The sequence below is a fragment of the Seriola dumerili genome, unplaced genomic scaffold (assembly GCF_002260705.1).
Source record: "Seriola dumerili isolate Sdu_G_001 unplaced genomic scaffold, Sdu_1.0 BDQW01000017.1, whole genome shotgun sequence".
Taxonomy (NCBI): Eukaryota; Metazoa; Chordata; class Actinopteri; order Carangiformes; family Carangidae; genus Seriola; species Seriola dumerili.
In genome coordinates this window covers 8158867-8303045 of record NW_019174272.1, presented here as the reverse complement: position 1 = coordinate 8303045, position 144179 = coordinate 8158867, and the positions used below count along the sequence as shown (strand labels likewise).

The 144179-nt window shown below is 40.3% G+C and overlaps 1 protein-coding gene across 1 annotated transcript; it reads left to right on the top strand.

Annotated features, from left to right (window-relative positions):
• Positions 1-52471: 52471 nt before the first annotated feature.
• On the top strand, positions 52472-137814 carry galnt9 (polypeptide N-acetylgalactosaminyltransferase 9). The gene is made up of 11 exons (XM_022754072.1): positions 52472-53436; positions 63751-63931; positions 74977-75143; positions 82569-82743; positions 93759-93956; positions 102962-103079; positions 124582-124767; positions 126427-126564; positions 129062-129157; positions 136431-136598; positions 136831-137814. The coding sequence occupies exons 1-11, from the start codon at positions 53196-53198 to the stop codon at positions 136975-136977; spliced, it is 1815 nt and encodes a 604-aa protein (XP_022609793.1). The 5' UTR covers positions 52472-53195; the 3' UTR covers positions 136978-137814.
• Positions 137815-144179: the final 6365 nt, after the last annotated feature.

The following is a 144179-nucleotide window of genomic DNA, read 5'->3' as shown; positions in this document are numbered from 1 at the left end:
GCAGGCTGCTAATGGTTCAAATACAAATTCTGATGAAAATATGTCTTGAAAATCTTTTTGTATAAGCAAGAATCTAATCTGCCCTTTGAAAGTGCTTTAAGACACATACTGTATTTTCATTTGGGGAAGCACATGGATTTAGTCATAGTGCATTTAAAACATACTCCAAAACATTAAAATCAAAAAGCTACATGTCAACATACCAGGTCAATACTTACAAACTTGATCTGTGCCTTAAACGAGACTTGTCAATTCAATTTCACCCAACAAACGAGGAAGCAAACAAAAAAAGATGCGAAAACTTAGAAATAAAACATGTATTGATTTGTTTACTCATTTTACTCCAGAAAACTATTTAAGCAATTTAATTTGTATAGAAAAATAAAATATTCTTACAACAATGGCATAAAAAAATCGGATTATTAGGAACCAGTGCCATAGGACAAAATGTTTTATTTGTGGAGATTCAAAGCGACGGCCTCAAGGTGGTGAACATGCATTCTGTATTAAGTCTCTAATCATGCGAACAAAATTTATTCAAAGTCAGATAGTTTTGCATACTTCAACAAGCTAGTCCAACTACATTTTAAAATCGAAACATATAATGATACAGCCTGTCTGGATGCAGCACAGTTTCAGCAGTGTGTCTAGTCCCTGTGCAGCAGCCACAAACGGTCTCTGGTCATAATGTACTGTATGTCTGAACCACTTCCTCTCTGAGACAGAAGGATGCTGGGAGATGCTTTCCACTTCCTGATTCTATGATGAATGGGGTTTCCGGTGCAATACTGACACTGTGGTTATATGACTGTTAGTTGATTCAGTAAATACAAGAGTTTGTTTAAAAAGAAATGCATACAGGTAAGTGCAGCAGAGTGCACAATATAAAAACCACACAGAAGTTGATAAAATGCCTGCAGAGTACATGATTACTATAGGAACATGGGGACTATCTGTCAGGACATGAGCTGTGTACCGTGGGCCTGATCTTTGCACACCCTATAGCGTCTGCCTGTTCAAGTTACTTAGGGGCATTCAAGGAAAGTTTTCTTGAGTAAAAGCCTCGTCTAAACACTTTACATCCAAATTTAAAATGCGTTTGCTGGTTTTCATGCTTCACCTCTCCTTTCAGCACACCCAACGCTTATTTGGCTGCGTCCACTGTCGCCTCTGCTGCTGAACATTATCCAAACAGCACGCTGCACAACACAAGGAGGACCGCAGCTGCTGACTGCATTGTGCGGCCGACCTCATCATGCCAGCCAATCATGAGTGGCCGCTTGTTTGTGTTTCCGTGCCATCTCCCCGCGGTCGTGATTGCATTTGAACCGCAGCTAAAGCGTCATCGGGAAGAACAAGTCGAGCATGTCTCTCTCTCCCTCTCCCCGATGTCCTATAAAGTCCTGTTACACTGCACAGATGCTGCACAGCCGCTCAAGCTTCCAGGAAATCATCACTGACTGGGATGGACAACATCCTGTGGCTGTGGGTGAGCCACTCTGTGTGTGTGTGTGTGTGTGTGTGTGTGTGTGTGTGTGTGTGGTTGCCAATAATATATTTGTGTGTTTGTGTGTTAGCAAGGGCCAACATGACTCAAACATGAAGCGTGAATGTGAGGACACACCACAGTCACAGGCCGCATGAGTACACTGTGGTATGGTAATGTAACTAAAACTTGCTAATTTAAAATATCAAGGGGAAGCCTCTGAATACCAGATGGTCCCTCTGCAGCTCTGTATCACTGCCGAGAGTTTCCAGTTTTTGGACTCTGATGTGATTCTGTGCAAGTGGGCTTTTCTGGCAGACGTGTGCGTAAAGCCAGACCGGAAAATGCACAAGTGGGAATTTCCACCATCCCAAAATGTTAATCTAGGCCTGTGTTGGCACATGCACAACACAGCAAAAGCTTGACAAAAGCACATGAACTCAGCAGCTAAAGCCCAGGATGAGCCCAGCTATATTTGCATTGCAAGTGAGCCATAACTGGCCCTCCCCGAAGGCAAAATGAAAACATGGCGTGTGGCTGGCATGTAAATCAATTGTGAAATGACACTTATTTTCCAGTGAGTTAAACCAACAGCTATTAAATGTAACTGCATGCCATCACAAAACTAATCTCATTTAAACCTAAGTCACTCAGATTGCAGTGTCAAATGTATTCAAATTCAACATCAGACATGCAGGCAGATATTTTCTGTGTAGTACATGAGACTGAATAAAACATTTCTGCTGCTGCATGCTGCTACTGGAAGGTGGAGGTGTATCATATGGATGCAGCAGATACTTACAGGGCAATTTAATGTGGCTGGGAATGAAAACGAGTCATTTGCAACCTTGCTGTCGGTCATCTGCATGACTCTCATGCCGACAGACAAATAGGACAAGAGAGATCATTTCCTCACCTTCTATATACTGTTTGTTTGGCTTTTTCTACAGACTAGTGACATTTGGTGATTCTCTTATAACTCAGCTTCATCTGTTAGAAGTTCAATTTATGAATTTAATTTACGCTGTGTATGAAGTGGTCACTGAGCACTCATATTAAAAAGATGAACCCTGTAAGGCCCACTGTTGCAAAACTACAACAACATGTTGAACCACCCTTTTTTTCTAAAGACCACATTTTCATAGTCAATGGGTCCCATTGTTTATCCTCAAATTGCTTTTCTCCGAGCTCATCTCCTTGTTTCACTGGACTGGAATTGCCAAGATTCAAGTAAGGAAATTACCTGAAATATTTTTATTTGTGATTATTATAATGTCTAGAACATGTAAATATTTAGTTATTGTGGAAAACATTCATCAAATTTGATTTTGAGGTTGTTGTGTCCATGTTGCAGTTGCATTACATGGGGACATTGTACTAAATGTTCATATATGGAAAAAAAATACCATTTGAAATTATATATGCATGATTCACTGTAACTAAGTTCTATTATTTATCTGTTATTTCTTTCTAGTTTAGACCAGAATTGGATAAATGAATTCATAGTTTTTGGTATTTGAAACGCTGTCTGCAGCAGCATTTAAAACTGTATCTAATCAGTTAAAAAAAAAAAAAAACTTTCTACTGATCCTGGGCTTTCTTGAGCTTTGAGTGTTTGCCCAATAGCTACTTGTTGCATTTTGAGACTGGAAAGAGGTTCTGAATGTTCTGGGATGGGTTGGGGGATGCTTGTTGCTTTGTTCATACCCACATTGAAGACCCTTCTCACCTGTCCCTGAACAATGCAACAGGCATGTGTTCTGGAGGATGGATGCATGCATCCCTTTTTAGTATGACAATAGAGGACAGAATAGGCCAGACAGAGTGGTGGAAGTGTTCGGAGTGGAGATCCAAGTCAGAGAGATCATCTATACACTGTGATTCTACACTCTGTGGACTACAACACAATTTAGTTTTGTAAATAGAACATTTGTAATGTAAATTTTATCCTATGTTTTTTTATCAATAAATAACTATTCCTAAAGATATGACTGTTGTGTTATTATTATTCACAGTGTATACTATTATGGGACTAAATAAGCAGTCAACCCTGCAAATGAAGCCTGAGTTGTTCTGTATATTTGTTCAGACAATGTGAGTACAAATACAGAAATTCCACTCCCACTTAGGCCCAATGTTGCAATATTACAACATTTTCCTAAGAAAAAAAATAATCAAAAAAAATTTAATTTCTGCATCAGAGGCCAACATCTGGAAGGTGAAAGAAATTAACTCATTTTTTTCTGTCTGGGTTTTACTGAAGGGGCTTTGTTATCTGAATGGAATCTTTTATTTTGTAAATCAAATCAAATTGAGTTTCAAATTGAATGTCCAAGTAAAGAGGCCTAACCTAATTTTTAAAATCACATCACTCACTTAAGGTGTAATTCAAATTAAATTTGGAAATACTGAATTTAGCACAGCAACTAATGATTTCATTATGGATTCTTCTAACATCACATCTATCACATTTTTGATTAGTTGTTTGGTCTGTACAGCAACAGAAATAGTGGCAAAGGCTGATAACAGTTTCCTAAAGTCCAAATTGATTTCTTCAAACTGTTTGTTTCCAAAAATCAAACACAGTCCATTTTAAATGATATAAACAGGAAATAAGCAAATATTTTATTGGAGAAGCTAGAGCCAAAGAATGGAGTGAAAAATGACTCAAACAATAACGCTATTATCCAAATAGTGAAATTAGGCAAATTATGTTTCTGTCAACTGACTAATCATTCCAGCTCTGATAAAATCAGCATCAGCTTTTGGAGCAAATATGTATCAGCCTCCAGTCAACACAGGATCAGCACCATGCGCAAGAGGACTGACCAATACCAAACAGCCCTCAGCTGCCTGGCTTCCTTTAGTTATACATCCATTATAATGTCCATTGAATATAACCTACTCAGACTGTTCCATTTAATTGCACTTCTTGTTGATCTATTAACAAGTCTAACAGTTTTTAAGGAAACGCTGACCTCAAGTGGTTGTGTGGTTACACAACACTCTGACTGCAACACTGCACTCACTGTAAGGAACCCGATACCTGCTATCATGAACTACCATGAATACTAGCAGTACTGCATCCTCCTTATTTGGCCCAGTGAAAATGGCATCCGAACAATATAGCACTGTTTATTGAGCTAAGTTCTTATAAAGCTTTAAGTAAGTTAAAGTAAGTAATGACCGATTGCTGATATTGTTCTATGGACAATGTTACTAGACACATGCCACGTTCTGTATTTTAGTATTTGAAATGCTACAATAACCAGTTGTAAGAGAGCATCAATTCTACACCCAGTATAAATGTAAATGTCATCCAATTACAGCTGAGAGTTGACACTTTCATTATCATTGTTACATTTCAGATCCTGAAGTACAAAACAATGAAAAATATATTGCTGTCTAAATACATAGTGTGTAATATATTTCCTGTTATTTTTAATTCTTCATTACTAGAAAAACTACTGTACAAGATGAAGCTCTGAGTCACTTTAATTGAGATAAGTGAAAACCATTTGGTTACATCTTTCAAGTATGCTCGGGTGTCAGTAATGCTGTGGGGATTGTATGTGAGTCATTACACCTCTGTCCCCAGAAATGTCACTAATATATGCAGGTTTTTAAGGCAAGTGTCAATGTTTCTACATGGAGGAGGAAAAATGCACAAGGCAAAAAAAAAAAGAAAAGCTTTTCCCAGTGTCAGCAGGGGGCAGCATTTATCCATCATTTGTATCACTCATCTTAACATTAGCCACCTCACTGTTCTCTGCTGCTGTGTGAGCTCTCCTATCATCATGCAACAATGGGCAGACTGCTGCTGAGCATGGCTGCCTTCAGGCACTGTCTGAAATATTGCATTATAACTTGGCTTCCACATGAATGACCTAACAAGGTATGGCTGGGAAAATCTGGATTTCCTGTGATAGCCGACTTGCTGAGATGTTACATTTAGGTGGTAGTGAGCATGGAAGCCAATCCTAAAAACAGGGGAAAAAATGACAAAAAACTGTTCGGTTATGGGATCCATTTAGTTATGATTTCCCAATGAAACAATTTCTGCTTGTTGCACCTGCCAGTCGTAGCTGAAGAGAAGCACTCGAATACAGCATATGACAGCTAATAGGCTCCCGACAGCTGTCTGTTTGCATGTGGCCATCCTCTCTCTCCTCTCCACCTCACTTCCGCTTCCCACTATAAAATCCCTGATCTAATTATGAGCACAATTGATCAGTGGAACCATTTCCGCTCTGTTCTCATTAATGGCTAATTAAAAGATACCTATAAAATCAGTGAGACTACGCATTGGAGCCATTTACTGTCTATTAGTGAAGCCTGGAGCAGATTGCACTATTACAAAGATGGAAAACATACCAAGCAAAACTGCTAACCAAAGTCCTTTTTCATTTACTTTGATTAAGTAATGTTGGCAACGTTGAGACTAAACAGTGAACTTGTTTGAAATTGCAAGGTTACTGAAGTTTGTTGTCTGAAACTTCACAGTTTTGATATAACTGGTGCAGGGACACAGTAGTCTGCCATATATCTCAGTGATAGAAATCAAAAGCAAGAGAAAGTTGAAAACAACAAACAATCATTGCTCATCTGCCACAGTCTCGGCACAAAAAAAAAAATGTTCAGGGTTCTCAACTTTTGAACGGCTTGAAATACAGAGTTTTAATCTCAGAGCAACCGCCTGAAGGTTAAGTGAATTTGAAAAAAAACTGCTCCATTTAAATAACTTTATTCCCACATCCTTCAGGAGGTGCATGCATACAGGCCACAGGGCTACATGTTCTTGTGTGGAGGGCTGCAGGGCTGTGGGCTGTGGAGATGCAGTAGTTCACACTGAGGGCTGAGGTCAGATCAGACTCAGAGGAGGAGGTGAATTCATCAGCCCCCGCACAGCCTGTAAGGCACTCCGGCCATATCCATCACAACACAGCCCTGCTGGCTTTACTGGGAGATGAGGGGGGAGGAGGAGAGAGAGGGAGGAAGACATGGAGGACACAGCCACAGCCTCACTCCTACTACATAGAACCTAAGGTTTGTGTTTTTAGCTTTTCTAGCTGTCCATAGCCAAGATTCAGCAACAACACTCAATACCTAAAATTCAAACAGTTACATGCAACAAACTTAGTATTTTTTCTTAGTATTTATTCTCGTCAGGACTGAAAGGTTTCACATGTTGACTATCACAAGACAGTCAGACTCTCTATGGAGACACATACTAATAACATTCTTTCAGGTGTGTTAGAAGCCCCTAAGGCAAGCTGAGGCAGGTTATATTCCAGGTTGTACAGACTGAACCTGACCCTGAAGATGATGAGTAAAATCCTCCTACACTACCTTCACACACTCAATATACAGCAAAGTAAAAGATTTCACATCAGCCATGTGAAGGAGAAACCACTGTCATATCACAGGTGCACAAAGCAATATGATTTCTAAAGTGTTGTACCTTCAGTTGACATGGGTTTCTATTTTGATGCTAAGTGATTCAGATGTGACTTCTCCAGTAGTGAAATGTCTTATTTTTTATCTTAAGATTCTAAATTGTACTGCTTGTTAAATTTGCATTCATTGAGAATGATTTACAAATAATTTTGACCCTTTATCTAACAGATTGCATTTATGTAGCACTTTTATCCAAAGTACTTCACAATTTGCCTCTCATTCACCCATTCAAACACAGGCTCACTTCATTATCTTGCTCAAGGACACTTCAACATGTGGACAAGAGGAGCTGGGGAATGAACCCCGACCCTGCCATGAACCACAGCCTCTCATTGCATCATTGTCAGATCAAAATGCTCTTGTCAAATGCTTTAGTCCAAGGTAACTCCAAACCTAACAGCCTGATTTCCATCGAACCTTCTGAGAACTCCATTAGTCCTAAAGATGAATCCTGATGTTTTGATGACGTCCTGAATTTTCCTCTATACACAAGAAATACGAATATGTGATGGACAGATTTACTGAGGACGTTCATGCTCCCTAAAGGATGAACCGCTCTATTTCAGACACTTAACAAGCTTCATTCTAGCACTGCTGTCAGGCAAAAGTGTAAACATTGCAAAATATAATATAAAGAAGGCTGATTGATGAAAGATTCGTGCTCCCAAGGAGATAAACCTGTTTGATTTTAATGAAACCATGGTGTTTTCTCAAGTACCACAGGACAACTGCACTACCTGTAAGGCATATTCCTCCAATAAACAATGTATCTATCAGAATCTCTATCATGGACTTAAACCTTGTCTTTTTATAGAGCACCATGTTCTGTCCAAGATATTGTAGGAAATCAAATGAAAGCTGATGCAGGTTGCATTTTCTTATTGCAGAAATATTCAGCTTTCAAACAGACAGACATGGTATGAATTGCTCTGGCGATTTTAATGTAGGCTAACTCTATGCTGTGCACTGTGCAGTTGACAAAATTCTGTACAAGGTCACATTTTTACAATATGAATGAATAAGGTAGCTACAGTAATTATAGAAGGAGTCCTGGGGGCAGAAACATCTAGAATACATTTCAAAATGCAAAAAAATGAATAATTTTCGTGCTGTGCTTTTAGATATCTTGGCTTGAAAACAGAATATGATTCTGGTTTTTCACTCAAATCGCTGTACTCTGTTTTCTTGAATCGCTTAAAATAAACAGTAGCATTATAGTTATTTTGTACCATTGAGCCAGAAAAATTATACTTATTTCCCCTGTTCTTATCCACTGAGTTATACAGCTCTGTCTTTAATAGACCCCACAGTCTTTTTCACGCAACTTTCCTCACCACAGGTAGGACTGACCAGCCACACCTCCTTCACTCATACAGGAAGTGGACCACAGGTCTCAGCGGGGCCCGCCATCATATTAGTTGTCATTCGCAGCAGGGTTGGCACTGGGAACAGGCCAGAGAGCTGTGGGGTTATTAAGGGACTCAGCTTGGCATCACTGAACTCTTTGGCTCCATGCTGGAGAAGGGCTTACACTGAGCTGATGGGTTTGAGGAGAGAGGAGAGGGGAGGAAAGGGGGGCATGTGGGAAAAAAAACAGAATGTGTGGTGTATTTGGTGTGTGGCTAAGCTATACCTGTGAGGACTGATTCTTGACTGACCACTGTTTGATGACCACAATGTTTGTAGTGACGACAATCTTTGTCACAGATTTGAGTACAGAGCACAGGATGGACAGTCCAGCCAAACAAATCCAATGGGCACAGCAGGAAGGCATTAAGGTCATTAACAGGCAGAAGGTCAAAAGGACAGGTACAGTTCAAGACTTAAAAAGATAGCAGGTACGGGGTTGGGGAAACAGTTGGGGTCATGTACAGGCAAGAACAGGATCAGGTACAGGAACAGGTGGCTGGAAAGCTACAGCATGAGCAACATTGACAATCTGGAGAGGAGTGTAGCAGGTCTGGAGAGTTTTGGGTTTGGACCAAATCCACAGCAATGCATTTCATCATTGTCAAAGACATTTCACTCCAAATGACAAATGTCACTATCAAGGTAGTGCTAGAGGTGAGGATCATCAAAGTCATTAGGGTACATCATCTGGGGATCATGGCTGTAAGTAGGGCTGGGCAATCTGACAATTTTGTATCGTAGACGATATTACTTTGGCATATGATCTACTTTCAGATGAACCATCCAGATCATGTCATTAAAAAGGTGCTACATTTCAATATATAATTTTGAAAGTTCAATCGCTGCTGACCAGCCCAGTGTCAACTGTTAAACACCTAGCCCGCTAACTGCAGATGGCAACAGCACTTGTTCAGCTCTGCAGTTTCTACAAGCTTCACATAATGGTGCATGTACAAGTTCTCCACCTGAGCAGAACAAGAACCGCCATCACCAGCTGCAGTACAAGATGGTAGAGTTACAGTATGTCTGTAATGGCGGTGCTCAGGCAAACGTCAAACGATCAGGACTTTCACAATAAAAGCAGAGCGGAGACAGGATGCAGATGGTGATTCAGATCGTGGATTGCGATTTTACCCAAAAAGATTGTCATGATCTTTTGGCCACATTGGCCATCTGTAGCTGTATGTACAAAATTTTATGGCAATCCATACAATAGCTGTTGAGGTACTGCACTCTAGACTAAAGTGGTGGACCTACAGTCCAAAAGACCAACCAACACTGCCATCCCTAAAGCAACACTAGCATAATTAAAGCATGGCTTAATTAAACCTAAAAAAATGTATGTTTAGCTAAGTTTAATGAGACGATAAACAACAAATCAAAGACAGCCCTAAATGGCTTGAACCAACTAATAACAGAGGAGTAACAGATGACGCACCAGACTGATCTATCCTGATCAGTCAGATTAATCACTTGAACATGGTCAACAGGTCATTAAATTTAGCAGAATGTAACAAATGAATGTAACAACTGAGCCATCAGGATAAAAACAATGTGACTGTGTTAGTAAAATGATTATTGCTGTATTAAAACATGTTACGCCCAGCTCTGATGATTGCATAGCTGTTGTTTTTGTATGGCTTCTGTGTGTGGGTGTTTGCACATTTATGTATATTTTGTGTATTTGAGTAACTATATGTCAGGCTATGAGGAACAAGTTTGTCTCTTTATTTATTTGGTGTGTGTGCGTGCGTGTGTGGGAGAATGATCACAGACTTTCTGATCTGAGGGAGGCAAATGCCACATCACACTTTCTACGTCTCTCGCTTTCTCTCCCTGTCTCTTTTTATCTTTCTGTCTCCAGAGAAAAGGTGTGTGTTGACTGTGGTGACATCTGACCAGAGAAAGCCTGTGGCTTCCACTGTGATGCACACAAACACACACAAAGTCTTCCTAGGTGACTCTCTGCAGTACACGCCCCTGTCTAAACCCCTGAGGCTGCACTCTGAGCACATTTCCAGTGGCCAAGGAGAGAGACAGAGAGAGACAGAGAGAGAGAAAGCTGTCATGGTCTTGCCTGCGATGTCAGACGGAGGGTAGGAAGTGAAGGAGCCTTAAGGAGTCAGGCAAGGAGAGAGGCGACACAATTCAGCCCGACACACACATGCATAAACACATGTGCCTTTATCATCATCGGAGGGATTGTTTGTTGCAGTCTGTGTTAGACGTATAGTATGAGTAAAGACAACAGAATAAGAGACATCAAGTTATAATAGTAAATGTATTAAAAGATGCAAGCAATACAACACAAACACACAATAATACTGAGATATGTAGTGCAAGGACTGTCACAGGAGGTGCGCATTCACTCTAGTGCTCATACTTGGTTAAATAATCTATTTATTCGTACTTCACTGAACTGGGATGTAAACACACAACAGCATATAAAAAGACACAGTAAGGTGATGCAACCAGCACTCTAATTGTGCAATTGACTGGGTCAGGTTGACATTTACATAGCTCATACTGTAGCAGCACTGTCCAACACAGGACTTAGAATCCAATGAGTCTGTACCAGCAGCACGGAAATAAAAGCAGCAATGTGCAGAGAAAAGCAGCAATAACAACCATTATAGGACTAACAGCAATTTAGCAGTGCTGTTGGCAGCACAGTAATCTGTGATGATGCAGTGGGTGTATAAGGATGGGGGTGTATGGTGCAGTGGAGGTGAGTTGTCTGGGTGACAGTTATGGTGCCAGGAGTGTTAAAGAAGGTGATGCCTCCAGGGAAAAAGCTGTACCTTTGTGCAGCTGTATGGGGATCTGTAAAGCCTATCATGATGCAGGAGAACAGACATGTATTTGTTGTCGAGGGTTATATCCTTAGAACTGCTGACAGCTTTCTGGAGGCAGGGAGTGCTGTAAATATCTTCTAATGCTTCAGATTGTGATCTAGTAATTTGTTGTGTGGTTTTGATAACACTGAGGAGTGCTTTTCTGTCTGCAGTGGTACAATTTAAAGTGCCTGTTAAAAAAGTGACTGTTATGCAGCACATCACGTCGTCTAGATTTGATGGGAAACTGGTAAAAGTTCTCAAGGAGCTTTTTGCAGGTGTGCTGCTCTCTTCAGTCTCCTCAGGAACTTAACTCTTGCTGGAAGAGTAAGCAATGCCGGAGAAAGGCTGTTTATATTTGAACTCAACAGCAAAACAAACACACCCCGCCCTTCGGTGCTCCTTCAGAAGCTCCGCCACCAGATTCATGGAGGCGCACTCAGAAAGCAACGACATCCTGACAGAATCCAAAGTGTCTTATACAGCATGGAAGTGGACACTCTCTCTCATAGCTGAAGCAAAGCAAACCACACAATATAAAATGTCATCAAACTAACAACATACACACAATAAAACTAGTGAGAGTTAGTTGTTTTGATCGTTTTCACAAAACTATAGTGACAGACGGGAGGACTGCAGATTTGCTAACATTTAGAAATATAACATTACCTGGCACAGAATTTCGAACTATGCATACAACCACATAAATACACTGTGCTAGCAAACTTGTGTTTTTAGGTCTTCATGGCTATGAAACACAACACTGTACAGACACATACCGTGATATAGAGCAAACGAGACAGCAAACTGTCGCTGCAGATGTTGCTGCAAAGCTAACATGTAGAGAGGATGAGGCAGATTCCCATAGGCCAGTGGTTCCCAACCTGTGGGCCACGGTCGAGGTATTGTAAATGGGCCGACAAATTATTTGCAAATCAGTACAATTTTGGTTAAAAAAAAAAATGTAATTCTAAAACTTTAATAATGTTTTTAAAAGCTGTAAAATGAAATTATCTTCATCTTCAAACATCAATATGTATCCCTGTCTTCTGGATTCATTTATAAATATGCAATTGTTCTCTGAAAATACAACTAATAGAGTATAATTTTTTTTTCTCAAAATTTGTTCAGCATCAGCATACTATTTAAATAATGATAATCATGCCATGTTGTGATATAGCATAAAACAATAATTAGGCTAACCATACACCATACAGTGGGTAACCAGTTACTTGCTCACACTGATGGATTCATTTTTCATGGCTGACGTGACTTTCTATTTTCAGGGTATTTTTGTGCTATATGTTAGCTGTATTTTCCATACATCTTGGTTATCACCTGGTGATGCTGTTTCCAACTTGTACTAATTTAAAAACCACTGATGCATGGGCAACAAAATGGAAAATATGCCTTTATCAGAAATGTCCTGAGAACACTCTCACATTCACTTGACTGGGAAAGTGGTCTCAGACTCTTGAACCCCACTGTTTATTTTCATATATTTTAATTTAAATTTAGCCAATAAAAAGGTCTGAGGCACTTCGTGTTATTTTGTGTTGCTCAACCGCAGGGATATGATTTACGCAGCAGATAATCAGTGACAAGATAATAACGGTTGCTGAGATGAGTGTCCATTAACAAGAGGACAGGAAGATGCGGCTAATCTGTAGAGGGACTTAATGCCATGGTAAATGTTAGTTCTTCATATTATTGATCTGTGGTGGCATTAGGAGGCATAATATTATCTCAAGTGCCACACTTGGTATTAATTAAAAAACGACTTTAGCCCTGGCTGCCTCTTCTCAACAATGTGACGAGCAGCTTTGGCAATTATAAAACTGTCAAAGTTTTTGAAAATACAGAATGATAAGTGGAGTGTGCTAAAAGTTGAAGTTGGAGCACACTCCAGTTGATATTCCATTTAGTAAGCATGAAAAATCATCAATAGACTATTTTGACAGGAGAGGAGTGCAATACAAGTACAATGGCATCAGCAAATTGAAAAAACCTTCTGTCATTTGCCCTTCAGGTGAGAGAGAAAATGTTTAGCAGCAACAAAAATACCAGCCTCTCTCTGGGAATAAAACAGGATACATTTGGTGGTTGATGCCAGCAGCTTTGCAAATCAACAGAGCGAAAACAAACTACAAGTTAGATTTTACTCTGTGCATACTGAAAGGGCCTGAAGGCCACACATCAAACCACAGACGGTCAAGGACAATTTTTAATAAATATCAAATAACTTTCGATAGTGCACAAATGCGAGGCCATAAGGACCCTGTAGAAACTCAGAGTAACTGCACCATAACTTTCATATAATATATTAAAAATGATGAGGCCACAATATTACTACACAATAATACTAACTTTTTGTATATAATGCAATTTAAGTTATTATATTTACAATGATTACAGTGTGAATTTAGTTTTATGCTCAGGTAGGTGGCAGTAATTTCAAGAGGTGTGATGGCCATACCAACACACATGGTATTATATTATTCCAATCCACCCTCTTCACCTTATTAGTTTGTTATCAACAGGTTCTTTTAATTGGCAGTCAACCACAACCAAAAAATATATTTTGCAGTCAATTACACCTGAACAATTAATATCACACAGTTTGTTTGATTTAGAATCTTAAGTTTATTTGCTTTCGAACCATCATGCTCAGATATCTTTAACTTATATCGTGTATAACGGGAATAACTACATAGACACAGCACTTTTTGTTTTAAAATAATTTTTTTTCTGTTTTTTTCCAAAGTCAATGAGAAATTGTGCTGAATAATCGTGATCTCAATATTGATCAAAATGATTGTGATTCTGATTTTTGCCATAATCGAGCAGCCCTATCCGAGGCAGTTAAAGGACTGTGCCTCTCTAGAGGATCTTCGACTTAAGTCTACAAATAGGTCGGTCCCAGTCCTGTGGAAAACATTATGTCTTATTCCGGTACCTAAAGTAGGACGAACGGCTGAGATAAATGACTACAGACCTATGGCCCTCACATGACACATCATGAAGACCCTGGAGCGGCTGCTTCTCCCCCTTCGGAGGCCACAGGTTGAACATGCACTAGACCCTCTGCAGTTCGCCTACAAGGAACATATAGGAGTGGATGATACCGTCCTTTACATTCTCCACCGGGCCCATTCTTACTTTATGAATTTCCCCTTGAGGATAAATAAAGTATCTACCTATTTATCAATCTATCTGGATGAGACAGCTGGTTACATGAGGATTATGTTCTTTGATTTTTCAGGTGCATTTAACACCATCCAACCCCCCATTCTTAAAGACAAGCTGGAAGGGATGGGGCTGGATCCCTGCTAAATACACCTCTGAGTCCTGCCACATCCAGAAATACTCGGATGACACAGCTATTGTGGCGCGCAACAGGAACGGGCAAGAAGAGGAGTACAGGGATCTGACGATGGCCTTTGGTGAATGGAGCAACAAGAACTGCCTCACCAAGGAGATGGTCATCGACTTTCGGAGGTCTAGAGCCAGTCAACATTCGAGAGAAGAGCATTGAGGTGGTGCACACTTATAAATACCTGGACAGTAAACTGGACTGGTCCCTGAACACAGCTGCCATCTACCGGAAGGGGCAGAGCCGGCTCTTCTCAGGAGGCTCAGGTCCTTTGACGTCTGCAGTGAAATGCACATGTTTTCAGATGTCAGTGGTGGACAGTGTACTTGTTTATTCAGCAGTCTGCTGGGGCCGCAGCATATCAGACATGCACTTATTTTAACACTGTAGGGTTAAAAAGGAAATTTTCTGTTTTATTTATCTTTCTTTTCCTTGACTTTGAGTTACTGTGGTTGTCGGGGAAGGTCCCTTCTTGGTGGATTCGTAAATCCTGGAGCCTCCTCATGGGGCCAAACAGCTCTGTGTCATACGCTGGAGCACCGTGCAGCACACACACACACACAGACCCTGCTCTGAGTGTCTATGGCAGAGAGAGCTCAACGTTTTGAAGTGTGGTGAAGTGTTTTTCATGTAAAAGAAGAAACAGCTTTCAACCGACTAGCTCGGAGTTCATCCGTTGTTGCGTCAGGTGTGTTTTGTATGCTGCAGCCTGGAGTCCACACACAGATTTAACTACATTATACAAACATGGGTTAATCATGAAAAGTAACCATTAGCCAGCTGATCTTTACCGGTGTATTTTTTAATTAATTTATTCATATGCATAGTCTGAACTGTCAGAATTCAGTTTCAGGTCAAAAGGGGGATGGATGGCAGGGGTGGGTTAATGGGTTAATGTTAATCGAGTGCATATGAGAAAATGAGCAATGTTAATATAGTTTTTAATTTTTTTTTCTCTTACAAAATGCCAAAAAGTACAGATAAGAGTACTGCTGAAGTATTGGATCAATAAGTGGTATCGATAAAAGTAGTAGTACCGTTAAAATCTTAACGATACCCAGCCGTAGTCAAGCCACTGTGTATGTTCCCTGTCATGGTGTTGGGTCGGTTTGTTCAGTTCACGTTGTGCTTAGTTGTTATATTGAGTATAGTTATGTATTGTTGACCTCTTTTATAGGCCTAGTTCTTATACTCTTGCTTTTGTATCTTTTGGGTAAATAAAAAACCCACTTTTTCAACGAAATTCCTGTGTTCTCACTGCATCACTCATCCTAACAGGAGGATTGACTCACACTACAAACAACTAATAATATGAACCCAAATCAGGTTTGTTTTAACAATTGTCCACTCAAGCAATCACGATTTGACTGAAAAAGGTGGTAAATTCTTAATGAAAACAGTGAGTAAACCAAGTTTGGTGGATCTATCGTCTGCTACATCCTTGCAGCTACAGACCTACACATCCTTTAGCAGACTTCCTTTAATGTAACAATCCTTTCTAGCCTTGCTTTGATGCTTTGCTTTTATGTTTCTGGCCTTGGTTTTTATATCTCTTACCTTGGCTTTCACTGTGGATTTCTTTTTCACTCTATCCCAAAGCACATTGTACTGTAACTGTGTTTTGAGAAAACTACTATTTTTGTTATTATTATCATCATCATCACCACTTAGCTCTGCTGAATTCTGAGCTGATTAAAGAAATTCCTCATCATCTCCACAGGCTTTGAGAGGCACACATCCACTACAAAAAGTACTGATGCAACTGACAGACATTCTGCACACAGCCAGAGATGATAAAATGTACAAAACCCACTGACTGAAAGCAGATCTGGAAATGATCTCACCTCATGCACCTGAATGCCACAAAAATAAACAGTGTACAACTCTTAATTTTTTAAACTATTACCAAAGCTTAAGAATTTCCCAGTTTACCAGTAAACACTATGTGTGTGGTTTTGTGCTTAACAGCCAATTGTCTCCAAAAATATCTCTTAATTTACCAATTTACTCATGTATGAGCTGCTTTTTCTGGTGTGTATGTGTCTTTTCAGTATGTGTTTAATTGTGTAACTAACTTGGCACTGCAAGTCTGCGATAAGAAATAAGGAGTTTCTTTTGTTTATTAGTGTGATATCAAACACCCATTGTCTCAACAACTGCAGGGTTTTTCCTGGCCAAAAATTAGGCAGGGGTGGTACTAAGCCTTATCATTATCTCTCCAGCCACAGCAGGTGAAAGCCACTCACTAGGCGTTTGAGAACATCTGGGAAGATGAATAAAAAGTGATGTTAAAATCATGTAAACATCGGCTTTAATATACTCCTAAAGACTTGGTACTCTCGCCTTGACTCCTCTCTCGCATTCTGATCATCTCCTCTACCGGCACCTTCCACTTGTGGCTGAGAACTAGGCCTACTCTCAGTCCTGACAAATTAACCATATCTCATCAGTAAAAATTTAAATTTTTTCCCATATTAGAAGAACTAATGATGTCTGCACTCTGCACTGTTTCACCTCTCCTCCCGATTCTCCTCCTCGTGAACTCTCTTCTTAAAATAGTCTGTGATTTAAGACATTTCTGCAAAAGAAACATACACAACGGGATATAACATTAATTTAGGTAAACCTTTCAAGAAGCTGGGTGTGCTGGATGTAAAAGAGATAATATTCACTTTTTTGAATAGCTGCAAAATCAGGTCGCCACCTCCTTCTGCAAGCAGAAAATCCAGCACGTTTGTATTTTTCATCTTTGGCAATTTCAGATGGCTCTGCTTGATGCACGGATTACGATACAGCGCCATTACCTTGCCGTGGTGGCGTCCAGCCACAATTGCAGTTACAAACGTCAAATCCACGTACCGAGAAAAAAAGGAGGCTATACTAGAATTTTGTCGGGAGGCGGAGGCGGCATGAAATGTGACAGAGACGGCCGCCTCGTAATTCTCTATGAAGGAAAAACCATGCAATTGCTGCAAATTCTGAGTAGTAAATCTGCCAGTTACAAATGTAAAGTGCCATGTTAGAATAGATGACTTGACAGGTATAGCAACAATAACTAGAGTTGTTCCAATTCCAATACTAGAATGGGAAACGTCTCCTGTCTTTAATACTGAATCGGGAGTCGCAGCTACAGTTATAGAGCGGTGAAGAAGAATTGATTTCTTGTAAACAGCATTAATGTTAGCCGTTGGCCAACGGAGTGTTTGTTTTAACGGATGTCGCTTTCCTTCACTTGACGGCACTGGTCACGTGCTGCTACTCAGCCAATTATTGTAACCAGAGTCAGTGAGTGAGATAACCACACAGTGTAGACGAGATGAGACGAGACAGTTGGAGAAATAAGTCGGAGCACGTGACAGCTCACAGTACGAGGCTACAACAGTTTTATATTCTTTTTCCATGTGTTGTCAAGTATGAAAACACCCAAAATGAACACTGTACAAAGACTACTTGATTAGTATAAGTGAATTATTTAAACACCATTTCTAAAGGAACAATTCTGTCCAAATCTTTTTGATCCATAAACACTTGATCATTGCAACTGATCACTATGAATGGGTTCAACTGCAAAAAATAAAAAATAAATGAGAGATTCTATGGCATTCATGTATCTGTTCACGTTTTACAAAGAGTTTAACCTGAGCGATGCCATACAACAATATCAGCAATCATATCACATTCATACAGGGTTAGTAGTATACAGCGGTTAATTTTTTTTCTTTTACTCGGCATCGGCTAATACACAAGTTAAGGTATCGTAATTGGTATTGGTAAGGAAAAATCGTATCAGGATATCTCTAACAATTACCAGGAGTTGCAGGGCATGGCAAAAAAAATATCATTAACATGTAGCAAATTGGTAAATTGGTAAACCATTACACAGTGAAAAAAGATGATCTTTTGTCACTGGATTTAAGGCAGTTATCTATATTTAAATATAAAGACATCCTAAGACATTTTTAGACAGACTGTACTATATGGTGTGGATGATATGTACACATGTGTAGTTTATATGTATGTACATACAGTATATCTGCTGTACACCTGTCTGCTCCTCTTTTTGCTGACACCTGGGAAAAGGAGGCGATATCTCTTTCCTGGAAAACCAGGATGCCTGCCACCTGCCACAATACCAGCCCTCCCATGGTGCACTGCTCAGCCATGCGTGAGGCCATGAAGGACACAGGAAGATGGGTGGGGTTGAGGTGGAGGGGAGGTTGAAGCAGTCAGGTTTAACAGGATTTTTCTGCAACCTACCCAACCTTGCCTCATCCCGTGCCTTCACCCCCTGCCCCGGGTTACCCACATACCTCCCACCCATCTCCCTCGCTGCCCCCCCCCTGCTCTGACCACACAGTCTGCTCTGACCCCGACAGGCCATCTCATCTGGACACCTGAGGCCAAGCCGACAAGAGAAAAACCAGCTGCTTTATTTCAATGGTCCGCTGATGGTGAAATAGAGACGGAAAAGCATCCCCTCCTCTCTATCTTCCACTCTGCCATGCTCCACTATGAGCTCAGAGTTTTGTGGTGATTGAAATCCAATGCGAATGGATTTACAATTGCAAGCCAGGCATCATTACTGAAGCTTATTGTAGAACCTGCAATCCCTCTGCTGTCTCCGTTTCCCCTTCTTTCTTTCTCTCTTTCATTTTCTTCCAAGGCATAATGACATACTTGTGCACTCTGGGTGGAAAAAGCCCTGCAGAATGCCCTTGAGATTCCAAATCAAACAGTATCTTAACCCTTACACAAATTGATTCCTTAACTCCTCAGCCAGCATGGTTTGAACCTTGAATTAGTCCATTCATTTGCAGGAAATCATGAGTGAACACCTCGTTTTCATCTCAAAAAAGAATCTGGCATGATGCCCCCACCCCCCCGACACACTGGGTAGAAAGATTGTTTTCTTAGCTTGAATTATTCCTGATAGTCAGCCCCTGAACAGCGCAGGAAATCGGATTTCATTTCTCACTCACACAACCCTCTGCAACCTCTAATCCAGTGGCAGCCTCCACAGTCAGCCTCCCCAATAGGCCAAGAAAAACACGATTTCCCCACCACATCAATAAGCGGGGGTTTATTCAGCAGCATGGTGGTCCGTGCGGACTGGCTGCCTGCCCTGCCTATGACAGAGTTTTTTTAGTGGGACGGGATGGTGAGGTGCACAGAGACAAGGAGCTGGATGCTTCCATGCGGAGTGAGAGTGTCAACAGATTATCGCTGCTGCCAGAGAAAAGCCACACTGTTGTTTTGGTAAATTTCTTTCTCCAATAGCTTCAAGTTTTAACATGTGTTGGTATATTCAATGAATGAATGGATGTTTTAAACCAACTAAAAATGTATTGTACAGCTAAAACTACCAATCAATTAAGCAATTAGTCAATTGACAACTGTTCTTGTAATGGATTTTTTCATTTTTAAATCAAAAACTCAAAATATTCTTTGATTTGGAGCTTCTCCAATGTGAGGATTTTCTGCTTTCCTCCATTTTAGGTAATTGTAAAATGAATATATTTAAATTTTGACTGTTGGTCAGACAAAATAGGACATTTGAGGACACTTCCCTGGCCTCTGGGAAGTTATAATGGGCATAGTTCACTATTTACAAAAGAAATTGAAAAAATAATCTGCAGATCACTCAGTAATGAAAATTGTTGGTTATAGCCCTAAACTGCTGTGTAACATCAATAATGCACCGCTGTGTCACTGATAATTAAAACATATCTTCTTACTTTAAAGACCTACTTTTGACTAATTTAAAATGCTGTATATCAGACAGCAGTAACACCCTCCTACCTTTATCCCAAAAAACTCCTGCAACTCCCCGGCTACCTGGCCTAGTTCCTGATCCATTGTGACCAGGACGATTTAGACACCATGTTCATCACCATATTAACATGGCATCAAAAAACACTCCTGATCTATATCTAAGGATTTTTATGACTCTCTGAGCAAGCAGAAGAGCTCAGTGTAAGAAAGGGAACAAAAGATCCTATCCAACATGTAAATGCAGGCTACAAAGTGAGTATTCATATTACCTGATGACAGCAAGGGAAATAATGATCACTATTTCACTTGGCTAAGCAGACTGCTCTGTAAAGGTCAGCGCTGTATTATATTTGTTTTTATCACCTGAAGAAACCTGAAGATAAATTTTTCCATATGGATTTGAAGTGTTTACCAAATGATGTTGATAAATTTATTTTCTTTATTTTCCCCCCAAATCTCCCTGTAGATTACTAAAGAACAAAGCAGCAACCAAATGGCAATCAGGGGAGAAACTCATGGTTCATTCTTTTTGTGTCCAAATTAAGTTCGTTTCAACAGAAAACAGACTAATTGAAAGGCAAATCTTTTTTCAATGCGAAATAAGCTGCGCTCAGACAAGATGACAATTAAGTAGAATGGTCCAGGAAGCCAGACACAGTGGACGAGGAGCCAATGAACAGGGAGCTGAGGAATGGAGCTGAGGATCTAATGGGAACAGCCCTCAGGCCGAGCTGGGCAGGGGCAGAGCAGGAGACTTTGGGTGGATGGCCCAAGGGCTGGAGAGCTGATGAACACAAGGCCTCGGGTGGACAGCCTGGCGACTGAAGAGCAGAATAGAGGCCAGACAGACAGGCGGAGCCACTTAGGAGGACAGATCTGAAGGGTGAGCAGGAGGCCAGCTGCTAGAGCAAGATCTCTCCAGAGGCTGAGCAGAAGGCCAGCGGATACAGAGCAACTCTGGAGGACAAGCAGGAGGACAACCAGAGTTGAGGAGAAACTTCGGAGGATGACATGAGATCGGTGACGTAGGTGAGGCCTCTTTGGAAGATGGCAATGAGGCTGAAAGTAATGCTGACTGATAAGCCGTATTTTCATCGTCATTGTGATATGAACATGAAATAAAAACATTGCAAAAGACTGACTGAAACACGATGAATTAGAAAATTAATTTTATTTACACGCATCATGCAGTCACACAGGGTTTTCAAGACGCAGCACCAAAGCCAAATGAACCGGAAAAAAACAACCGCATTTTGTAGTCAGGGCTGCAGCCTCTTTCTCTCACACACTCACACACTCACACACACACACACACTTTTGACAGCACAGAGACGGCAGCGGAGACCAGAGTTGACAACTACAGTCATAGCACTGTGAGTGTCATCACAACCTTTGCAAGTAAAAAAAGCAATCACACCACCTGTTCAACAAGCTTCAAACATGTAGAAAAGCTACATTTTCAACCCCCCCCCCCACCTGCAGCAGAGGGGTAGCGGATGGAGGAGATGTCCGATAGTGACCTTTGTCTGTGTTCTTCATTCAGCTTCACTCAGCAACACTGTATATGCACACTTCAATATTTGTTTATTTATCGCAAGTCATATCGTCATCACAATGTTGAATAGTGCTATTGCACATTGCAAAATTTTCCTCATATCGTGCAGGCACACCTGGAGGTCCAGAAAGGCGGCTGGCAGCAGAACATACAGCTGCAGGTTGGTGCCGCAACAGGACAGGCGTACCACTGGAGCACGGAGCTGGAGGCTGTCAGTTGGAGATCTGGCTCGGTATCGACAAAGACAGCAGACTGATCGTCTGGCAAATTTTCGTGCCGCCTCCAGCTCTTGAAAAACTCTGATGGGTGTCTTCTTGGTATTTCTCAACAAGCACTCGGTGGATTTCTGTCATTTGTAACTGCAATTTTGGCATTACACTGATGTGGTGTTGTATTGTAATTAATGCAGTGCATTGGGGAAAGTGCTAACGAAACTGCCAAGGAGGAGGAAAAAAGTTGCATTTATTTCCCTACAGCAGGAGTGTGTCAGGCAGCGGCACCATGATATTTCATGGCTGTTCAAAAAGGTGATTATTATTTCATCCAACTTTGAAAAGGTTCTTTTTAAATCAACATGACATACCAATCAGCAATTACTTTAAGGTGCGTTTGTCAGGAGGAGAATCATGAGGCTAGGTGAAATAGTGCACACATCACCAGATTATCACAGGCAGTTAAAAAGTAATAATTCATGTTACTGATGAGATGCACAACCACAAGAAGGACTGGACTGGGACTGGTGACAGAGTGCAAGGGGAAGGTATTCATCTTCCTGATTTTAAACTGCTGCAAGGAATAATTCAAGTTTGTGTATTTCAGATATTAGACAAACACAAAAAAACAGACAAAATGTCACAGTAAAAAATGTTTCCAAAAATAGTCCTTTGTTGTGATTTGGTCATTGTTTGTCTTTCCTCACTGTAAAATAATGAAAACCTTCGGAAGAACAACAGAATAAACAGATCATGACACAACTACTGATTTACTTCTTGTGATGAGTGATAGTAAATATAGCACAGCAGAGATATTTTCACAGTATGATAACTAGATATTTTCTTCCTTTTTGTTAATCCATGTAAATTTCCATTTGTTAGTTTGACAAAAAATTGGGAGTTATTCTTCATGATACTGATAATGTTAATGATACCTTTTACAGACTAAAAGTACTATGTGAAATGAGTGTCACAACACAGTCAGCAGCTGGGGTGGCACTGGCTGTAATGGAAGCCAGATTTACTCAGAAAGCACCATGATGAATATAATTATACTGTAGCAGAATGTTACCAATAGCTTGGAGTCATGTGTAAATAAGCTCAGGTGATCGGGGAAAATCACTGAAAACCAGCATGCTTTCACCCACTCCACAAAATATGCCTGAAAACACTTGCATATGCAATTTTTTCATGCGGGAGTTCACTTTTTCATACTCGCATCTAGTCACATTAAAAGCATTTGTAGTAAGCAGACGGCCAGTCATTGTCCTATTGAAGCAAGTGGAGAGTAAACCTTGCAAGCTTTGCAGCAATGTGACGAAACACCAGCTGCATATATTTAGTCAAACGAACATGAAATGACAACTCTGTTTAACACCTCTAGCCTTTCCTTTCAAATTAAACTACCTCCAATGAACTGTGGCTCATTTATTTGTTTAATAAAACCTGTCACATAAAGTCAGAACCCCTTTGGATCAGTAAAGGGACAACTAATAATCAATTGCTGTAAAGAAGTTATAAGTATTTTAATAGGCTCACTGTACAGACCTGGGATATAGTACACTTTGCTTCTTAAATGGACTGCACCTATAGCTACACCTATGTAGGCTAAACATGAAAGAAAGTTTTGCATTGAGGGATTTCTCTAACGCTTCACTGAATACAGTATGTGTTGAGAAAATGTGAATGTGACCACCTATGCTGTGAGAGAGAAGCCGGCTGAGTTTATCATGACTTTCATGTTTACGTCTATAATGCCAATATAGAATATTTCTGACAACAGATCCTACAGGTCCAAAGTTGCTATCCGGTAACAGAAAACACCCGATACAATGGCAAGAATCTACACACACACACACACACACACACACACACACACACACACACACACATATATATATATAAAACCATTTAAGCCAAGATATTCACATGAGTGTTCGTAATTAACCAGTACCTAAACATGCCAAAAAATGTGCTTAGCCACGAGAAGACGAATGCTAGCAGCCAACAGTAGCCTATCCTACAACAACACAGCCAGCACGTTAGCAGAAGTAGCAGAAGCCTACCTTGTGAAGTGGAGCAGTAGTGAAGTTAAGTGAAAAAGTAGTACGGCCTCAAACATGGGCAAAAAGATTCTGGGCTTGTAAAGTGACGTTCATAAATAAATCCAGTTTGAAATTCCAAGTTTGCAGATTCTGAAAGTGGAGATGATTCGGTGGACATGAAGCTAACAGAACCACCTGCTCTCTGATTGAACTCTGCGTTGTGATTGGACTGTCATTGTCCAATCAGATTCAAGTGTAAAAACTAAATTCGTATTTGTAACTTCAGTTGCACACACAGTGTGGGAAGTTTGAGCGTTGAGTTTTACGCACAGTTTTCTGCTTTGCATTTGCTTCCTATCTGTGTGCGGGGGGTTTATGGAAGCCAATAAGTGACTTTATTAAAATATGAATGTCAACTTCAAAATGAAAATATTGTGGCGAGCTCACGTGGAAGAAGGTAAACTGAGACAGATTTCTGCTTTGTACAACTCCTGTGTCCCTTACACCGCACGACTACAGGAGGTGCTATTTATTAACATCAGAGTCAACCACTCTATACATGAATACTGGCCAGAGGTAATTAAACACACCAGGGAACTCAGTCATGGTGGCTACACTGATAATTAAAGTTAACATCAAACTTAACACTATGCAAAGCCATATAACCTGGAAACTCACATAACACAATTAAACATGCACACAACATCACTAAACATGGCTTTCATTGCAAACATTAACAGTCCCATGAGCCTTTGCGCTAACCAGCTCAAACTGTTCCAATCAGAGTGAACACTCCCCCCTCTGATCGCTACAATATAATTCCACCATAGCATTATAATTTGAACATATATCTAATGCATTATTGAGTAAAAATGAAAACGCAATAATCCAATTTGCATTTTCATTTTCAAAGACTTAACCCGTTCTATAGTGGACAATATGCAAATGCAATATGTCAAATATCAATTGCATTTACATTTACATATCACCAATGAATTTCCTGACCATTTCAAAATGAAAATGACAAGGGCATTTGATATTTCATTTTCAAAGACTCACGCTCTAGTGGACAATATTCAAATGCAATAACCGAAACATCTATTGCAATTACACGTCATGTCATTTTGGAGTCAAAATATTCTAACAATTTGAAAATGAAAATAAAAAGGACAACTTATTTGTGAACACCACTTTACAAGCTCAAAATCTTGACACTAGCACTATCTGGCAAATCCTTTTTATTAAACAATGTGTGGTCCAAAACAGCCAGACAGAAAACTGAAAATGCCAAAAACTGGAGACCCAAAATTGGACGACTGACAGGAGCCATACGTTTCCTCCACTTTCCTCAAGCAGCATAGGACTGAAATGTTGGCTGACGAGTTTTCTGATGAAATGCTACTGGATGTGAGCATGAGCAGCACTTTCTCACAGCAAAGTTCATCAGCAGTTCACAAAATTAGCAAATGAGCCAATTAGCCACAGAAGGTGTGTGGGATATTTGAGTGAGTTGGATATCTGCATGTTGCAGTCAGTAGAGATGTCAAGGATTTATGTACCTTTCATAAGTAATTTTAAAATAAAAGAGTAGGAGAGAAATATTATATTACTATTTTGATCTTATATGCAAAACATGATCAACATATCATATGATACATTAAAGGGTCACACAGATGTTTTCAGTTAGTGCAACAGATTAGACCTGCTCATATTGAAGTGAGGCAGAGCTCAACAGAGATTTAAGGGAAGTTGCTCAAGTCCATGTGCCAATCATGATGATAATCGTATAACTTATCCCAGTTGCTAGGTGCAACATAACTAAGAACAAAGAGAGAGGAGGAGGTCAATCAAGCCCAGTCTGTGCACGCACACACAGTTATTAGTAGACTTCTCATCAGGCAAAATAACCTGTGGGTTGCACCACTGATGTGGAAGATATCTAAACTAAATATTCCCAACAGTTTATTTAAAATTAGCTCCACATCACCCAGCCACATGCATCAAAATGCTGCTTGCATTTTGACACTCCAATAATAATTATCCAGTCTGCATACTAATCTGCATCAACCGCTACATAGCGAAAGGGCCATTCTGCATAGGATCTTAGTTTACCTTAATTCAGCTCAGCTTCATCTGCACTGCTACTTTGATAGAATTTGAATGGAGGACTTTTGGCTAATTAAGGGATGTGAGTATTTCTTCCACAACTCATTTGTAAGTGGACCAGACACAGTGACACAGTGTACCAATTGACTTACATAAGAAAAGGTTCAGTGTGTATGTCAGACATACATGAAGATTGAATTTTGCATGCCGCTTAGATAAACAATATTTAATAATGTATCTCTAAACACTTAATTTTTGTATGATTTTTTAGCTGGGATTTTTAAACAACCTTAGGAATAAATCATATTGTGACATTTGTTCTTGCAATTTTCAGAAAAGCTAGTGAACTAGGGAGTCAGTGAGAGTTACTCTGGCTGAAATATCAATTTCTGGTTGCTTTTCCTTGCAGAGCAGTGACCCACTGGCCAAACATCCTGTCTCACACTGTCAGGCCGCTGTGAAGGGTCCATTGTGTTGGTCACCATCTGTCTGCACTTGTCAGACATGTATTTCATTTGGTGGTCCCAATATCAGGTCTGTATGAACATGTGCACCTACTGTATGTGCGTCAGTATGAGAATGTGCATGTGTGTGCATTTGTGTCTATATGCATGTAGCTGTATCATGTTGATTTTCTATACATGGGCTTGCACATGAACAGACGTGTGTTCTCTGGAGCTGTGACCTGTCAATCCCAAACGCTGTCTGAGAGAACTGTGTCCTGCTTTTCGACTCCTCCATCTCTCTGACATTGCAGCCTGCGAGACAGCCATTCACACCCCACCCTGCTCTTACGTCTGTAGCTGCTGATAGCACTCCCTGACTATTGAGGCACCCAGAGAATAATGTGTGAAATACATGTCATTTTCCATGATGAGAATTTCGGTCAAAAGAAGAAAACAGTCACAGCAGGAGCATGAAAAAGAGTAGAAAAAGGATCTGAAGGTACTCATTGATATTCAAATTTTATTAAAAAGGTTCCATTGTAGAAGTTGTACTAGTTCTGCATTTTGAAGAGGCTGAATGCTGCAATTTTCTCTCCACACAGGAGAGGAATTTTTTTGGAAAAATACAGCATTGTTTTTATTTCATTCCTCAGATGATACAAGGTGAGATCTGGCAGCCAGTTGACTGAAAAACATGAGTTTTGTTTTTCAGAATTTCTTTTCTGTTCTGATTTATGCACCTCAGTGAAGAAGAGGCTGCAGTAGGATAAATGTTGGATATATATATATATACTGTATTTATCCACTCATGTAAGTATCATGTTGTGTGTGTGGCTCAAACTGCACTGCAGGAATAGAAAGCTCTGTCACAGTTTTAAAAATGACATTTTAAGAATGTATAATGGACAATACTGTTTATGCAGCCAACATCATAGTTTTGGTCCTTGCACAGATTCATGCACACACTGAATTGTGCTCCATCATTAATAATACGCCCAGAGAGGCCACAGGGGGTAAATAATATCTATTTTTCATGTCACACACATAATAGATTTCATGAACCAGAATGATATGTTTCCCCCCAAAAGCAAAAGCAAGAAAATCATGCTTTAGAGTTGGTATCGATTAGATGTGCCTGGATTTCCCAATTTCATCACTTTCTATGATTACCCCTGTGATTTATAGTGTCTTAGCATGTTGCTATATTTTACTTGAGTGACTGGAACACCTTGCAAAAGGGAATGAGAAACTGGTCAAGGTGAAGTGAAGGTGAAATTCAGAGTTTTACAAGACAAAAAGTCTAATGCTTTAAAAGAGGGTGCCAACCATTTACTGAATTTAAATACATGTCTTTTTAACTTCACACACTCTACCAGCACTGTGTCTTCTGGCCGGACAGGCAATGTTGACATCTTACATGATGCTGAACAAATCACAGTCACAATGATTTATTTTATTCAGATGAAAGTTATTCATTAGCTGGAAAAAAAAGGAGGGCAAACACTACTAAATAGTGGCTGAGGAAATATTTCACATATGTCGGATACCCGATGGATTTTCAAAATAACATGACTTCAAAAAGTGTTACCGTTATCACCTCCACATAACAAAAATAGATGGGTCAAAGAAATTGCTAGATTCTAAGAAAACACCTACAAATGTTTCAACACTCCATGTCACTAAAATCATGTTTTTAAATAAATAACTTCCATTGTCATGCTGTTGTTCTGTGTGACATATTAGGTGAAAAAATAAATTGACGATTTACACCCCCTCTACATGTCCAATTGTGGATTTTCCCGTCATCATAAAGATTTATAGATTTATAGACCACAAAAAAAAGCACAAACAGGCAGGATTATTTTATGAAGCACTTCGCTGTCCAGCTGGTCTTACTGCCAATTTTTATCCAATAGTTAAGGCTGTTTTTGTTCACAATTCACAGCTTGTGGAAGGAATTGGATTCAATAAAATATGTGCAAAAGATGAGTCATAAATCTTGGCTGAGCTTATATAACACAAACAATATGTGTTGTCCCTTCCTGCAAATCTTCTGTCTTGTGTTCAAAGCTCAGCTTGTCATCAATAAACATGTCTAGGTATTTGTATTTGTCAAGCTGCTCCACAGCTTGGCCCTTGACAATACTGGCATCTGAAATCGATCAACTCGTCCTGATGCTAAGCTGCAAAAATGAATTCTCACACCACTGAACAAAGTCCAACAGCAGGTCCAAGGCTGCCCATTTATCCTGTGGGAGTATATTTGTATGGGATATGGATAGTCTGCTGTCTATCATCTGCAGGGTGCAGTGGAGGAATGCAAAGCTAAACTCACGTTTTAGGTTCATATAGATCTTTGAGATTCTCAAAATAAAAAATGTACAAGTTGTAGACGAACAAGAGGCACTAAGATGAACTTGAATGTACTAGAAACTCACTCACCAACAAAGGCTTCTTAATTTAGATCATGCAGGATTTTTCTCATCTTCTTACCCACCTACATCACAGATTTTATTGCTTTATTTGCTCCATTTGTCTTTGAGGTCATGTTACTCTTGTACTGTGTGTGTGTGTGTGTGTGATTAGAAAAATGGCTTTTAAATTATAATCCATACTTTATCTTAGTTTAAACAGGGAGATAGGCTCTGTCTGCCTACCAGCACCTCTAAATTTGACTGATTAACACATTATATCTTGTTTGTTCAATCCATTCACAAACTGATGTGAAAAGACAAGCTCTGTTTTTACAGGGAGTTACATGCGGAACTATTTTTTGAGAGTGCTGTGACTTCCTGCACTCTATGTACCTATGGAGATGTTATAATGTGTTGATTGGAAAAACCATGAAGTGCTAGTTATATTGTTGAACTTTGAACAGACTCCCCCCCCCTTCTTCTTGTGTTTTTGTTAAACTAAGCTACCATCACATTTATTCTTCTCATTTAAAAAATAAAAAATAAGTGAAAACTGTGTTTGCCAAAATGTTATACTGTTCCTTTCAACAGATTTTAGCAAAAACATCCAGTCACAAACAGAAAAGGGCGTTTTACTTTTTTAATATTCACAGTCAAAATAAACCTAACAAGCCACTGCTGATTTCTTTAATCTATAAAAGTAGTGTTCAAGGTTGACAAACTATATGAATGTATCACTGCAGCCTTGTTTCAGTTTCTTCCTCTCTATGCAAAAGAGGCTGAACACAGGGAGACAGGGCAAACTCTTGTCTTTAAGAGCAGAACGCTGCGCTCAGCTACTGCTGCCAGCTGTGAACTGGCTGTGATAGCAGCCCATGATAAGTTGAATAAATTATGGTGCTCTTCTCTTTGTAGTGGGAGTTGAACACCCTGCACAGCAGGGCCAGCCCCCCAGTCACTTGGTGAAGGTAAAATACCTCATATTACTAAATATCTGTCTGTGAACACTTGTCAAGACATGCCTTTGTAAAAGAGATGTAGTAATATCAGAAAGAATTATACCTGCCCCCCCCCCCTGCTAGCAGCTCATGTATTACATATCACAATTAACAGAATCTCTGCATCCCTGTCCGTCCAGTGGAATTTGGTGGTCTAGATTTTTTAAGAAAAATTAAGGATGAAGTGGGGTTTTTTTGGGTTGAAAAATTTAATTTATTCTAAAGCTAAATAAAACATTAAAAATGAAGAATATAATAGTTAATAGATAATAATAGTTAAAAATGCATTGTCACATTGTTTTCATTTGTTTTGCAGATACTCTGTATGGTTTTCAATGGACAGCAATTTTATATATAATGTCTGAGGTCACAATTGATAATGAAATTAAGATATATAAGATGAAGATTGATTATATATAGCTTTATAATGTATAATTAACTGATGCCATATTCATTTGTAAATACTTAGATATCATGGTGTATATTCTATCATCTATTATCTACTATGCAAATACATCATATACTGTATGTGAAAAGCTAAAATAGTATCTGATTGAATTAGGTGGTCAAAGGTCAAAGGTCAAGGTCACTGTCACTATTTTTTAGCCATAACTCACAAATTCATACACTAATTATGGCACAATTTAACTCAAATGTCCATTAGGAAAGAATTATCAAGTGATGACATTTTATATCCAAATGGTCAAAGGTCAGCTTTGCTGTGACATCATAATGTTCTGCAAAAACACCTCTGGCCTTTATTCAGTGCTGTAGCTCAGGAAGGGGAGGTTGTGATCATGTTTCCTGCAACTTGGCTGGTTGGTGGAAGCAAACAACCACGAGGCAGTAATTCTAGTTTCATTTGATTATTTGTTCTTAGGCGTAACTTGGAACTGTCATAAATGTCTCTTATATGTAAATGTAGATAAAAATACAATAAAATAGAGCCACTAGCAGGTTGAGTTACACTGTTGTGTTAGTCTATTGCATCATATATGAGGGACATAGAAAGACAAAAAAATACTGTCGCTTAGAAAAAGATGAATACAAGCATCAAGACCATGAACAACACTCTTCTCCTCACATCTTTACAGCAAATGGATTCATTCTCTAACGACTGTAGTCATTATGTCCTGTATATCATCGGAGGGAAATGACCTCCACAGGGTTGGTGGTGTTTTTGTGCCTAAGGCGACATATTGTCAGGGCTCACTTGTGTTGTAAAACATTCTTGGCAATCAATCGCACCAGTTTCCATGGATATAATTTCCCCTGGATTGTTGCTGATGGCGTCTGTTTTCTCCCACCCGTGAGTGGTACTGTCAACCCCTCCCTGGTGTGCTGAGTGGACACCTGCCATCCACAGCTGAATCTGCACTCTGGAGCTTAAAGTCTTTATCTCTGCCTTTCCCTCTAATATTTAGAAGCTTGGAGCTATTAGTTTACAACCCCTCATCCAGCTAAACCCATAAAACAAACCAATCAAAAACCCAGCACAACACCTAGGCTTAGAGAAATCCATTCGCTTTCTTGGGCTATTGATCTTGCCCTCCAGTGCCAAGGCCTTTCTATAGCTCAGAGGCTTTACAAGAGAGATAAAGACACATCTATACTGGTAAAAAGAAATGACATTGATTTGAGTAGAGCTGCTTACCTCTTTTAGAGGCATACATTATCTGGTGATTATTAGCCCATGAAGGGTCATGCAGCTCTGTGTGGGCCTGTAGGAATATGAATTTGGTTAGTTTGAGACCTTGTTATGTCTAAGAGAAGGTCATGTGTTGACTTCGACAGAATTTGTTTGCCAGCAGTAAACATATAAGATCAACTGACTGTCCATGTATAACTTATGTATCCTGGCTACACAGCACTGCATGCCAAATGACATATGGACAGCCAGAACACACACTCTGGATGTGATAACAGAAAATTGGAATAGTAGGAAACATGTTGTGCTCTTATTCACAGGGGCCTCAATGGTGAATACCCATTTGCATGAAATTAATATGTGGATGGGGGAAAAAAATGGCTGAGCACTCAAGTTAAACTCATTAGCAAGCCCAGCAGGGGCATTTGTTCCACAGCTATCAAGGAATCCTGGGCTGCTTTTCATTATGCATTCTCTCCTTATGCTTCCAGTCTCTATTTGGTTGGATAAAGAGCATTTAACTACTAGAGATGGGGAGAAAGAAATTACTCTGCCTTCAAGCAGCATGCTCTAAGTCTTTGGTGCATTTAAAAAGACTGTTATGTTTTCTGGACTAGACAAATTGATTCAGAACTGTAAACTGCAAACTGTGAGAATCGGATAATTTCAGAACTTGCTTGAGCGCAATCATTGTATGTTGCCATTGTGGTCATATAATGCTTTTGTCTTTTCTTTTTTTTTTTTTTGCTAACAAATTATGTGCCAAGCACAAGCTCTTTAATTGATAAGCTATAATGTGAGTATTTGAGAGATTTTAGAATTTATTTATTTATTTAGCTGTTTCCTTACTTCATATTATCCTAAGAGCCTATGAAGTGTGTGATTAGATGTAAATGACAAAACAATAATTGAACGTAGACTATTATAGAAATAGTCATAACCTCAGTGACATCCTGCAGTCTGCCCCCTTTGAGCTTCCAAACCAGGTAGATTGTTGCTATTTAACACAAATAATGTATAAAATAAAGTGTAAATGCTGTTATTTTTCTTCCTGTTTGTAATTATGATACATGAATTTTAAGGAGACCTGAGCTGCCTCTCTGCGTCACTCTGAGCACTGCAGTGTTACATCTATATCAAAGTGTAAATGGATTTTGGATTCAGTGTGACAAATGTCTTGGCAGGCAGCACCCACATGCTCCCACCACATTCCGTTTAAGGACAAAGTCACTGTGAGAAACGGCAAAGTGATAGGCAAAGACAAGCACCTCTTTGCAGGCTGTGATACTCAGGGGATCGATCAAGGGCAACTCTGTCCACATTTGGTTTTGGCAGCACTCTTGTACAAATCAATATTTATCTGTTTATGATGCTTTGAAAAGAGCATTTCAACTTAGTGGTTGCTGTGGCAAAGGATGCAGTTCATCCTTCTGAAGAATTATATTCACTAACACAAATCAAATTACATATGTGGTGTCTCCTGAATATTCACTTGCTATAGCTCTTTATACTGTATATTAATGAAAAATTTAAATGCCCTTATAGATCCAATCATCCAAATTTCAACAGTACTCTAAAATGGGCAGGGATTTGTCATAGTCCCCACACCTGTGGCTGGTACCTGTGTAGGTTTATGGAGGCACCTGAAACAAGGCTTAAGGCCCAGTCATCACCAACATTGAACACAGCAACATTTTACAGAAAAATCAGTTCATTTCAATACAATTGCTGTATTCAGTGGATTGGCTCACAGGCATATCTATCAAATCGAGTTGCACTTCTGGTGAACTCATACATACAAATTCACCGTGGTACAAGCAGCTAAAATGTGCTCCTTTTCTGGATGTCATGTTCTGTCATTAGGTATGTGGGAGGAGCTCAGTTAGCAGGGAGCTGCTGCTCTTTTGCACTGACAAGAACCAGGTCAGATAGCTTGGGCATCTGATTAAGATGTCCCCTTAATGCCTAAGTGTGGAGATATTCTGGGCACATCCACCTGGGAGGAGACCCCTGGGAAAACGCAGAGCTCACCAGAGACTTCATATATCTCTACTAGCTTGTGAGACACCAAAGGAACCCCCAAAAAGAAATGGAGAAAACAAATGTCAGCGCTGTTTTGCTTGGTTAGCTGCCACTATAACCCAGGAGCAAAAAAATGATGGATCGGTGGATGTCACTTTCAGGGTAAAAGCACAATGTAAGATTGTCTTTACAATATATTAAAGAGCACATAAAAATTTAGCTATAGCTATAGTTGTATGTACTTGCAGCTTTTCTACATGACATAAGTGCAAGATGAACCTTAGCTCCTATAGCAATTGACTAGTGTAACTTCAGTTTTATTTATGCCTTGAATATTGTAAATTGCTCCCTCAAAGGTCATATTCCTTAGGTTGTTGGTGTTATTTACTCCATACAGTCACTTAATCAACGCGGGCTGCTGCAGAGATGACATAACAGGTTTCCTGAAAATGTTAAGTTAATCTGCTTAAAAGAGACTGTGGCAACATCAAGGTTGTCAGCAATAAAAAGGGCCTGGGTGAAATTCAATTGGATGAGATGAGTTGCGACAGTTGATACAGAGAGCTGTTGCGCTGATGAAATAGATTCATTGTGACGGCAGAAGATAATGAGCTTTACTCAATCAGCTTGAGAGGGCATCCAACCACCGTTTCAACTGCTACCTTGCTGGTGTTTGGGGTCTGTCGAGGACAGACAGAACGCTGTTGTCCAGATGTGGTCTGTAGAGGGACCTGCCACAGTGCACTGAACAATTGCTCAACACCCCACAGGGACATTTTGATACTGTAATTGAGGAACTTTTATGTTTTGCGTTCATACTTTTTAGGGGGACTTTTGTTGGTCAGTAACAGTAAACTTTAAAGTTGCACTAATCAATATTTATATTTGAAATTTGCATGAAAACTAACAGGAGCGTATACTTTCCACTGTTTCACACATGGCCCACCTCTTTGCACATTTTTGGATTAGTCGGGAGTTAGGCGGAGTTAGGCACTGCTAAGATTGTTGAGCTTCAAAGCCGCTCTTCAGAAACTGATGGGTGACGTCACAGATGTCCATCTTTCTATGGCTACAAAATCATCATAATCATGTGATTGAAGGAATATTACATTTTACTGTATCAGCTACACATTACCTTTAGGTGATGAAATGCTCCAGTAATTTTTTATTTGTCGAGTAAAATTCTGGCAGACCAGCATATCTACTGCTAAGTTTTTTCTACTTTTGTGAGCTCAATTCATTCTATGGTCACAGGATTTTTTTTTTTGCAACAGTTACTGCCAGCCAGGGCACTTTGACCTTTGCACCATTTCCTTGAACATTATATGGTTTGTGGTGCTAGAAATCTGCTTTTGCACCATGAAACACATTCACAATGAGATGCTGAAATATACATGTTAAATTTGTCTTTTTGTAGGAAACCCACAAAAATGTGCATTTGCAAAGGATTTAAAAGCAGTTGGTTCAGCAATAGTCAGTTCAGTATTGCTTATTCTGATTTTGCAACACAGTAGTGCTTCGGGGTAATTTGTTTTAGTTCTGCACCATCACTATTTTTGTTCTAGCAGTGCTAAATACATTCATGAAAAGATACATTTTAAACATTAGGATTAGACTTCTTCATGTTTTATATACAGAAAAGCTGTTAAATTATTGTGGGCACAGAAGAAACTGCTCATTATTGGTCCTGTGGCAATTTATGTCACAATCCTATTTCATTTAAATACTATGCAGTTAATACCAACATTTAGAATGCTTACTTTAATGCATAGTGTAAAACCGAGTCAGCAGTGCACAGTGTGGGGGCACAGGATTAGCAGCAAATACAATACCTATCAAAATTTCCCTGCGCCACAGAATTCTGACAATTTCCTTATAGAGAAGACAGTGCGGAGCAGATCTGTCACAAAAGCTTCTCTAAAAAAGAAACTGATGTCCTTGTGTGGGAGGTGCAGCATCACTGCAAGCGAATACACTATACAGCACCTTAAATTAGCTTGGAGTGGAGATAACACATTTGGTTACTTTATTTTTCAGTTCCAAGGAGATCCAATGTCCAATGAAAGAAACGCTTTAATGATATTAGGTGATGAGCCAACTGGCTGCAGACCATGAGCACAGTTTTGCCAGAATAAGGGAACACCCATCATGCTTGACATTTTTAGACAATCCCATCAATTCACACTCACAGTTTGCTGTATATAGTTAGCATGAAAAATGTAGGTGCTCTCACATATTTTTCTTGAGGGGTTTATATCAAAGTCATATTGCTCATACTGCATCACTGAGCAGAGCCATGAAAATATAGATGATTTTGAATCCCTAAATGAAAATAAATCATAGGTAAATACATTACATATTGGTATTTGTATTATGTGTTTGACCTCTTCCAAGCAGGAACTGGCAAAAGCACAAATCCTGATGAACCCTGACACTTTAAATTTGCACTACAGAATGCCACTTAATTACTGACACACCTGTTATTGCAATTTTTTCAACCTCTGCCACCGTTTTGCATCTCTTTGTGGTCATTTTGCGTTTCTTTGTACCAGATTTGCACCATGTGCCACCCTTGCCTGCCTCTGTCTTCGACTTTGCATATCCATAATGTTCTTTTTTAATTTGAGCAATCACTCTGAGAGTAGATCTAATTATTTTCAAATGGTGGTTATGTCCCTATGATACATGAAACTCATATCCAGAGTGCTACACAGCAAAAGTAATCAAGCTTTAATTCTAGGGAAACATTTTAATCTAATTAATCTAATTGAATCTAAGCTATTCATGTTGAGATAAATGCTACAATTGCTGAAAGGAAAAAAAAATCCCAGATTAAGAAGCATTTTTTGTGTTTGAAAGCATTATTTAGGTACTGCTGCTGCTGTTAAAGTATTCTGTTTGCCTGCAGTGTAGCAGCAAACAATTACCTCCAAACCTGCTGCACACTTCCACAGAGAAGTATCACCACTTTTGCAGAGATTTATCCTTCATACTAGGAGGTGATTTGAGGTTTTCCACAGCTTTTCAGCAAGTGTACAATATAATAAAAACAAGACAGGGGTTGTATCTGTATAAAATATAGGCCACACTCTTAATGAATCCACTTGATGTCATGTTTTAGGCATGAATCACAGTGATCCTTATTATGGAAGAGTAAGCTTAAATGTGTTTTTGATGTTTTTGTTTCCTGAACTGTACAGAGTGTTATCCACGCACAGTGCACCAGTTAACAACTCAAGGAAACGGAGTAAATGGAAAGCTATAAATATATTGTAACCGGTAATGAATTGCCATAATATCCAAAGCAAAATGACAACCTTGTTTTATTGGGTTTATTAAATAATTTGTACTCACATTCTCTGTTAAAGCCTCGTCTGCCACTCAAGTTTTGTGCAATAAGAGCAGGCTATGAATTTAACGGAAAGATTCAGGAAGGTTAGTGGTATGAAGCAGACACAGGCAGAGATTTTGTGAGAGATGTTTGGTGAGTAAAGCCACAGTCTGACCTGATCTTTCCCCCAGGGGGCAGTTTGAACTTCAAAGGGCATAAATCAGAGAATCATTTATCTCCACTTCAATTAGATCACTTAGTATGGATTTAAAAAAAGATCAGTTAACATGTTTTATTACCATTTTATTACCACATTTGCAAACCAAATTTGGAGAAATGATGGATTGAATTCAAGGAATTCAGGTCACTCACTCCTATGACCAACACACTGGTGCCGTCCTCCACATCAACCCTTCTTCAGTGGGCTCGTGAACACAGCTCAACATGCTCTACCAATCAGTGTTGGCCAGCACTCTGTTTTTTGCAGTAGACTGCTGGGGTGGAAACATCAAGGGCAGGGATGCAGACAGGATTAGCAAACTGGTGAAAAAGACATGGCTCTGTTGGAGAGCTGAGCTAGGACACCCTCGAGGATGTGAACTGAACTGAACTCCGTCCAAGACAACCTACGATTCACATTTGCACACCAAGCACAGCTGTACATCCACAGATTTGCTTCTTCAGAATAAACATTAACAGTATATGTATATGTATATACGTATATATATATATATATATATCCTATTTTCTTCATAACTTTCTTTCTTCCACATTCCATCAACATTCAGTACAATTAATTTTATATGGAGACAGCAAAGGCATCAAACCTGGTTGATTCAATTCGTCCTGACATTAGAGTAGCAGCTCTTTCAGTCTCCATTGTTTGGACAGTAAAGAATGAGTCCACTTGAGCTCCAGATTAAAACCCTCAGGTCTCTTCCTAATTTGCTGAGGTGCAATTACAGTGTATCATCAAGGTTGTGCATGAAAAATGGCAGACGGTATGCTGATTCGGAGTGGTTCCAGTGCGGACGCATTTTACGTAGCAGATACGCATTTTGACATCAAAGTAGGTACGATTTGTCACTGTAAACTACGCAAAAAGTTATGAGTTGAACTGTGCAAATGCAGTACTCAAATCTAACAACAGGGGACAGACGTGTCTAGTCTGCTGGGCAAGAGACGAAGAAGATTTCAACCAATCATAGCGCTCGGTTGAGTCCCCCAAAATGTCAGGCGGGGATAGCTGACAAATATCAATCATTCTGTATAGAGGATTTTTGATTTCAACACACCGGAGGTCCACAGCAGCACAAGCAGGCTATACAGCTCTTCACACCATCTGGCTGGTTTCTCAGGTGAGGCCGGTGCTTTAACTCCTCCGCAAAGGTAAACGGGGTGGGGTGGATGTGGAAAGTTGACATTGAGAATTGAGTTAGCACAGACCAGCCAAACCTGTTAAAAATATGCACTTACAGCGAGAGGCTGATAGTGTTTTACATCACATCATATTATATATTATAAATATAGCCCCGTGCAGCGTAAGGGATATTTTAGAAAAAATAGTTCCATAACTTTAGGTGACCATATGTAAATGCTCCCTGCAAGTCAAAATCCAGGGCTTCAGCATCCTCTGGACTGATATACTCATATTGGTCACACATGCCCACAAACAGCTTACTATTCCTAAATGTAAATATGTCCTTTCTTTAGGGTTCTTCTCGAGGTGTATATATATATATATATATATATATATATACACATATATATACATATATATATACACATATATATACATACACACACACACACACACACACACACACACACACACACACACACACACACACACACACACACATACATACATACATATACATGTATATATGTTCATAACCGACTACATTACACTATTATGGTAATCAAAATATTTTGCCAAGGTTGGTGGGTCTCAGTTGAAATATGCTATATCTGGTGTGATGGCATTGCAAACTGACCATGAGGGAAAATAAAAGTGCCTAGTGTTTGTTAGCCTTTAGTTATAGGCAGCCTGACTCCAGTGTCCCATGTCTACTACCTAATGGTTAGGATGGATGCTAGAGAATTCAGATGAATTGAGTTGGACTCATATTGTCTTTAACTTATCATATTACACCATTCACCCTACATCCATTGGATGCCTGAAAACAAGACAATTGTTGTCAGTAGAGGGGAAGGTGCAACGAAAACATTTACTCCAGGAGAGAGCAGGGCATAATTACCTGTGTGTGGCTTGAAATGGAAAAGTTGAACAGTGCACAGATTAGAGTGCATCCTCTGGTGCTCATTAATCAAGCACATTGGAATTAACTTTCAACTGACTTTCTTACCTTTCTGCATAAAATAGATGCCACGGCTGAAAAATGGAGTAAGCGAGCAATCTGTAGTTCAAACATGGTTTGTCACACCAGTCGTAAAAAGCAGCAACAGAGGAGCTTCAATTCTCATTTGGGTTTCAAAGTAAAAAGGGACTATCTCATGCTTTCATTTTATAAGGATTCATAACAATGGACAGCATGTTAAATGATTCAAGAGCTGAGAAGATAATTTCAGATTTTTGTACATTCTGAAGATCCATTATCTGACTTTATCTGTTCCTCTTTATTTAAGTCCTCTTTTAATAACCCTTTTTGGGTGCTGCGTTTAAAAAAAAAACAACCAAAAAAAACCAAAACTCTTTTCTCTTTGTATTTTCATGGAAAAAGTGAGTGAGACTTTACACTTGAAAATGCTGTAATGGACAGAGGCATTCATTTAAATTGGGCTGTGTGTTACTAAAATCAATTTTTTTTAAAAATGTATTCATGTGATGAATCTGTTATTGATTCTGTCAGATTGTTACCACACCTGCTACACCTTTGTCCTTCTTTGTTGCCTTCAACAAACATTTTATTCTTATTGCTGTACACACAGGGAGACATTTAAAGCAAAGCAAAGATTTACATGCATTTAAAGAGTTTGCTGAAGGTTAAATAAATAAGATCAATCTCATATCTGTCCAGTAAATATATAACTGCAGCCAGCAGCTGGTTAGCTGAACCTAACATAAGGACTAGGAACAGCGACAATGGCTCTATCCAAAAGTAACAAATATGGTACTTCCTGAAGTATTGTCCCTTCTGTGAGGTTGCCATGAAACAAACAGAGACTTCTGGAAGTCACTGAGAAAGAAATAGTTTGGCTTAGGGATAATGTTGGGACAATCAGAGCTAGTTGGTGACAGGTCTGTTGACGGATGGGGGTCAAAGGGGTACAGATGACCCTGGCCCAGGGGGGTGCCCATGCAAAGGTCTATGGTTTACCCTTAAATAGGATTACTTACTGATTTATATGACTGAAATATACATACAGTATAAATTGTATGTATTTACATATAAATGTGTTTTGAACTCTCACACAAACACATTGATGGACCTCCTCTCAGTGCATACTCTGAATCAAAACATGATCATGTGCGGGAGGAAGAATTGTAGTTGGCTTTTCCCCACAGAGAAGATGGCTAGCATAGCAGGTACTGTTCAGCAGTCAGTACCAAACTGCTCATCCAAGTGGGTAATGTTAATGTTAATTCTTTAACTCTGACACTAAATGTTTGCTCCTTAATCCATATGAATATTGAAAGATATTTTCAAAGACTCAAAAGGGCTCTACAACCAAGTCCAGTTTATTCAAGTTTCCTTGAAAAGGGTGCAAAACAGTCTGGACCAGAATATTAGCAAAACAGAGTACCTAGAAATTTACAGTAAGAAAACACACAGGGGAAAGCTGAACAGTCCGACCAGTGTGATTAGCTATCCAATTAATTTGCTTCATATATTTCCAGGCTACAACCAGTGCTGAAGAGGTTCAGGATGGGATAGCAGCTAATGAAGAGAGAGATGTAGGAGAGGAGGCGGAGGACAGCAGCCAACATGCTGCTGTGGGAGAGGCAGCTGGGTTAGAAGCAACAGGTGAGATTGACAGCAAACAAAGAAATAGAGCTGTATATATTATTTATTTGTCACAAAGTACTTGGAAATTAAAATGTGACTGTGTTACAATTAGAGCTCAGGGTGAGCGGGTGGAGGTGGTGCTGTGTGGGTGTGGATGAGGGGCCCTATTTGTAAAATCCCTCCGTCCATATTTACTAATGGTTTACCTGGTTGGTGAACGACTATATAGCTTTTGAGCTAACCATTAATACACTAACGAGCCAGGACACATAGCGCTACTCAGTCACAGTGGCCTCCTCAGTTTTACAAAATTTAGATTTAATATCCTGTAACTACTTTTACTATACAGTTGCCCCTAACAGTATCCAGTTCCTTAAAGTTCCTCTCACATTTTAATCTATATAAAACTACTCTGCTATGAATAATATTTTGTTTAACATGGTTTTCCCACATAAAAAGTGAAAAAATGGAAAACTGGAGCTAGAAGCACATCCATACATTAAGCCTCCACAATATGAGGAAAATTTGAGATGTATGGATGTAATATTGTGATGACGATATGACTTTCGATGAATAAAGAAATATTGAAGTGTGCATATACAGTGTTGCTGAATGAAGAACACAGATAAAGGTCACTATCGGTTATCTTTTCTGTCCTCCCCCCTCTGCTGCAGGTAACACTGCTTGGGGGGGGGGGGCTGCTGTCTCAGGCTGCAGTTAAAAGTTTTATAAAAGTTTGTGGTGAATGAAGCTGCTGTCTACACACAGAAAGTTTTCCTTTTAGCTTATTCATAAGGGTTCACTATTAGCTTAATGTTGGTGCGCTGTGCTCGTGTAAAACAAACGAAGGTGGATGGGAGAAGTTGAAAATGTAGCTTTTCTACATGTTTGAAGCTTGTTGAACAGGTGGTGTGATTGCTTTTTTTACTCGCAAAGGTTGTGATGACACTCACAGTGCTATGACTGTAGTTGTCAACTCTGGTCTCCACTGCCGTCTCTGTGTTGTCAAAAGTGTGTGTGTGTGTGTGTGTGTGTGTGTGTGTGTGTGTGTGTGTGTGTGTGTGAGAGAGAGAGAGAGAGAGAGAGAGAGGCTGCAGCCCTGATGCCAACTTTTTTCCGGTTCATTTGGCTCAGGTGCTGCGTCTGGAAAACCCTGTGTGACTGCATGGTATGTGTAAAGAAAAGTCTTTTTTCTAATTCTTTGCGTTTCAGTCAGTCTTGTGCAATGTGTTTATTGCACATGTTCATATCGCTATGACAATGAAATACTATTTTTCGGTCAGCACTGCTATACTTATTTCCATATTGAGAAATTCTGGATTGGTATCAGAACAGTTAGTGCAGCTAGCGTCTTTTATTTGTTGATGTTGTTTGTTAGCTCGCAACAGGCAGTGGCTGACACGGTGTTAATAGTTGTGCTAAGGTTTCGGGTTTATTTTTCCCGTGCTTGTCCGTGCAGGTTGATGGGGTATATTGATAAGGTATATGTCGTATGAAACCCTGGTTGTCGGAATCTGATGTGAGGACACTGTTATTGATTCACTGCAGTTACAAGGTGGAAATGCGCAGTCATGGCGTTGACTGCTTATTTCGCTCATGATATAGTATATCTTTTATTACATAAAAAACACCATATGGACCCTGTTAATAAGGTAAAAAAATGGAGGGGTTCTTTAATGTCTTTGCAAATTAGAACTAGCACAACTAATCAGTAGACAAGACTTGTTTTTACAAATTCTTTGTTTGTGTTTACAATGTCTTATTTCTCTTTCTAGTATGCAACATGAAATGCATAACTTCTAATCTCCCACCCATCCTGTCTGTATCATACTTGATGGATCACCATCCTGCTCTACTGGCTCTCTGGTTACCATCATGGATCACTACCTGGCTGCATTCTCATTATGGGTATTGTCATGGACCACTATCTTGTTATGATGCAAAGACATCAATGACAAATCAAAGCCACAAACACATGAAATGAGCTCTAGTCAGAGTTTTGATTCTACAGTGTTAAGGAGGCTCTGGTCCAATGCCAGCAGGATAAATACTTGTTCATTGATGATGATTTGAAAAATATAATACATGGAATTTGGATTCACAGCTGCAGTATCTGCCAGTAAGTACACATTCATGGTGGACCATAATTTCATCCTACATCTCGCTCAAACATTACACTCTGACTGGCCTCTGGGAGGAGTGCTGTTTAAAAGACGCCCCTACGCACACACAACCGCCCACCCCCTGACCCCCCTCTCCCAACCTCTCTTTCGCTCTGTCTTTTTCTCTCTTTCTGCCCTCTAATCAGCCATCAGGGAGTTCTGTGTGTGTGTGTCTGTGTGTATGTGTGTTGAGGGATCTTGAATGGAGGACAGTAGCAAGCGCGAGGAGCGATGGCCCGCAGTCCTCTGCACCCACTTCGACCTCAGCCGCTTCAGTCCCCTGTGGCTTGGCTTCCCCTCCCTCAACACACACACCTCAGCAACCTTTCCTCGCCTCCTCTCTCCACTCACCCACATGCCCTCTTCACTGGCTGAGCCACATAATTATTTTCTCTGGGAGACATACTGCTTGCGTGTGTCTCTATCTTTAATTACAATCGAGCAAAAGGGGGCCTTAACAGGAAGGACCAGACGTGCTGCTTTGATGTTGTCTGCTCCTGGCCCTCTACTTTTCTCTTTCTTTTTTCTGGCAAATGGCAGAATGCTTACATATCAAACCCATTCTGACCACACAGCATCACATTCTCTCTGGCAGTGATGGGAAGTAAAGCGTGGTATCTTTGTCCAAAAGCAGATTGGGAAAGCTTGGATCTGGGGCTGCTTTTCGGGTGGTAACGTTAGCTTAACAATGACCAGCGTGTTGTTCTGCTCCGAAAGTAAATTCCAGTCTGGCCATCTGCGTGCTTTGATCCCCACTGCCAACGACGACTTTGTTCTTTTGGAGGAAACACTGGCAACAGGGATTAGTATGTGTGTGAAGAGAGTGTGGGCATCAGTGTGCTTGTACTGTAGGTTTTGAGGAGTCTCTTCACTTAATGCATGCATACTGTATGTACAAAGTTGTATTATGGTGAGATTATGGGTCTTTAAAAACTGGTATATAGGAAATATTTCAGATCAAAGCTTTAACTTTGAGCAATTTCTTGTAAAATACTCACAAATATTTTTGGAATGTATTCCTGTTGATTTTTTTTTTTTTTTGAAAAATAGACTGATAAAAATCTATCTGTAGACAGGGTGAGCCAACACATATATTAATTTCATGCACGTGTAAGTCCTATGAGTATTTGCACAGACGCTGGTTTTTATGTATGTGCATGTAGGCTTGTTTGTGTGTGCGTGCTTGTGGTAACTGATTAGTGACTAAGGTCTGTGATTGCTGCTGTGAGTCTGTGATTAGAGCATTGGCTGAGATGCTGGCTGCTGCTTCTTTTTGGCGACAAATGGACAAGAAACTGGACTGAATCAGCGGCTCAGTCTGCCACCTCCTAGCGAGCGAGACATGCTCCTTTCTATCCTTAATACCCTGAACTCGCCACTTTATAGTGTAAATAAAACATCAAGAATGAAAGCTGGAGCAGCATTTGTTGTCATCTAGAGCTATTATGTGAGTCATTTAGTAAAAATTGGGCTCTAATATCCTCCTGGTATCACTTCAAAACATCAGACCATGCCACAGTTTGGTGAAACTGAGAATTACGCTTCACATCAGTGGCATGCGGTCAGGGTAAGCAAGGCAAGCAGTGTTGCCCAGTTAAAGCTACAAATAGACATCGATTAGGACAATACTGAAGTGGAAATAAAAAACATCTGATCTCAGAACAGTGTCTTGTCCCATAAAGGTCTGATATTGCCTGTTTGCATCCATCATGTAATTTACAGCCCTCTTGGCAGCAGGCTATTGTCTCTGGAAACTAGCTTGACTACCAGCCATTGATAAGTTTCTGTCATTTTCATGGGGATGGGCGTTACTGTGTCCCGTTGACAAAGGTTGGGGCTAGTCAAGCAGAGTGGAGAGCAGCGTTTTTTGGACATTTGCGCATTGAGGATAATCCTGGGATCTTTGATGGGTGATTAGCTATAGCCAAAATGTGCCTGTCAAGCTGTCCTTGGCCCAATCCCAATGTTCCCCCTAAGGCCTAATCCTTAGCCCTCACAGACTTAATTGATGTCACCCTGTAAGTGATTGAGTGCAAGAGGCTACAAGGATTCAGAATGGTATAAAGGGGAATGGGAGAGCAGTTTGTGACATATCACGTTGTCTTATCAACGCCAAAATATGTTTCGTCCTATTGTGGGTTTGGAACTTTAGATTTTATATTTTTATTCAAATATCTTAAGGCTGGTTTTTACAGTTTTTTAACGCTTCCCCAAGTAACCATGGTAACCCTCTGTTTAAGGCCACAGTGCTATGAACTTTGGGTAAATGTGGACTTACAGAAAGTGTGCATAAAGGGCTCAAAATGTCTTCTAGAGGGACCCCCCATAACACGTATTTCACTGCCCATTACGCACAAGCAGCGTGAGAAAATGCACTTAGATGTTGGGATCAGTCAGTTGGAACATAACAATACAGCCTCAGAAGGTTGGAGCTTCTTTGTAACATGTTGTGTGTTGTAAAATGTCATGTATCAAGGATGTCTCTTGCAGGAGGCTCTGCAGAGAAGCGTTCTTTCTTACTACCTGGTAAATCCCCCAGTGTTCCCCATTCATCAGCTAAATTTGTCCACAGTTTCATAACAAATCAAAGATTTATTCACATTTCTCATTATATAACATAAATATTTCTAACTTTGTGATTTGTGCTGTTGATTCACTGTAGACCTGCGAGCAGCACTTCTTTGCCATTCAGTGCGCACAGAGCTGCTGCGTGCAAGTGCCAGGACTGGGCTCACTGGTCAATCACAATATATAATCAATTGACCATAAAAAGAATCTAACTCTGTTTGGAACACTGCGCAGTTATAATAGCAATATGCCAAGGTGCAAATGCACCTAGCTTTTAAAGGGAATGGGAAATGGCACTGTGATTGGTTTATTGGATGTTACACCCAAAATGCCATTAAAATAGGAAAAGTGACATGGACGTGCCCTAAACGCACTTGCGCCACACGCTTCAGACCATGCACTTTGAATCTTTAAATAGAGCCCCATGAGTCCGAGAGGGTGGACATTAGGATTTGACCCTTGACTCAGCTTCCTCCCTTCTGGGATCAGTTACGATATTGCATTATAGATACGCATATACAGATATGTGTGGAAACTGCACAAGTAGTACAGTTCCTTTCAGGAATAGCTCAGTACACAGGTTGTGCGCATAGTGGGGGAGAGGGAGAGAGAGAGAGCACAGAGGCTGGCAACTGCAGCAGAGAGTTGGAAGTTGGTAAGTTAGAAGTTAGAAGAAATGTATGTGCACTTCCGGCTATTTGTAAGTAAATGAATGCAACAACTCCTAAACACACAAGTTCCTGTGCGTCCCCTGTGCTCACTAACTAGAGTCTGGATGATGAGTCAGGAAAGATTAACAACACTGATGTAGCATTCAGCATTTTCACTGCGGTGTCATTGTCAGTTAATGGTTAATATTTTGAAGATTACCATGAAAATTAGTTGGCTGTTCGGCTCTGCTTGCCTATCTGTAAAAGTCACCGCGCGCTCTGCCTCACAGTATTATTATTTTTGGCTGATGAAATTCCTCATTCGATGACATTAATTTTCATGCTGAATTAGAGGTATGAACATAAATCTGTTAGTGGACAAAAACAAATGAAATGTTGGAGACTATCTCTGAAAATAGGAGTTTGGGTCACATGTGAGTCAGCTGCAAATAAAAAGAAATAGTTCAGCATTGTGGGAAAATATGCTCATTAGCTTTCTTGCTTAGGAAGAAAAGATACCATTCTCATGTCATGTACATTAAAAAAAGGAGCCAGCAGTTGGTTATGTTAGCTTAGCATACAAAGTAGGAAAAATATCTAGTCGGGCTGTGTCTAAAGCTCACTAATTAACACGTTACAACTCTTGTAGCCACTGTGCGGCAACATGTAGTATCAGGCTAACTGTTTATAGCCGTTTCCAGTCTTTGTGTTACACTAAGCTAACTGCCTCTTGCTATTAGCTTCATATTTAGCATACAGATATAAGAGTGACATCAGTATTCTCATCCTACTTTCAGCAAGAAAGGACAAAAGCTTCGCAAAAAATGTCAGACTATTGCTATTAGGTCCATGGAACATTCTTTATTTCACTTTTAAAGCAACTTGTGCATCAGTATAGTTATTACTATATCATATAGCTGCTGTACTCTTTCTGTCTCTATACCCTCCTGCCTTCCAACACAAGCTAAGCAATATATTTCACATTTACATTTATGAGAAATGATATTTGAACATGTTGCAAAATTCCAGGAAGATTGAGTTTTTTTTTTTTTTGTTTCTGTAGCGGCAGTTTGGTAGGGTGTGTGCTGAGATGCAAAAACTAAACAGAGTAGAGCTGAGGATTTGTTTGTAATTACAGCCGATTCTTTTTTTAAAGGGTTTAGCGTTGACAGTATAGAAATCCTCACAAACGTTCCATCATCACAAATGCATCAATCGAATTAACCCACATACAGAGCTGTGTGTGTTTGTCTCTGAGCTCAAATGTATGCTTTTTGGTGCATTTTTAATAACATTTCTTTTGTAAATCCATCAATGGCTGTTTTTCTCAGTATGAAATACCCCCATCCATTGTCTCACCAAGAAATTGAAAACATAAACAGGAGGAATGCTCACAAGCCATGGAATATCAATCAGTCTGCAAACAAGTCGGAGGTGTCAGCAGAGTAATGGCTTTTGTTTGAGAAAGAGTCCATAGCTGGTGCACACAGGGATTTAAAACAATAATCTTTCCGGCATAATGACTAGGTAATATGGATAGTCCATTTATCTTTGATTAGATTTTTTGATGCAGGGATTCATTCCCCCGGCTCCCTGTTTCATTATTCTTTCTAATTACCTGCACCGATTCGCCCATCAAGCATCGGTACACTGGCAAGATGTAATTGCTTCTGCCATAAATCAAGAAACATTTGGGGGTGTCTGGAGAGTTCCTGCGCCATTAATACAAACACGTGAGAAGCCAGGCTTATGTTCATATTGATAAATCCAATCACTCATTTTGACATTTTGATATTTAATGTGCTCAGTCTCCAGCTGAATGTTTTGGTAGTTCTTACACTGATAATTCCTGTCACAGTTTTGTTTGACAACATGTGTACAGAAGCAACGTCTGCCTCTGCCTCTGTCTCATTAACAGGGTCAAGATTCGCCTGGTCCCCACTTGAGAAAAAAGCACTTTGCATTTGTGGTTGGAATAGCACTGAGTGATGCATTACAGGTACAGCCACAGTTGTCTACCAAGGTCAAGGAGCACTTTGAGTCTTAATGAGGCCCCAGCTCTGATAAACATTCAGCTGCTGGTCCCCAGTGTTGCCTCATCTCTGTTGTACAAAAACCAAAAAACATGTGAAAACTTGCCTGCAGCTGAACACCACATATTCCAGTCCGCAGGGTTATTATTCTAATTTAGTTAAGGCATTAGGCAAATCAACAGCTCCTGCAGCAGCTCAGTGGGGAGAAATGGCTGGAGGTGGAATGTGAATGAGCTAAGTTAAGGCAGACAGAACTGGGGCTTAGCTGTTAGCCTCAGGGTCAAAGTGATAATGTATGAACTTAGCTCTGGCAGGCGTGCAGACAGCACTACATTAGTGACCAACGAGCGTCTTTGAGTGGGCGCTTTATTCTGAAAGCGACACAGCAAGTCTGCGTGTCAGCTGATCAGGGACAAACATGGATTATTTACTCAGCTACATCAGTACCCCTGTTTCTGGTGCATCAGATTTGCCTGTTGTTTTTTTCCCCTCCTTTTCACAATGGTCACACTGACCTTGATGTAGCTTGTGGTGAATTAGATCATTTGCGCTTTTGCCAAAATGTTATGCATATTAAGCACCGTGAATACAAATGGAGGACACCATTTTTCTCTTGAGGAAAAAAAACAAGCTTTTGTATTTTTCATGAAAGTTGCAGTATCCAAAGGTTAGACATGCTTTAATATATATCACATGTTTGTATTTGTGCTCAGTGCTTGCTAATTCTGACTAGTTATCCTGAATACAAACTATTTACTTTTAAAAAAAACCACAAGGTCTCTCTCTCTCATTAAATTCTATCAACACACCCAAGAGTACATTTGGTATTCTATTAAAATGTCACAGCATGTGGCTTGTTGAAACCTGGATAAAATGTTAAACAAATGCATTTAAACCAAAGACAAAAAAAAGTGACAAAAAGTTATTTTGATCTCTCACTCTGCTGTTAAACTCTGTCCTGCAGTGCAGTGGATTAGTGTGATCTGTTGACTTCTGGCTGTCCTTGCTTAATAGCATCTTGTCTGAACACATCTACGCTTCTCGGCCATGTCGACCGGCCAGGGAGAAGCGGCTTCAAATGATGAGAATGCTGAGTAAAATCACTGGAGTGTAGCAAACTAAATGGTGCCCAACAAAGCACGTCCTACCTTTTTGTTTTACAGTGGTTTTTATCCTCTTTGGATCCAAGACTTCTCCACGCTCCTACCTACTGTACCTGTATTTACTGCATGGTCCGTGTGTAGTACATGCTTGAACGGTGTCATTCATAGTGATAATTATCATCTGATTGTGCAGTTCCTCAGCACTACAGAGCATTTTAGCATCTTTCTGATCACTGTTTCGATGGTCTGCACCCTACTATTTTGCTTCAGTCTCCCCTTTCTCATCAACCTGGTTTCCAGATGCTGTTAAACCAACTGTATGCTGCACATGTTTTTCTGTTGAACACCAAACCGAAGAGGGAATGTTGGAATTATAATTATCAGGTCTCTTGAAACATGACTCCAAATGAATGCTAATGTTGCTCCATATATGCTGGATGTGCAAATAAGCTACTTAGCTAGCACACTGAGCATCTTGAAAACTTAATGGCAAATGTCAAGAGGGGTTTGTTTACAGGCTACATGTCCTGGGCTTTCTTCAATCATACTGCTAAGAAGACAACTATTTGCCCTTGCCTTGCAGGCTACAGTTTCCTGTGTACGTTTGTATACTTGTATAGTTGTTGAGGCTAAAGGAGAGTTTCAGATTTATTTCGAAATTCCTCTGTTACTTCCTTTCAGTAATTAAAACAATATGTATTTGAAAATCAAGATTTTTGACTGCAACAAGAGATGGCTTTTCTACTTAAAGGTCAACAGATTAACTTTCATCACTACACTGATGCAGACTGATTCATATATACAATGACTGGGTAGCTATTTGGAAGCGTCTGCTTTGTTTCCTTTGAACACAGATCTGATGAATACATGACTGTAGATATTTCTGGCTGTCTTGCAGCAGTGACAGATGCACAGTTTCCTCCCACTGAATATGTTCAAGTGGCTTATGTAGAAACACTGAGTGGGTTGACTAAGGTGCAGCTGGCAGTGAACCAGGTTAATATGCTTAAAACACTTGAGTGCCAGTGTCTGCAGTCGCAGAGGCAAGCAGGGTGCTGAATGCAGAAAACAGCACAGAAGTCTTCCGAGAGTCTTCGAGGAGCGTAGAGGGCAGCGATACTGTAGCTGCTGCATAAGCAGCTGTGCTGAGGCCTGCATGGTGTCTGAGGTGGCTGTAACAGTGATTTCCCCACAGTCAGTCTGTTTCTGCAGACCTTGAATCAAATCAGCACCTTTTTAAATTAGGACTCGGGCAGAAGGAGTCCTCATTAAAAACTGCATACAAAGCCAATTATTTGAAATGTACTTGTCATACAGAGGTGAGAAGCACAAGAGCTGCAGGACAGGAAATGAAGCACATGTGCTACCATCATTAACACACGAAAGGGTGATGATAAGAAGTGCAGTGTATCATCACAACCCAGAGAATAGTACGGTCTCTGTGGTTGTGATTCCATATAATTTTGTCAAATTTACACCCATAAAAACCACCTTTTTAAACTTTTTGGATTGGACTTGGTGGAATATATGGTCTGTCAAACCTCTCAGTGCTCTTGTGCATGTTAAGTTTGTGTCTTGATAGAGATGATGAGGTCGGGCTCTTTGAAGAGCACCAGTGCACCGCTCTTCTCCAACTCTGAATCTCCAGGAGGATTAAAAATGAAAGCTCTTGAATTTGCTCTTAGAGAAGCGGAATTGTTTTCATCTTGAAGGAGTATACCATTAACACATTTAAGAGGTACAAGGATACTTACAAGACCATGTTCTCATGCCAGATGTCTTCTAGACAAAGAACTGTTTATAAGGATTTTTACAATTTCAGTTTTTACAGTTATAGTGGAACAGCAAACAAACTGAGGAGTATAAATTTGAGATCCTCTGGTGGGTGTGAAGTGGGATCAAAGTGCTCTGGGCAGCCTGTGCCACGTCTGGGTTTGCTTAATCAAGTAAAAGTACAGTGAGACTGAATCTCTTTGTACGTGATTTGGTAGCAGGAGGGAGGTTGTATTTTGAGTTATGATGAGGAACTGATTTATACTAGCTGCTGATGGTTACAGTCTTTACTGTATGTCTGTTATCTGTATTTCCTTAAAGATCTTTATTAGCTCTTGGGTTTCTGCATTGCACTTTACAGAGATCAGTCAACAGTGTGGGCTGCAATATGAGGCGAATTTTCTGTTGATAAAAGTTGATCTTCTGTTCTGAAGGTGGTTAAAATAGAGATATAAAGTGAATGCCACCTCTTCTCCCAGTAGCTGATTAAAAATAGCGTATTTATTCGGCGCAGGATGATGTTTGTTCGCTCAAACTTGATGCAGTTGAAACTCTGGCCAAGCATGTGATTCGTGACATGATGACTCCACTCCTGAGGTTGACCATGCATGCGTACAGGGGCAGTTACATAACATGCAAACGAAAACATACATCATCTATACAGCGTGGATGTTAAGCACTAAAGCTTTAAGTTGCCCCTGGCAGTGGCATCAGAGGTGAGATGGAAAGTGTTAACCTCCTCGTTACGGATCAGATAGCAGAAATCTGTTACCACATTTTCACAGTTCACTAACTGATACGCGGAGAAGGCTTGTTACACCAAGTGGAAATATTTACTGCTTTCATGGTCGAGCTGTGTGTTTTATCCTGCGAGCCCAGCTCCTGAATATTCATGATTGTGCCTCTAAACGTCAGGACGCAGCGGCGGCTTTTCCTCCCGTAAGCGGAGAGGATGGGAGGAGAGACAGCATGCCAGAGCCCGGCCACATCTCCCCCACCGACACCGAGCATCGGCATCGTTTGACAGCATCTGCTCTCAACTCCTCCTGCCCTGCACCGGCGGTAAGGGAAACAACAATGGACTGACGGAACACAAACACAGATCGAGAGAGAGAGAGAGAGAGAGAGAGAGAGAGGGGTAGAGAGAGAGAGAGAGAGAGAGAGGGAGAAACGCCGCCTTGTTTTTGAAGCATGCACATATTCTCTGGACGTAAGCTCCTCTGGTTCATGTTTGCAGAGCGGGACGGATCGAGTGACCACGACGCCTTTGAGAAAAGAGATGCCACAGCAAAGCAGTGATATGAGTAGGATGCTTCGACACGAGTGGTTATTGCGGTGCGTCTCCTGTAAGATGGACGAGACATATTGGGGCTGAGGAACTGGCGACTTATCACGTTGCGGAGGAGAGATGTTTTGCAACTGCCGTAGGCTATTCAAGAGGATGAATGCCTCGCGTGGCGTCATTTCTCGCTTGTAATATGTAGCTCAACGGGCGGCAGAGCGTGTGCAGCTGTTTCTCGGCTAGTGAAAGCCCCGTAAACGCATCGGTTTATAAAGTGGAGCCGAGCGCATTGGCCGCCAGCAACCTTTCCCACCTTGAACTTTCATGTGCCGAGTGCGATGCCCCGCTACGAAGTGAGCGCAGCCTCCTGAGCTGTCCGCGGTGCTGAACGGATCGGTCGGCTCCTCTGTTTTCCACGAGTTGACCTTCTCTCCACCGAGCAGAAAATCCGCCCCTCTGCAAGACACTGTAAGGTGACAAAGCAGGCCACCACACATGGACAGCTGCTGGGCTTGACTGAGTCAGCCAGACAATATTCTCTTTCATGGCTGTGGCACGCAAAATCAAAACTTTGCTGACCGTCAACATTTTAGTGTTTGTGGGGATTATCCTGTTCTCGGTGTACTGCAGGATCCAGGACCGATCCGAGGAGCTCATCCAATTAGGGCGTATTTCTGACCAGAGGCTGCGAGCCAGGAATGGCAAAGTTTCTAACTTGGTGGACAGGCAGTCTATTCTCCAGAGGCTGGAGAGGCTGGAGGATGTGGTCTACAATCAGTTAAACGGTAGGATACGGCTTCAAACACTAAATAATGTAAACATTGGAGAAATCTATGACTTGCTGGTAATGAAGTCATCATTACCAGCAAACACTGCAAAGAAATTATTAATAAAAAATCAGCTCTTTGGGAATGTAGACTACTTTGTTATGGCATGAAAAATCCAAAATGTGCATCAGATTCACTCAGCTGACTTTTCCTGTCCACACAAAGCATGACTCATGCATATTTTTCCTGTCAAGGTGTAGCCTAATTTCTTGGAAAACCCAGCTTCCTTTTGCACATGAAACAATGTATGATGTGCTGGTGAGTGGTCTGCAGCCTCTAATGCACTAACCCTGCTTGTTAAGAAGCAAATGAAGCAGGGTGATGTATTAGAGTGCAATACTTATGTGGTTACAGACTTTACTGGGCTGTTACTTTAACAGCCTATCGGACTGTGACGCCCTTAACCCATAATTGACTTGTTGTAAACTTCACATAAACTTATGCTTTACGTATTGATATGTGTTAGTTCTGTATAGAATCCTACTTACAGGAAGTCTTACAGGAAGTCTCTATCTCAGCAGCTGCTCCTGTCATTTCACTGAAGGCACCACTGGTGAAACATATCAGATTTAACAAGCTGTCTGAGTTTTGGAGGAGAGTCTAATGTAATGGCTCCATAATGGAATGACAGACTTATATTTCATTACATGGCCATTAATCTGTGGGGCAGATTTTTGGTCTTCTCAGCAGAGCAGCAATCTTTAAAACCAAGTTACATTCAGTATGACTCTGTCTTACTCATGGTCATATTCTCCTGTGGGAAATCCACATAACCATAACTGCTGTTAAAGATACAATCGGCCATTTATTCAAATAGATGTTTGAAAACACTGAAATGGAAATAGCAACATGAAATATTCCATGGTTATAATTCACCATTAGGAAAATAAAGGCATTAATTCCATTACTGTTAAATAACGTCAGTGATGTAAACAAACCTTTCACATCCTCAGAATTCATTGTAAAATCACATGAAGCTCCATGCTTCCATGCTGTTTACACATAAATATAGGCAATACAATCTTGTATTAGCAGGCCACATTAGTGGTGAGTCAGTGGGCTTTAATCTAATGTTTAAATGCATGACAATTAGGGATGCAACATATGATTATTTTAATTATCGATCAATCTGCTTATTTTTTCAGTTAATTGTGAAAAATGCCTGTCACAATTTCCCAGAGCCCAAAACCAAACAGTATATCATTTGCTATTATACATGATGAGGAAAATCAGCAGATCCTCACATTTGTGAACCAGCAATCGATTATGAAAATGGCTACACTTCTGTAGACTTTTCAGGTCGAATGACAATACATGTAAATAATTTCACAAGAGCTCTTTACGAAGAACTAGTCCTGTCCAGTATTTTTGTCTAATATCTGTCTACTAAAAGGTTTAAAGATTTAAAGGTCCAATAACATTGTCTTTCTTGTAAGTGACCCATATCCAAAAATATTTGAGTGATAATCAATTTATGTAATGTAAGATAGTAATCCACTGCTGACTGGATTGATTTTCATTGACTCCTCGTTGTAATCAAAGATACACATTTCGGGAATTAGGAGTAGTTTTTCTTGCTCGCAGGATGTCAAGGCTAAGTGGCATCACAAGTATTTTATTTTTTCTCATACTGTCGTGGCTGCTTTGGTGACAAACTTCAAGGCAATGTCGGCTATGGTGTATGTGTATAGGTTACAGCAGAAATACTTAACTACATTACAACACAGACAGATCCTAATAGAATAAAACCACATTTCAAATCCAAATACCCAGTCCCTCACACTGCTCTACGAAAGCTCAACCATCTTGCTCTCAGGCCAGATAATGAGAAAGCAGCATTGTTGTTTCATTATATATCATGGTGAAATGTTACTGCTTTGTAAAGTGTTGCAGATTGATTTGTAATTTATCAGTAAAGTCAATTTCTATTTACTAGCTTACTTTTCTCTCCAGGGGAATGGTGACTTTATCATCCGTGTAAATTGCAGGCTACTGTAGCTTCGGATGAAGGGGGACTGTGAGGGATGGGGGGCGGTGCAGGAGGAGGTCTTTTCTGCTTGTGTTGTTGTATTTGGATGCTGGTCACCAGTAGAGGTCACAAATACCTTTATACTCCTTTAACTTGACGACAGTTTTCCCCCTTGAAAGCTGCTGCAACTTGGAATTCAAGCACAAACAAAACAAAAGTAGAAAATACATTTCACAGCTGAAGACAGAGTATCTCATTTCAAATTCCTGTAAAGTTAGAAAGACTCGGAAACAGTGGCTTGACAGTCCATTTGACTGTTTTCCCAGTAGTCAGTAGTTAAGGACGTTTCACAGCTTCATGCGGCCCCAAAACAGCGCGACTCTGGATTTTTTGCTGCATGATCTTGTTATTATGCCTGAGCTTCAGCAGCTATGTAAGGGTCACTCTGTCACTTTGAGTTATGCTTGGCATCTGGCATCCAGCCAGCAGGCATTGCCTCTCAAAAAGTACAATGCATCCTTTCAGTCACTCAGCTTTATACAGAGACAATGCAACTAAGTCATTCAACCCCATACAGTATTACTGCTGTGGGACAGAAACACACTGTGTCTACAAAATTCTTGTAGGAGTGAAAGAGGAAATCTACGATTACTAAACTGCCATTTGTGAGATGATACAGTGAGGTTGTCCCAGCTGGAAATGTACATTTTGAATGGATGGACTTTAAAACATGAATTTACAAAATTGTGTCGCTAAAGTGTAATTCATATCTTTATATCATATATTCCCAGAGTATCGGCTGGAAGGCATGCACCTCCTCTGAGGCTTAACATACACAGTTGAAAACGTCAGAGCTTATCGCGTCAGTTGTTGTTTGGTAGCAAACACCATATCAGCTTTATAAATTATTCTCAACAGTGACTACTCTCTGCAGCGTCAGTAAGTGCAAGTTGCTGGGACACAATTTTCAGGTCTTTCACAAGTGGAGAGAGTAACACTGGCTTGTGGGCTGAGGAGAGGAATAAGCTACAGCTCCACAAACTAAGTGCAAAGCTGGCACAGTTTCTTGCCTTCCGGGTAACACAGGGGCACGAGAGAATATAAGCCTACGAAGCTGTTTAGGAATATATTATGATGAAGATGCTGCATTCGGTGTTGGAATATGACAGAGAATTTGAAATTACACAAATTCACAAACAATAACTACAGGCATGAATCTCTTTCTATGCAATTTAAGTTTGGAACGTTAAAAGGAATCAGTTGCAGTTGCGTAATTTTTCAGAGGCAATGAGTACCCAGGAGTGCACACAGGCTGGAGACGTTCGCTGGCTGTCACAATCCCTCCATGATTTGTCTTGAGCTCTTTAATGGCATACTTAATCATATCCTCATATCCCAGGTCACTGCCCCTTTTTCTAAATCGTGCACAGACCACAAATTGTATTCAATGGCCACTGGGAATAACCATGGTGAAAAAAGGACTCTGTGCGCCAATAACTATCACCATGTCCGGCAGCGATATGAAGTAATTGCCCATTCCTTCTGTTGTTTATTGCCTACCAATGGCATGCCATGGGAGCTAAAGCAAGGTCCAATTAGATCTGAAGGACGTAAACAAGTGGGAGAATTTGTCTTTTATTTGTCTGATGGATTGTCACTGGACTCCCAACAAGAAAACAACGTTCAAGCTTTATCAGCAGCCCATTCTGCTCAGAAATGAGCAACCGGAGAGTTATCAGCAGTACTGCTGTGCTGTTGATGCCACTGTCTTTGGGTAATCAGATGAGAGGTTTTAAGCTTGTTAACCAGCTTATGAAGCAGCATTTTGACCTTAAGTACTGCATTAGACCCGGCAAATACCCCTATACTTACCTGCTGAATCCCTGTGAGTCTGACTGGTGTGAATGAACATTATATATATATATACAAGTAGTAGATAGAAATGCATATTTTTAACATAAGAGTTTGACTGATTAGGATTTTGCAGGTCAATACTGATATGTTCATTTTGAACTAAGCTGTAGATATGCGTCATAATGTATTCATATTCAATTAGTGCAGAGAAAACACGATTAAAGAATTAATTCACTGCTTGCTAAATCCTGACGCCCTCCATTATTGTTGCAATGTCTGTCAGGCTTTCTCTTCATGCTCGGTACAGTACATAATGGCGGGAGATTACTACTGTATCAGTATTGACACAGTGGGTTCTTGATTTCAGACAGGTAGACAAGAGCAGGCTGATTTTTTTTTCCCTGGCTGATAACACTCGATTTTGCTAGAATAAATGACAACTGTCGCCAGTAGATTTTATCAGCAAATGCTCCAAAAAGAACCTTCCTAAAAAAACGGATGAGCAAGTGAATGTGCTGTTGTTCAGTTCACCCGTCTGACCACAGCTGGATGTGTCATTGTTCGAGATGGGCTGTTGTCCCACAGCTCACGGTCCCGCTGAGGCTCTTGTCATCAGCCATGCATGTCACTCCCGGCCTTCTCCCAGTGCGTAGGTGCTGATGGGATGGCAGCCTCTCAGGCCCAGCTGCAGCACCAGATATGCTTCTTATCTGTAATGCCCAATTATGGCGAAGAAACCATCGCTGTTTATATGCTAAGCCTGGTGGGGCAAAGACTTGATGAGAAATGAGAAATGCCACACTCTCTCTCTTGCACACTGACACACACTTGATGCTTTGACTGTATCTTGGTAATGCACATCGCAGTGTGCCTGCATGTCGTTGTTGTTGTGCAGTGTGTGATGGTGGCGGCGGCAGTGGCGGCGGCAGGGACACCACATCACAGCATGGTGAAGCCTGATGAAATAAAATATATTCCAATAATGATATGTAGATTAGGCTCTGGTCGACAAAACAGATAAAAATTAATTCTGCTCAGCCTTTAGGAATGAAGATATTGAATTCAGCGTCTCACCTGACGATCAGCACTCAGCCACTGACAAAAATGACAATCTCAGATGGAGTGAGCATTTGTTTTATTCACACTGCTGGCCTCGAGTCATGCAGGGATTACATTACCATCATTTAATGATGACATCCTATACAGTCAAATACAGTTAAAAGCTTTGTTTTTCACCCCATTAATTACAAATATTAGACTGAAGATGCTTTCTATTCACGAGTGTGATTTTGGTGTGGTGGTCCAGTATCCAGTAAGTTAGTCAAAGAGTCAAAGGGTGAGCCGTTTTACAAACAGGAAGGGGAAATTGTACTGCGACTATCAACAGGGTGTTTAATGGGTTCATTTTGACATCATGCCTCTTAACCCCATGATAGAATATGGCTTTTATATGAAAAAAAACTGAATAAAGCTTGACAACTGGTAAAAATTGAATTCCCTGCCTCTGCACTTTGTGCAGTTTATGCCCATGATGCTTTATATTCGGTGTTCTTGCATTGTCAACTGAGCTCTTGTATGACTTAAATTTTTCAAAAAGACAACATTCCATTGTTTAGAGATAATTTAGGGGTCTAGTGCTACCAATTTCTGAATCAGAGTTGTTATCCTCCTGACATGCCTGCTGCTGTTATGAGTGGCAGTGCTAGAATTACTGCAGCTCTTCTCCCAGTTCTCAATATTTCATAGATTTGTTTTGGTCTTTGAACGCTTTAAACCTCTCTAGAACGAGTTATTTTCCTCTTCTTGAAGAGATCTCTGAATCCCCCAACCCTCCCCTCACCATCAATATTTAGTACTCCGCTGCATCACTTTGGACACGCATAAATCCACTCTTGCTCTTAAATCATTCATTAAAAAAGGGGGTCATCTTTGAATTTGAGGCTCTGTCTTATAAAGGCCAAATCAGGCACACTCTGTGGCCTGCTGTATAATTTAGAGCTGTTATGGGTTTAATGTGTCATGTCAGAGGGATTTGGACAAATAGATTGTGAGGAGCGAGCACAGAGACAGATGTATACTCGGACACAATGAGATTTAAATTGGCACCTTACGTTGCAAGGATCCACATCCAGCTGAGGTTTTGGATGGGAATGAAGCCTGAGTGGAGGAAGCAGATGTTGGGTTGTAATTGCTTTGTAGTGAGATGATGATGAAAGTGTTGCTGTGCTGTTTTCTGTTTTTTGTGTTAACCCACATTGGAAACCGTGAACGGAGGGATACTTCACAGGAAGCACGTAGAAATACGACAGATATGATATTTGTTTTAGTCTATAAACCAACATTAATTGTGTCTTTGCATTTGTTTTGGTTGCAGCACTACAGCAAGCGGTGTGGGCTTTTAGTGTTATATAGTCATCTTTTTTTGACCAGAACATAACAGCCAGCTTGCTGGATGCTTCTATACAAAGTGCTTCACGCGGTCATGTGTACATACATTTTTAACTTGTGCGTTTGACATTGGAATAGAGCTCTTTATCCTTATAGAGTTTGTGCAGTGCTCTACCCACAGATCTACATGGCCCAATTCTTCTTTTAAAGAAATGTATTAAAAGCCTCTATTTTTGTTTGTATGCACCTTTCTTGGATAAAAAATGTTGGAGCATTTGGGTCCTGCTATTAAGATATATTAATGCATATTAAATTTTTTGTTTGTATGACTTTCGGCTTTCTTTCAAACAAATTTCACAAGTGGAGATGAAATGGAGAAAACATTAAAGATGAATGCGACCTAGACAGAGCAATTTAACTACCTCAAATTGCCAGCCAGGCATTATCAACAGGTTTTTTATCAGCAGCTGCATAAAATCAGCAAAAGATCTTTACAGTTAACGGCTGTAAACAGCATCATTTTGCTGCAGCACTGTTTTAATTTCAGAAATACAGACTATTCAACATGAAATTGCTTTTCTAGAATCTTTGAACTTAGGTTGACAGATAGCTGTGGATCAGATTTTCAGGCCTTTTTCTGGGAGTATTCATTGCTACTCATCCCATAATGGAATTTCCTTCAATCAGACAGAGGAAGTGCAAGGCGGTGGGAAATGGGAAAATAACACAGTAACCAGAAAACAAAGCTGGCAGGCATAATCCTGCTTCCAAGACTCATGGAGAGACAGAGAGGCCCTCCAGACCCGAGTCTCCAGCTCTGGAGGGTATCTGTGTTATTGTGTGACACGCGCCGCTATGCCAGATGGCTAGTCCATGACGTGAACCCCACCCATACTTGTCAAAATGCCACCACACTGGCTGGTGCAGGGCATGCTAAATCCCTCTCGTGGGAGAAGCCAGTTTGAAACCATTCAGCTCCAATTACAAATCTTCAGTAGCACCCGAGGATTTGAGGCCATCCAAATATGGTGATTACGCCGCAGTTCCTGGAGGGGTGAAGCTGAGAGCTGAGCTCTTCATTGGTATGCGCTGTTTACTTACTGTCTGTGTGTCCATCTGTTGATATGGTGAACAGACGCAGCTCGATTTTTCTGTGGAGGCCACACTGAAAGCTTGGCTCGAATAACAATCATCTGACATTATCCTGCAGTTCCGTGGAAGTTTAAATAGTCAAACTAGGCTCAAGGCTGGCAGGGACTTATACAAAGGAAGCTGACAACTTAGACTTTGAGAGACTGTACTAGAGTCATTCGGGTGGGGGTGGTCAGAGAAGCAGCAGCAGGGTCATGTATTTTTTCTGCTTGCTGAATGTAGTATCTTCGATTTTTCTATGCCCCAGTTACTGAACAGTTATCAAAAATGTCGAAATAGTAATGTCAGAAACACCTTTTGTGTGCACCATTGATTATAAAAGTTTGTTCTACCTCCTACAGTGGACAAGTTATATGGATCTTTATAATTAGTAGGAATTGAACACTGTTTCTCACTTTTCTTTAGCCAGCAGTAGAGTACACCCTTCTCTATACTCTGTATTACCACAGCACAACTACAGTTTCATATAGAGTTCACCTGTAATATAAAGCTTTTTCAGCACAACTTGGTTTTGAGTTGAAAACATTATGGGGCTGAAGGCCCTCAGCAGCCACAGTGCTGCCACTTGTGTCCCATTGTTTATTTATTAACAGTGGTTATAAAGTAACTATTTAATTTAGAGCTGGAATGCTCAGTAAACAAAGCACACCATTAATGTTTAGCATCATTTTGGAAATTACAAATTCCACTCTCAATGTGTGATTTGGGCTATTTGAAATGAATCTTTCATTAACACCGGTAAAGCTTGAAATCAGGGTTGATATGAGAAATTAGGGAGGATGGTATTTAATTTTTTCCCAAGTCAAGGGAGAGGTGAAACTAAACATTAAAAAACGGAGGGAAAGTCTTTTTTTCTTCTTCTCGCCCCTCTTCCCACCACAATATTTTTTGCTTAGTCGCTTAGAAGTCTGAATCAGTGAACAGGGTTTTTTTTTAAATTTTATTTCAGACCTTTTCATTTTTGACTTTGCACTTTGAAAGTGTCTCTGTCACGGTACCAAACTGATGGCCTGTTAAATCAAAGTCACAAGTCATTTTAATGAGAGCAGAGGGGTATTTGAAGTCCGACACATTAAATCCTGTGCTGAATTTAGTTATGTTAGACCAAAGAAGCCTAACATGATGGGACTGACCAAGGACCAGCTCTCATTAAGCACTAACCACACAGACAGGCATTCTGGCTGCTCTTCGTGGATTCTTTGTCGGATAAAACGACCTGCATGGAACAAGCACAGTTTGAACACCCTCTTCATGGTCATGGTGGTGCTACACTGCTTCTATAATGCTTCTATAATTAGACATTCAGAGTCATTAGCTCAGTGTAACATCTGGTGACTCTTTGTTGGACTAAAGGTTTCTGTAAACATTAGTGAGTCTTAAATCCACTAAACCAAATTAACTTAAACTACACAGCAGTGGTGCTTTGTAAGCATTTTTGCCAGAACTGATTCAATTGAAATCACGTTTCAAATCAAATCTACATGAGTTTATCATTCTGTCTCTGGATAATACAGAAATAAATGTAACCTTATATGCATAAGTGTTTTTTTTTTTTTGTTTTTTTTTCTAGTAATTTGTGACATAAATACTTAAAGTGATTTTGCAGGTAAAATCTTGTTGCTTTCCCCCTTTACAAATTTTTGATTTGCCTATTATATTTTGAGAAAATAAAACTTTGTATTATTACCCCAATTCCCAATATGTGGGTTGAAAAAATCCTATGGAAATTCATAGGGATCAGGTGTATACAGTATTTACTATTGACTATATATATAGTGCCACTGTTGGCTGAAACTGTGTTTGAACATTAGTATTTTGAAACGGTGAAACAAAAATACTATGAAGAATATTACAGTAAACCATCTAGAAAACTCATGGAGCTAGCAATAATTAAAAACAGATATTGCAGGTGACAGACTGGGATGGAGAGATGGCGTGTAATTTGACAGAAAACAAACTTGCAATTATATAATATAATATACAATACGTTAGGCACCTCATGGTGGGGGCACTGCAGCACCCTACTGTACTTCCTTCACTTCACCCTACTTTATAACTAGCTAAAATTAGCTTGCCAATTAGCAATACTATAGTTGTGAATGCACCGTTACTGTAAGATAAGTAGCATATCTTAGAAAGATAAACTTGTTTGAGCATTAAAGACTAATGCAGCTGAAACCTGGTAAGTGGATGCAGACTGAAGCAGAATGTTGTTTTTTTTCATTCTGTTTATTCAGCTGAAAAAAAGTGTTCACAATAAATCAAGAGGATTTTGACAATGAAAGACTTACTGCCCGAGTGTCACTCCCAATACATTGCCTAAAATGATTGCATCTACCTTTTAACACAGTCATCTGATTTGAGGACTTCACGCTATTGTGCATTATTGAAATGACAATCCAGGACTTATTTTTGTCATCCTCAAAGTGTAGATATCCCAAACAAAATGCATCAAAAAATCAGGTATAATCATAATCCCTCTCACTGTGGATTTTAGAGTGTTTTTCTTTCAGGCCTGATTACCAACTGACTGTTTCAGGCCTGCTATTCTGGATGTGAATTACAGCTGTGCACTATCTCTCTGGTCTCTGTTGTTGGCTCTTGTACCACTGCGTCTTCTTGCTTCTGCTCTGCTCCGCTTATCTGTGTGACGTCTGTGTCCATGTGGGTGTTTTGCAGCTTTTTCATTGACAGACAGTGTAATGATGCCCTATGGATGAGCCCCGCTGGGTGTCTGAGCTGCCATACACCAGTCTCCTCACACTGCTACAGAATGTCAATCAGCTGCCCCTCTGCATGGCCTCTCTTCTCACCTGTCTCTACCTGTTCCCTGTGCGAGTGTGTCTGCCTCTAGACATGGCCATGTACATCTGTATGATTGTCTTTCTGTTCTGTCATTTTCGTGGCAGGTTTGGCGAAGCCCATGGGGCTGGTGGAGGGACCCGGAGGCCTTGGCCAGGGGGGAGCTGCTGCCACTCTTGGAGAGGACAGTCGCGATGCTGAGGGGAAGTATGAGGAGTATGGCTACAACGCTCAACTCAGTGACCGCATCTCCCTGGACAGGAGCATCCCTGACTACAGGCCTAAAAAGTATGTCCACCTCCTGTTTCTTCTTATTTTTTTGTCATGTACATTCTCCTTCCACCTACAGCTCTACACCTCTTTTTTCCCCGTGGCAGGGTTTTATAATGTTAGAGAGCCAGTTTAATCCCTGCAGCAGTTGATTGGTTCTATTTTCATGAAAGCACACAATGTACAGCAGGACACTTGCATTCTTCTATCTGTTGGTATTTTGGTGAATCTCCAGAACATTTTCTGTGGGAAAACTAGAAGCATAGTTGCTGTAAAAAGTGTGTCAGAAATGATCAGATGTGCTGTTATATTGTGGCGTTGAGGATTAACGGAATTCACAAGAACTTCCTACAAACTCAGATCAGGTCAAAAGTGCACTGCACAGTCATGCTTTTTAAATACTTTTGCTAATTAATGAAGTCTGCACAGATTCATTCCCACAGCTCACCAACTCTTGGACTTAATTCCCTTAAGGGGAAATATTTATTTCTAAATGCAGTAGTGGTGTGGTTGTGGTTGTAATCCTAAAAGAGCTGTCAGTATGCACTTAGTGAGACTTGTTCTGCAGATGTCAGGAATAGGTTGGTGGATGGACCTCTTAAAACTGATGCAACATAGTAACCAAATGTGCTTTCAACTTTAATTAAATTTTAATTTAAGGTGCTGTATGTTGTCAAGACTTCTGATGCAAAACATTAAATCCAGTAGCTGCTGTGGGAAGGTGATGGGATGTATGGAATGTCACATGGATCAAAAACTGCCTCATGCTGGTTTCCATATTGAACTTGAAAATGCAAATGTCACCCTTGTAAATGTAATGTCTGCCAGCGGGGGACATTCCTGTACACCTAGTTCTTTATGACACTCATTTTGCACTGGCTGCTCTCAGTTTCCCAGTGGCACATGGCAAGTAGTAAACTTGCTGAAACCCCAAAGGACTCGAGTCAGAGAGCAGTGCACTGTAGCACTGTGAATACGTTTATTTTATGCCAAAAACGCATTTTGAATTAGTACATTTCTGTCATGTTCTGTCATTCATTTTACAGTGGTCGGCGTAATGTTGTTAACATCAGCATTTTCACTGTCTGGTGACTTTGGAGAAATTGTTTGTGACCACACTGGTGTTCAGTAGAGCAGCTTTTGTGCGCGAGCATTCCTGATGAAATGTGCATCCATGTGAGATATGCAAAATTGTCAACATTCCCTCCACTTCTCAGATATTGATACGCCTCTGTGCCTCCTGCAGGTAGTGAGTCATGTGACCAGTAAGGATAGCAAGTTAGCACCACTGCTGGCAAGCTAATCTGCTAGCATATATGAAATGTCAAATGCTTTAAATGCTACAGGGATATATTACAGGAATTAATTTGATTGTTGTCTTTTTACTACAATCACATTGAGCTGCCCTCTTCATTATCTAATATGTCTCCAGTCACTCAGAACAGAGACGATTCTGGGACTGTAGCTGTAAAATGTTTAATACTGAAGGATCCTGAAATGTGATTTTCAAAATGATGATTATTTTTTTTATGTGTAACCCTGATTTTTGGTACAATCAACAGTTTCTCTTTGAATAGTCTTCTTTAATCAACACCAACATGGCAAAACAGTACACACCCAACCTCTCTCTGTCTGGGGCCACAGCAGACTCCACTCTACTGTTTCACACGTTACTGTCCAACTTCACCAACTTAGACTCACAACTGTTTCACCCGTGAAACAATGGCAGGAAATAAAATTACTCTTCGACAAAGGGACATGACTAAGCAACTTATATGTTACACATATAAATAGAAATAATAGTTAATTATTGTCTTCTGTAATACAACTCAGTTCCGCAGAAGTCAAAATGATAGTTTAATTAGTCTTACTGAAATGTATAACTTACCGCACTCTAGTGTGTAGTTTAATAAGCAACATAAGTCAGTAGGGAAACTTAAGTAATTAAAATAATGCAAAATGTATTAACAGTAACTAAGGTCACACATGTGAAATGAGGTAGGTTGGCCTGCTACAAGTCATTATTAGTTCATTAATTGATTACATTTATTCTCACTGGGAAGGTACTGCTGCATTCAAATAGAGGTGAAAGAAGAAAGACACATGGCAGGTTCATTGAGAAGCCTTACCGTGTTTTTCCCTTTGCTGTGGAGAGTTTTACTGTTTTTTCAAGGACAGCTGTGTTATGGGTTTCACCACTTACAACATTCTTAAAACACAACTAGACAAGCTACCAAGGCTACCAAAAAGTGGCACACTCTCTGCTTCGCTGTCTGTGCCTGTCACATGACTCTCGCCTCGCAGGTTGTGATGGTCCCTCGAGAGTCTCCCTCTTTACTTCCTTGATACTTGCTTGATACTTTTCATCTTCTTCATCTGTCTTATTGTCTAACTCCACTTAATCCTTCCTCCTCTCTTCTGTCAACGGCCAAGAGAGGTTTCTGAGGGCTTTAGCGGGGATAACAATTCATTTCATCCAATCTGCTTTGTTCCGAGCTCTTTTTCACGCCCAGAAAAATTAGACAAGAGTGGAACGGGGAGGAGGAGGGCAGCTAAAAAGGAGCATGCTAATTAATGAAATAGGCTGAGAGTGCCTCTGGAATGGAAGGGTTTTAGGAAACTCCTTTTTTTTTCAATCGACACATTCAACAAAAAATGTGATGCAAGACAAAACGGAAGTGAGTGTTGGCGTTTTACTGAAGTGGTTCTTTCTGGTCTTAAAGGCCCTGTGTCTCTGGGTATTATTTGTCAAATTCTGATAAATACAATGTTTTGTGCTCATATAAACAGGCACACATCTCCAAATGCAAACAAAACATGTCAAACAAGGTAAAGCATGAATCTCCGACAGATACCTAGTAGGTACACCATATGATAAAGACTTGGTACATTTGTTGTGAAGCTCAGTGGAAATAAATACAATGCAAAGAGTGTAGTTTTGTTTGCTTGCTTCTGTATACGCCATTGAAGCAACACTTTTAAGAACAGAAGAACATCAAAGCACTGCTCTTAGGAAGTGAAAGGATTGTTCAAAGACAGAAAATGGATATGTTTACAGCCAGCACAATACTGTAACTGCCAGCACTGCTGTGGCACTAGTCAGGACTTCTAGGGTGCTTTCACAGCTCACCTGTTTGGTTTGGTTTACACAAACTCTGCTGTGTTCGCCCAGTGGGCTTCTCTGAAAGCTGTCTGTCATACTCTTGCGTTGACTAAGCAACCGGACCAAGCACAGCTGAAAAGATGTTTCTGCTTCCAAGTGGTGCAGGGCTCAAAACTCCGCAGTAGTATGGACACCAGGTGTAAACGTAGCACAAGTGATGCATTTCTAAAACTAAAACGTATTGGTGTGGGTGATCAGCTGATTACAACTCATGGATTGTCTGTAAAAAGCCGAACCTGACCAGAACTTAAAGATAACAATGTATTCTTTTTTTCTTCAGTCAGGACCAAATGAACTGAAAGCACCATGCCAGAAGCATCACTCACACAGATTTGTTCTTAAGTGAAACTTTGTGGCATTCACCAATTTTTTTTGTTACTTAAAATTTTCTCTTAGGTGGAACAAAATTCTCGAGTGTCCAGACATGTCGTACAATTCATGGACAGACGTGTGACTGTCTCTACAGGGGAGCAAACACTCGTATGACTTAAGAATTATTATACCTTGGTTTGAATTGATTCGTTTAAATATGGTATCAAAATGAACTGAAATTAAATATATAAGTAAGACAAACTAATTACAAAATAATATTCAACGTATCATCTCCCCCACCATCTGTTTTTATTGGCATTTTTTATCACAGAAACGTATACATTTCTGTAGATAGCAAAGCTCTCTCACTCCATCAACTGCCTTAGGATTTTTCTGCAAGTCTTTGTATGATTATTTTGTTGCACCTGATAGTGCAACATCCCATTCTGTAGGATATAATGTTCTCTGCCCCCCCCCCCCCCGCCCGCCCCCCCTCCGCTGTCCTTTTTTTTTTTTTTACTCTTATAATATTTTTGTGAATGTAATTTGTTCGTAAACAGAGTAGCCTAAATCTATGGGGTGTTGTTATGCTAATGATGAAATCCCATAAATGTGCTTCTCCTCATGAACAGGTGCATTCATCCGACTGAAACACTCATTTATAACTGGCCAGTTAAAAGAGTTTGGTAAATCTGATTGGGACACTCATACCTCACAGAAAAAAGTCAGAGAGGTTGAGGATATGAAAATGTTCTTGCGCACATCTACCTGCTGCAGTCAGCTGCAGTTCCCAGCCTCATACAATATGAAAGACGATCACATATTTCTGATTCTGTAATTATGTCCTGTGGGCGAAAGGTGACTGCAGCACCGCTGAAGTGAAGTTAAATGCAAAAACCAGACACTTTCTGTCCAATGGGCTTTTAATTGAACAGGAGTCATTGAGCAGAGAGGACTCTGATGACTATAGGGAAGCGTAAGTCCATTGCCATGACTGAGTGATCTGCACATTCACAAGTCTCCCCCTTTCAGACCTGCCTGTCTGCAGCAAAACCAACTCATAATAATTATAGCCACAATTGGCTCCCACACAAAAATCTGTAATCCCCATTCACTGCCAGCTGGTCTGTAGTTCTCTCCTCTGCCCTTCACTTCTGCAAGTGATATTCTTAACTGAGATACCAAGGGACTTAAGCAGGCCTTACAATACAGTGACTCTGAGCCTGCCCTCACTGTCCTTGGGAGGTTTAGGTACGATAACAGTTCATTGTGCTGTGGAGAGAGAAAAACAACAAAGGCAAACAAGATGGTGAAATCACAACGTCCATGACACAAACAAAATGGTTTTAAATGTAACTTGTGTCACTCATAAATGAAAAGAAAATCCAATTCAAGGCATCAAACCTGCTTTTCACCCTCCAGCTCCCCTCCTGCAGACGACTCTTATTCAGTTATTTCTAATCTCACCTCAATCTCTATTGTCACTTTGCAAAGGATTTGATTTATATTTTGTCAAAATAGTTGTTAAACCCAAAACTATATTGAATGCTCTGCTTCCCCAAGGACCCGTCGTCTTGTGTTTGTCTGCCTGTGGGAGGGTGATAACCAGAAAGGGAGGCTGAAGAAACAGGCTTACCTCATCCCTTAAGCGTCTGATACTGCAGAATGGGATCGTAAGGTCTCTGCGGTGCAGGAGCTCCTGCTGCAAATTGTTGCTCTTTCCAGTGCCAGAGTTTATCTCCTGGATTGGGCGGGAGGGGGGGGGGGGTCGGAGAAATGACAAGGCAAACGATTATCTTTCTGAGAGGAGTGCTTGTGGATTGGAAAGTTGCTTTGGTGTTGCCTGCGCGGCGCGGGTTACGGGAGGTTAATGTGAAATTTCACAGCGAATAGGAGTGGCCAGCGGGAAAAAAAGCCAGAGGGAGCGGCTTGGACTGCAGACTGCTGGAGGAGGAGAAAGAGGGAGGTGTTGTAGAAATACATCTTAATCTGGCGCTCTGTTTCTGTCAAAGCTTGTTCCGGGTCAAATTATGAGCGCTGGCCAGTGAGCTCAGTCCCATTACAAACAGATGAGTCGATCGCTCATCCTGTTACGGCTTTACAAGGCTTCCCCACTACTGCAGACAGGTACAAATTTAAGGTTGAGCGATGCCCTAAATTGGATCCAGTAACTAGGGCAATGGAACTACAATTTCACTTTACGATTTCGACACTGAAATCCAGCCTCACACCACATCTCAGCTAGAAGCGATGAAGCTGCCTTGCCCCCTTTGACATTTTCAAGATATTACTCAGGTGATATTCATTAAACGCAGCGTCTCCACTAGTTGTATAACTGAACAAGAGTGAAATATACATTACTTTGTTTTGCACAGTTGCCATGTCATGGCTGTGTCTCTGCAAAAGAGCGCGACAGTGCAAAAAATCCCCCCTCAAACTCACTGCCAGATTTGTCATTGTATTTATAGACCTGGCAAGGCTGATTGAGAGAGGCAATAGAGAAAGCTGTGAGAGGGAACAAAGGAGTTGCTGAGGGAGAGCATAAATGCACCAGGAATGACTGAAATGATACAGAGGGGTTATCAATCAAAGCACTTGTGCATTTACTTTTAAGAATAGAGTGCAAGAGCAGGGCTTAAAGTATAGATAGACGTACGCAGTGTGCTCTATCATAAACTCTCTCCGTGGTTTAGTTTTCTTTTTGTTACCCCTGCTGTCAAATGCATGTGGGCTGTGGTAATGGAAGTGATTGATAACAGTGCATGAAATTAAGCTCTCCCAGTCTAGAGCATCAAGCACTAGTCTACATGGCCAGTGAGACTATAGGCAGCAGAATGTCATTCCTATGCATGGATAGTTGCTAATATTTAGTTACAGTCAAGTCAATTTGTATAGCGCCGATTCACAACATACGCTATCTCAAGGCACTTTCCAAATAGAGCAGGTCTAGACCTTCTCTTTATAATAATATTTACAGTACTAAAGATTCCGATACCATTTTTCCCTGACTGATACCGATTCCAATACCTGAACTTATCGTGTATCAGCCGATAATGAGTACCAACCCGATACCAGTGCATTAAAAAGACATTTTTACAGCTGTATCAGTTGCCTACTGCTAACAGTGTATGGATGTGATATGATTGCTGTTGTTGTATGGCATAGCTCAGGAACATTGTGGAGTATTTAACAGCTAAAGAGCCAGATATTTTCCTACAGACTTGGTGGTGACCAAATACAGAGCTAGAAGACAATTAAATATTTAACAGATGTTCATCAAGTGATAGCACAACGTCAAGGCTGTATCTAAAAGGGAGAGTAGTTTCAGACACAGCCAAACTGAATGTTGTCTAGTTAACAACATCCCTAAACATCCCCGTTTTTCAGCCGAGCCTATTAGCTTAGCTTGACCTCAGCCTGCACTGCGGCTTCTCCTCAGAATGGATGTTTCCAATGTGGCTTCATTTGCTCAGCACAAGTCAATTAATCATTCAAAACATAGACTACTTGTGTTCATTCGCCTCTGTTGCTTAATGCCACACTAATACAACCTACTACATCCACATGATGTTTGTCAGACTGCTGTGTAGTATTCCCAACATGATGAAACTATTCATAAACATAAAAAACATTTAAACATTGTGTTTGTGTGTGTGCCCTGGTGCTTAAACTAATGGCACTACACCTCTGCTTAAAGTTGTCTTTTCTTTGACAATTTTAAAGCTTGGTACAATCATATTTTTTTTAGAACTATGTAGACAACAAATAGAGGCCTGTTCTTTAATTCATACAAAAAAAAAATTACAATCTAAATAGCAATTTTAAACACAAGTCAGAAAAACCAGTTATTTCCATTTGCAATGTTAGCTTAACATGTCAGCCTTCCTCCATAGTTTTAGTATTTCTTAACATTTTTATCACCTTTACAGGTCTAAGAACTTCATATGAGATTCTCAATGTCTCTCTGAAACTAAACTGATATTTAGCTATTTCTCCAAAGTCTTCCACCTGTTCAATTACTTTTCAATTATGTATGAAATATGACTGTAGTGTGAGACTCCAGTGAAAGCACACATCCTATTTGCATTTAAAGTTCAGACATTTAGCTGAGACTTTTAGGTTGATTGCAACAGTATGCACTGATTGGTAGAATCTGTTTAAATTCTGAGAAAATTAATTAAAAGCAATCAGCTCAAATTGCAAGGGATTCATTTACAGTGACAGTTGATGTGACAGGTGCTCGAGTTAAATATGCAAAGTAAAATATGTAAGGTAAAGCCCAAAGAGCAGAGTAGAAATCCCTTGTACTCACATTGTTATCGTGATCTGCAAAGCATTTATTATATAATTTTACAAGTAAATCAGATGCCATCTGTTGTGTCGTCCTACATAATTGCTAGTCCCTCTCTTGCCAATTGTCATTGTTGAAAGGTGAGAACCTGCTAACACATGCCCACCGCACGCACGCACGCACACACACACACGTGCGCACGCACGCACGCGCGCACACAAACACACACACACACACACACACACACACACACACACACCGACAAACACAAACCAGTAGCTGTGGAGTAAAGGAAGGGTTTCACTGGGTGGAGAGAAGAGGATGCAACTTTAAAGCCACGCTGGGATCCATCTGCTGTGTGGCCGTCCTCCTGCGGCCTGACCCCGTGGATGCTGCTGACTCAAGCTGATACCCCAGTTCACCAGGGTATCAGAGCACTGAGCACCAGCAGAGTTCAGATGGCTCACAGCAAGGGTGGAAGAGCAGTTAACGTGCTGTCTTTGAACAAAACATGTTCAAGGTAGCGTTGCAGCACCACAATTTTGACTTTGATACCAACACTATCAATATTTATATCTAAAAAGATTGTGATTGAGAAAATCAGTAGCGTCTGGGCCACTTTTACATTTATGTAAAGCTTCAGTATAAATTTTCTGTGCTTTAGTATACCAAATAATACAGTATAATATCAGATCGTACATTTGGCAACTCCTTCCTGTAGGCAGTGACTGTATGCACTGCCACAATTTCATCTGGACATTTAGGAGAGGTTTGCCGTGTCTTATTGAGACTAAGGATGCTCTTTTCTGTAGCTTCCTTAATTTGTGATTCAGGATGATGAGGCATTCATTTTTAAATAACATCCTTGCCAAGTGCAGATTTTCAGCTTTACTTGTTGCCTCTGTCACATCTAATAATCTGTGATAGCATGTGAGACTGATACATTCTGACAAATCAATATATTGTCTCATTAATAGCTCTAGCGCGAGTGGTATTTCACCTGGCAAATGCAATATGTCACTTCGATGTCTTTAACTCCACTCTGCCTTGATGAAAGACCTCGAGAGCTTAACAGGATTTACTGAAGCTAAATGGAACTCATAGATTTGTTTACACTATAGTTGATTTATGTCAATTTGATATTCTAATACAGTACAGCAGTACAAGTGTTTCATCCCAGCCAAAAATCTCTTGTAAATAATTAAACCACAACAGTTATACTAGCCACCTCATTATCTCCACATAATGACTCAGTACTGCTGAATAAGATATGTGAAAACATGGGGCAACAAAGGCAAAAGAGAGTGAAATGTGTTTGTCAGCTGTTGCGCTCAGATCCTAATTGGAACGGCGTGGAAAGATTCACAAGATGCTTGGTGCGTGTCTGCGCGTGCTCACAGGGTGCCATCGGAATCAGCTAAGTGCTTCTGTCCAGTCAACACTGTTATTTCTGACTTCACAGCCACGCTGTGACAACGGAAAAATACTGTATTTTACTGGAAATGACAGGGACGTTTGACAGACTTGAGAGCAAAGATTAACAGCAGCAGAGAGTGACAAGATAGAGACTGTGTGTGAGTGACGAAACTAAGTGAATGTTCATTGGAATGGTGAGGTCTGCAGTTTGTTGTATTAATTGGGTCAGTGTAAGTGGCGACACGAAGTAGGATTTCATTCACAGATGTTACCATGGAGTCCATGTATGAGAGCAAGAGATGGAGGCAGAGACTAAGTGATGGTGAGAGAGTGCCCAGGTTATGAAGGAGGAGATGGAGGCTGAGCAGGAAGAGGACATTGGACACATCCCGGTGTACCTGGTTTTGATCATTACTGGGCTCATGTTTACATGGAACATAAAGAAACCAGGATAATGTGAGAATGATGTGAACAGAGATATGAATGATCGGGTTTGTCTATCAGTGCAGGCATGTGTTTGACTTCATCCAGCCAGAGCAGTGTTTACATGCCACAGATTCCAGGATTCTGGAGGAGTCCAGCTAACATATTCAGGTTTTGAAAACCAGGATAACAACTTCTCTAGGTTTCTAAATGTTTACATGTGCAAACACAAGACTTGGATACTCCAGAAGCATGATCACAGTTGGAATACCGCATTGGATGTAAAAAAAAAAAGAACAACATTCCTCAGACACATGTAGCTCAATTTAGACCTATAACATTGTTTTTTGTGCTAAAAATAACTTTCATATGCAGCGTATTTATTTTGCTCCACCATACTCCTTGTTGCTGCAGCCTACTCCATCTCTGTTGCTATGGTTGGTTCCTTTTTCAGCTATTGCAAACCAGTCATTACTGGTTGACATAAAATGCAACTCTACCAACACAGGAACGTTGTCACAGACACCAGATTTAAAACTCCAGTATACTGAGACATACAGAGAGATTTACCTGGTGCTGATAGAATTAATCAGCGTTGTGTGAACTCGTTTGGCACGGGTTTGAATATAACAGATGTTCATTTAAATGTAAAAGTGCCACACTCCAGTTTTGAATATTGAAAAAGTCAGTGAGTCACCACTGACTTTAATAAGAACATGATAAGTGGGTGCTACCAAAGGTTACTTGGTCACGAGCCTTTCAAACCCCCAGTAAAAATACATACATTCTTCTCCTAACTTTGGAGAACTGGGATTTTTGCTCAACATATAGTCCCAGTATTGGAGCCGTACAGCAGCTGTAGTCACAGTACGGTACAGAACATCCAGGTCTGGGAGCTGCAGCTTTACCATCAAATAAAACTGGGCCTTCAAACGAAATCTTAGAAGAATTCTATTTTTGCCTTGCTGGCTTGGTGTACTGAGGAAAAAGATTCTGGATACATATCTTTGTTTTTGGAGAGAAATAAAAGGCTGTATGCACCATGGGAATGCACTGGGAATGTGACACTGAATGTTTCACTTTGTATTTAATAGGAAAAAAGCATCTTAAACTCCAGGCAGTGGAAGGAAACTGTGAGGCTGACTCAACACATCCATCCATTAAATCTCTCTAGGTGAACATTTTGAGGCTAGCTTTTTCAAGTCTTTATGCTAAGCTAAGCCAGTTGTCTCCTGACTGTAACGTTATTTTTAACAGACACACATGAATCTTGTTATCTAATGCTCAACAGCAAGAAATAGCAAACTATTACATACATCCAGTCAACTGTGTCAGGTAGCTGCTCAAAAGAAACACGTACAGAGGAAGGTATTCTATGTGTTTTCCTCATTGAATGATATGCTAAAAACAAAGTCCAGTAGTAGTTTTGCACTAATAATCTTAAATGTGTCTCAACAGGTGTAAACAGCTGACCTATCCAGAGGACCTTCCTCAGATCTCTGTCGTCTTCATCTTCGTGAACGAAGCACTGTCGGTGATCCTGCGATCTGTCCACAGCGTGGTCAACCACACACCAGCACACCTGCTCAAGGAGATCATCCTGGTGGACGACAACAGTGACAGTGGTAAGACCTTTTACAGCTTCATTGATAAGATGGAAAAATATAAGGCTCACCATTTTAAGAAGTGCTTCATACCACCAGTCTTTAACCCCTGGTCTGGACATTGGTCACTGAGATCTTTCTTGCCACTGTGGAGGTTTGATCAAGTATCTCTCTGATCATTTACTTTTTCTATAATGTTTAATTGTTTCTCTCCTCCAAGTGTATCCTCTCACACTCTAAATCACTAAACCTGTAGAACCTGCAGTTTATCACTGTCCAGTGCTGTAGGTTTGCTTATTCAGTTGAGACAGTCTCCCTATTTATCATGTTTTGTCTTCCCCGGTGGAACCTGAGCTCAGGCGTCTTCCACAGATGAGTTAGTGTGATGATGTTGGACTCCTGCCAGGGTCGCTAGTCTGTTTATATGATAGTTTCTCTGCATATTTTTGGTATGTGAATGTATGTTTGTGTGTGTGTGACACTGTTTTCTCTGAGTGTTTGTGAGATGTGAAAAGTTGAAGGGATTGAGAACCCCTGAGGGTGGACTCTTGAACACCAGGTTTTAAAATAGCTTGACAAAAGAGGGAGGAGAAGTCTCATCTTTTTTTCTTCTAAACTGCTGCGTACTACTGTCTCCATGACGATGTGGGCACATGCTTCAGTTGCCTCCACACCATGATGCCCACAGCAGCTGACGATGCTGAGCTCCACATCCCAAAAGCTTTCCTGTTTGGAGAGGGAGGGACAGTGAACTAGATTCCAGACGACGCTTGGCCCTCCTTCACTTGGCACCGAGTAACGGGCCTGCCTCCCTCAGGCTGGCAGAGGAAAAGGGTGCATAAATAACATACTGAAAGAAGGCCGAGAAGGAGTCGCCACTGGCACACGCTCCCCGCTGAGGCTCTAACTGCCTACCATTAAACAGGGAGCTGTTAAAAGTCAGTGAACAGACAAAAATGGAAGACGACCCCTTCTCTCATTATGTCATTATTTCAGTCTGCCCCACTCAGTTTGACTCTTACTCGGGTTGTCCCGAAATAGATTTTGTCAAGAACAACCTTATTTTCTGACAGTAAACACTTTTACTGTATTATACCTATTCCCCATCCCATAAAGTGTTGTTGTTGCTGAGGACATACAACACTCTGACACAGCATCTAGTCTCTGATGGTGTATAAAACTCTTACTGGAACTCAAATGAAACTGTTTTAGTACTTGGGGCAACTCTGAATACTTTAAAGCTGCAATAATCAATATCTTTTATTAAGAAATTAACAAATGACTTTGCGTGCTGTGAGAGGTGTTTCTCACACATAATTACCATCTGACTCTGCAGTGCCCTTCACCTCTGTGGAATATTTTAGCTCCTTTAAGCTCACTGTTATGGTTTTCTGGCCGGCAACTTTACTATTTTGGTTCACTCTTATAGCTCTCATCAGTGTTTTTTCCACAGAAAACACCAACAATCACTACACTATTATATACTATACTACCATTACAACTGTTAAAAACAGTGGAGCATTTAGTCAAAGATATTTCAGATATTTCCCTCAGAGTTCACTGGAGAACAAACATATCTAAAAGGGCATTTACATTTGCCATGTTGTCTGATACACACCCAAATGAATGCTAATATTGCTCAGTGTCTGCCAGATCTGTAAACAGGCAACTCTTTGCTAAAACATTCATCATATCAACTTTATAAGGTGACAAGTCAACGTGGTGTTTACAGTTTGTTTGTGCTTCCTCCAAGTTGCCAAAAAAATGAATGAATAAATGAATGAATAATAAATGAATGCAGGTTTAAACGTTTTTTTAAAAAAAAAAGTAAAAAAGCACAACTGAACAATGAATAAATAACAGTGCAAGACATTTTCAGTATATTTATGTAGTTTTTGACAGTGTGTAACCAACAAATGATGTGACTGAAAAAACAAACTTGGCAACCCATTCCCACTCATTAAAACCTGGAGATCCACCCAGTTTACCAGAGTAACACTTCAGGCATAGAAACTCATCAAAATTGTTAATGTGCATAAAGTTGCTTCCACCCAAAAAAATGTGACAAACTGAAATGGATGCAGGAGATGCGTTCTAAACCTGAACTCATGATACAGCTTCTGTTTCCGTCACTTCTTTAGTAACCTCTGCTGTAAGGTGTCACAGACTGGCAGTTAACATCGGTGTGCTGCGTACAGTTCACTGACATCATGCTACATGTTGACTAGGTGTTGATGTTTTCAGTGTCCACTTGCCTTGTGCATTTTTAATGAAAGGTCAATTTCAGGTCACGATCTGCGAACCGACACATCCGTAAGCAGCTCTTACTCTGTGTTTACCAACAGTGATGATAATTTGTGCAGATGTGTGAGCTGTTTCTTGGGAGGCTCTCTGCTCTGACATTAGACAATTAACATGCAGGCTAGACTGCTTGACCTTTTCTGGATGGCACTGTCTGTCCCCTCTCGTTTAATCAAGGCTCAGAGAGATGAGTGTAGGTACAGCCACACTCACTCCTGGCATAATGAATCACGCACAGGAAGCATGTTTGCCTTGTCGCTGCGACACATTTCCTTTGCTGGGACAGCCGGTGACATTTATTGGTGGCTGAGAGGTTTATTCACAGCACTGCTTCCAGCAGTCTGAACTTAATTCACATTCCCATTGATGAGCTTCTGCTGTGAGATGACTTCAACTCATTGTTGTTCACCATGTTAGCAGCAAGGAAAGGCTTAATGAGCCCTACAGGATTCAATTCCAGCAAATACCACCACCAAATTGATAACTTAATGATTCATATAATGAAAACAGGATATAAACTGAGGACCAGTTGAGTACAGCTTGTAATATAAATTTCAACTGCAGCTGAATCACTTTAAACATTGCATACATTAAATCTGATTAAAGCTTCTGAAAAGAGGATGTGCTCAGCAGAATGGTGAAGGAAATTTGGTAGACAGTGGGACGCTCGCAAAAAACAATTAAAGACACTTTTGTGTTGTTAAACACATTGTATGTGTTTTTGAAACAATCACATACCCCCCAGTAAAACTTCACACACAGCACTCAGTTCGCACATGCAGTCAGAAAGCAGAATGTACGGTATATTTACATCTATAGAGTAGGTTATATAATCACCTCGCATTAGAATTAATATGTTAAAAGCACTGAAGAGGGGCCATGACTAGACAGAGAGCAGAGAAAGGGAATTGAATTCAAGTTAGTGTGTATCCCAGATGGTTGTTTTCATAATTGATCTGCCAGTCATTCAGAGAAAGCAGAATTTTAAATTAAGTGGATGTAACATTGTTAAGAAGGGGTTAAGGGTGGAGGAGTCAGAAAACATGAACCAGTTTACCATGTGCTGTTTCCAATAAATGTGTGAGAGGTGGATAACTTCCATATTATATATGGATATATATATTGCTGACATGCCGCTGTACAGATTATTTCTGCAACACACAGGTCTAGTGCCGAACCTTTTACACTGCAGCAGCGCATTTGGATGTTGTTCCTGAGAAGCTCTTTTCCCAGGATGAGGAGTATCGTTTTACTTTTGGCGACAGTTGTTTTTTTTTGTGTGTGTTTTCTTTGAATATTTAATGAACATCACATGACTTGCGGTGAGCCAGTTTACCCGTTAAGTAACTTCTCTAGTCTACTTGTGATCGATCAAAGCGATCAATTTCAGACCTGTTCCCGTATCGGTGTCTGAGACAAGTCCATAAATCCAGCCCTAGAAGAATGTAGCCTGTGGTTTGTGTAGCAGAGGTACATCTCTTTTCTGTGAAGGAGATCATTTTACTGAACCAGACGTTTGTGAAAACACAGCAAAACCCAACTGGCAGGTATTGTGAGGCTGATCTTAACTCAAAATCCTGCGGGTTATGTTGGATACAGGCATACTGCTGGTTAATGAACACATAGGTGGCATTATGTAGGAGGACATAATTCAAGCTTTGCAACATGTGAGTGAATTATAAGGCTTGAGCACAGTTTGAATAATTTATAGCATGTGCGATACCTCTCAACCATCTTTCCTTAACACAGCCATACCCATAATCTTACATGTTGCCAGAGGAATTCATGGTGCTCTTTGCCAAGTCTACTGTGTATTAATTTTAGATTTATGGTATGATGGATACTTATTTATCCTCTGCTATGTTGCACTGCCAGTCCTTTAAAATGTATTCCCGGGTCCATAACTCTCCTCCCATGGATGCGGTCCAACGTTTTATTTGCTAGGATCAGAGGGAGGCCCATAACTTTTCTCCTTCCCAGCAAAGCCCAGTAATTATTACACTCTAATAGCTTTTATCATATTGTCGCTGCAGGGTACACTGATGATGAAGGAGTCCCATTGCACAGGTTTGAAACCTTCAACGGTGTAAACAGAACCAAACTGCAAAGGTCTTTGGTCTCTCAACGAATCACAATTCAGCTTCTAACAGTGACCGATCCTAATGGGAATTCAGTAAAAATTAACCTCATTATTCAATAACTATTTTACGTGATATTGGTACTAAATGCTAACAGCATGCTAATTTTTATCCACCACTAAGGAATGCTTCGTACCAGAGGATATCAAAGAGATGAAAGGTGTAACTTTGATGAGTCCAGCTCTCCCTGGATGGAGAGTTACCTGCCATTCATGAGACACTCTGCAGTTCAAACTTTTTGTTTAAGTTGTATTCATAATTTTCTTATGATTTGTAGCTACTTGTGGATGGAAGAGGTCACCCAACACCAAACGTTCCTTTGCACAAAAGTAATTCAACATCTTCTCAGTTTGTAAAGATGAAATGCTCTAAAATCATCCCAGTGGAAGAAGTACTCAGATCCTTTAGTTCAGTAAATTTAACTAAACTCAAAGTTCCAATAAAACAGTGTAAAATCTCCAAGTCAAAACCCTGTATTCACAATCCATCTTAAGTAAAAGTAGAGAAGAACTATCAGCACAATACACTTAAAGCATCATAAATAAAAGTAGTTGTTCCACAGAATTATTACATCAAACAAATCTCGATACTGATGCATTAGTGTGCAAGAGGCATTTTACTGTTGCGGCAGGCAGAGCTAGTTTGAACTTCTGTATATACAGTTCAGTATTTCATTCCAGTGATTCCCCAACCCTGGGGGTAGGGCCCCCCTCCAGTGGGTCACAAGATAAATCTGAGGGCCATGAAATGATTAGGGGGGGGGGGGGGGGGGGGGGGAGAGAAAAGCCATAAAATATTGGATAATTGAACCTCCTCTGGCCTCGAACAGTCATTTAAGTGAAACCATCTGAGAAGTTTAGAGGGGATATCTCTCTGCTAATAGACATTTGAAATGTGACGGGTCCCAACGAGGGAGAGAGCAATGATTAACAGTGCATTGTATTTCATATGCTTAGGAGTTTTTTAATATAAGATCCAAACCTGTAAAGTGATGATGTAATGGATAAAGTACAAGTACCTCAAAAAAACTGCGCTTATGTGCAATTAAACAGACAGCAGCATCTGCAGGCAGCGTGTCTTTGAACAGTGGGAGAAAAAACACACGGACAAGAGGAGAACATGCAGAGTCCACACAGAAATGCTGCAGCCAGCTGGTCAGCAGATTCAAATCCACTACCTACCTCTCACCATGCTAACCACTGTGCTGCCAATTTGTTCATGTTAAATATAAAAGAACCATAATTCAATTGCTGTTTTAATATGGTGTGAGTGGCGAACGCCCCTTTTATGTCCAGGGTAACTTCTTCCAAATTCTCCCCCTTTCTCTGCAGCAGCAAGAAAAACGTCAGAATCCTAACAATCCCTCCACTCACTGCGTCTCCTCAGTTACACAGATGGGGGTTTAGACTGGCTGATTTATGTTGTGAGCCAAAGTCAGAAGCGAGGTGTGGATGCGGCTCAATGTGCCACAAGCATCCTTATTAATCTCTCCCTCAGAAAGTGGAGTGCTCAGCAGTAACCCAGCGGAGAAGCTCAAACAGCCGTCTATCCTCCAACAAAACCCAGACAGCAATTTGTGCAACTGGCTGAAATCTGGCAAACTTTGTTTCCACTGATGACAGCCAGTGTCATCCGTGAGAGGGGAGGAGGAGAGATGTTACAATCCAGCTGGAATGAAGACATGAACAAAGGAATGCATGAATGCAGATAGTGATACTGTACTGCAGCCTGTATCATAACCTTGAACATAGTCACATTTAGACTAATCAGATAGATACCGCCTTACTTCCTTTATAGTTTGATTTCATGCAGTTTTACCTTTCACATCAGAAAGGTTTGCTTTTTCTAAAGAGAAACAATGAGTTGCTGAACAAAACTTCCTCATTATTTTTCCTCTCACTATTTGGTGTGACTGCCATGTGTGTAAAGTTGCCAATTACAATCAGTGTTTGGCGGTAACGTGGTGTAACACCTCTTTGCTTCACAATTTAGCTGTGGGCTTGTTTGGGGGTCATACTGTGAATTTGATGTCTGCTTTATATCAGTTTGGTCTCTACGAGTTCAGGGAACAGACTGGTCCGATACTCACAAGCACAGGTTAAACATTGAGCGGGGCCAGTATTTACAAAAGAGAAAGCAGCAACACTGTCAGGCAGAAAAACACACTACACTGATTCTTCACCATGTTTTCTTTCTGTATCTGAGAGTCCTGTAACTCCAGGTGAGAAAATTGATATTGTGGTTACTTACATTCAGATGTTGTCCATACCCTAGTTAGTTGTTATGTGCTGCTCTTCATTCTGCACAGCAACTTACAAAAGCTGTTGTTGTTTGGTCTGAAACTATATGAGCTTGTCACAGGGGATTGAGGTGTGGAGAGATGACTAGCCTGTACCAAAAGAGGAGAAATGTAATGACATATTGTGTCTACTCAGCAGCCTTGCTAAAGCTAGCCACATAGATGAATACAGGTTTAGGTTTTGGTCAGAGTTGGAGGGTGTGTAAACCCTGCAGCTTCATTATGAGGATGAGACTAGTGGGGCTACTGTTAAGCTAGCTATTAAATTCCTCCAAACCAAAAGCTGGCTGCTTGTTAAATATAATGTATTGTTTTCCACTCCTACAAGTGCTAAATACTGAATATGTGATGTGTGCAGGCTTTGTTGTTGTTTTAGGCCCCTTTGCTGAGTAACAAAAGAAAGGTAATGAGTAATGTAACTCATAATTAGTCATTTATTAAATTTTGCAATTAAAGCATCCAACATTGGTTAATATGAAGTGTGCACTTATTGAGCTAAAAGTGTAACAATAATCAAAGAGCATCAAAATGAGCAGTCATTCTCATTACAGCCCTGACACAAAGACTGCAAGGCCAAAACCATTCAACATTAGCGCTGGGTTATCTTGGAAGCACTTTATCATTGACTACAGCTGCCTGGTTAATGATCTCACACAGTCATTTGGATGTCATTTAAAAGAGGATTCTCTCTTATCTGCCCTCTTTCAGTGGAGCTGAAATTCAACTTGGACCAGTATGTGAACAAACGCTACCCAGGCCTGGTAAAGATTGTGAGGAACAGCAAGCGGGAGGGCCTGATCCGAGCCAGAATACACGGCTGGAACGCGGCCACGGCTCCTGTCGTTGGCTTCTTTGATGCCCATGTCGAGTTCAACACTGGCTGGTAAGAAAAGGTCATGTCTAACACAAGAAGGTCTAAGCTGTTTCTTTGTCCTTTCTCACCTTTGCCTTTATGCTTCGCTTTTTATGTTTTCTGTACAAAGGCATGTCGTGTAAGATTATTATCGCTGAGATATTCAGTTTAGTATGCCCTAAGCATTTTTATGTACCAATTCTAACTGAGACAGCACTTTTCAGCAACATGACCCTTGTTATTAGTAAAGGGTTTCTCATTAATAAGCTTTTTTTCTCTTACATCTCCTTTTTAAATTGTGAGTAATGGGCTTTGGTTAGAGCTGAATCAAAAGACATCCCAATTTAAAATGACATTACCTGTCCAGCACGTACACACTTACAACGAGAGAGAGCCAAACGCTGGGAAAGGCGTGAAAGAGGGTAATTAAAGAGGGAACTCAAATGTTGAGCATTTCAACATTATTTTACTTGCGGGCTATGGGCTTATTTTTCAATATGAAATTACTTCTGGGGGTCTCAGTCCAATGTCTGCCTGCTGCTTAAGTTTACCAGCAAACAAGTCATTCAAATAGATGTAATTGACACCTAATTTGAGCCTGTCATGCTGCCAGTGTTTGAAGATGAAGTGTAGCTTTTGTTCCCAGGAAAACAACCTGGGAGGCAGGAGTGGGACCGGGAGAGATGAAGGGAAAAGAGGAGGGATGGAGGAGGAGAGCATTGAGAATAGTTTTGGTTATAAATTGTTTACAGTGCCCCTGGATGCATTTCATCCTTTTTGGATAACTAGATAGTTCGGATGTAAACAAACATGAATACATTTTTTGGTTGGTGTTTGGTATTTTAGTTATGAACAACTACCAGTGTAGGCCTAAATACGTCAGATATATATGTCGGAACGTGTATTTAACTTATGTATTGACTGGTGTAAGAAGCTCTCTGTCTCTCTTGGTTTATGAAGATGACATGAGTTTGACCCTGTCTAGGATAGCATAAACATACTGCCATTAGCCAACAACCACCGTGACCTTGTGACCTTTACAAAGGGATAATTTGATGTACCTTACTTGTTGCCTCTTGGCCGACTGTTTTATAGCGTGAATGGGAACTAGAGACCTGGAGGCTGTGCGAGCTGGGCCGTCCCGCCAGCAAGCATCAGGGAGGAAGTTGCATTGTTGTCTAGGTGCATTACTGATAATAACTGATTCCCCTGGTGGTTCCTTCATCTGTTTCCCCATCTGTTCTTGGCCAAAAATAGACGTGCCTTTCATGCCCCCACATAACCCATTCACCTCTGTATAGGCTCCTCTACAGTTCTAGCCCCTCACCACCCCTCCAGTTGTACACACCGAGGCTATGTCGGCAAATTTCCTTTGAGTTAGTTCACTTGCTGTCGTTGTTTGAATTTCACATACCTTTCTCTTCTCTTCCGCACATACCCTCACCCACATCCCCGCCTCCTGCCTCCTTTGATAACCTGCTGCCTTCATTTTTTTTTTTTTTTTTTTTTTTCCCCCCATGTGCTGGTGCTTCAGATATGCTTTTGCATGAGATTTTATTTACAGGAGTCAATGAAAAGTAGCAGTTTTCTACTAGTTTTTCTACAAGCAGATGCTGTGTAAAGGGTTATAGCGATGGAGGAGATGACAGGCTTCTCCAAGAGGCTTGTTCGTTTTGCTTGGATTTCTTTATGTGTGTGAGTGCACATGCATTTATTATCTTCTGTATGTTTGCAAACACTCTGCACTGCTCCTTTATTCAGATAGATTCACTTGTGGTATCTACACTATCTATTTGTTAGAATGGGTGAAGCTCCCTATTTATCATAATATAATTATTCACCATGCCACATACAGTGATAAGTGAGACGGATGGTTCCTGTAGATGTTGTGGTGAGTCTCCCTCAATGACCTTGTACACGCTGCCTGTGCATACTGAGCCAGAGACAATGCTGCCAGCTCTCAGCTGCAGATGCAGCGCTGTGATTCATTGGCACGGCGTTCCCCCTGGGGTGCTGTACATTTTCAGCTGAAATGTATTGCTGGTTCGCATTACTGTTAAAGCAAACATAATTGTATCATACTGTATAGTGCACTTGACAGCTGTTTCCCATCCCCTCACACCATGTTGGTTTATGAGGAGTTAAGAAGCGAGCAGTTTCCACCAGAGGAGTGATGGAATCTGATTTCCACGGCTTTACTCCGCTTTAATATGAGGATATGAAAATGTTGCCCGTCATTAATGCAGTATTGCATCAGCTAAATGTTCACAATCCATCTCCTCCAATGCTTTGTATCCATCCATCCCTGAGACAGAGGATGTCCATCCTGCTGCAAACATGACCCGTTTCCCTCTACATACTCTGTAAATAAACAGGATTAATGGAAGGAAATGGGAGCGTGTGGTAATTAGGACCCACTGTATGCCACACTTCAGTCACACTGCTGCAGAGGGGAGGCGCAGGAAAATTGATATTTATTTGGTTTTTGAAGCCCCTACACAGTTGCAATCTCAGGTTATTAACGATTAATGATTAACAGTGTAGCAACCGCTCCCCGCTGAGTGTGTGCAGGAGATAAGATTGTCATTGCGGGGAGGCTGTAATGAAATACATGCTTCAGAAAGCAACACTTTGATGAATGTTGAATGCTGCGCTGCTATGTGACCTGGTGGGTTTATCTAAGAATAAGACAAACTGGTGGAATTTATAAAAGTGAGACACCAACCTGCACCTCCTGTAATGATGAAATATGTAATATTTGTCACATTCATATTTGATATCAATTCCTTTGTTAATATCACGGGCCTCTCTCTGCTCATTATGCCAGGCAGGTGCAGCGGCTTTATATTAGATACAGTGGCACATAAATTTCAGCATTCTTCAAGGTTGAAGAAATATTTTTTTAGCAAAAGTAAATCATGTCTTGTCATGTCGCTCACTGTGTCTGGCAGTGGCTGACATAATGAATTGAAATTCTTCGTGGATACCTTTACTTTCTTTGGATTTTGCATTTTTTATGGGAGGTAGGAGACTGGCCGATATTAATATGTGCTCTACATATACATGTCTGAGCTGCTCTGTGAAACAGCCAGACAGGAGGACTGTGGACGGACTCACATTTACAGATTTAATCTGCTTAAAAATGGCTGGAAGCACTGCAGGCTTAGAGTCTGCATCATACACAGAGCAAACACAAATTAACACGATCAGAGTTCATTTTAACACTTTAAAGCTAAAATCTAAATGGATCCACACCACAGTGTTAATTCTTTTTTCTTGTTTTATTAACTGTACAGATGTTAAGGCTGTATGATATAGCTGTAAAAATAAATTTGGTATAAATAAATACAAATTACACATAAATATTCCACTCAAAAATCACATCTAATACAATAAACAGTAAAAATACAGTAACCATGCTAAAAAGAGATTTTTTTTTGCTTTACAATTTAAAAATCAAGCCATGTAGCACTGTTTATCATGGCATGCATATTGATTGTAATACAGTGGAAAAAATGCAAAGAAAATGCTCATTAAAGCCCCACTGAGCATTTACATTAATAAATCAGGAAAGACAGAAGAGATATATTTTTACTTATAGAAGCATTCTGTATAAATCTGGGTGAGCATGTATGTCTAAACATATAATCACGTTAAAGCCAATCCACACATCTACACTATGCCTTTATATATTAATTTTATCCACTGCCTCCATGATTTCCCTTTATGTAGCTGAGCCATTTAGCCCATCTGAATTATGAATAATGCATTTCTGCATGCATATGTTCATAAATTTAGTGATCTCTTTTTTGCTTAAACATAAAACATCCTGTAAATAATCTTGGATTCACGGCTCTGTGGAATTTTATACCCATCCATTGTACTATATACGTGATAGTTCGGGTTACTTGATGTGGGGTTGTGTGAAGTAGTTATACATAGTCAGTGTATTACCTGCAGTAGATTCAGATCAGTGGCTGGTTTTCTGCGAGTAAGAACAATACAGGAAATTTTAAAAAAGTTGCAACATGAGCAGATAGCATTTATTTCTACATGACTTGGCAACAAGGAAGAAAGTAAAACCTTGTGTGACTACTGAAGTTCTGAAGAAGCCTAAGAGAGTTGAGAGAGTTAAGTGATCCTTGGTTTTTCATGAAAACTGATTCAAAACATAAATTGATGAAGTTTTGCTGAGTTCAAATTAACTGAAAAATGAAGTTAGAATTTAACATGCAATTATTGCAAGTAGATTTTTGTAGATACTAAGGCTCCAGTAAGCTGCTAACTGCACGTGAGATACAGCAGGCACTGGCATCTGCATGAAAATATGTGATGTCACCTGAGTCAGCCAAAACCACTGAAGTCTGAAAATGAAAAAAATCTGGAGGTGTGATAGATGTGAGCTTGTAGCCCACTCCTCATCGCTGCTTCAGGCTCGCAGCTCAAGGATACATTGGCGGCTACTAGCATAACAAACCCAAATCTCCACCTGAGCTGTTGGCGTTGGGGTTGCATTGTGAGTAATGTAGACACCCTGTTTTGACGCGGAAGAAAAATGCAAGGAATAAAAAAAGACATACATGAAGGAGATATCTCTGGTTCTGCTGCGGCATTTGTGAAGGCTTTCTGTCAGAAATTTTGCTTTGCTGTCCCTGTGCATTCTTTGGCATAGATTATTTGGGTCATCAGTGAAAGCTACGGTACACCAAAATTATAGGGTAGCTCACACGTTCTGCTGCGTTAAGCCCAATGCGGAATTAAAGGAGATCTTATTTTAGGCACTGAGGGCCCTGCTGCTCCTGAGGCGTAACTCTGAGCATAGTTAGATCCCATTATCTGATAATTCCTTGCTTCAGAATCATTCCCAATTTGAGATCCATTAATCTTGAAATTTTGAATAAAAAATGTATCCTCAAAGGGGAAGGCTGCTGGGTTTTCATATCTGCCCTGGACAAAGGTAGGACAGATAGCGAAACATCCTCTGAGCTTGCTATATTGAGTCAAGCAGATATAAATGGAGATTGTACAGTGATACTTATCCTGGCTTGTGACTCACTGTTCTGTTTGTTTAATTCTGTGAAATGTGTGCACAGGCTGATGTGAAGCTCCACAGAGGTGCTGGCTATTATGAAAGACAAACAGTGAGCCATGAAGAGTTAATAAATCAAAAGCGCTCCCGCTTCGGTATGACGCGCTACAAGAAATGGCATGGTGAGCGAACAGCAACGGAGGTTGTCAACATCTATTCATAATATTGGATGAGTCATCACTGGAAGGGGGAAAAACCCTATTGTTGTATGGAACTGAGTATGATTCGGAACGATGTGGATGAATACCCCTCTCGGTGTTATGCAGATGAAATGGCAGATATAGGAAGAGGAATGACACGGGCTCGTCTGTCAAAACCAGATGTGTCCTGGTTTCCAGAGCGTCTCTATCTAATCAGTCTCATGGATCCCTGAGGTACAGGAGCTGCTGGCTGGCTCTGGGGTGTTTTTGGGTTCTCAAGGACGCAGGGAAATGAGTGGAAGATGTTCAGGGGGGGAGGCTGGGATGGCAGAGAAATCTCCTCAAGGTTAGCGAGTGTAGAGGGAGATTCAGAGACAACACAACCTCAGCTAACCGTGCCAAACTAACCTCGTCAGGAACACTGCTATATTAACAATCCTGTGTAAAAGGTTCAAGCAAAGTCTTTATTCCAGCAAACACCAACCTTCAGTCAGCTCATTATGTCCATTTTAATTAATGGAATTGCTCATTAACTTATAGAACTGTTTGTCAGACAGCTTTGAAACATCAAAAGGTTAAAAAAAAATCACTATATTGAAACGTCCAGCAAAATAAACACAGAAAATATAATTTAGGACATATATCTTCAGACACAGTGATCAAGTTATTTTAACTCAGATATATTTGATTGTTTCACATCAAAGAGAATATATAGCAGACATCAACACGTGTACATCCTCAAAATGAGGATGCAGTGCAGGGTAAATACGCCTAGTGTCAGTTCTTCATATACTTTGATGTGTTTTTATATTTATTTTTCATATGGACTAATCAGCCAGCTGATTTATGTGTTGTGCTCTCTAGTGGCATTGGCATAACTGCGGAAGTCGAAATGACTGTGTTTTCGTTGTCAGTGAGAGTATGGATGTTTGGGTTATCACAGTCAGCCATCTCCCCATTTTGACAGATGAAGGGAGTCTGTGTAAATACGGAAGCTACTCAGTCTCAAAACACTAGTGTGAAATGTGTTATGACACAGGCTTTGGGAATAAAAAGGATGTCAAAATGCTGTGTAAGCATGGATGTATTAAGAGAGCTGGATACAGCACCACCACTCAGCCTCAATGCCAATTTGTCCCAGTGGTCACTTACAGTACTGCAGCGAAAAAAAATCCCCTGCTGCCAAAAAAACACATAATTATACAAAAAGATGCCTGTTAAATATTTGACACGGACACCTTGTACTGCAAACAAGGTCACTTGTTTTTAAACTACTGAGCCTACTTTTTTATTTGTAAAACATTCCCAGAGCCTAGAGAATTGATTTTAAAGTGTGCAAGCAGAAGATCCAAGGTCCAAGCAGAAATGACCAACAAGAGAAACACTAACATGCAGTCAGTGCACAAGGCCAAAGCAAACCAAGAAGCAGAGAAACGTTTGATTACAGTGAATGTGTGTCATTTTGGAGTCTGGTATCAGGTTCCTATAATACAGCCATGGGTGTGTCCCTATAGGCATCGTTACTTGCTAGCTAGTGATTATAAATGAGCAAGTTTGCAACCCATGGCTTTTGCAGTGTAAATATGTAATTTGATTAAATTTTAAAGGAAACAAACGCAATTGGTTTATTGTTGATTTGCAAACGAAGACATCAGAGTCTTTTTGATGATTATACTCTCAGTGGCATCTTTATTAGGTACACCTCTACCATCGAAAGGTGTTTGTAATGTTCCTCCTTCCTTAGGTACGTGTGTATGAAAAGCAAAACTAGAACCATCTCTCAGTGTAATACAGTCCAGAACCTTTAACTATGACCTCAATAATAAGCATATATATGAATTTACACATTGCTGTGAGTGTATGTTTAACATGTGACAGGCCACAAGCTCCCTCTGTCATATTTGTAAGGAATAACCCATTTTGGGAAATATGCTTATTGACTTTTTTTACACACAGTGAAATGAGAAGATTGATACCACTCTTATACCACTCGATAAATATAAAGCTGAAACCATCAGGCGGTTAGCATATCTTAGCATGAAATAAAAAATAACTCCACCCTCCTGCCCCTCTAAAGCTCACTAATTCACATGTGTGGTGTTTGTTTAATCTGTACAGAGCCCAAGAATATCCCAAAATGTCCAACTTTTCATTTAAATGTGAGAGGCTTGCATGATCCTGACTGGTGTTTGCCTAGTTACTCACCTTTGTTTTACCCACAGCTTTGGTAATCAACAAGGCTACAAATAATAACAGTTAACATGGCTTTTGACACAAAGCCCCATCTACCTGCCTCTCAGAATCGCAGCTGTCGTACCAACCACTATTAAATGATGGCTTTTTCTAAGTACTCATATTTCCTAAGCTTCATATTTTACCAACATCATCCCATATAGTTCAATTTGGATCTGTTCTCTCTGTACTTTCTGTCCCCTACCTTCATGTGATAAGTAGTAATTTGCTTTTTGAAGATAAATGGGTTTCACTTTTTGAGGAGAAGTAGATGGGGGAGAGAGAGGGGGAGGGAGAGGGGGGCAGGAATCAGGGCAAAGACATAGAGGAAGAGAGTCAGTGGGTGGGGAGATAGAGAGAAAGTTGGAGTGTGGGAGTATTCTTGAGAGATACATTTATCATTTTATAATTGCAGCCTCTTTTTTAGAAGTATATCATGTGAAGAATTGAGCGTGTGAAGAGTTGCTTTGAAGATATGGTGGAGATCATCTCTCAGCGTGAGGAAGATTATACAAATGTAGCCAGTGCCAGCAGCGCTTCAGCTTCGTTCTCTACCATATGGATCTCAACACCATGTCTTCCTTAGCCAGGGCTTTAAATAGCAAAGGGAGCTTCCTGTATGTGGTGTCGTCTTAAAACCACTCCAGTGACCAAGAGACACTGGTACCAAAAAACAGGAATATATTGTCTTACCAGTAAGTCAGCCTAATTGGAAATAAAGTTGCTACAGTGGCTCAGTGTTTCACCATAAGACATGTTAACAAAACCACAGAGAGCAGCCATTACTGTGAGGAATGGAGAGACCTCTAAAGCTAAGAGCTAATAAAGGTGGGTCGATACGTTTGCTTTGGATAATCTTATGATCTTATGATTGGATGAGAGGTTTGGTTTGTGTATTCATCATAAATAATATACACCAGTGGTTATTATTGGAAAATACAGTCCTCAAAAGGTGTTGGGCTAAAAACAAGATTTTATAAACTTGCATGTTGAAATAGGTAGGTCTATACCGATCTCCTGCAAGTGTGAGGATGTAGGCGAGGTGAGAGGAAGGACTGAAACTGTTCACACTGTACTGTTGCTCACATTGCCAATTTGAAGACACAGCATTAGCCTACTTTATATTTTTCTAGTTTATGGCATATTAAATAGCTGGGTTAAAGGATAAGGATGGAAATAAGAAAACATCCAAAACAGTGTGTAGGTCCATCTTTCAGTACTTTGCAAGTTAACACGTAAAACAAGTCACAAACACAGGACATGATTTAATTTTTAAGTCATTTCCTAAAACAGCTGGACACCGTAGTTCAAATATTACTCAAACAAGAGTCAGTAGTACATTTGTTGGGTTTCACTTTGTCATGCTGCACTAGTGAGTATTTATGGTAGCAGGACAATGTACAGTTTCCATGTTCATCGTATTAGAACGACATGTTGCCAGTGCAACAATGTGGCTCACTGATGTGTTTTTAGTTTCAGGACAAAAATGGAGCTCAAAGATCTAAGTTTAGGGAAAGATTGACTTCAGAGTTAAAAGTTTAGTTCAACTTTTGGGTAAGCAATTCAGGTTCTTGCCAATAGAGGTGCAAAGATGAATAACCTAATGCATTCATGTCGGAGTTACAGGAGCAATTTGCAAGCTTTGCTATTGCTTCATAGCCAACGTTACCCTTAACAGATGTTTACTTACCAGTCTAAAAGAAAGTTACAAGTTCTGCATCAAACTTCATCCCTCTACTCACCATGAGCTGTCTCCTGCAGTGAAAGGCAACGCCGATGTTAACTCTTGTCTCTATCACGTCTTTTATTCTACTGAAGTTTGCACGCTAACCAGCTAGCCCCGGCCCGTCTCATCACTTTATGATAGCGACTCACTGTAGCCTCCAGTCTGCCCTGAAGATGTTGCATTGCTCAGAGCGCGTATTATAACCTCTTGTCTTGCAAACGGAACAATGGCAGAAGCTCTTGTCAAGTGACAATCACCACAACCTGTTCCCGGCAAGAAACCACGTTCGGCGGCAGAGGAAATTTACAAATAGCCCATAAAAGTGCAGTTTTCTTTTTTCCTCTAAATTTCTGTATGTGTACCGATTTAATAAACAAGATACATCACTCAACTAAAAAGGAAATAAAAATGTTGAACTTCTGTTTGAGAGAAATCAGTGTTGGCAGTTAATTGGAGGCTGGGAATAAATTACATTCTCTGCTGTCAGCATAATCATCATCCACTGATGGCCACAGTGCTGCTTCTTTATAGCTGGTGTAAATCTATAAAGAATGAACTGCTGGACTGTGGCATCCCGATAAAGGCTGTACTGTTTGATGTAAAGTCTAATTCTACCTAGCGGCTAGAGTGCTGCATACTGTAACTAGCTCTGCTCTCATCAACATACTCAAACAGGTTTTATACATTCACTCTCTAAAGGTTAATGTCTTTAAATCTTCTAGCAGTATTGACCCAGTTAGTAGACTGACTTCCTGCAGAGGCCAATTTCAGGACTGTTTGTGGTTTGTTCTTAGTGACTTATGAGTTCTCTCCACTACCCCAAACTTCCCACACATTCAGGAGCTGGTGCTAAAATGCGCTATGAACTGAGACAAAAAACTTTCATCAAAGTATTAATGTTAGGACTGACGCGCCCATAACTTTGAGGAGTTTCTCCTAAACTGGCCCGTTAAGAGCCACTCTTAGCCTTCAGATGTTTGGTGAATATGGCTCCTGCCCTCTATTTGATCTGCTCGAAAAGAACGTGTCCCGGCCAAGCAGCCCCTGAGCAAAAGCCATGAGATGAAAACGGTGCGAAGGCTGTTTCAGAACCTAACACGCAACCCTTCACTCCCAGATAAAAAAGAGAGAGAGTGGATCGCTTTCCCTGGGAGCAGAGTAAGCCTCTCTTTTCACCTGATTTGTTTTGCTTTATCAGGTTTTACTTCTTATCAAGTTCCTCAGCTGGAAAAGTGTCACATTTTGACATTTCGTTTTCATGAGCCAGAGATATAAAATATGATATGATATTATTTGTTGTTCCGCGGAAAATTCATTTTGCAAGAATTTTGCATCATAGACAGTGGAGGGGAGCGGATCCTGGCAGTCGCTTTGAACGTTGAATAAATGCAGATTGGACAGACTGCATCATCGCTGAAAGCCCATGTAAATGTGGCGCTACAGTGAAAGTTGAGATGATGTATGCAGTCATCCATCGCTGCTCCTGGCATCGTTTTGTGTAATCAGGATTTGCAGTAAATACCTTTCTCTTCAACATGTTTTCAAATATTTGAGTTGAATTCCTGGACATAGTTTCTGTGAAACCCCACTCACACTTTTCATTTTACATTTACACTCAGTTACATTATCCATCGGGTCATTCTCGACCAATTTTTTCTAACGTTGTTGCAATATTAATACTTGAAAACTTTACAGGGCAGAATGAAAATATGCACAGCTTTATATTTGCCCCGTGGCAGACTGTTCTCCTCTAACTTTCTTTTTTCACCTTCTGCAACTGTGCTGTGAAGCTTCTGCTTCTACTTACTAGACTTCAGGAGTGTCCGCTCTTAACTTCTGTCTCTTTTGTAATCGAAAGGGCTGAACCTATCCTGACCCGGATGAAGGAGGACCACACCCGCATCATCCTGCCTGCCATCGACAACATCAAATACAACACGTTTGAGGTGCAGCAGTACGCCAACGCCGCTCACGGCTACAACTGGGGGCTGTGGTGTATGTACATCATCCCTCCCCAGGAGTGGCTGGACAAGGGCGATGAGACAGCCCCTATCAGGTGAGGACCTCGGTTAGTGAACATCGTTCATTATAGATGAGGATGTTTGATGAAATATGTATAGCCCCAGGATATGACTTATTCATGTGTGGAACTGTCTAACTAAGGTGCTCTGTGCTCCACTGTGCCACCCAAACACACAAATAAAGCCTCCTCGTAGAAAGCTGTCTAATTACCATGAAGAATATCTTCATTTTGATGCAGGGTCACGAGGCCACAGCCATGCGGTGTCATTAGTGTAATTGTGTGTTGAATATGAGCCGAGCATTCCATTATACCACTGCTGTTTGGAGGAAAGCACGGGCTTGGATCATGTTTCTGTATAATCCTCAAATTGGTTATGTGCGTCCTTGGTAAAAATCATATTGGATTTGAATAGACTGAAAAAGAGCACAGGAGTAATTGTGTTGCATGGAAATGTTCTTATATTCAGTCTGAAGTAACACTAACTACAAAATACATGTAGTTAAATTGAATGTATTAACTGTGGCCATGAGCTTACTATTAAAGCGTTTCGGTTCACCTGTAACAGTTCTCCTGTGACTGAGACCAACCAACCGACACTGGAAATGTAGTTAGAACTTCTGGTTACAGTATCTGCTGTAAAATATCTAATAATAAAACAGTGACCTTATAGGTGCAAAGAATATCATGTAAAATAAGATTACAGGTTTGCTCCCATCAACAACAACAAAAAAATCAGTATTAATGTATATTTCCACAGCACGAGTTTCCATTTTCATTAATATATTATAATATTTCAATATTATTATTATTATTATTATTATTATTATTATAGAAATACTTTTCTCTCAACCATCAATCAAGTCCCATCACCTCTACTTTTTTCAATTGCTGTTAAGCTTCTGTCTGTATGAATCTCAACATCATTTGATGAATATGATCAGTTAGTCTCATAAAAACACAGACAATTAGGAATAAAAGTCCTGTCTCTAAAAGCCTGTCATTTTAATGAGCTGAGAAAGAGCACAGGAGGTTTGTACTGCATGATAATGGTTTTATATTCCAATCAACATCTGTTGAGTCCACATAGTTAAAGCGAATCCGTGGACATGAGCTTAACGTTAAAGGTTCTCCTGTGACAGAAACCTAAAAGTCTTACTACACAGGAAACGTGATTACATCCAGTTTCATGTGCGTAGGCAAGACAAGGCAAATTTACTTGTATAGCACATTATCATTCATGAAGGTTATTCAATCTGCTTAATGGAAATAAAAGAAGCATAAAAAGTAGAAGTAAAAAGCATCATAAGAAAACAGTATAAAAACAGTAAATAAAGATGAATATTATCAGAGTCACTGATTTGCTGGTCTTTGCAGATCCTTTCTAATCTGTGTAAACAGTGAAAGGCTAAGAGTCACATTTTCATTGTGTGCTACAGTATCAGATAGTGAGGCATGCAGCCCACCATCATCTTCTCTTTGAATGCTCACATCAGAATTGCTCAGCACTGCCTTGACAATAGGAAAATCTCACATCATTTGACAGAGAAGATTACCATGATTTTGTTGCCACGGCAGCGTGTTTGACCCTGCACGAACATGAAGGCAACAAGAGAGAGACAAGGAGACGGCAGAAACTGGAAGATGTTCAAAACCAACAAGAGGGGTGTAGCTACAAAAATGGATGTGAATATCTTTTATTGATATTCTTTAGCATTCAGTATATTTGACTGGGCTCCAGTCTAGAATAAATATGAGCAAAATATGAACAAGAAAACAGACAAAGATCAGTCTATGCACATAGCAAATGTGGTTGTGCTTATTAAAATGTCCTTTAACAAACATTGAAGCTGCCTCCCAGGTTCAGGGTTAACTCTCTCTCCTCGCTGTGATCCCACTGATGAAATGCATAAATTCATTGGTCTCAGTGAGACATGCAAGGAAACGAATAGCACTGTGAAAATGTATGAAATATCATGAAAGAGGCATCATGTGGTATGGGCATTTAAAGACTTGAAGGACACCAACTGAACATTTCAAATACTACTTCAGATGGAGGAACTGCACCTATAGTTGTTTGCTTTAATGTTGTGAAGCCATTGCAGGAGCCAAGAGTATGAGGTCAAGCCAGAGCCAGCATGAGGTACTCAGCTATTGGTTTTCATCTTTTCCATATTCATGACACTGCTGGATTACAAATGCTGGTGTGGGCTTGGTGCATTGCTTCTGCAATTCAAATGCTATAAATCTTATCCTGAATTCAGGCCTGAAGATAAAACATCCTGGCATGTGAAAGGTTTCATACCAGAATGTTTTTACTCGAAAAATAAATAATATTCCTACCTAAACTTCTTTACTTGGCAACAGAAGGTAAATGATAGCCAAAGGTGGCCAGCAGCCCATAGTCAGCTTGGTTTGTCAGGACCCAATAGGTTCAACATGTTTTTAGGAACCATGGATAATAACACATTATCTGTCCTTCTCAGAGAGTTCAGGGGTCAGGTGCAGCAACAGCAGCCTCCATCAGCTTTCTCTGTCTTGTTCAAGAAGATTTTAAGAACATTTCAGTGCAGCAGAAACAGCTGAGATATGCCCTGAACACAAGTTAATCTAGTTAAAGGAAAGACTATCTATCTACCCAGCTATCATAAAGACAAGCAGTTAAGTGAGGGAAGAGTTTAGAGACGACTGAGACGTGGAACTTACCAGCAGGGCTGCATCTCAATATCAGCAAAAGGTCCCTAAAATGTTGTTTATTCAGTGTTTGCAAGTCATAATAAGAGCTTTGTTTGAACTTCATTAACACTCTTAATCAGACTTTTAAACATTAATTAACAATCAAAAAAACTCATCAACATCACATTCAGATTAATTAAGACAAGTTAAAATGCATCACCAAAAGGTCAAGGACAAGCATAGAGAGCATAAACACTCATAGTGAAATTAAAAGTAAAAGCAGTCACATCAGTAAAGTAGATACTGTAGCTCCTCTGCCAGGTTGCTCTGGAGCCAAAAGCCTGATCAACTTCAGTATTAAGATTAGACGTCGGAAGGGCATGAGCCTGCCTGACGATCTGAGGCTGCACACTGGCTGATGGCTGTTCAAAGGTCTGCAGTATTTTAGGGTTGATTCTTTGAAATAGATAGTAGCTCTGCCAGTTGACTCTAACCCCATTGGAAAAGGAACAGTTGCTCCATCAGAATAAGGTAGATTTGTTGGTTTTCATCACTTAATGCCTTGGCTTTTCATTTTTTTTTTTTTTTTTTAACCACGCTGCAAACATGAACACTGCCAGAATGTCCAAAGATACCTTACTACTTTAAACTAAAACATTCACACATACTGTTGTGTTTTGACCAAGGACTACAAAAACTGAATTCAGTTTCATTGCCTTGCTTGTTCTAGCATAGGCAAAGCAATAACAGTTTTATTTGATACAGGGTGTCTCACACAAACAAATAATGTGGTGGCAGTTTTTACTGTGGGCCTAAATATTGGATGTCTTGTCAAAGCTCCATGAAAATCATGTATTATTGAGCATCAAGTGCTGGACTTGAGATCGGAGAAAGATAAGAGAAAAGCCTCAGACACTGCAGAGCTGGTTTGTGTTTCCCTGTTGACACTTTGCTGCAAATGGACAGGATCGCCTCAAGGCCCGGCTGAAGTGTGTCGGATGTGCGGATTTCTATTGGAAATCATTCTCCCGCTTATTTCCTCAAGGTTTCTGCCCATCAACAACAGAAGCTTTGTGGCCATTCATAGCACAGTCTTAAAGCCTTTTCTAGCTGTTTGGACATATTTAACAAGAAAGAGAGTAAAAGGAGGAAAGAAGGCACAAATGTCCCACATTCTGGGAGTACAGAAGATTGCAACAATTTTAGAGATCTGATGGAAAAAAAGAGTGGTTTTTTTTCTTTTCTTTTTGGGAACTAGCCAATTATAGAAAAGACAGAATAGGGAGGTTTGGAAATGGCCACCTCTTAAACCAAAATCACATTTCTTTTGAAGAAATGGTTGATAAGGATGTCTTGCATTTCATAAGCTATATGATTTCTTGAGATGCAGTTTCAATCACCTTCAGACAAAGAAAATCTAGAGTATTAGACACTATTAAATTGCATTCTTCTTTTTTTGTGCAGTACTTTATTCACTTATTGTTAATGTGTGCTTGAGGAAGATACTTCAGTCTGAGCATCTTTCTTAAGCAGATGCTTGAAGACGATCACACAGATGTGAATGCATTTAAGTACAGTAAATGAACATGAAGTAGGGAGACCAAGGATGAGTATTAGCTTTCCCTTACATAAGAGGTTTAGTATAAACCAGCAAATGAGACATCTAACAAGGCTCTACTGCATAAAAGAATAAAATACACATATGTCAAATATGTGAAGTTTTCTACTTTTAGATTATAAGTCCAGTGACTCCAGTTTCATTGTAGTCTTGTAAAACTACTTCAGTTTCATCAATATGTCTTGTATTTTCCTCTCATACCTTCCATGAAGCATCTGGTCTGTCATACTGTTTTGAATGAGAGGTCACAGAAAAGCCAGATGTCCGGCTCAAAAAAACAGTTTCAACAGCAATGTCTTCATCTGGGAGAAAAATAAACGATCTTGCCAGAATGCATGCATGTATCAGATGTTCATACTGCAAGCAAATGATCTGGGGGACAAAGTTAAAGGGTGCGAGGGGCGGATGAGCCTGCAGGCTGACCATCTGTACACTAAAAATAACGAAACCTACTGACATCAAATGAGAAACCCTATGCAAGATTCCAACAGCAATCTGCCATCTCTAATAACAACTAGAAGTTATTTTGTGACAAGCCGTTATAAGTTCCTCTTGTTGTTTGTGTTGTGCGTCGTTTGCACACTTTCTTTCAAGCTGCCGTTTGACAAACCTCAGGGATGTGAGTCTGTGTGCTGTGTGCATGTAAGTACAAAAAACCAGAACAACAGTGCAGGTGAGAAAAAGGTGATGGAGAGAGAACAATTGCTCGGTGTGCCATTCCCACTTACTAAATATTACAAAAAAGCCGCTGGAGACTGTTGTGTTTCACTCATGATGGCAGGGTCACACAGAGTAGAAACTAGGTGCATTGAAACTTCCTGTTTAAGTCGATGAAAAGAGGTTGATATATCTGTCTCTTCTATGACTGATTTCTCTCTCTCAATTGTTGAACATCAGGAATTAAACCATTGCTGTTTGATACTTGAAACCAAAACTGGACCTGTATAGTATTCAGCCTCTCTATTTTGTGCATGTTTGGAGGAACAGCTGGCTATAATTATTCATTTAATTGGATTCAGTTAATTGGCTCTAGGAGGGGAATTAATTTTTCATGCCTTGATATTGCCTGTTTGATTACATCGCACACCATACAAATGAGAGCAGCGCCAAACTTTGCCATAAGTTACTCTTTTCTCACTTAAAACTCAAGTTTTAAAAGTCAAAAGTTCCTCTCCAGACATGTTTTACACTATGTAAAAAATACTCTATTATTATTATTTTTTTTAACATAGTTTTCCTGCACAAAAGTGGGAAAAAAAGGAAAACAGGGGCTAGAAGCACATCTACACTTACTTTCTCATTGAGAAGTTCTGGATCAGGCCTTGTGCCCCGCCCACCACCACTGTTTGCTTTAGGTTGACAGGTGAAACAGAGCGTATCAATACGATTAGCGGAGGAAGCGTCAGAGAGACTCAGCCACATGTTTGAGCCTCAGTCAGACCTAGACATGGGTGTTTGTTGAGGAGTGAGGAGTTTGCTGTGCACCAGAATCGGCGACTAGAAGACGTATCAGAACAGTAAATATAGTTATTTGTTTATTAAATTTGTCATCTTGGCAGTGGCTGACACGGTGTGAGTGGCTGTGCTAACGCTAACTCTTGCTCTCTGTATTGACAAGAGAGTATGAAGATGGTTAGAGGAGGAAACATCAGAGAGACTCTGGACATGTTAACAAGTTTAAACACTTGATTTTCACCGGAGGGGGTCTTAAACTATTAATACTACAAATGTGAGCATGTTACTTTTACAGCATTGTATCTTATGTGGTCAGCCAGAGGTTTTAGCGTCATCATCACTTGCATCTGACTTGAGCTGCTGAGTCTGGACTTAATCACAGAAACAGTGTTTACATTGCTAGGAAGCTTTTTTTTTCTAGTGGGAGCACTCAAGAGAGCTGCACAAAGTTTGCAGACAGGAAAGGTAGGTCACTTGTCAAGAGAGGAGAAAGGATGAGGTGAACCGGGGCTGAGTGTGTGCTGTGTCGGTCTTTTTATGTGCACAGCCAGTGCAAATAATGGCACTTGAAAGTTTCCCTGAGATCAGCTTATAATTTAAACAAGACTGTATAAGGCTACATCATGCAATAAGAGTATATATTGCAAGCAAACATGAATAATTTTAAGCTACTTTTCAGTGAGGAACAAAGGCGTTTAGAATTATTGGCTATTAATAGCAAAGACTACAAATTGTTAGATGTCAGGCTAGTGTAAATCAGTCATTCTATCACAGTCTTGTTTCTTTAAAATGTCCTTTTCGAGCATTTTACACCAATTGACACATGCTATAAATGTCAAGCCATAAAGATTTATGTCAGCTATAATGGTGGGAAAGCTTTCCTTTGAAATATAATGGTTCAGGAGGGTTTACATGCACCTCTGCATCAGTTTTATTTTACTACTGATCCAGGATTTTCAAAATAATACTCCATGGTGATGAGACAGTGTTTTATATGGGTTCTGAACCTAAAAGCACCTTTCTTGTTGGCTCACACCCTGTACGGCTCAGTGCACTCTCTTAATACAGAGTCAATGAATCATAATGCAGCTCCCACTTAATAGTACTTCCTACTGACATGTCTCTCAAACTGAAGTAGCAGACACATTTGCCTCTTGCGTCTCTCTCTCTCTCTCTCTCTCTCTCTCTCTCTCTCTGTCTCTCTCTCTCTCTCTCTCTCTCTCTCTGTGTGCGTGTGAGATAGTACTGTATACGGTGAAGTTACCTTGGTTGTCATTCCAGAAAGAAGAATAAAGCCACTCATTGGTCACTTAAGGGAAAAAAATAACGCATCTTAGTACTCTATATGAATGTAATGCTTTTGTGGGGCTTTGTCCCAGAGCACTTAGGACGTGACAGATAACAGTACTGAAAAGCAGCCCTGAGGGGACAGCAGCTAAAGTGGAACCATTTCTTTTAGTAAAGGTGGAAAGTAACCACTGGCTTTTGTGAAAAACACTCTCTTGCTATGTCAGCTGGGCTTGGGCAGGTTTTAAGTTTTAAGTTTTAAAAGTATTTTTAGGTGATTCTGCTAAATCTGACATTTACAGTTAACATACCATTCTGGATTGTTGTACAGGGCTGGGTGGGGAATATGGCTGTTTTATACTCTATAGTAGTTTTATGTAATCTAAATATTAAAGCTGCACTAATACAAAAGCTGTAGCTCATAGTGATGAACCTGCTATGTATTACTGTATCCTCCACCTCTGCAGTTCCCCTCAGTGATACAGAGCGTTTTAATATCTAAAACATCTAAAAATGATCATTAAAACTTTAAGATTTCTTTTATTCTCACCACTTCCATTCATTGTCTCCAGCAGCAGCTGTTTTCTGTAAAAAAAAAAAAAAAAAGCTCTCATAAACCTCTGGACACTACCTGCCCAGCATCTTACAACAGACACACAAAGTCAGCCATTAGCTAATAGAAATAGTACAGCATTTAGCAGCTAAAGAGACATGTTTCTCTCAGGACTTCGTGGAAACCAAACCAGAGCTGAACATGATGATAGTGACTTACAGCATATTGACTCCAAATTAATGCTAATGTTGCTCCATATCTGCTGAATGTGTAAATAGTCGACTCCAGTCTGCAGTGTAGTTTCAAACACTTCACTAATAAACTTCAGAATTAAACCAATTTATATTGAATAATTTACCAGATGAAAGTTAAGTGTCATTTTCACAACTCTGTTTTTCTGCTCGCTCTCCCTTGATCACCCACTCGTGGGCTATTTCTCTCTCTCTCTATCACATGGTATGGTCAAATGACCATAAAATGTTGGTGTCTTTTAATTCATTTCCATTCCTCCTGACAACCTCAGTTCACTAAAGCCGGGCAGCATCCTGCCTGTGTCCAGTAAAGGCTCATGAAGGAGGGTCAGTTGAATCGGGTTGGCACATACAGATAGACCCCAATGTGAGTGTGTCGAACTGAATGGGGTATAAGGTGGTAATACGCTGCTTTAAAGCTGTAATACAACTTGGCATCCTCAAGTGGCAACAGGAGATTGGCAGGCTTGATACATAGAAAGCCATTTCCCCCCACCCACCCCCATCCAGTTCATTGTGATGGGATAAAAGACAGTTCTGTCTCAATTACAGTGGCTGCATTTTAAATTACACTGAGCTGATGATAAATTTATGTTGTTTTCATTCATTCATCCTTCTTACATTTCAACATTGTCATTCTGTCAAAGTGTAGAGCCACTAAGGTCTAAGTGGGAAGCACAAAGAATACTGAGAGGTTGATAACTCCAGCACAATCTCTTCACCATACGGGTTATATCTTAACTTTGTATAAGACTGTGGAGTCTGTTCTAAAGCAACTGAACCAGACAAGAGTCTCTGTATGTTGCACATATGCATTAACCACAGTTTCAGCAAACTTAAAAATCCCATTTTATTTCCAGCTTTTCAGTCTTGATAAGTGGTTCAAAGATGCTTCGTTTTACCATATTAATATCCAGCTTCTCAGTGCATAAATATACAAGTTGCAAGTTTTTAAACCAAAAAGCAAAGCAGTTGTATCATATCTGAACATTATCATTAAGTTGATTGAATGGTAAAACTGTCTTGTAACACATTACTATGAAAACATGCTGCAACTAATGCTTGATGATATTTTTCCAAGCTGATTCAGAAATCCTCACCTTGATTGCAATGAATATGTCAGGCCTTCTCTCTAGTTGTATAAATATTTAGTCGCTGAATAATAATATTCAAAAGATGCTGTCTCTCTCTGCTCATCCAGAACTCCAGCTATGATTGGCTGCTCGTTTGTGGTAGATCGGGAATACTTTGGCGAGATTGGTCTGCTGGATCCTGGCATGGAGGTCTACGGAGGCGAGAACATCGAGCTGGGCATGCGGGTAAGGCCCACGATTATTACCCATGCTGCTGGTAAAATGATTTCAAAATAGAAGGGGATTTTGGTAGTCAACTTGAAAGTAGATTTTTTTTTTTTTTTCCTTTTTTAAACTGAATTAAAATTAAGCAGAAGATGAAGTTGCTCAGAGAATTGCTTGTTTTCAATGAGGCATTCCCTCAAAGCTGGAGGGTTGTGTGCGCAGTTGTACACCACACAAAAAGCCATAATTACAAATCCCATATATGAAGTGGTAATATTTAGAGTCCTCGTAGGAATGATTTGTGAAATCTATAGTCAGACACTGGAACAGCTTATGATGAAATTTTCTTATGTTTCCCAGCTGGAGGGATACAGCTTAAGATACAAAACCCAGGGGCGTCAACAGAAGCCATGATTAAACTTTGCAAAATTTCTTAGATGGGAGTGGGGAAGAAAAAACCCCCTTAATGCAAAATCTTCAGCCAACCCAAAGGCTCTAAATCCTGTATACGGAAAATGTAAATCTCTTTTGCTGCTGCTTTGAGTTGAATTTAACGCTTCATGTGAGCGAAGGGCTTGCTGAAGAATTGGTTAGCGTTTAAATTCAGAAAATGTTTCTCTCCAGCCGAGTGGAACCGTTCTGAATCTAAACGCACTCCTTGGGCTTATTGGAATGAGAAATGCTTGAAAGATCCCACTCCTTCATTTAACGTCGTCCCCACATCCATTTCAAAATCTCGAGATGGCTTCAACGACACCTCTGAAGTGTCGGCCGCCTTTGAAAAAGCACTTGAACCGGGGCCGGAGAATGGATCTTGGTTTACAGATTGCTGCGATGCTTTATTGAAGCTTGAGACGTTTATAGTTGTTGATGACCATTTCAGAGCCTCTTATTATTCCACACAGAGTGGCTTTTCTCCTACATCAATAGCATGTTTTTTTTTTTTAAATAATGACACAATCATCTAGTCTCTTGTGTCTTTATCTGATGGTTGCTTTGCCATTATCATAGAGTGATAACTCAGCATTATATATTATGTGCCCCCCCCCAAAAGGTTATACGGTGTTTTCTTATTCAGTACAGCTGCTTATATGCACCTAACAAACCATGCAACTGAGTTAGACAAGCTTCGTGGGGGGAGATCAATTCAGCTACAGCAGCTAAATAAAGTTAGAACAACTCTATTGAACTGTGTGATATAGCGTAACAGTGAACTTCTTTTGGTTCTCACTCATACATGCTCCTCATTGACTCTGTCTCTTGTGAATATTTACTGTATCTTTCTGACTCATGAAGTGAAGAGAATCTGCCTCTCTGTCTGGGAACACAATGCTGTCACAAATGCAATTACCTCTCCCCCTGTTTGGCCTGTCTATGTGGAAATGAAACACATGCCACAGAAAACAAGGCCATTCAGCACATGTACAAGCTTGAATAGGTCTGCAGTCAACAACCAGCTTCAACCATTCATATTGCACAGCCGCTAATGGAATGGAGATGGCTTCTGGCGAATGGACGGCAATTACTCCTCTAAGGCTGGCGGCTCAGGCAGCTCATTGTAGTGCTGGCTGAGGAGTTGCCATTTGGGATAGGCTTGATTGACAAGAACATGTTTAACAATTAGCCAGGGCAGCTCACAATAGCTGAGCCTGCCCTGTACCATCTGACTACAGGGGGCTGATGAAAGGCTGGGCTCAGACAGAAAGGTTATGGTGTATTTATAATTTACTGAGAGTTGTGGTTTCTATAGCTTTCTCAGGGTAAAAAGGCTGCCAGGACTCAAAGAGCTGGCCTCTTTTATAAGCAGAAAGGAGGCTAGGATGTGCGGGGCTGATTATACGGTACACAGCACTGCGTGTGGTGTTGTTTCCAAGAGGAAGAGCACAAAATAAAACCAAGGCAAGGGAAAATAAATCATAGATCTCACTGCAGTTTTCTGTTTGTTCAGGTGTGAAATAATTTACAGGGTCAGACCTTTAAATGAAAAGAAATGAACAGAGAGGGGAAACAACTGTAGACACGAAGACGATGAATATGTAAAAGAGACTCCCAGCAAGATGTACTGAAGGGTAAATACATCACCTACAGGCGTATTATGACACATGGATTTTTTTAGATCGTTTTTTTTTTTTTTTTTTTTTGAAGACTGAATCTATTTCTTTATTATATAAGGTCGAAGGGATTCATACCAATACACCCAAAGAAAAAGGAGAATAACAATAGAAAACAACATATTGTATTAGAAGAGAGAGAGAAGGAAAAAAAGCATGGCACATGGATTCTTCCTTTGACATCTGAATAGAGTGCAATCTTAAAAATCACTGCAAAATAAAATATAACCAACTGGATGTATTCTTACAGTTATTTTGCAACATCTGCTAGTAACATAGTACATTGACATCTTCACGTTTGTAAATGATTCTAAATATCTGAACAAGAAAATCCTGCTCACCACTTTTTCTCCGTTTGCAAACGGAGAAAAAGTGGTTCGGGAGAGAAATGATGAATTCTGCCAGAAGTGTCAATATGAGTTTATCTTGTAATGTGTCTCCCACCCCTCCTGCTCTTCTGAGTCCTTGCTGATACAGCATCTCAGGAGACCAGGACACTGGCTTTCATTTCAAAGTTCCTGCGGGCACGAGTATTATGCTGTGATGTCTCTGTCCGCAAATATAACACTACGTCGAATCTATCAGGGGTCAGCTGTTGCTCCTGCTGGATCCACTGAAGCTTGATGTGGAGTGAGGCCTTTCTTTATATACAGAACATATTTTAATTATTCTAAATCCGTGGAATGACAATCAGCTGAGTTTCACAATGTGCATTGGTGAGTAAACATTATCTGCTGGGGTTTGACTGACTCTATTTTTAAATGATACAATTATATTCATGCAGAAGTTGCCAGTGGCTATTGTTTATACTATTATTATATTTAATATCCTCTAAATTTCTAGACCTCTAAATAAGTAATCAATTTCCCAAACCTCTGATACAACATTTAGACCATTATAAAACTCTCTCTCTCTGAAAAAGGTTATCCCATGTTCAAAAGAACTGTAAATACTCCAAAATATTATTCCAAATTTAAATTGACAGAATGTGCAAAAGACTAAGACATTCAAACATTATTCTTTCAAAATATTAAAGGTCCAATATTGTATGAAGTATGAAAGCGCTCAGTCCACAGAGAAATGCACACAGATCACATTCAGAAACTGCCTTAAAACAAACAGTCAGGACCGCTGTAGCTTTGTGATGTCACAACGAAACAGTCACTGCTCTCAGCCATGTCCAAAGCCCAGCCCACCCACAACCACCTCCAGCCTTCCAGGATTTGGTTTCTCTGAGTGTTTACCTGAAATTTGCTATATTTTTATTAGATCACTCAGAAAACACAAGATGGGCTCAGAGGCTCTCCTCTGATTGGTTCACCGACCTGTTGTTACGAAAGCTCTTGAGAGAAGCCTGAGAGAGGAGATTGAAACTACAATGAGATGATTTTTGGTGCTTAAAACCACAAATTTATATTCTTATGGATCACCACTTCAAGTAAAGCACTGGAAAAGTGTAAAATATGACGGTAAAACAACGGTAAAACATAGATATTAAATAATGTTTTACTTCACTCAATATGATAATTGTGTTGATTCTACATGTGGATTACTTTTCCAGTAAGTGAACAAAACTCTACCAATTCATTTGTATGTTGCATCATGACAGTAGCAGGAGTAAGAAATTAATTGGACAAGATTAAAATATTCAGATCAGTATGCAAAACAATTATTAATTCTGACACGCTCTATATGTAGTCTGACTATCAACCAAATTGCAGCAGGGAGTCTTGCCAATATCTGCAGGCAGGTTTGCAGCACTGAGTGGTCTCAGCTGTGGTGAGGCCCCGGGGGGAAAACGTGTATCAGTCAGTCACCACCCGCACTGCTTAGAGCAGGCTGAACTGTGTCACACAGCACTCTGGTGAGTTTGTGACACTGTTTACGGTTGTAATGTTTCCATTCTGAGGTGGGAGGTGGCTTTGAGAGCTTTTGTCAGTGTGAGGCTCAGAGTGGGAGGCTGTGGCTATTTCCTGAGAGCACTCTGAGTATCATTGCAGACCTGGTACATACAGTACTCGGAAAGGAAAAAAAAAAAAATATATATATATATTTGCCACACTGCAGCAACTGATTTTTAATAAAGTCCTCAGCATGTTTGCCAAAGAAACCCTTATAACCTCCAGTTGATAATCACAGTATTCATTCCTGCCTTTTCCCTTTAATCCTAATTTAACATACTTCAGTTTGGCACAACTTTCTGTGACGTGCACTGATTCGATTAATACACTTTTCTGTCCGCCAAAACATGATGGGAACCTCTGTTCTGCCAGAAAAAGGCTAATCTGAGTCTACATGGGTTTACCCACACAATATGCCCATGTGCTCACTTTGCCATCAGAAAATGAAGCTGCTTTATGAAATCTGTCTCATTGTCATAACAGTCCAATCCATCAGTCCAAGAAATTCAAGAGTGCACTCACGTGGTGGCCGGCTTGTCTCAGTGACATTTATTAAACTCACCAGGAACTCCTTTCAAAAGTAATGAACCAAAAAATTATTCTATGTTTTTTTTCTTTGAAGTCTCGTCTCAATAACCACCTGGGCTGGGCCTCGAGGCATCTGGTCATAATCTCTCTGTAGTGAGGAGAATGGAGCTAATTAAACTCTAGCAGTACCAGCAGCTAGACAGGAGTGGGACATAATTACACTTCCCTGGGTCCCCTTTGCATCCCAAGTGGAGTTAATACAGTGTGATGACAGCTTACAGTACAACAGTTCACTATTACTTTGGGTTTCGATTTTAATTTTCATCCACTTTTTTGATTAAATAACCGAAAATGTACCACTGTATATAATTCACAAATTAATTGTAAGAGTACAGTGGCCATTAGCAGGGTTCCCACGTATCCTGGAAAACCTGGAAACCTGGAAAACAGTTTACCAGTATTCCAGTCATGGAAAACACATAGAAAATGAGAGAAAAAGTAAAATGTCCTGGAAAATTATATCAACGTTCTCCTGTTTTCAGGCAAAGTTATGTTCAGGATCATGTTGGCATTCTAATGGTAGGCCAGTATTTTGAATAGGCTGCTATCAGTTTTCTTTGGTAATGCTGTGAACGCACCCTGACATCCCATCATATGCTGCAGATTGGATGATTTACAACTTCAGTGGCCGAAACTCTGAAAAATGTAAGTTACATTATCCTTCAAATGTACGTAAGTCGCGATTGACTGCTAATTGTGGTGGTTTTGATTATTTTTAGAGATTAACGTGTTCTTCCCAACTAGGTTAAAACTGTTGAATAATGGGTTAGCATGTTTGGTTCAGCTGCTTTTTAGCTTGTTTTGCCTGTAGCTAAAGGTTTAAGGTTTGTGATTCAACTGGCTAGGCGCAAAGGTTTCAAATGTGTTTAGGCCATTACTGAGAGTTGGAATAATAAATGAGAAGCTGGGGACAATACAGTGAATGGGAGCCCAACTACATGTTAATCAGACACCGGATAAATACTTGCTAATGGCACTTTTGACTTTGCTTGCATCTTTGTGAACGTCACTTCAAACCCAATGCTGCGTGTGCTCAGGTAAAACAGATATTTCATGTCATAAAATGACATACATTTAGCTGTAAAGTAAGTCAGGGTCAGGTAAGTCAGGTTATAAGTTAATGATGATGATGATAATGATAAATAAAGATGATATTAAAGTCAGATCAATTTGTCATAATTTCATAATTAATTAAGAGTAGATAAGTATAGCGAAATATAGACTGCACTTATTTTAAATCAGACTTCCACAGATAGGATAACAAATAACATATTGGTGTATGGCGTGATTCCTGTCTGTCATATGATGATGATCTGAAAATGTCCTGGAAAAGTCCTGGAAATGGGAACCCTGATTAGGTTTTCAAACTGTCAAAGGTGCCTTCCTAGGGGAGGGTGGCAGAAGGGGCATAGGGGGTGACGTGAGGTGAAGACTGTGCGAGGTAAAAGGGACAGGTGCATACAGGTGTTCTGAAAAAAAACAGGAAGTTAGTTATTGTAGCTGTTGTAGTTATTGACCAACACAGTCAAAGACTGGAGCTGCAGTGGCTGTGACACATAACTCTTCAGAGTCAGTTAAGGTACTGTAAATGTCCTTAGAGCCACAATTTGTGTCCAATCTGAACACTCAGACATGGTACACGTTTTTTAGATTCAGTTTGACTTACACTTTCCGAGGATGTCATTATTTCAGATGTCTATTGCAAATAAATCAATCACAGAGAAAAGAAGATGCTTCTTGTAACTCCAGAACCTTTCTTCAGTATCAAAGTAATCCAGTGATAGCTGAAGATGAATTATCTGTTGACTAGGATGCATCAATTACCAGGAGCCTTACAGTATGCTGAATCTAGTGCCACCCACTACTCTCATATCACAGTGCTTCCATTTTTTCCAGATGGTAACTTTGCTTCATGAAAAAAAACAAAAAAAACAAACTGAACTGAAGATGAGTCGGTAAGCATTATTTCAGGCGGCAAAATAACAGGTGCTGCTTCAAAGCAGTTGGTAGAGAAAGTCAGATGTTGCTTTTAGTTTATTTTTGGGAACATCTGCCCCACTGATACAAATATGAAACCTGGACACAGCACAGTTGATTAACCCCACAAGCCATCTGGATTTGTAGATACAAATGGATTGAAAGGGAACTGCCACACTCCAGATGTGTCGGCTTGTTAAATATACGATTACAATACATTTTATCATCATCATCGTATCCGTTCTATACAGTGTATTTCACTGATGAGAGAGGAGACTGTTCTGTAGCCTGAATATTTTTTTTGAATATTTCTGATACTCATACGGGAATGCTATTGCAATAGAGCTGAACATAACATGTTTAAAGAAAGCTGAAAACAAGTGCACTCTCTAAAACACAGTGTGTAATTTTGGGAAACATTAACTTTCATTCAAGGTTGTGTTTTGTTTGTTTGGGCTGATCCGTGGGTTATGACAGTGACTTTGATAGACTCATATTAAATAGCAGGGGTACGCAAAGCCACACTCATCCTAGAATAAACATTGTTTTTAAACCTAGAAAAAAAGAGATTATATAAGGTTCATCTTGCTACACTTTGGTGCCTTCAGCACCTCTAAAATAATCTTCATACCGTCTGTTTATTCACAAATGGTGAACACAACGTTGTTAGATTCATCAGGTTGCTGGCAACTTTGTGAACTTTGTGAACAGAGTATACAGTATGTTAATGTCATCTGCAGGCTACAATGAGTTATCATGTCCCGCTTCGATAAGCCCAGAGCGAGTTAGTTACCGATAAGCTCAGTTCCTTTGGGAACAGCAGCCCTCTCTGTCCATTCATAACATATCACACCAAGAATTATCTCCTGGGTAATGGATGTGGGTTTGTGTGTTTTTGGGGCCGAGGGATGGTCTAATGTATTCAACGTACAGGGACATTCAGAACATACCTCAGATTATATCTTAAGTATTTCAGACATACAACCAATCACATCACAAGGCCGAACCTCTGTAGTGCTCGCCTTGGACACCTCCTCCTGCCTGCAGCCCTCCACAGTGAAAGCAGTCACCTTGAAAAGGGCAGGAATGTCGTTATGAGGCCGCATCGAGCCCCAGCCATCTGTGGACACCAGCCATTTTGGCAGCTTTAAAATCACCAGCGTGCCCATGTCCATCAAGCAGCAAATGACAGTGGCTGCTTCCCATATGTGAGTCCTTTCCAACAAAAAGAGTCATTCCGAAGATGAGGACAAATCTTAGGCCTCTGAGGACCTCTGATATTACACTATAACAAATGGAAACAGATTAACGTGGAGAGTTATTGGATAAATGCCATAATAAGGAAAGCTGTAGCAGCCTATGGACCAGGCACCATGTACAGCACCAAACAAAAGCACAATACAGTATCGTTCATTGCCTTCTGCATATGTAACCACTCTGGAAATTTCATCACTAAACGTGTCTTTTTCTATCATCTCAACAGAAGGAAATGCAATTTAAAGGCTGCTGGGTAAATACTTGTCACTTGGTCTTGGGAGAGGCAAGTCTTGGTAGTCTTGGTCCTGACTTGGTCCGAAGCTTGTTTGGTTTCAGTCTTAGTTACTTTTGCCTAAACTGTGGTTGTTGTTAGCCTCTCCTTAGGTAGGAGGCTGCTCTGTTTGCTCAACCCATCCCTGATAAATGACTGATTGACCCTCTCACAACATGTCAAACTAAAACATGGGAGGAACCATCTGCTCTCCATCAATAGAGGCTGTGTAAAGGCAACAATAGCATTGGATATTGATTGGGCATTTGTCTTTTTCAATGCTTGCATTATTTAGCGGCTGAATCAATCCGTTAGGGCTTTTATGGACTCAGGTTTACTTACTCCATGGTTCATTACTGTATATTCCAGCCTGCATCCGTCTCGGAGAGGAGAGATGCGCGAGAATAGCTGCAGCTATAGAAGTTCCGTGTGCAAGACTCAGATCAGGTATTGTTTCGGAGGAATTGCTGCAGCCATTGAAGGACTTACTTCTGACATATGGCGAAGAGGAGCAGCTCTGCATATTCTTTGTGTTGTTGTGGAATTAACTGTAGGGTTTGCATTCAATCAGCTGACATTATAAAACATGTTCATGGTTTGCATTTATGCATCGGCGTGCTCTATGCATATATTATTCAAGACTTATATTGCCTTGTTGTTACTTCAGACCCTGCTCATCCAGGCTATATCTGTAATTTACACCTCAAGAGATTGTGTGTTTGGTAAGCATACTTTATACATACCGTTTAACAATGACACATGGCACACTTCTCTGCCTGAAATGGCTTTGGAAGGATGACATGACTTTCGGAGCATCGGTTTACCTCCGAGATTTGCTGCTTTGGTGTTCAGGGCCAGAGGGATAAGTAATTAGACAGACCTTGTCAGCTTGCCTATTATCCATGTGAATCATAAACTTCATTAAAAAACCTCTTTCATGAGTGACTGCAGATACTCCCACCTTAATTTGAGCACATTTTGACAAGGTAATTAAGAACATTTCAGATGAATTGTACGTTCCACATCCTTTTGCTATTGAAGACAATTGACTTTTATGGAGAGGCATCAAAAGCTCCCTCTGTGGACAATGTCATCACCAGGAGATACAATGATGCTTTACAAGCACAGATTGGCTCATCCCATCCATTATCTGAGCATTAGTTAATCTGTGCACGTAATTGCCTCTGACTCCTGCTGAAAACTTGAAATGATCTGACAAGGCCCAAGTATTTGAAGAATGCTAGCACGCACTGATTTGGCCTCACCAGCAAATCGGCAAGCATATCAAAGACGAAGGGCAGCGTCTGGATGGAATCAGCTTTTAACAAGCACACTTTAAAGGGCCTCTCCATCTATCGGTCTCTCCATCAACATCCTCCATTTTATGGATGTGTGAGGAGGAGATGCAGGAAAAGAAGGCATGAAATGAAGTGATGGGCCATGGGGAGTGGCTCAGATGCAGCCTCTCAATGGAGGAGGGGGCCTTCAGTCCAGCGCTTTGAATCACTCATCATCACACAAGACTTGAGAGGGAGGGAGGGAGGGAGGGAGGGAGGGAGGGAAGGCAAGCATGGCAATGTTTCTGTTCAGTGTGAGATATCAACCAACCGGGGAACATGTTTTCAAATGCAGATGTCCACAGAAAGTCATCAACAGGGAAATGTTTACACCAAGAGACCATGGAAAAACACAGATCTTAAAGAGATAGTTTGACATCTTGGGAAATATCCTTATTCACTTTCTTGCTTATAGAGTTGGATGAGAAGAGTGACACCACTGTCATGTCTGTGCTGTAAATATGAAGCTATTGCCAGCAGATGTTTAGCTTAGCTTAGCATAAAAACTGGGAACAGGGGAAGACAGCCAAAAAACCCTTCTCTACAGCTTATTAATTCACTTAACTTATTGTTTTTTTCCCAGTGTAAAAACGGGGTTTTATGTAAATCGGTTGAATCTAGAGGTGTTGGAAGGTGGATATATCACCTTTGGACGGAGTGGGACTTGCTGTTTCCCCTGTTAAAAATGCAGGTGAAGGCTATTACAAGCTCATTCAAGCTGCAGCACATCAGTCAAATGTGCGTTAAATAAAAGTTCGGGATCGGGCTCTGTGTCACCAAACACACAATGACTCAGTGACTTAGGGTGTACTGTGCTAGATGCTCAGATTTCCACCACTCCTCCAACACACATTGCTCAAAGAAAAAATGATGCACATTATGATCTGGAATAGTAGTTAAAAACTCTAGATCTTATTTTGTTTGTCTCTTCCAATTAACCGGCTTGTTTTTGCTTGACTTACAGGACACTGTAAGCTGTGCCAGAAGCCTGTCAGTGTTGCATTTCCTCCTTTGCTGATGCTGGGTTGATAAGTCATAAATTATTTACTGCACATGTAACCCTTCAAATACCAACGGAAACATCTTGCTTCATCACATGACAAGTTGTAATTCATTAGATAAAACAAATGGCACCTAAATTACTGTTAGAAATGGATTGATGTCACAAGAGTAAAAGTGTGTAGTGTGAGAGATTTCGTCCTTCACATTATAATGTTGGCTCTGTATTTCTCTGTTGATATTCTTCTCACTCACCCAGGAGCTTTGAAAAATGACTTGCTACCATGTGATATTCACAGCTTTCAGATCTGGAAATTAATGTTGGTGTGAATAAACATTGCATAGATAGTGACACCAGAGTTGACTCTAAATAAGGAAAAAGGGAAGCTCCCTGCTTGTTTTAATATATGCTGCCTTCTTTGTTTCTCATAACAGTTTTGTCAGCACGAGATGGTTCAGCACATCACAGGGAACTCAGACCATTTGATATTCGTTGTGATGTTTTAATGTTTCTCTCTCTATAACCTTAAAAAAAGGATGAGACATAAGCATGTAGTCTGATTAGCCTGCGCCCCTTAATCAGCATTTCCTGGCATTTCTTTGAAACGGGTGAGACTTTTGGATATTATACTGCAAAAAGGCATCCCATGGGTATAGAGATTGCAGAGTGAAGAGCATTTCAATTAAAAACAGGGACGTGTACAATTCCCCAGACGCAACCGAGCTCACACAACTCATTATCTCAAGTGGATACAGCGAGTTTGTTCATGGCTGTCTTCCAAGTTAACTGAACATTTCAGCGTGAAGTCCTGTGACACAGGTGTGCATGTGAATCAACTTGACTTCACTCAAGCCGCATTTCCACCACAGGAACTTTCCCCAGGAACCTTTTGAGGAACTATGCGTTTCCACCACAGGAACCAGGGTGTAAATTTAGTTCCGGGGTAATTGATCAACCCCCAAAAAGGGTACCTGGTCGGGGGGTAGTACTTTTCAAGGGTTCAGGAACTTTAGGGGGTGTGGTCTGCTGTGCTGAACATTTCTGACTGGTTGAGTCCTCGCTGCATTTTATTTCACCCGTGATGATTAAAAGGCCGCAGGGAGCGAGCTAGCAGGCAAACACATTTCCTACACTGCGAAACAGGCCCGGGAGAAGGTAAAAAAAAAAAACTGAAACAGGACTTCAGAAAATAAAGGACCACAACAACCGGAGTCACTAGGGTTGCCATCTGTCACGTATAATACGGGATCCTCCTATATTGAAAATAAAAAGCTGCGTCCTGTATTGAATGAAGATGGGACGCAAATTGTCCGGTATTTTCGTTCATGTTATGTCCTCAAAGTGTTGTGAATAATGTAATGTCAAGTAATAATTTTGCATAATCTTCCCGGCACTTTAGGCTGCGGTGGAAATGCAGGCAACAATGGGCAACAGGAACCTTTTAGTTCCTGAAGAGAAGTACCAGGTACTTTTTGGTCAAAACGTGGCTTCAGAGTACACATAGTGTTCTTGTTTAGAGTTTTAATGTTTTATCATCTGTCATTGGTGGAGACGGCACATACTGTAAGGGAATGTAATGAAGGGACACTGGCCAGCTAGCAATATCTGTTTCCTTTCAGTTCCACAGCACGTTCAGCCTATGGACGTGTAGTTATAATTCTGATGCCTAATCTTTTTATGAGCTTACCAAAATTGAAATATTTCAGTCATATGAAATAAGTGCATGTATACATAATTTCAAGGCGTTATTTGTTGGTATTCATAATGCAGTGGTTCTCACAGCTCAGTCAGTCTATCAGGGTCTGATCAACACCTGCTGAATGCTGTTTAGTAGCTTGTAGGAAAAAAACCTGCTTGGCTCTGGTGCTCAAGCACCAGGACTGATAACTGCTGGATTTAAAACATGTTCACAGTCAGTTCTGAATGCAGCTGTAACACATGCAGGATGATGATCTGTTTTGGTTTTGAAATGTCACTTGTCTGTAAACTCAGCTTGTTTTTTGAATATTTACAAAATAAAAACGAATAGATACTTAGGTTTATACCCTTATAGTTAAATAATTTATAATGTTTTTTTCAATAGACAGAAACAGACTGAAATGAGCTACCTAAAGTTTCCCTAATCACAAGTCACCACACAAGCTGGAAGGAATACTAAATAAAAGTAGCTGTTTGAAAGTAAAGAGATGAGTTATATGAAGTTAATTCCCAATGTTCCACCAACAGTGCGGTAATCACACAGCAGTAATTATATTATGCTCCATATGAACAAATGATGGGAGAAGTGTACTGCATTTTTATGATGTTCTGTGAAGAAATTTCAGGCAAGCAGGTTGATTGGCAGTCAGTTAATGCCAACCAGTGAACCAGAGAGGCTACAACATGTCACTTTCCGACACCTAAAATAATGCCCTTGTTCTTTTGTTACATTGTTAATAGTTCTCAAAGTTTTGGCCAGAATTAAAGTTCAGTTCAATTTGATATATTTTTTTTTTTAGCTTTTTTTTTAATAGCAAGAGTCATTGGCCTCTGTAACTTGAATAAGGATAGTAATAAGGACAGTAATGAGAGTAGGAGAGCTGACCTATCAATGGTGCCAGATCTAAAAATAAATGAAATCATGCAAAACTGTACTTCTATAGATAAATCAAAGATACTAGCATTTATGTCTCATATGTCTCCAGCACCATGACTCCAAAATGTCAATAATCTGATGTGTGTGATTGTCCATAGGAAGAAGCCATTAGCTAAAGCATTGATTTTTAGAGCAGGGTGGCAGATGTCACATACTGTATATGGCTGCGTGCACATGAACAAGACATAATGGTATCCTGATAAAAAGTGATATAATTGTAAAAATGCTCATAATGACAAGAGCACAACAAAACATGACAGTTTTGAACTTGCTATTAGTCTCTAAACAAAAATATATGCAAATATAGAACACTAAAAGCAACATAGAGACTTGTTTGTTTCTATCAAGGTGAAAAATATCATGGCAGAAGAAGAAACAGAAACATCAGAACACAGTTTTGTATGTTTGTGTAGCTGAATGCTGTGATCGATACACCCCCCCTTGAGTCAGTCAGTCCGCCAGGCAATCTTTCTTTCAGTTATGTTCAAAATGAGATACCCACATCAGTCTGTTTTTTGGCCAAGCTGTTTCAGTCATTCACACAGAATAGTTTACACAACTCTAGATGGACTCTGGTTGACCTCAGGCTATTCCTATATGCAAACCTGGGGCTTCTGTTTGTTGCTCCAGGATAATTTTCCAGACAGATTTGTCAGCTGTTGTGGCAGGATGAGGCATAATGTGAAGTCTGCATGACCTCAGCACACCCTTTCATCATCTCATCTGGGTTTTTAGTGGCTCACTGGCTCCTTCTCCTCTGCCCTATTTTCCATTTTGACCACTGATGGAGAAAAAGCCTAATTGGTAGTAATCACCCAGTTTCAGTAAAGGTTGCACTGATGGGGTTGAAAATGAGTTGCTACTTACAAGAGGCATAAAGATGCCAGTATACTTCAACAGAAGTGCTTTTTGGAAGTTCAAACAGCGTCTGAATCCTCGTCCTCCTCCTCCTCCTCCTCTTCCTCCACAACTTTCTGATGTCAGAATTGGAGAAGTGACGGCATCCAACAATTTCAATTACTTTCTGAAACCAACAATCTGACATTCACTTCATGTGGTGATTGGCCAGCTGTTTGGAGGTGAGAGAGTATCCAAGGTCTCTCAAATTCTTTGTTTTCATTCTTTACACATCAACATATTTCTGTCACTTTTTGTGTGCACACTGATGCACGAGGGGTCAATTGATGTGTCTGGTCAAAGGCTCAGAATTCCTCACAGCATCAGTATTTTCAAAAGGTAAAAGTAGTTTCACTTAGAGAACTTGACCATGATCATTTACACATGTCCAATCACTCTTCCATTTCCTTCTCTGGGTGTCCAGCCATGCAGAAGCCAACCCAAGTTTTGCCAACCCATGATATGTTAGTCTGAAGAGTCAGTGAGCAACAGGGAGTGGTTTAGATGTTGTCAGTGACAAGGAACACTGGATTCAACTTTGAATTTGAGAAAGTAATGCTAATCTTGACACGTTGCCTGATTTTTCGTTTTTAAATATTATGCAGGGTTTTCTGTAGTGCGTTTTCATGGCCCATGATGGAGTAAATGTTTTTAGTGTTTTGAGTTCACCAACCTGTGAATATATTTTTGTCATGTCACTCGTGAAGATCTCATATCTTAAGCCCATCTAAATACCAGTTTTAAGCCTCCACATGCTGCATTTTCCCATTTATTGATTGTATTGTGTAATGCCGTTGATGGAAATCTGTTTACTGCTGTTAATAGCTTTTATGCTTTTTATGGCTGATGTTTTCTGTAGCCCCGTGGAGCTTATCACGCAAATGGTCCAGCTGCAATTAACTAACTGCATGTACAGAGACAATTAAATTAAATTAGCAATTACATTACCACTACATCAAAGTGCTCTGTGTTAAGTGCTTCCTCTTAATGACGCAGGCTGCAATTTTATGAAGGGTCAGTGCCAAATGGACTTTCCAAAAATGCAGTCCTGAATACCTGTGTGTGGGATGTCATTTGAGGTAGAAGATAAATCTTATTTGGTATTTCAATTTTATTATATTTCCATAATACTCTGATATTTAAAGGGCCAGTAACCTGTAACTTCAGCATGTCACCCCTTTTTGAAGCTCTGTATCTTTTGTGCTTGGTTTGTTTACAGGTGTATTTCACAGATTTTTTTTATTTCTTTATTTACTTAAACATTTTTAAAGATGAATTTTCAATTCATACATGAAGCCAAACATTTATTTTCTGTGTCTGTGGAGGCTTTTATTGAAGGCTAATTTGTCAAAATAATGAAGTAATTTTTTCAGTAGTAGTAATCATTTGGCATGATATGGAACCGATTAGTTTAATTAGTGTAAATGTTTTCACTTATACTTCAGTGATTTGCAATAAGACAGCATAAAGTGAGACCTTGTCATTAGCAGAGGTGCATTCAGCATGACAATACATTTTCCAGTGTGAGCCCAAGAGCACAAGCATTGTTATCATGTTTGTCTCAATGGAAAACAAAAAGTGACATTTGGTTTGGTTTGTTTTGCTAATGCCTTGGCTGAAGCCCTGGTTATGAAGATGCAGACTGCAGGACAGAGTCTTGAGCAATCCTTGTATGTAACACAATCACCACTTGAGCTGGCAGTCTGCTGAGCAACACCTGTTTCTCCTCCAAATCATCAGATCAGTGATTCTCTCACATGTTGAAAAAAGTCACATCAGCATCGATGATCCTCAAAGACAGAGCTGACTCCCTGCAGATGTTTTTGTAACAGGTTGTTTGCTGTTAAATTAAGGAAGAAATTATCCCCAGCCTCCCCCGTCTCCCTCCCTGTTGTATAGTTAGTGGTTTGTGATTAGCTTTTCACATCAGCAGATCAGTCTCTTAACTCAGAGAATAAAGGTGACAATGTAACCACATGTTCTCTGTTGCATTGAAACAGTCTCTCTGCTTCGTTACACATTCTGCACGTGCAGGGAAACTATAAAACACATTGTGGATGGATAGCGCAGTCCATTGAAGTGTGTACGGAATGAGCAGCAACCCCAAAACAACAAACTACATACAAATATACACTATTTGCATAGAAAGCCACTCCAAGGCATGCAAGGTCCTGAGGCCTGCACCCAGAGCTGAAGGGCAGCTGAAAATCAGACTTTAAGATCATAAGATGATCAGATGATCCCTGTTGAAATGAAGCTGAATCCTAAATTAATAGTCTGGGTTATTTGATGTGGGTTTGTATGAGGTACTTATCCACAGTCATTGTATTACCTGCAGTAGGTCTGGGTCAGCGAGCTCCCAGTTTGGAGAAGCAGGCAGGTGTACTGGCACAGAAGCTGAGCAATGTACTGCTATGGATGAGGACAGTGGATAACATTTATTTTAGGTGTCAAACAGCTCTTTATGACTCAAACAGCTGATCTGTGGTGTAGTGCAGTGCGTAAGTGTGCTTATGTGTAGGAACAGTTGAGGAAAGGGCTAAAATACATTCGTTCTGCTGTACATTCATGCATCATTTCTTGGCTGAGCAGGGGTCCTGACACAGAGGCTCTAACAAGGGAAAAAATGCATCATCGTCTGCAAGGAAGTTGGTTTTTCTTTCCTTATAGATAAAATACCTGGATCAAGAAGCTGTGTAAATGTTTATAACCTTCAAATCTAAAAGAGTGTCACTGGTTGGTGAAGGAACCTCTTGTTGAAGGAAGATGGAAATGACTTTTTACAAGGTGCTCATCCCGTCACCATGCTTATCTCCACATCCACATTTCAACAAAGGCAAACAATACATTGTACTGATGTTATTCTTTGTGTCTTTCACAATCTAGACAGAATATAAAACACTGGCAACACAGAGAGGCACCACTACTCCTGACTCTGTACTTGTCATCTTAGATGTGACATCTGAGGTTCAAGCTGTCTATACATGAGGTCCTCTGAGCTGTAGCAGCAATATGGCTTCCACTTCTTCTGATGTGACGTTTTTGTAGTGTTTCCCATGTTATTGTGACCTTCAGGCATTCGTGCACATTCGAAACACACAAAATCCGTCACACTAATTATACTGAGGGATATTGACTAACAAAGTACACTGCTTTACAGTCTTACCCAGAGGTAAACAGAGCGTAGAATGTAGGAGCTACAGGAGCTCAATTAAATCAGCCATTTTATCTTTGTTCAGTGCTGTAACACTGTTGGAATAGTCTTTTTCTGCCCTAATGTATTTGGATCTCAGAGCAGCAGCCAAAACTGATAGATAATATAGCAATGGAACTTTGTTTAATAGTTTCCTGCAGTTTACTTAGCTTGCAATTTATAGCAAACCATGTTGTGATATATAATTAAAACAAATTATGCTTATTGAGATGATTACAGCCACATCACCCATTAGTATTGTCAGCTGTCTAGCTGGTACAGTGAAAACAATGTGCAGTGGAGTCTGAGCATTGCTGCTACCATATGGAGAAAAAAAGAAATCAACACTTGATCAAACTTCAGCCTCATTTTGTGTTTTTAACAATACACACTAGAAATAATTTCTTTTCCTTATTACTGACACAAAAACTTGTGTTGCTTCTGTTAGCCGCACCACATGAAGCCTAAGTTAATGCACAGAAACTACAGCCTGTTTCACAAGCTTAGTTAGCTATTAGGTTTCTGACCTTCTGGAAATGGTGGTTGAGAAATATTGATCTTCAATTTGCTTTTAGTGCCGGGCAAACTGCTAACTGCAATTACACATATACACATTTTCAATTATCCATGAGTAGGCTACTCAGTGCACATATCCACAAGCACTTAACACACATAGATATTTACACACACACACACACACACACACACACACACACACACACACACACACACACACACACACTATTGATTTTAAACCGGAAACCTGGATAAAGAAACCAAAGAAAGACGGCATTACAAGGAGCTTACTATGTTACAAAAGGTGATGGGTGGAATCTGCAAGAACTAGAGACTTACCCTTAAATTGGTATTGCACTTACACCCACACAAATGCAGCAACCATGAAGGCTATTGTGAAAAAGCAGTACTTGACATGGGCAGCAGCAAAGCAGGTAAAGCCTACTCTAAAGTACTAATGGATTTTTTAGGCCAGGGTCACTGCGGGTCATCAGCAGTGAAGATGAGGGGTCAGGCATTCAATGGAGGTGTTTCAGTTCAGGTCAGACCTTGGCAAACTACTCCACCACTGACACAACTGAGACATTAAAGGGTTTCAGGGTAAAAGAGAAAAACAGAGGACAGATGCCTTAAATGCCTTTATTAATGTCCAATTAAACGCAAGCTTTCATACACCCCTGAGCATTACAGGAACATGTAAATGATGATAAATGGGACTTGTGTAAATGTTTGATAGTGTCTCATTTCCATGAACACTGTACACTTGGCCATATGGCTCAAGGCTTACTGGTTCAAACGTCGTGCCAGCCCACAGGAGCACAAGTTGATACAGCTTACTCTGGTGATTTCATTTGGCCTCCTGCTATCTTAACAAAGGCTCTGCTTGCCTGAACACTGTAGGTTACAAAACTGAATTAAAGCCAAATGATGTTTCTAATATTATTGTGTAACAATCGTGTCCTAGTTATTAGATAACACTTTATAATAAGATACAGAAAATACTGGGTAGTTACCATGGAACAAGTAAGGAACAAACTATTAATTACCAGATAAGTGATTCTGTATAGTAAATAATGAAAAGTTGCTTGAAAACAGACTTGAAAGATGAATGATAGTCAATTTTATTCCTACTGTCAACAAATCTCAAAACCACCATTGATTCTTCTGAGAAGTGTTGTCTGTGCACGTGAAACCTAATGTATCTTAATCCTCTGTGCTATAGAGTGCCGTTAAAACAATTAAAACCACATCAGTGAGTAACACTGGTTTCCCCGGGTGACATGTTCCTTTCGTTACGATCAGCGTGGGCGCTGCAGTTTATTTTTAGGCAATCCCACATACACCGTTCTGCTGCTGGAAATACTCACTAGAGCACCAAATGCCTATTAATCCACGGCTATAACAGTCCCCGACAGACACACTATTTACTCCTGTCTGACTAACCTTTGCTAAAAACTACACCGTCCTGCTCTGTTAGGAACTTTTTTAGCTGTTTTAATTTTTTTTCTCTTTGAATATATTCCTGAACTGTTTTTAAAGTCACGTCCTCAATAAATTTTGGGACTGAAAGCCACTGACAGAGTTAGGAAGTCAGACAGCATTGAGAAAATAAAGAATATGGCCAGTCTTATGCTTTCATTAGTAGATCCCGATTAACCTGATGAGGCTGAAGTACTCCTTAATTTCTAAAGACTTAAATATTGTTTGCTATTTTTATGCACACCTTCCTATTACTTAAGATTTTCTCTCATCCCACGAAACTGAAAAGCTGAGTCTTAACTGGGAATTCATATTCATTTCTTAATAACTAAACCACATTCTCAAAATACATTTTAATCATCTTCAGAGCATTTACATGTTGGCGTCATGTTCTATGTTGGTTTAACATACCATTCACACAACTGCACAGAAGAGGAGAATGAGAAGGCCCATACCTGACGTCAGTGTTTGTTGCTATAACTTCAGTGACACTGCTGTAAACTCGGGAGTTTGAATAAACTACTCCGTGCATGCTTCTAGAAGCTGTGTTTACTTCCATGACAGCACGGTCAGCTTGAAACAGGCTTCACCCTTACTCAGGACTTAATTGAGAAAATAGTCCTGCAGCAGCCTTCTCCTTTAACACCATGCAGGGGGTACCGTTTTGGGTTCAGAGAGAAGTTAATGGCTCAGAACATCTGTTACGCATTGTGGCCATCATCATTAAGAGACTGTGGGTGGTGGAGCCTCTGCAGTTTGTACGTCTGGAAGGACGTTACCATATGCTGTGGCGTTCTGATGGCGTTGCACTAGTGTCTAACTGCTGGACCACTTTCTCCCAGCATGACATAGAGGTGCAGACTGTATATCAATGGAGGATGTTTCACAGTATTTTGCAGAGAGTTTTAAAATTGAAATCTTTTGCTGCACTATGAGAAATGACTGTTTTACTACCATGTGACTGCCTGCCACTGTTTTTCTTACCTTGGGTATGTCGGTTGACTGTGACAGCATCTCTCAGCCAACAGTCAATCAATACTTTCTGCTGTGATGGATGCTTTTCAAAATGACACATATTTACTGCCTGGCTTTATATCATCCCTTATGCCGTACAGCATAGTATCAGGGGTTTCTGGTTGTCATAGGTAACTCTCTGAGGACTTGTGTATCTATGGGTCATAGGCGCACAGAGCAATTTATCACGCACTCTTTCACTTGCTTCGGCAGAAAAAAATAGACATTGACACCTAATTGCAGCATCAAGCACATGTGCCATGTTAAGCAAAGAATATGTAGCTAAAAGGAAAAGTTGATGAGAAAATAAAATGTGAAAAATTCATTTTTTGTCGTGGTCATTGGGCATGCTGCACTCTGCTGCCCTTTCTGTACTGAGGGAGCGTGTCTTGTACCTTTTTATTTTGCCTCTTTTCTGAGCTGGAATATGTAGCAGCAGATTTGTGTGTGTCCATACAAATATCTTTATATAAATTCTAAGCACTATGCTGCATCATAAAGCTATGATTTGTTACAGCAAGTTCAGTTATGAACATGATGCTACTGTTAATACACATTTAATGTTTACGCTTGTTTGACCTTGATCTATGGCAGTTTTTAAATGTGCTCTCAATAGTGGCAAGATATCAAAATGTGTTTTTTTCTCCTTAAACTACTGGTCTTCAGCGGCAGTGATAAGTGGTTAAAATGAAAAGTTTATTCATTTGACTATTATTCAATGCAAGATTTCATATTGTTAAAAGTTCAATGCAGTGAATAGAGTGTATTGTTTGGTTTTTTTCGACAAGAATAATGGCAAAAACATTGAAAATAAGAACTGAATTGTAATAAATCAGAATCGTCCTTCTACCTGATATCCAAGTGTGTTTCTCCTTAAGTGAACTGACTCTGTGTACAACTTGATGCTCTCCCACATTTTCATTAAAGAAGTCTCAGTATGTCCAGAGAAACTTCCTAAACCATATCTGCAGCATAACCCACTCCCAAATCCTGATGCTCACTGTGCTCTGACTCTGCACTGACATTTCTAAATAGCCAAAATATGATGAAGACGTTGCCCCTGAAGATATCATATTTGGACCTGGGGAGGGATGATTTTCAGTCAAAAAAAACATGTTTGTTTTGTGATGCTGAGTTTAAAGTGATCACAATCTGACTTATCAGAATCTAGTAAACGATGGCTGTGGAAGACTTTAATTTCCACTGCACCCATGAAGTGGAAATGAAGCAACTTCCAGCATTTCCTTTATATTTGTTTGTATTTAAAAAGAGCTCGGTAAAGAAATTCTTGTGGAAATCTGCAATTGATTGATTGACTCATTATTTCTCTGTCTTGCTGCTGTCTAGGTGTGGCAGTGTGGAGGGAGTATGGAAGTCCTGCCATGTGCCAGAGTGGCCCACATCGAGCGCACCAAGAAGCCCTACAACAATGACATAGATTACTACGCCAAGCGCAATGCCCTGCGGGCCGCTGAGGTGTGGATGGATGAATACAAATCCCACGTCTACATGGCATGGAATATTCCCATGAATGTAAGTTTTCCTCCATCTTAGATCATGCTCCTCTTGCCCCCCTCTCTTCCCCTCTCACTTTCTCATTCAGACATGCTGCCGGGTCTCCGGAGACACTAGTCAATAGAAATTCAAAATTCAGATTTCATCCCACCTGACCTTCACAATGGCAGCAGAGCAAAGGCAATGTGAGGAAGCGGTGGAGTCTGACTCCAAACAGATGAGAGAGGTGCACCAAGTGAACGAGAGGAGCCTCATATCTAATCAGTCTATTTTCATAAACATCAGTCCAGATTAATTGCTTTCAAGGGTCTTTTGAGATGGGCTGCAAAATAATAAACAGCTACTCTCATTAATAAAGAGTTTAATGTTGAATCCTAATTGCCTCCTCAGCCATGCAGACTGAGATGATTGTCAGCGAAGGACATCAGTGGAGACCTCAGAACACTTACCAAAACAACACACTGCTGTTCAGAACAAAACAATAAGCGGCTGTGTAGCAGTCACACACAGGTCTGATGCTGCTGACGCCTGCATGTCTAGAAGTTTGGCACAAACATCATTATATGAAAACGCACTAAGTGCAGGTAGGAAGTGCCGACTGGGGAAAGGTTGTAGCCATTATGTGTGGGTGTGTGTGTGTGCGCAGTATAGAGGACTTGTTGGGGAGTGGTGGGGGGTGGGGGGGCAACTTTGACAAACTAGCCAATCGGGCCACATCCCTTCTCCAGTGTAATTACAAACACAGTGGCATGGCACGTTATTACCCCAGCTGTCCTGTGGTGCAGAGTTATTTTGTGTACAGTACAAAGACCTAACGCTACGATTATTCCATCTACCCCCCTCCCTCGCCTCCCAACCCGCCCATACACACGATCACAGATTCTTGTTATTGTCTAAGGTCCCCGCTGAGGGCACAATTACTTTGGTGGGGGAAGGCTATATGATGCACCACAGTGGCCTGGCCTCAGGTCCAAATACCAAACATCTCACTGAAATTGACTTCATTTATTAGTGGCACTTTCTCCTAACCAAAAAATAAAGAGTGTATTTCCAACTAGAATTCATTATCAACAGATGTTGAGAGCAAGTTTAGCAGCTGGCTGCAGGTTCCAGCAGAGAGGGGGAACTGATGAGAAAGCTTGGCCTGGGAACACTGTGTGTGGTGCTAGTGGTGTGTGTGTGTGTGTGTGTCTGTGTGTGTGTGTCTGTGCATGTGTGTCTGTGCATGTGTGTCTGTGCATGTGTGTGTATGCTTTTAGATCATTGTCTATATGAAGGCACATATTGTATATTTGCATATCCATGCACAAACTGTGTGTGTGTGTGTGTGTGTGTCAGGATCAGGCTTCTGTGCCAGGCAGTGCAGCTATTAGGCATTCCCCCAATCAATTTGGGAAGCCACCTCCATAATGCAGGCAGGGCCGTGAGGGCTCATAATTAAGCAGCTGATTAGAGTTTGCTCAGCACAGATCATGTCTAATGAAAGAACAATGATGGTCCCACATGACAGGCACATCTATCCATCTCTTGACTAAATGCTTGTTGTGTCCTCTCACCACCTCAACACTCTTGCGTCTTCCGTTTCTGCAGAAGCTCAGTCTCTCTCTTGGTTCTTAAGCAAATTGCCCGCTGGATAAGAAGTTTTTTTCGTCTTTGTTTTGTACCACTTGCTAACAGAACCCGGGGGTTGATTTCGGGGATGTCTCAGAGCGCTTGGCCTTAAGGAAGAGGCTACAGTGTCGGAGTTTCCGCTGGTACCTTGAGCATGTCTACCCAGAGATGCGGATCTACAACAACACCATCACATATGGCGAGGTGAGAAAGATACTTGCTAACAGGATTACTAGAAATACTCTGCATGCTAATTTTGCTATATCATCATCTGTAATTCTATTACAGAGCTGTGGTTTGAAGAGGATGCATAGAGAGAAAGCTAATTTGATTCCATAGATGATAAATGCAGAAAATGAGTCAGTGAGAACTTATTAATTTGTGAGCTGTGCATTATCAGGATCTTTTCTATGTCTGGTGTCTTTATTGAGAAACCTTTGTCTGACAGGGACGTCAGCAGCTAGTTGATGTCTACTTTATTTTGCTGCTATGAGCAGATGTGGAGGCTCATACCCTCCATAACTTTAAAGAAAAATAAATATGAATTCATTGTAACCAGTCTAAGCTAAAGGTATCCCGTAGAGATGCATCGATCGATCAGCTGGTAATCGAAAAGGACAGTTTTCTGTGCGATAAGCTACAATTGGTGACCAGCCGATCAGTCTCAGATATCCGATTCTGTGCCGGTCAAACTTACACTCATTTGCCACATGATGGTTCAAGTCTTGCACACAACAGCACAGCTTGACACACACACACAAACACATATATACACACACACAACATGCCGTCAGCGTGGAAGCTCTTCACTGTGAGTGAGGAAGACACAAAGCTTGCAATTTGTAACACCTGTAAGGCCAAAGTAAGCCGTGGAGGAAGACATTCAGAACAACAAACTTCATCAGATGTTTGAAACACCATCACCCTCGTCCAACTTCAAGAAGATAGCAAAGGCAAAGCGGCTAAAACTAGCACCACACCACTTACCTCCCCTGTGCTTGAGGACTACCTCGCTGACTGCTGCAGCTCACATGCATTTGTGTCCACACCTCCACATTGCTGCTGTGCCTTGGATTATGGCCATCAATTATAATAATAATCATCCATCGATGATGAGCAGTCTGAAAAGTGACAGCAGTTATATGATGTTTGACACAGAGAGGGCCCTTCACCTAGTTATTTAATAGTTATTAGTCACAGTTTTATTATGAACATACAGATGTTATTTTTTTTTTTCCATTAAATAAAAGTTTCAAAATGTTGATGTAATTGTCCATTATAGCTCTTAGTTTTTGTTGTTTTTTTTGAAAAAATTGGATTGGGAGGTCATACTCTTAAAAAAATCGGAAATTGGAATTTGCCAAGAAAAATGCTATTGGTGCTGGTAATCTCTAGTATTGCGTTGCTATAGCAGTGCAGCATCATCACACAGGATTAGATGCAATTTCCTCATAATGAGTTTTAATTAAACACTTATTACTTTTCCTATCGAACTTGATTGTTCTGGGCTTGGCTGTGCACTCAGCACAGTGAGGGAAGAAAACAGGATTATGACACTGAAGAATTGAACACACTCCAGAGTCAGACACTCTTTTCAGGTTTGCTGAAGTGCACCATTTTTCCTCATATCAATTTCAACAATGAAAAACAGAGGAAAATCAATATGCTATCCAAGTGCAATGTCAGAATACATCAAAATTAACCTCTAGATTCATCAATGCTCTGTGAATTTACTCCCTCCTTTGTTTCTCCTGCCGCCTGTTTTGGCTCTTGCACCCAACTAATGGATTCCTTGGAGCGGCAGCCACTTAAGTGGCACTATTTCAGATCTGTCGACAAGCTGGGAAACACTTACCTTGTGTTGCCACACAGCTGCCGCAGCAGAAGTGAGTCTCATCTGTCACTGAAGATCAGTGCCATGCTCGACCATGCTGACCAGACCAGCCGAGTGGAACCTTCCCTGACAACAGCACATGATAGATATGTCACAACCTGGAAATTAAGCCGTATGCATTCAAATCACACAGAGCAGGAGCTCATGCTCAGTGCACACCACCATCTGGAGGCCTGGAGGAGAGAGAGAGACAGAACTGGGACTGGTCACTGCATAATGATATCCTATCATGGCCTGGCCGTGACTTTGAGATGATATAAGACTCTGCTGTGTGAACAGGCCACAGTGGATCTGGTAGACAGGAAGCAGTGTAACATTCACAGGCACTCAGGAATGAAATGGTCAGATTCAAGAGACTAGAGAAATGCTAAATAAACAATTGGCAACTGATTTTCTTTCTATTTCAATTCTGTGGCAAATGTAACCACAGCAGCCAGTAACAAGGAAGTAATTTTTGAGTAGTGGTAGGAAACTGCTCCAACAAAAAGGGTTTGACTTTTGCATTTATTTCTGATTGTCTGTTTTCATGTAGAAATATTTGAATTGAATAGCTTCCCCTAGCTTTCTGATTGGAGTGATCATCATGAGACTGCTTTTCATTGTATCGGTCATGGTAATTGATTGTTTCTTGTGAGTGAGCCACTGTTTTACCAAACTGACGTTGATAAAGTTACATTGAAATGACATAACATTGAAATTAAAATGCTCCTAGAAAGCAAAGTCCTTATGGCCATGCACAGACCTGCATTATACACTGCCTCTTTCCCTTCCTCGTTTAAGTAACTGTATCTCCGTGTTGTCTTTCAGGTGAGGAACAGCAAGGCCAGTGGCTACTGCCTGGACCAGGGCTCTGAGGACGACGACAAAGCTATCCTTTACCCCTGCCACGGCATGTCCTCCCAGGTTAGACCACACTTCTGGACTGTTTGTGTGTTCATCTTCATTACTGTGTTCTTGCCAATCAGTCAATAATGAAATTAATTAAGCTGTCAGTCAGTCAATGTAGTGCTGATTCTTCCAAAATAACACTACGTGTGTAATTTTTTATATTTGTTTTTTTATACTGCCCTCCTGTTAAATATAAACACTCTTCTTTATTTCTCAGATTTGTGAATCAACATATTCTGCGTTTTACCACAGAAAGTTAAATCTAATTTTATCTAATAAGTGATGGTAGCTCTTGCATTTTGTCTGATTGCTTCTCATTTAACAGATTTATGAACTCCCACGCACATCTCAGTTGAAGCTTTTAAGTGAACAGCTGAGACACACCCAAGACATAACAAGATACACCAAATGACCAGTGAAGTTGTTCAAATAAACTGCAAATACAGTGGATTAGAAATCTACAGTCAGGAGGTACATGCTGTAAATGGAAATAAGTGTGAGGGTAGATTCAATCAGGACTCATATTCTACGTAAAAAGGTTTTCTGGAGGTCAGTTTCCACAGATTTATGTCAGGACACTCATGGATGGAGAACTAGCAAGATGGATTTAGTAGGCCCTGCATATGTGCAAGTTTTCAAAGTTGAATTTGGGTGGAATGTATACTTTTGTCTACAACTCCTTTCATCAGCTAACAGCCTGCAGGCTAATAACAACCATGTAAAGCTAACTACACTGTTGCTATCACTAGCAGCATGCTGCTCAGTCCACGCATAGACTTGCAATTGGCTGCTTCAGCTTCACCCCAGGCAGCAACACATCAACGTTGCTGCCATATTGGACCAGTCAAGACTGCCCTTTGAACATATAGAAATAAATGGAAGAGCTGCATTTTGTCTGGATAACTATAACATTTAAACATTTCTCAACCGAGAATCATTAAGCAACAGCTACATTCTCAGCTAACATGTTAAGCTAACTAGCATGCTAACAGTATACTGCCTAAAACAGACAGAAACTGGAGGAGGTTCAGGTGGATAATAATCAAACATGGTCATTACACACCACAACATGACACTTCCTCTAAACCTGTGTGGGTGTAACCTCTGTGTAGGAGCAAATAAAGGAGAGAAATAGCATACAAGATGAAGATAGACAGATGTGTGTAATGTGGCCTTCCGTAGTCAAAGCTGAAGTTGTCAATTTAATTTAATTCAGAGAACCTGAACAGACTGTAATGAATAATGCTTTGGAAAAAAAAAATACATGATATAAACTCATCTTTTTTTTCCATTCAGAGAGAAACATGTCAGTGTGGCCCCTTGCCTCCTGTCTTGGTTAAGTAGCACTACTGCAGTCAATAAAGATTCAAAACAGATTCAGGGTATTACAGTTGGAGAATATGAAATGAGATTGTAAATGTGCTTCCATAATTCGTTAGCACTTACTTAGAAATGTGAAAGCATTAATCAACATGCTCAGTTACGGCGCTAATAAATACTATACTATAGTATCTGCACTATATGTTAAATGAAAGAAACCATGACTTATATAATATCTTTAAATGTAAAGTGATAACCTCAGTGGATCATATAAACAGATATGAATGTGTGCGTCTTACCATATTATTTCAGTGGTTAAAAACATATTCCAAAAATTAATCACTTGATGATAATCTAATTCCTCAAATCAGACTGAGCCGCAGAATCATGGGAGGCTGAATTGAAGAGTCACACATTGATTTTGTTTGTAAAATAATCACCACATCTATTGTTATGATTGGGAAAGTAAGTTATTTTGTTGTCAAGTGTATCCTCACTTCTCATGCTGCAACTTAGTGTGAGCCAGTATGTTTTTCACATCTCTTCATAAACGTTTGCTGCTCCAGAAATCACACCCACTTAAATCCTTCCACCCCACCAGTTCTTTATTTTCAACTTCTTACAATTTATGATATTTATGTTTTCCAATTATAAAAATGTATACACAGTACAGCATGCAGTTAAACAAGGGAAATCTTCAAGATCATTTCTACTAATTATCACTCTTATTCATCCATTCAGTCGTCTAATCTCCGTCTCATGAGCAGAGGTCAATTTTAACATGAAAAGGGGAATCCTAACTTGTGGAAGTCTTTTTCTCATGCAGTTAAAATTAGACTGTTCTTAAAGTCTCGAAGCAAATGTTTTAAAAAATACTTGAATCTACATTTTTAAGACTTGTTTTTATTACATAACACATATATATATATAGACATAGTTTGAATTTGTTTATTGGCAGAAGTAATCAGTGAGCCTTTTTATGTTCTCTCATCTCCCTGCAAATTCATTTTCTTTATTTGTATGTTTGATTTCAGACATGTCTGAAGACTTCAAAACAAAGATTCCTTTAGAGAATTCATATAAATGAGTGGAACTAGCCATGGATATATTGTTTTAAAACAGAGAGAATGTAAATCTCAAATAATAGAGTATATTTTACAGAACAGGTCTTGGCAATTTGGCATAACAATGAACCATATCTTTGCAGGGCTTCATGTTTACTTTACATGCATATAAATGTTTATACTGGCTTAATAATACTCAGATGCTGATGTGACTGTAATACAAGGTAAAAAATGAGCCAGGTGATCTCCAATGACTCTATTTGAGCTGCTCAGTAGGAAACACTGGGAAACTGGGGCACTCCAGGTGAGAGTGCATGTAATTATGTGAACACACAGCTGATGCCGCTGAAAAAAGAAGGTGCACTCAGTATAACCTTTACTTGAATAGATACCAGGACACTGTGGGTGGGAGCCTGTTGTTCTGTTTTTGTGCAGAGAAACAAAAGACAATCCCGAAGACAAATCATGCAAATGCTATTCATGCATCATTTTTTCTTACTCTCTTACTTTTGCTGGTGACATCCTCATTATCTGTCATATGAGGGTGTGTTATAGGGACACCAGACTCACTGGTCTCTCTGTTCTCCTCTAGTGAAAGCTTAGTGGAGTCCAGTAATGTAAAGCTTCACTGACTCTTTTAATCCTGATCCCCAGGGGAAATAAACAAATGGAGATTAATTTTGTGTCTTTGTATCATTAGATTACAGTGATGGCCGACATTACTGTGAGCGGGCCGAATTCAATTTCATGGGATGCTGTGATTTTGCATTCCTTTTTACCATTGCTCCTTTTACTTATGAAAAAATGTAATTGACCAGAATAAATCTTTATTGTGCTTCTGAGGAATGAGTCTCTTTCTGCCGGCTCTCCCAGTGGAAATCTAAATCACAGATAATGTCTCACCTTTGTCCAATAATATAATGCAGTGAAAGCATGGAAGGAGGAACTACGAAGCTGCATCATTGCTCTAGTCACATACACACACACACACACACACACACACACACACACACACACACACATAAATAGGGCAGTAGTCTGTTAAAGTAATAATCCATCTTTTTCCATGGTTCTTGTATGTGCAGCAGTGCAAAGTGCAAATTGGACTGGGTGAAGGTGAATATAGATCAGAGGGCGTGATGATTAATAAGTACATTCACAGCCAGTCACATTACTGGTCTCTGAAACGGCTGTGCCAGTCACAACGAAGCATGAAGTCTGAAGCATGAAGTCAGTAGCTCAACAAATGGAAAGATGCTTCTTCAGAAAACTGCTGCTGTCTGGATGCTGAACACAGCACCACAGATCTGCAGCCAAAGGCTGGTGGTTTTAGTACAACAGCAGTAGAAACAAATTATAAAAAAGAAAAATAGTTCAATGAGGGTGTTTATTATTCAACAATATCATAATTGTACTGTATCTCATGTCGTAAACAGTTCATCATCAATAATAAATAATGTGACAAAACAAAAAAACAAAATTGAAATCTCCCACTGAAACAGGCAGAATACCAAGTTTTAGCCATCCTCTATGATTGTGCATTAATGTGTGTGTTTTTATTTTGCAGCAGAATTATGTCATTTGCATGTGGTTGAAGTAAACTTAGTGGCTGGTGCGTAATGGCACTGAGCTCTGGTGTGGCACTTCTCACAAATTTATCAACATAAGTGTCCTGCTGCTTTCAGACGGCTGCAGGGATTTAATGAACTGAAGGAAAAACTTTTCATACAGCATAAGGCAGCTGTGGAAAACAGATAGCAAGAGAATGGCCATCAAAATAATTTATAGAGTGACGGTCCCAATGGCCGAGTGGTTATGGCACGTACTATGTGGGCATAATGAGCCCTGAGCAGCAGGTTCCTGGTACGACTCCCGGGGGCCGGACCCTTTATTGCTTGTCTCTCCCCGACTCTTTCTCCCGTATTTCCTGTCTTTCCACTTTCCCTATCAAATAAAGGCATAAAAACTCCCCAAAAAATCAGTTTCTTTAAATTTTAAGTACTATTATTGCATTTGCTTCAAGTTGGTTGTTGCACCACCACATTCTCTCTCACAAGGAATCCCAGCTATGTGAAGTGCATGGTGCTGATGGACACCCTCTCCACCAGTTATGCTCAGGGGCCTCTTAAGTCTCCCCTATATAAGATTGTGAGGAGGTTAGAAGCTCGCTCAGATTCCCATGCTACATTGTACTATAGTCACATGCTGAAGCTCCAGAGCTGAGGCCCCAAGCCAAGCCCTTCTTAAGACGTTTGTTATAATCTGTGGCAAAAACTGAACTTCCTGGTGGTGCAAGGTACTAGAATAGGTAGAAATGTGGAGATTACAACCCAGTGCAATGGGCAAACACTCCATCTTATATTTACATTGTCACAGCATTGCGCCATTAATGAGCTAATTAAGAAACAAGTGATTAGCTTGACCTCCAAAGTGGCTGCAAAACTTTTACGATGGCAGGAAGGCAATGGAGCGTCTAATGTTGCAGCATGAGTCACAGGTTAATTGGCTTGGCAGAATCATTTCCTTGCCTTAATTATTTCTTATGGTCCCATTTTAAATGTATTAGCGTATGAAAGGCTGCCAGACTGAACTGTAAACAGGTATTAGTGAGGATTATCAGGGTTTTCCTTGTGCCCAGTCACAGTTTACACCACGGATAAATCTGCTTACAGAGATATAACCCCAAAAGACCCAAGACAGCAGTACAAAATTCTATGAAGGTTTCTTAATCAAACCATGACGACCTTTAGGCTTCTACCTTGAGAAAACTAGCACAAGTTCACCGCACTACATGTCTTGCATTATAGTCTGAGAGTTTGAAATGTGGTTATATAGATGTCTGCCATTCCTTAGTGCAAAGAATGATCCTCACCAGCATCCTCATGAGCAGCCCAACCTGCTCCAGTGAACCTTGAGTGACACAGAAAGTGGCACTTCATTGTTTTCCTATTTGTTCCGAGTGGTTCTTTAGGGCAGAACATTGGATTACAAACCCCCTGCATTCTCTCTCCTCACAAGGAGCAGCACCCACACAGGCCACTTACCGCAGGTTTAGTTTCTCCATCTGTGCTCCAAAACCCTCCACTCAGACAAAGTTATATCAGTGTGGAGAGAGTTTTGCATGCTGAAATTGATTTACAAAGGTACTTGAACAGGGCTTATTTGTATATCAATATACCACAAGAGTAGATTTTCATACTACTTCATATTACATTTGAAGCTTTAAGAGATTGATGATAGTCACAAGGGCCTGCTTTTACAGTGGGGTTAATCCAGAAATCTGTTCCTAAAGACTGGAAAACAATCACACTGGGACAGAAAACGATGCAGCATATTTTCATCAATAAAGCACTGGAAGGCACATTGTTCATAACAGTCTGGATTCAAAGGCATTCTGTTGCATTGATTCCGTCCAGGACTGGAGAATAACATAACATACCTACCCTCTGATTTAACAGAGTGTGTGTGTGTGTGTGTGTGTGTGTGTGTGTGTGTGTGTGTGTGTGTGTGTGTGTGTGTGTGTGTGTGTGTGTGTGTGAGTGAGTGAGAGAGAGAGAGAGAGAGCGAGAGATTCAGGACAGTCATGTGCTGTATGTGTGCTCCCCCTCAAAGCAGGCATGCTGTCATATTGAAGACCTCCCTATCTTCGCCATCTCATCTTTCAGAGGGGATCACTCCCATAAATAACCAATGCTATCTCTACTGTATCCTTACGTAAGAGATACATATCGTCACAGAGCCTTTCATGTGCAGGATTAAACAGCGAGGGATCAAGTTTAGGTTTGGGGAAATGCTGTGGCATTAATCAGCTGCACACTGTGGTTTCCATGCAGTGTTTTAAACTGACATATTCTACAAAACAACACAGAAACACAGTCTTGTTTTTTGAATGTAGGACATTTTTCTCTATCTGACTTTTCTCGCATCTGCTTTACCATATTAATATTATTAATGTTACCAGCTTGTTAATTTGCAGTTATTATAGAATACACTTAAAAACCAAGCTGCAGTAACTACACCCTGGTTTAGTAAGCAGTGGACTCTAGGAGGCTCCATTCAGAGAAACAGCCAATGAGAAAGCTAAAGCAAAAGAGCAAAGTAAAAGCTAGTTGGTGATATAGCCACGGCTAACTAGATTAAGTTATTTTTTCCTTGCTTGTAAATAAAACATTTTGATGTACTACCATCCTGTGGATAACGAGGCAGCATCTAAATCCAATCAGTGTGGACACAAACACTCAGAGGGAAACAAGTTTAACTATTTAATCATAGCAGCTCAATAGCTGCCATCTTAGCTTCTGAATATGCTGTGATTACACTATGTTTAAATCACACATTTAAACGTATTGTATTATAAATTATTTTTTCACAATGATTTCAGTATTAATATTAATGGAAGACACAGACACTGATACATAAAAGATGAAGATATTGGCTTTAAATAATCAAAATAAAGTTCATTTTTATGACCAAACTAATTTAAATGGTCAATAAAGCTGAAAGAACATGTTTTGTTGAGACAGGTAGATACAAGGTAGGACTTCCCCTTGTATTCTGGGAACATTATCTGAAGGCAGAGTACAGCACTGTATCCTCATCTTCTGTGTATTATCCTATAGATCCTGTAAAATAATCAAATATAAAATGAAAGCATCACAACCTTTCTGTTTGCCAAAGCTTTAAAAAACTTTTCTTGCTCTCTGCCTCTGTAGTTAGCAGTCTGTCTGAACAGCATCACTGCACAATGACTTCAGTTGTCACACAGTAGCACATTTACAGCTTGTGGTTCCCGCTGATATTGAGGTGCTCTCTAAAAAGTCGAGTATTTGTTTTTCAAAGCTGATGATTGCTGCTACAGTACTTGAGTCCGGCAGTGTAACACATTGGTTATCTCCGTGTTGCAGCTGGCCCGCTACTCTACTGAGGGGCTTCTCCAGCTAGGACCCCTGGGGTCGACCACCTTCCTGCCTGACACAAAATGTCTGGTTGACGACGGCAGAGGACGAACTCCCAGTCTGAAAAAATGCGATGCAGTTTCAAGGATTTCCCAGAGACTTTGGGACTTTACACAGGTAAAAAAGGAAACACACAATCTGCCCTTTTCATGACGATCTTAGACACTGTGACACTTCAAACACACCAAACATAGAGAAAGCTAAAATAAGAGAGTGACACAAATGTTACTGAATGTCTAATAACTGTTATTGATGCCATATTCTGTGAACAACTCTGTGTTGCAACCATCTGTTTTCCCTCAAGGTTATTGCATGAATTCGGTCATATTTCCATGTGTTGTTGTTGCAGAATGGTCCAATCATCAGCAGGGACACTGGTCGATGCTTGGAGGTAGAAATGTCCAAAGATGCCAACTTTGGCCTTCGTCTGGTGGTCCAGAGATGCTCTGGTCAGAAGTGGATGATACGAAACTGGATTAAGCATCCCAGGCACTGAAGCCAGAGAACAACCTCTGAGACAGTTTGGGCACTGTTTCAAGTGGAATTTGAGTCTCCAACTGTGGACAGTTCAGAGAGGAGCAGGGACTGCTGGTGCTAGTGTGTGGTATTTCACACCCAAGACTGCACTGCACACCGAGCTTCCCTCAGGCCACAGAGCTTCCAACACTGAGTGTTAAAGAAGAATATGATCAATTCATGTGTTCCACTGAGCTGTGTGCGCTGTTTGAAATGGCCCACATTTCTGACATTCAGCTACATGTATAGAACAGTGTAACAAGACACCTGAGTGCTGCCCCCGAAAGTGGTTCAACATCCCAGTAATTCTTTTATTTTTACTGTAAAACTAGAGATGAGAGAGAGGGCGTGCGTGGTTGTCTCTTTTGTTTTCTTTTTCTGAGTGCATCTGACCAAATCAGAAGATATAATTGTCATCAATTGCCACATCAAAGTGATTATTTTGGGCTGTGATGTGGAAAATTGCTTTGGACATATTGTGCTGCCTTGGCAAGTCATGTAATAGGCTTCAAAGGGACGGCCCATAATCTGATCGGGAGGCATTTCACCTGCACTCACACAAACCACGACAGTTCTTTGTTTCTTTGGACTGTATTGCTCACTGTGGACAGGAGCAATCATGTGCCTTTTTTCTCATTTTTCTGCTTCATCTGACCAGGGAATGTCAGTCCCAAAAGCATGTACAAAATTATTTGAAAGTTATTAATATATAAAACAATGTATAAATCAGTCTAATGATAGTAATATATTGTAAAAAGTGAAAATTGATATCCGTCCTCTGATAACAATTAGGATAATAAAATCATTTTTATGATGACTCGACTCTCTTTCACTTTCACTTCTTTCTCTTTCGCAGAGGTGACACCACTTCAGTCGTCAGTTCAGAGAGTTAAGTGTCAAATGTTGTCGTCCTGAATGTACTTGACTGTGTGTGTTACATAAAAACTACACATTTTCTTTTGTACTGTTGTAAAGCCAGTTGCTAACAACACCAGTACAATTGCCTGTCTTTTGTTGTGCCTGCACTTACAACCACCTCAAGCCTCCATCTGGTTTCTGGCCCTGTGCACTGTAATTGTTCTAACCGCCCACTGGATAACAGTTCTTCAGAAAGCTCTGAAAGCTTTCCAATTATTATACTCAGAAAGAAACTTTTTCACTTGTTTAGTTTTTCTCAAAAATGTGACCGAATTGGAAGAATGACTTGGCTGAAAATGTCTTGACATACTTTAAACCTGAGTTTCAAAACATGTTTGAGAGACACCCACTATCTTTTTTTAAGTGTGTAGCCAGCCCAGGGTTATGTTGATTCAAAAAAAAAAACAACAACAAAATAGTCTGATCCTCACACATATAGGACTAACTAGCTCCGCACTGCAGTAGAGCAATGCTGTGGATGGATGAGAATACAGCCTGAGCCTCAGTCATTGCACAATATCATGTACAGTATGTTTCCCTCCAGTACATATTTAGGTCCCGTTTTACAGGATTCTCATTTTAAATGATTCAGATGAAAGATTAAAAATCAGCCAGAGGTGATGTTTTTTCAAACCATTCATGGAAGCTAACATTAATGCTTCATTGCAGTGTTGTTCCACCGTATAGTACCGCCTCAACTCTACACACTTTTGGTACCAGTCACTTCTTTTTCCACTGCAGATCTTACCCCCTCCATGTGCCGTTGTTACCATAGCGATGAAACACAAAGCTATCATGACATAATGCAACAGACACATTGAAAGTGGAGGATATCAAATGGATACAAAACAGAAACGTCTGCACCTCCCCAGTTGACCACAGCCTGGTTTTGTTGGTTGCCGTATTAAAAGTACAGTGCAATAACTAACAGAGGTGTAACAGGCTACAGTGAGCTGCGTACAGTCACTTGGCTGTTTAAAATGGTGGGTTTGTTCAAAACGTCCCGTCTCACTAATCTGAAATTATGGACCCATTGTTTCACAAAAATTACAGGAATGTCAAGTGTTAGATCTGCCGCCGTTATCTTTGTAAACTGCATGTGTGTCATGTGAGAACGGAAAGCATGGGAAAAATTGTAACAATATCGTTAATGGCTCAGTTACATCAAGTGTCTCAGTAAGCCATGACAGCGAACCAGACTGCATCATACCAGGACCCTGGAAGCTACAGTGCCTTGCAAAAGTATTTGGGGTTTTTCCTGTTTTGTTGCATTACAACCTGGAATTAAAATGGATGTTTATTTGGATTTTATGTAATGGACCTCACAAAATTGTCCAAATATTTGAAGTGGAATGAAAAAAAATACCTTATTTAAAAACAAAGAAAAACTGGAAAGTTGTGATTGTATATTAATTGAACCCCTAAAGAAGATCTGGTCCAACAAATTAACTTCAGAAGTCATATAATTAGCTAATTAAGGTCCCCCTGTGTGCAATCAAAGTGTCACATGGTCTGTCACATGACAATCATTGTTCTGAGTCTCCAACACCACTGAGAAAGCAACATGAAGACCAAGGAGCTCTCCAAACAGGTCAGACACAGTTGTGGAGAAATATAGATCACAGTTGGCTGACAAACACATACAGCAAACTTTGAACATCCCACGGAGCACCATTAAATCCATTAGAACAAAACTGACAAAACTCACAGACAAGCCAACAAGGGTATTAATAAGATTCAACAGAGACAGCAAAGAGAATACTGAAGCAGCTGCAAAGATCCTCAGCGGAGAAGGCAGTATTTGTCCTTAGGATCACTTAAGCCTTTAGGGAACAGTGACCAAGAAATAAAAGCCATTGCTTAAAGAAAAAAATAAGAAAACACATTTGGAGTTTGCCAGACAGCATGTGGCAGACTCCCCAAACTCACCGCTGAAGGTTCTCAGGTCAGATGTGAGTAAAATGTAACTTTTTAGCCATCATGGGAAACCTTATGTGTAGCACAAACCCAACATTTCCAATCACCTCGAGAACACCACTCCCACAGTGAATCAAGGTGATGGCAGCATCATGCTGTGGGGAGGAACTGAAAAACTGGGATACTGTCAAGATTTATGTTTTTCTTTGTCTTAATTTTTTGTTTGTGTCACAATAAACAACATGTTGCACTGTCAGATTGGTAGGCATGATGTGTAAATCGAATGGTACAACCCCTCCAAAAAATCCACTTTAATTCCACACTGTAACAACAGAACAGGAAAAACTTATTTTCCTTTTAACATAGACATCATACTGTAGCAGGATGTAAGCTAAAAAGTGCTGTCTGTCCTGAAAGCGCTGAACCCATTTGTTGTGTTCACAAGAGGTTTCCCTGTGTGTCCAATGTATTTTTCCGCCATCCTCGAGCCCAGATATACTATGCATTTTAGGACGCAATGGGAAGTGAAAAGTCCTTTTTGCTGGGGTTAGCCATGCTATCCAACCTGCATGTTCCAAAGGCCCATTTTAATTTGGTTTCCAGCTGGTTTACCCTGAGAGATTGCCTGCACTTGCCACCACGTCATGCTTCTTTGCCTCTAATCATTTCATATAAGCAATGCATCATCCGTGTGTCCTCTAAACGAAGACCGCTCCAGCCCTCCCGAGGTAATATCTTATTCTGGTCTCCGACAAGGTTTACAAACACAGTGTCAGTGCAATGTCTCACGGCCCCCATGTCAGGAAATAGCCTGAACTGGGAAATTATTATTCTAGCAATATGGGTTCCCCTGGACTTCACACCTGCAGAATAATGTTAGCCCACCTGATAGAATGAAAGGATTCAGTGGGTTACAAGTCTGTGCCACGGAGGCTCCAACCTCGCCTGCCGAGACTAAGAGCTACAGTGCTGTGCAGGGCTTCACTGGTCAAAGGAACAAATGCCCTCAGAAAAAACTACTGGATTTAAGGTTAGAATTGCTGTTAGTGGTACTTCACCTAAAATCTACCTTTTTTAGTAGCAAAGAAATCACTCTCTGTTGACTTCAGATGTGGTTTGCATGTTTACAGAGGCTGTGATCATCTTGGATACTGTGAATTCAAGCCTCCGTTCCGTGTGAATAAGTAAAACCTGAGCGCCAATGTATTAATCAAATACATTTTGGGTGGATTACGATTCCAAGGAAGGGCTATGAATTAACATTGTGGATTAAGGTTAGTGTGTGTGACCAAGAAAAGTCTCGTCACATGTATCGTGTTACACTTGCATGTGCACTGAATGTGTGCATGTGCATATTAGCTCTGCATGTGTGAGCAACAGACAGCAGTGACAGAGCTTGTCACGGGAGGTGAAAGGGAAGGTTAGCCTCCATTACAGGTTTCATTTTCCCTCAGAGTGGATGACAGAGTGACAGTGAGTGATGGGCTGGTGGAGTGTGGGAGGGTGGGGGTAAGGTGTGTGTCACAGGGCGACAGGAGGTGGGGAGCAGTGTTGGGGATTGGGGCGTGGGGGGACGGATGGACAAGGACACCACATTTGTTTCCCAAGCAGGGACCCTCGTTCTTTCTCATTGTGATGCTGACAATACTGTTTTTTACGCCTGGGCTGCAGCCAAGAGGGAGAGGTGACTTCATTATTCAGACAGCTGCGTGCATGGGGGAGGGAGGGGAGTTTGCAGGGGGTGCAGAGGTTGGTGGGTTTTCTTTCAACAGCATCTGATAGAAGTGCTGCAAAAGGCAGCGTTTCCATTTTGAGACCAAACCGATGCCAATTCCACAGACCACCACGAATGGATACTGTTTGCACACATATTCATAATTATGAGGGAGCCAGGAGAGCAATCGGAGGTTTATTTATCAGCAGAGAAACTGACAGCACTTACTACCGTGCTTGAAAAGCACAGAGATCTGGACAGACAGCCAGCTCAATAAGGGAAAAAAAAAATGCAAAAAGTTTGAATGAGCAGGGCGTCGAGTGGCACAGTGGGTTGAGCAGACGCCCCATATGTAGAGGCTACAGTCCTCGCTGCAGTCGGCCCCGGTTCGAATCCCGCATCGGACGGCCCTTTACTGCATGTCATTCCCCCTCTCTCTGCCTCCCCATTTCCTGTCTCCCTCTACTGTGCTATCCAATAAAAAATATACTTAAAAAAAAACTTTTAATGAGCAAAGTTTGAGAAGCAAACAGGCAAACAAGATTCATCATATAGAAAATTGTATGCATACATGCAATGGAAATGTTTTCTTTGAGAGTATGGATACATATTCATTAAATTCAGTCAAGTTCGTTCAATTCTTAATACAAATACCCTGATTTTTATATTATAGAATCAAAATGACCTTTTGGTTCTGTCTACTCAAATCCATCAATAGAGATTATTAAAAAAAATCTCACATATTTTCCTGTTATCCAGACTTTATGGGGACCGTGAGTGGGTCATTCCTGCACACATTAGTCATACAGTTTATGAGCCCTTCTGGGGATAAAACGATCATTTCTCTATGCAATATTTCACCTCTTTTATAGTCTCCATCCGAGATGGTGAATGTTCACTCTCATCCTGGGCTCACATAACAGGAAACACATTAAACAGTGAGCCATTTACAAAGACACAAAATGGGACTATAAAAGAATACTCAAATAAACTCAAGTATGTAAGAAAGCAAGGAATAAAAACTCCATCCAGAGTGGCTTTGCCGGGGCAGTACCCCAACTTAAAAGAGCGAATTGTTTGGTGATAGAAAATCCAAGACACAATGTGTGAACTTTAGAGTTGTTTTTTTAAAACTTTGGAGAGAGCAAAGCAAGCTGTTTCCCCCTCTGATTTTAGTTTTTATGCTAAGCTACGCTAATTGCCTCCCAGCTCCAGGTCCGTACTTGAGAGTGTTACCTTTTCATCTCACTCTTGCAAAGAGAGCAAATGCATTATATTTCCCAAAAGTACTTCTTTAACAGCTTGGCCTACATAAACATCTCTACAAGTATTACTGTAGCTGTAACCTGCAACTTCATGTGGACTCAGGACCTGAGCAGCTTCACTTCAGAGCAATAGTTTCCAGCTGGAGTAACACTGTTTTTTGTTTGTTTTTTTAAACCTGCAAAAGTTGCACATATTTGGGTTGATATTTATTTGGCACGTACACAAAAAGCAGCTGGTTTGACTGAGGATGTCCACAAATGATGATAATAATAATGACACGAGAGTGGGGTGAAGGCACCCAAGCACAATCATGGAAAAAGTGATGGCTTGGGAAATCCATCTGCTATATCTGCTGTCAAATGGACAAAACTTTCTGAAGACTTTGAAACCCGCACTGCTCTCATGGCTTGGATCAGAGATACTAACTAGACACTTGCTATTGACAGCTAACGGCAAGATCAAACACCTCGCAGAGCAGTTTATCTCTTTGTCTCTATGCGTCTCTCTCTTTAGGTGCATGGTGCAATTTCCTAATCAACAATAATTGCTTTATTCTGTCAATACAGCAAGGAGGCGATGGAGATTTCAGACAGTTATGCTGTACAAGCTGATGGGATGAGAGAGTGAGGAGAGTGGGTACGTGCCTGAACAGCTTGTGGATCTTATAATGAGATCTCCAGAGATGAGCAGCACAGTAGCTCCAAGACACAATTAGGCCCAGCGTTGCTCTGCCTCCAAGATAGAAGTGTATAGGCAGCACAGAGGTGGTACTGTATGTGAGCATGTGGGGATATATGTGTGTGTGTGTGTGTGTGTGTGTGTGTGTATGAGAGAGAGAGAGAGAGAGAGAGAGAGAGAGAGAGAGAGAGTGTGTGTGTGTGTGTGTGTGTGTGTGTGTGTGTGTGTGTGTGTGTGTGTGTGTGTTCATACTTGTGTGCTTAAAAAATGCAATAAATAGTAGACCATATTTTCCTAGGGCTGGCTGTAGCTTCCACACACACTGGCTCTGAAAGGAATGTATGATAGATGATTTCCATTTATTATGTTTCATTTCAAACTTGCTTTGGTGTTTAGTATTGGTCCAGTCAATGAATGTATATATTGATGACTGTGCATTCTGGAGCCAGTCAGTTCATTTTCTCCACAGACAATGCTCCGGGCTGGTTTGAAAACCTAAAGAGGATCCAGTCTCTCAACATGAGGTATCTGGTCCATTGGTTTGGACTGCAGCGACCCCTAATGCTCAAACTCAACTGAGGAAGAAACTGCTCAAGGGTTTAAATTAACTGCTGTAAACCAAAAGCTTTTGAAGATGCCCTTTGGCCATTACTTGGCAAAGGAATAGAGAAACAGGTTTGACCTGTTTA

Excerpts from the sequence above, each read along its gene's own strand:
- galnt9 (XM_022754072.1), top strand. The coding sequence starts at position 53,196 with ATGGCTGTGGCACGCAAAATCAAAACTTTGCTGACCGTCAACATTTTA. Across the intron at positions 82,744-93,758 it reads GTCGAGTTCAACACTGGCTG|GGCTGAACCTATCCTGACCC; the intron begins GTAAGAAAAGGT and ends TGTAATCGAAAG. Across the intron at positions 126,565-129,061 it reads ACACCATCACATATGGCGAG|GTGAGGAACAGCAAGGCCAG; the intron begins GTGAGAAAGATA and ends GTTGTCTTTCAG.